This window comes from Myodes glareolus, chromosome 10 (assembly GCF_982192425.1).
Source record: "Myodes glareolus chromosome 10, mMyoGla1.1, whole genome shotgun sequence".
Lineage (NCBI taxonomy): Eukaryota > Metazoa > Chordata > Mammalia > Rodentia > Cricetidae > Myodes > Myodes glareolus.
The window spans coordinates 71,561,332-71,705,510 of NC_142035.1; the positions used below are offsets into that span (position 1 = coordinate 71,561,332).

Below are 144,179 nucleotides of genomic sequence, written 5' to 3' on the forward strand. Positions count from 1 at the left end.
ACGTCTGTCTCCACGGCAGCTCCATTGCTTCTCTTTAACTCTGCCTTCTTCCTCCCAGCAATCATTTTAGTCCCTCCCCGTTTGGCCCTGCTCTGCTATAGGCTCAAAGCAGTTTGTTATTAACCAATGGTATTCACAGCATACAGAGAGGAATCCCACATCACCTCCCCATTTCTGTTAAATAAAAAGGAAAGTTTTAACTTTAACATAGTAAAATTACATAAAACTGTTATCAAGCCAAAACTGTATCAATAGTTACAATATTTGTATATCTACTTTATCTTTTGTCATATCTAAGGAAAACTATAACTATAACTATAAATTTTTCAACTCCATCAAAGACTAAAGAAGGATATTATATTACCTAAGAAAATAGAAAGTGCATTGTAAGTAAATCCAAAACCATAGAATTCAGAGACATCTTGCTGCCTGGACAGTCATCCAAAGTTCTTTGTACTATTGGGGTATCCATCTTCAACCTACAGGCCCATAGCATCTGGCAGACATTTCAATGAAGTAAGAAATTTCAAAGACAGTTCCACCTATATTGGCAGTTTGTAAATCACTTTCTTCTGTGTCCTGCAGAATGTCTGGTAGACTCTTTCATGAAGCAGGAACCCAGAAGCATTGTCTCACCTCTAGGCAAGTTCAGCAGTCATTTCTTCGGAGGTTCTGCATGTCCAGTCCATCAAGCAGTCCAGGCAAGAGCAGTTTCTTGCCTAAATGGCTAGCCAACTCCATAAGGAGCCTTTCGATGCCCATCTTCCTCTTGAAGTAATTGGTGCTAGCAGGAGCAGATGTGTCTCACTGTCATGAAAAGTTCTAAGTTCTTAAAACATTTTAAATGTCATATCCTGTAGTCTTTGAAAGGTTTGAAGAATGCCTATCAATCTGAACTACATCCCTATACATCTAGAAAATCTAACTAACATGACTACAAGCTTGACTATTATAGATGACTGTCTATTAACCTGTATTTCTTAATTATACATTATGTTTTCAAATGAGCTGCAGAAATGCAATACCTTAATCAAGAGCAGAAATATACATATAACAAGATTGACCTTAAATTTGTATAAATAAACCAAGATCTATACCAATGCAAAGTATCCATCTCTATAGCAATAACCCAAAGAGGTCTGGAGCAGAAATGGCTACATTTATCTGGTGTTAAGGCAGAGACCTAAGAATTTGCATTCCTGCAATGATGAGACTTTGTTTGCAGGCTAATTAGAGTAGGTAGCATACCATTACAAGTCTGCTCCCTTTGTTTCCAGAGGTTCTGTATTCATGACTCGCCTGTAAGACATCACCAGTTAATAATGATACATTTTGGCAAAAGATACCTTTGATCTTCAAAGGTGGGAAATAGTCAAAAAATGCATACCTTAAGCAAGTAGCCAATAGTAATTGTTTTGTTCATCAGAAATGTATATATACACATGGTATTAGAAAACCAAAAAAGAGATTCTTCGAGAACATGGATCACAATTATATTCATTTATACATAAATTTAAAAATTGTAAAGATACCTTTTATTTGTAGATTGAAAGAAAAAAGTGTAGATGCTTTTTATAATCAGGATAATTGACAGATCTATTGTTGACATTTATTAGAATATGACAATTTTCACAGAGATCGGGGGGAAAAAACTAAAGCCTGTATGGAACCATAAAATATTCTGAGTAGTGAAAGCAACTCTGCAGAAAGACAATAAAACTGAAGGTATAACTAATCCAAAATGTCCTATACTGTACTAACCAAACAGCAAGGTAGTAGCATAAAACATGAGATATGAACCCACAAAACAGAAGGGAATTAATTAAATTCCCAAAAATTAAATCCATGAATGCAAACTTATTTTAATTAAAGATTGTAAGAAATTGCAATGGATAAAAAAAGTCTTGCCAATAAATGGTGCTGGGAAACTAGACATCCATACAAAAAAGAATGAGACTAGCCCTACCTTAAAATACTATATTTAAAAGCAACTCAAAATGGAATAGAAACTTAAATATATGAAATGAAATCACTAAAAGAAAGCCTAGGAGAAATGCAAAAGTTCAGACCATGAAAGCAAAATTGCCAAAGGGGATAATAATCAACTAAATGTTTGCACAGCACATGAAACCATTAGGACAATAATGAGGCAACCTCAGAATGGGAGATGATATTAAAAATCATCAGATAAGAAATTTATAATCAATATATATTTAAGAAACTCAAATAAAACAAATGCCCTGAAAAGTAATCATTAATATCACATATCTACAAACCCTATGACCTGTAATAGCAACCTTCCTGAAAGACATACTGGTGCAAAAGTGGGAAAGAATCAATCACTTTTTATTGGATCTAAGGTCCACTCCATGGCAGGGTATTCATACCTGCTAAAGTGGCTAAGAACCTAAGACTAGATAGATTATGGGCCTAAAGGAAAACCTACTATTGTTATTCTGCTAAAAGCACAATGCAATAAAAAGACTCAATCACATAGTGCTATACCCATAGATCAGTACGTTATGCCAACTTCAAGAGAGAAACTTTTTCTTCCACTTGTTGGAAATAATCGCAGACCTACAACTGGACAATGTAAAAAGAGTGAAAGACTTTGGAGTATTCAATCTTAAGTGGAATGCTGTTATCAAAACTCTCCCCTCAAGACTGAGGGATCTATGCAGAAGAAGAGGTGGAATGATTGTAAGAGCCAGAGGTGATGGGTGACTCCAAGGAAACAGTGTCTTTCAGATGCAGCGGGACTGATGGATATATAGACTGTAGCAACATGCATCAGACCTGAACAGCTTCTAGCTAGATGGGGTTCCAGTACTGAGAAGGTGAGGTAAAAGTGGGATCATGCTCCTTACTGAGAAGCTACTTACAATTGCTGCATGATGACAAGGAAAAGCTAAGCTTTCTCCAACAGATTTAAACTGAGTATATGAGCTATACTCCAAGCCCTGGAGATGACCAACAGAAAACCACATCCATGACGTAGGCACATCCATGCCTGTTGAGTGTGTGTGTCTGCATTTCCTGTTCCATTTTATTTTGTTTGGGAAATGTAATCTTATTTGTTTTTATTTTTGTTTATTTGTTTTAAGAGATGGGGATGCTGGGGAGATGATTCAGTATTTAAGAACATTGGTGGCTCTTCCAGAGGACCCAGGTTCTATTCTCAGCACCCACATGGCAGCTCACAACTGTCTGTAACTCCAATTCTAGGGTATCTGACACCCTCACACAGACATGCATTCATGTTAAACACCAATGGACATAAAATTAAAAGATAAATTATTAAGAGAGGGAGAGAAAGCACATGAAAGTGGATAGAGATGTGGGGAAGATTTGGGAGGAGTTGAGGAAGAGAAAAATCCATGATCAAAATATATTGTATGGAAAAATTTGGATTAAAAAAACAAGTAAAATAATTAATTTGATAAATCACCGGAAAAGGCATTTGTTAAGTGAAGATAGAGAAATCCATCCAGATCCAACATCTAGCTCTAAACCTGTGGCCCTAGTTAAACTTCATGGGTCACAAAACAAAATGAAGAACCTTGAACACAAGAGGTAAATCGACAGGGCAGTTTATGGGTGAGAGTAGGAGTTTTTTATATGTGTAAAATTGTCTGAAACCTAACTTAATTAATAAAAAAAATAGTTAACAAGTATATGGAAAATTGCTAAACATCTCTAGTCATCAGAGAAATGCAAGCCAAAATTGTAATGATATAGAGAGTGGCTATTATGAAAAGTATAAAAAAGCAAATGCTAGTGAGGACATACAGAAAAGATGCCCTTATCACTTGCTGGTTTGAGTGCCAAATTGCACAGCCGTTATGAGAAACACTATTCAGAAATCTGGAAACAGAACTATTACATGATTGTGCAATAGCAAACAGGAAATTTACCTGAAGTAAGTTCAATCAGGATCTCAGAAAGATAGTCACACTTATCTATTTATCGCTATAACAGTCACAATAAGCAATAGAAGGAATGAGTCCAGGTGTGCCTGTGTGTGTGTGTCTGTGTGTGTGTATGTGTAAGAGAGAGAGAGAGAGAGAAAGTAAAATATACAGTCACAAAAATGAAACATTGATAAAAATTGAGAACAGTATGTTAAATGACATAGCAGAGGGGAAGGGAGAGAGTGAGGAAACAAACAAAGATACCACACATTCTCAGTTAGTGGCCTCAACAAATTATAAAGTAGAAAGTTATTCATCATTACCTGGAAAGGGATACGAAAGGGTACATACATAAAGAATTATTCAAAAACTCAGGTACAGTTGCATAATAGGAATGATTCATTATTATTATTATTAATTAGTAAATTAGTACATAAAGTAATGCATTTTATTGTGACATTTTCAGACGATGTTTCTGTAGCTCCCATTCCTTTCCTGTTTCTCCTATTCCCTGTGTGTGAAGGTCCCTTTTCTCATCCCAAAGCTTCTATGCCCCGGAGGTGTCCTCTTTTCTCTCCTCCCTCTCTGAAGATACTTCCCCCTCTTTTGGTCACCTTTCCAGCTTTTTTTTTTTTAAATTATCACAATAATCACAGATATACACAAATGTTCAACCCAGAAAAAACACACACAAGTAACGTTATATAAACTGAACAGGTTATAGTTAGGAGTATATGTGTATATAGACATACATATAGACATGTCATAACAATCAGTGGAAAAGGAGGCCATGAACTCGAAAGAGAGCAAGGAGAGAATTATGGGAGGGTTTAGACTTTAAACTTTAGAGAGAGAAAAGGGAAGGAATAAATGTAACTATATTACAGATCTCAAAAGTAAAAAAAAAAGAAAATTCCATACATGTAAAAAATTAAGGTCTAGGATCCATATATGTTTTGTGTTTATGTTTTTGAGTCTGAGTCACTTCATTTAATATAATTTCTAGTTTTATTTATTTTTCTACAAATGCTATGTTTAGGAGAAATAATTTTCAACGTGGTATTCGTCAGACTAACTATTGACAATAGCTACCTGTAAGAAATGACCCATGTTAGGGCTGAGAGAGATGACAGATGAGCCTTTTTGCTTATTTTACATCGAATGCATGTCTTGAAATGCCACACTGTGTTCTACGAATTTGTAAAATTATTACATGCCAATTAAAGTTTAATTAGCAAGAAACATAGAGATAGAGCTGGGATTTACAACTAATTTGAATTCATGTTATTGCCTTTGTCTACAGAGCTCCAATACTGAGTAGCTGCAGAAAACACGAGGAGGCTTCAGCTGATTACATAAATCGACATCTGGCCTATACTGAAAACAGAATGCAGGTTTAAAATGGTTGATGTCAGCCAGTGGTAATATGAATATTTGTATATGTCTGGATATTACTGACTGCTTCTCCTATTAGAACACCATATCTTACTTTAGCTGACTCCAGACGGTCGTAAACGCTGTTAAAAGGATCTCCCCTCACATGGAATCAGAGTGTGCCTTTCTCTGAGCTTGACACAGTTTGCAAATCCTACAGAAAACAACTGACAGAAAAGAAGACAATACAGATGCCCCCAGTGACGAATCTACAGAAAATAAGAGCCTCCTCGGTTAGAACTTTAACTATTTAGCTTATTTTGCATATATTAATTTTGAGTTCCTAAGTTAATCATCCATTTTCCTAGTCAAGACCTACTGTTGTTATGTAGTTACACACGTTTTGGATAATGATGTGTGGATGCTTATAGTTGTATAGCAATTTTAATTTTCTTTTATATATTACACTAAAAATGTTCTAACCTACATTGTTAAAAACCAAGAAGCATTACTCTCAAATTGTAAATTCTTCAGCATCCTATAAACAGCACCTTCAAGCTCAGTGATATATTTAAAAATATGTTTACGTCTGAACAGTATAATGTTACACATACTTTATAATAATATGAATTTGTGTATGGTTTTCAGTATTTGTACAAATTAAATATCATAGCCTAGGGATTTGATTTCTAAAAGCAAGATAAATATGAGGGCTGGGAAGACAGGTCAGCAGGTAAAGATGCTGGCAGTGCAAGCATGGTAATGTGAGTTCAATCCTAGAAACACATGCAGCAGAAGAAGTAAACATGTGACCTTACAAAGTTGTCTTCTAACCTCCACCTGCTTGCCATGTTTGTATCCTACACATGTACATGATGCATTTACCCCATAAAAATAAATGAATTTTTAAAATATAAATATGAAACGGGACTGAAAACAGGTTAGAGTTAGTAATTTCATCGCTAGTAAGAATTTTCTTTTTAAATCATAATCCACAGAGCTCCATTTGAACTTGTAAAAACAGTTACAGTGCTTAATTGTATAACTACATTCTCATCATACTAACATGTTCCAAGCACTGGTAGCAACTCTCAGTGTCTGTGTTGCTCGGGCTATATTTAGGAAGTGATCTCCTGTGCCCATGAGTTCAAGTGTATCTCCCACTTTATCTTCTATAAGGTTCAGTGTGACTGGATTTATGTTGAGGTCTTTGATCCATTTGGACCTGAGTTTTGTGCATGGTGATAGATATGGTTCTATTTTCATTCTTCTACATGTTGATATCAAGTTATGTCAGTACCATTTCTTAAATATGCTTTCTTTTTTTCCACATCAGACAGAGGTCTGATCTCCAAAATATACAAAGAACTCAAGAAATTGGTCATCGAAAGAACAAATAATCCAATAAAAAACTGGAGTACAGACCTAACCAGAGAACTCTCAACAGAGGAATCTAAAATGGCTGAAAGACACTTAAGGAAAAGTTCAACATCCTTAGTCATCAGAAAAATGCAAATCACGACTCTGAGATTCCATCTTATACCTGAAAGAATGGCCAAGATCAAAAACACTGATGACAACTTATGCTGGAGAGGTTGTGGGGAAAAGGAAACACTTCTGCATTGCTGGTGGGAGTGCAAGCTGGTACAGCCCCTTTGTATGTCAGTGTGGTGATTTCTCAGAAATTAGGAAACAACCTTTCTCAAGATCCAGTAATATCACTTTTGGGTATATATCTAAAGGATGCTCAATCATGACACAAGGAAATGTGCTCAGCTATGTTCATAGCAGCTTTGTTTGTCATAGACAGAACTTGGAAACAACCTAAATGCCCCTTGAACAAGGAATGGATAAGGAAAATGTGGTACATTTACACAATGGAGTACTACACAAAAGAAAAAAGATAATGACATCTTGAATTTTGCAGGCTAATGGATGGAGCTAGAAAACATCATTTTGAGTGAGGTTACCGAGATACAGAAAGACAATTATCACATGTACTCACTCATAAGTGGTTTTAAATATAAAGCAAAGAAAATCGGCTCACAAATCACAATCCCAGAGAACCTAGACAACAATGAGGACCCTAAGAGAGACATACATAGATCTAATCTACATGGAACGTAGAAAAAGATAAGATCTCCTGAGTAAATTGGGAGCATGGGGAGAAGGTTGAAGGAGAGGAGAGAGATAGGGAGGGGAGCAGAGAAAAAAATATAGAGCTAAATAAAAATAAAAAAAATTAAATAAAATTTTTTTCTATAAAAAACTGAGTTCTTAGGTCTGCATGATTACAAGCAACCCAGTAGTTAAACTATTTAACTCATGAAAACATGGACCCTGACAGAGAAATCCATAGACTTTAAGGATGGAGATGGCAGGAATAACCATGTACTGTCTGTACCAGTTTGTTATTGGTATATAACACAGAGTATAAGTATCAGCTTTGTTAACATGTATTTGCTATATCTCACTCTCTGAATCAATAATCTGGGCATGGATTAGCTGTGTCTTATTCCCATGGTCACATAGCCTGGAAAAAATATGTAGACTGGTGCTGTTCAAGGTTGTTTTCAAAACTCAGAGGGTTGTTGGCAGATCTTCATAGCTGAAGAACTTAGCCCCTTGGATTTTACTATCAGTTTCTGCCTCTTAGCCCTCTCCAGGGCTTTATCACATAATAGAATTCTTATGGAGTAGTAAGTCTGTGGAAATGGGCTCACTCGACTGTCATCATCGAAGCAATGCCTGATGAACTTTGTCATCTGTCATAGACTAATCAAGAGGTGCATGTTCCTCTCTTCCATATTGTATTAGCTGGAAACAAGGATAGATTCCACCAGTTGTCAAGAGGAGGAGGCTATAGAAAACAATGACTCACTGAGATTTGACTAGGATGTAGATACAGTGCTTTTCTTCTTATTTTGCCTCTCAACTGAGGAGAGCTTTGAGTACAGTTGCTGTTCATTCCATTTGGTGACAGATGCATTAAGGGCTTTGGCTCAGATACTACACAGGGAAAATAAATATGTAGTCATCGGCATGAAAAATAAATAAATGGTATTCCAGCCCGAATCTCTGACACAGTGGAGAATACTTGCTGGATCCTGAAAGTGCCTGTGCCACTAAAGGATTTTTATTTCCTTTCAATATCACACACTCTTAGGAGGATGCTCAGAAATATGATCAGAGAATAAACTTCAAACTTTACATGTATGAGGATCTTCTAAAGAGCCTATGAAGCCCCTGATCCTTGGTTCCCACTGGGCTCTGTCTTGGTCTATCTAAAATGAGGCCTCTAAGTTTCTAAGTTCAGGTTGTTTAAGCCTCATAATGGCAGGAAATTTCTCCAGATATTTATACTGATAAACAAAATGTTCTAAGTGATCAAATCCCACAACTCAGTGAGCTGTTGGAACTAAATCTCTCTATACCAAATAACATTTTAAACACAAGTGTAGTAAAGATAACGATTTTTTTTTTATCAGAAATAGATGCAAAATTAGGAAGTGGAAGGCTCGGTAAGTGGAAGACGTTAAGGTTCATCCTATGTGTAAAAATGATTTGGAAACGTGTCGCATCAGTAATCAATACCCCTCTTTATAAAACACTTAATGCTGTGCCTCACCTCTTCTTTAGTAAACTGTTGACCTCATCTTTAATGGTGGCAGTCGGGAGATCCTAGACATCACTTCAGTGCAGTCCTTATCTGTCACGTTCTGCCCCCCGCATTTATGGAGTGGCGCTCTTTAGGATGGCTATGAGAAACAACTTAGTCATTCTGAACATTCTGTTGCAGTAAAATCTATGGTACTTTGTTGATCCGTGAAAATTAAGTGCTTGGGACAGATTGCCAGATACAATCAAATCAGTTATTTTTGTCTTTTTCGTCTGTCCCTGGGGCCTTTGTGGAGGATTATAGTATTGAGTTCCAACTGTCTATGGGTATGAGAAGATTGTTAACACACCTGGACTGGATTTGTTCTTAGTTAATTCTTCTCAGAGTACCTCCTATCCTTTGATTTGTTGCTTCCTAAAATAAATCATACACGCAAAATCCTTAATCTGGTGTTCCGTTTCTTGTCACAGCCCGAGAGGAAGGCAACTGGTATTTGAAATAGCTGTGGAAGGCAGACTCGGCCTCCATTTTTCGGACTAAACATCATATCAGTTAAATAATTTATATCCCCTTGCTGTTAGTGGTAGAAACTGTGATACCCTGTGATATATGAAACGTAAGACTGAGTTTTTCATCTCAGTGAATTCAGAGAAGTACAAGTGTATGATGACATATAGGCTTATAAGATAACATGGATTGCTGGATGGAATACACTCATTTAAGTGAAAAAAAGGCTAAGAAGTCATATTGTTTTCTTAAGATGGAAACTGACGATCATGGGAGAGGGCAAAAGGGAAGAGGGGAAGAAAGGAGGAGAGTGGAGAAAAATTAGAGTGCAATAAAAACAAGAAAAAAGGAAAAAATAAAGTTAGCCTTGCATTGAACTTACCAGTTTTATTTTCATGTCTATCAAATCAAAGTTACATCAAGCAAATCCAAACACTGGAAAGTCAAGAACATTATTTTCAATTTATAACATAGAAGTATGGTGCTTGCCAGTCTGATATTTTCCATCTGTTACCAGAATTTTTTTATTATGTACAAACAATGTTTTGATGATTTGAACAAGAATGGCCCCTGTGGGCTCATAGAATTTGACTGCCTGATCACCAGTCAGTAGGCTTGTTTGAAAGAGATTAGGAAGTGTGTCCTTGTTGGACGAAGTGAATTGCTGGGAATTGGCTTCGAGATTTCAAAAACCCAAGCCATTCCCAGTTAGTTTGCTAGCTCTCTGCCTTATTGTTGTTCTCAATAGCTAAGCGCTCAGTTACTGCACATGCACCATGGCTGCCTGCTTGCCATGTCTCCCACCGCGATGATTCCTTATCGGCCATGCCAGGCAGCTGCCAAATAATGACATGGAGACTTCTTAGTACTTATGAAAGCTCACCTATAGCTCAGGCTTATTCCTAACCAGCTCCTATAACTTAAATTAGCCCATTTATATGCATCTACATTCAATTACGTGTTGTTACCTTTCTTCCATCTTCCATCTACTGTTTCCTGTCTGTGTCTCCCAAACACCTAGATCTTTCTTCTCTTCCTTTCTCTTCCAGAAAATACAGCCAATATGTCTTTGCCTACCTATTGGCCCTTCAGCTTTTTATTATACTAATCACAGCAATAATTTTCACACCGTGTGCGATTATCCGAAGCACTTAATGTAACACCTATGAACTCTAACCCTCTGAAGCTATGCTCAAACTCTTTCTTCTATCAGTAGACTTGATTATGGCGTCTTATCACAGTACTAAAAAATAAATAGATAATGCAGCTGCCTACAATTCCTGCCTTTGTAGCAAAGCTCATGTTAAATTCTATTTTTTAACATTTCTTCTGAAGTCTTCACCTTCATTTTAAACTCTAAACATTTTGTACTTTATCTTTGTTGCACAATTGCCTCATACAACTATGTGGATGGTATTTCAAATATATTCTACATGTTATGCTGGTCCAAACTTTTGATGACCTTCTTAACTTAGGAATTATGTAAATGAATATTCATCAAGATGTATGTGTTAATTGCATACTAAATGCCAGACAGTCTGCCCAAGATCTAGGAATAAGACCCTGAGGGGTCCTCATTCTCATCCACATTCTTAACATTGGATGATGACTCCTAACATCTCCTGCTTGATGCAGCCAACTAGTTCTTTTTTCCCAGAAAAAGAGAACTGTGAGTCCCTGTATTAACTATTTTGCTGACTATGAACCATTCTCTGTCTTCCCTGGACTGTCTTAAACCCATCCTTAATTCATAAGATGTACCTGCTCAAGTGGATATCTAACCTGAATTCCCTTCAGGCAGTATTCTCTTCCTCTGGTTTGTATTAATGCATTGTCCTTATCACTTAGCTGACTCTCCCTGTGCATGTAAGTATGAGAAAAATGTTTCAGAATAACCCACATGCATTATTTGTACTGTTAAATTTAAACCTCCCTATTTCCAAGGCTTATGTCCTGTCATGTTCTTATACCCAATGCAATCTTAGACATAATATTATCTTGCATCTAAGATGCTCCTTTCAGCTCCCTAAGAGCATCATTTAACACAATGTTGTAAACTCCAGCCCAGACCAATGCTCTCTTCTCTCTTGGCTGGGTAGAGGGACAATACCATTAGCCAACTTTGTTCTTCTTTTTTTACCTTTCAGCACCAGGACTCCAATGGGAAATAAAGCTTTGGTTAGGAAGAATCTTGCTTGGTTGACGGAGCTTCATTTGGCCCTTATTGATAGCTAAGTGTGTGTCTCATTATACATATTTAAACCATTTTCCTCAGAATTTCTGACTGCAGCTTTCATTGTGTGAGGCTGCCCCTCATTGTCTTAAATTTTGTTTGGCCCTTGTATCTATGGAGCTTCTTTGTCTCTTCAGGTGATCTCATTGGGGCCTGTCTTTGGATAAGACCTTCCATATGCCTTTTGTAGTACAAATATACACAAATCCACTGATTATCAAAGCCTGGAATTGTGGGTCTCTAAGGCTACCCTAGCCAGAAGGCAGAATTCACACTCCAAACTTTATATCGTAAATATCCCAGAGCAAATGGGCCTCGCTCACTGATTCTTTTAATCTGATTGCAAGTTTCCAGGGAACAAACTCTGCTCTCTCTCAGCAGGATGCATGAATCACTCAACCCCTGTAACTCTTCTCAAGAACACTGCATTCTGCGAGTCTCTGAGTAACAACTTGGCCTTGATGTGGGCAACTGGCTCATTGACTGCTATTTTTCCAATCCTATCTTCTACAGTGGCAGTCATACATCTCACTGTAGATCTGACGGTGTTCAACAGTTTGAAATCTGTTCTCCTAGTCATTCAGAACTCAGTTTTAAAACTCTCCGTCAAGACCATTTTAGCATAATGTCATGCATGAATAAACACATACTGTTTGTTTTGAAAAAAAAATCAGCACTCTACATATGGCTCAGCAACCTGTCCTTTTACTTCTAATGCCTGGGATACTTTTTCATATTTCAGTTTTACTTATAATATACATAGGGCTAAGGGTATCAACAGATATGCTTCTCTGACTGTGTAAAACCCTTACAAAATTCTGCCGAATTTCAAGGACTATTGGTTTATCTAATGATTATAATAAATGCCTTGATGAGGTCAAATTTATCTTTTACCAGAGTTTTGTTCCAATATGGTATGGAAACCAGAAAGATAAATTCCAGAAGGTTTAATCCAGGATTAAAAATATAATAAGTCGCAAGTCCACTCTTCACACAAAGAAGAGAGAAAAACAAAAGCTGTGCCATGAATTAAAAAAAAAAATGCTAAGATTTTACGCTCTGAATTGCAACACTTATAGTAGTGCACGATTCAGTTCTTGCTCTATAATCATGGTCCTGGATCTTGTCTCCAATTTCTCCCTTTCTTACAAGGATACAGCCATCCCCACACCGTCTGGTCTTTTATACCTTTCTCTCCCTACTTGGAATGCCCTTCCCTGATACAACCTACTTATTTTGATGAATTTGGCTATTTTCACCTTTTTCAAATCTCAGCTGAAAGCAGCATTTATGCCCATATAATATAACTTGTCTTCTTGCTTTAATTTATTTTTCAACATTCTTTATGACTATGAGGTTTATTTTCAACATGCATGACGTCTTTACCTCTGAGTAAATCACTGATGGTCCTACATGGCTTCTGCATGAGTAGAAACCCCTATTGCAAGTGTATCCCAACTAGTCTTAAGTAGCTAGTTTATACTCAGAAAAAAAATAAGAGTCTGTTCTTTATCTTTTAAATTATTTGTTTTATGACAAATTAGCTTTAATTTTTATTTATTTTATGTACTTTGGTGTTCTAGCTGCATGTATGTCTGGGCGCTACAATGCATGCAGTGCTCTAAAAGGTCAGAAGCGGGCATCAGATTTCATGGAACTGGAGTTACAGATGGTAGTAAGCGGACACCTGGGTGCTGGGAATTGAACCCTGGTCTTCAGGAAGGGAATCAGTGCTCTTAAGCACCGAGTCATCTCTTCAACCCCACAAATCTGTTTTAAGGAGAAGACTATTAGAACACCGAGAAGCATCATGATTTAAGAGTTCATAAACATACTGAATAGGAAATAGTCTCTGAAAGATAAACAGAGAAAAAAAATCCTAAAATTTCTTATATTCTTTTTTTTAGAATGCCAACTCACTTGGTTTGTAATGCAAGTTGTTTCTACATTGGCCAAGGCCTTTGTAAAGGTGACAGTAATAACATGAAAAGTAATAACATGACAGTAATAACATGAAAAGTAATAACATGAAAAAGAGTTTTTACTTGTATTTTAAGAATACCACATCATGTGAGCATCAAGTTAGGTCAGTAAGCAGAAGGAAGGGAAAAGCACATCCCAGATCTTTATTCCTTTAGTTTAAGAAGTTGTTAAGATAGGATGCTTTCTACTGAGTGTATAGTGTGTGTGTGTGTGTGTGTGTGTGTGTGTGTGTAGGGTGCATAAACATTTTAGACCTTAAGGTTGTTCCTGTAATCCACAGGGAGTAAGACTTTAATTATAATACATAATACAGATAATAATAGACTCTATAGGTATGAGTTATAGCACAGAATGCCCAATGAGAATCAATTTACTCATTAAACATTAACTATCTCATATGGCCAGAATGCTGAAAGTTCAAGGGACTTTGCTGTGTTCCTGTTATACCATCAGGGGACAAAGAACCCTGCATCAGCTGCAAGCTCAGACAAGCTGTGCCTATCCTTTTTCTCCCTGTTGGTATGATTCTACACCTAGGACTTATATCCCTGCAAGCTCTGCTCACATACAGACGCTGAGTTTTAACAAGGAAAGAGCTGTGAGTAGGTGTGAGACAGGTAACACCACCTTCAGCTGCCTGTGGATCGAGGAGATTAAATATTTGAGCATAATGAATAAGGATGGTAAAGGTGAGGTCACATGCTTAAGATGACTATGGTCTTGGACATTGAGTAACAGAGAATCATATTCCTCTAACTGTAATACAGAATGTGTGAGAGTCCTTCTATCTAGCTAAGTCTGGGGTGTCTTTGCCAAATCTCTAGGGTAATATATTTAATTAATTATGCTAAGTCACTTTAAAAGATATAGATTAGTTGTGAGCTCTCCCCTCAAAATGGAATCTGTTTTGTGTTGGCCAACTATTCCCACCCATGGGGCACGTCCTAGAGTGTGGTTGACATACAAGCACAGTGGCACTCCATTGGAGAAAATTGTTTTTCCCTTTCCTAGCAGGTATCAGTTATAAAAATCCGTCTTGGTTAGGGGTGGGATTCTGTGTTCACTTCCCCTTTTTTACTGTTGTGGAATATGAATTAAATACGTGTTACATTCGTTTATGCTATAGAATATCTGTTTAATGATGCAAAGATTGTTGCATTCTTTTATAGTGCATGTGTTTAACTCTATGAACGTGTGTTACTTTGCCTGTCTAAAACATCTGATTGGTCTAATAAAGAGCTGAACAGCCAATAGCAAGGCAGTAGAAAGGATAGGCAGGCTGGCAAGTGGTTTGATTATGATGTCGACTTCTGATGCGCTGGGAATCAAACCTGGGTTTTGAGCATGCTAGCAAAGTGGCCAACCAGACAGGTTGCTTGGGAGATGTTTGTTTTTTTTTTTTAATGCAGTCTTTATACAGCGACCCCAAACAGCAATTTGTATAAGTTGATCATATACTTTCTATACAAAGAGAGTAATGTCTTTATGCTTTTAGTAGAAGCACTTTCATCTTGTCATAACTTAATGTGGGATATGAAAGGCAAATACAGATTTATACAAAGTTTAAGAACATTTCATTTCAAACTTGCAAAGAAAACAAAAATCAGATTTAGTTAAATAAAAGGAATTTCAAATCATCTTCAAAGAAATAAAACAGTCACTCAGTTGCACAGCAGGGAGAGCTATCTTCCCCCTCAGAAAAAGCTACATTTAAATGTAAAGTCATCTAGAATGTCAACTTCTGAGAGCTATGCAAAAATACTTTGTCTTTAGGAAAACATAAAGCCTCTACTGTGCTCAAACAATTTATATGCTAGCCATTGCAAAAGAATAATGTTTAAGAGCTCAGTTTGTTTCTACCTATTCTTTCAACTTGTTTATTTTGTTATGACCCGAGTGTTCCAAAACACTATTGTAATATTGTTATAGACTGCAGTATACCCTGAACACAGGATTCCTGTTGATGAGTTCCCAAGGTAAATTGAAAGCTATATAATTTTTTTAATGAAAAGAAATATAAAACTCATTTTATATTGTGATGAGTTTCCATATCAGGTGTGCAATGTAGTAGGCAGAGCACATAAATAAGACTGGGTATTTTAAAAACAGAACTTAATGTAAGGGATTGGTCGCATAGATGTTAGAAGAAAACATGCAAAAATGCCAAGACAGGGACAGTATACAACAGCTACTGTGCTCTGAACTTAAGGAAAAGCCTCAGTGTTTTGAGTTATTAGAAACTAGGGCTCCCATTTATGAGAAGGGGAAAGCACACATTCATGATACTTGCTCAAAGAGAAGAAAGGGCAGTACAGCTACAGGCTCCATTTAAGTCCTGTCTTGCACCTTTGCCTTTCCCTTTCTCTGTGCCATCTTAATTAAATTCAAGAAAACATCTTGAAAAATTATTATCAAACTGAATACATACATACATGAATATATATATATATATATATATATATATATATATATATATATATATATATATATATATCCCCAGCACTGAAATAATCCCTGCCTCCAGGTATCTCAAACTGAGCAACTGATCTTTTAGTTTTTTCCTTTCTCATTAATTCTTTGTGCATTTCACATGATGCATCCTGCTTCCATTCATCTCCCCTGGGCCGTATGTATCTGCCCTCTGTCCTTGCAACTACCCCCCTAATAAAATAAAATTTAAAAGAAAAGGATAAAAATATCACGGAAGCTGTAGTGTAGCACTGTGAATCCCACAGTGTATCTTTTAGTTCATACACCTTTACTTGAAAGTGTCCATTGCAATGAGTCTTTGGTCTGGATTGAGGCCACTGGCTTCTACTGGACCCTCACTGGGGCTGCTCTCAGATATCCTGTTGTTGTCGTGTGTCGTAGAGATCTTGTAGCTTTGGATCTATAGGACCAGTTCCTTCACATGCTCCAGCAGGTCATAGATGTGTGGATGTTGTGATAGGCCAACTCATAGCCCTTGTTTTGGGCATGGGTGGTATCTGGGTTGGTCAGTCCACCAGCTCTCTCTCTCGTCCTCACCACCGGGCTGAACTCTGCAGCACTGTCCTGGCTAGCACACCCCATGCAGGCAGAAAAGGGCAGTGCCAGATCTCCAGTGTCCACACCACAGGCTCGGCTCTACTGTGTTGCCCAGGTGAGGTGCAGGGGCCATTCTCCCAGGTGTTGAAGCTGGTAAGGGACAGGACTAGTTCTCCCACTGTCTTGCCCCCTAGGCCGGCTCTTCTGCTTGATGCATGTGGCAAGATGTAAAAGGGGGGTGTCACCTTTCCCTCACCCATGCCAACACCTGGCAGATGAGGCAAGTGTGGTCAGCTTTCTTGCTCCCCTGCTCTCGGGGCCAGCAAACCCATACTGTGTCCACAGACATCACACAGACTGCAACTACAGTAGGGCCATGGACTCATACGTTACTCTTGGCAGCAGGCCAAATCCAACATCACCGCGGCCCCAGCTGGCAAGCAAGTCACCCACCTTAGCCCCTTCTGACTGTCTACACCTCTACAGTTCTGTCTCTGTCCACAGGACGTGAACCATCCTGCCTATCTCCCTCTCCTCCATACCTCACCGTATATTTTCTTGCCCTGACCACCGAGCACTGCAAGGAGCTGGGCAGACCTGTGTTCTCTCTTCCCTGTACAGGGCAGGAAGCCCCCGGCAGGCTTGTTCCTAAATCTTTTTTCTTTTCAGTTGATGTTCACTTTACACACAGAGAGACACAGACACACAGACGCACACACACACACACACACACACACACACACACACACACACACACCATACAGATAGCAATACCTGCACAGTACACACACAATCTGCCAACTGTGCTTACCATCTCAGTATTAACCCATGTCTTCCTTCATGGTAAGAAATCAAGCTCTTACCGCTGTCTTTTGCCCCATCATCATATGCACGGCTTTGCTCATAAATTATTATGGTATCATGGTTTTTCCTCTGTGAGAGCTTGATGATTCTTTTTAAATATAGGAGAGGTTGCACATCTGCTATCTCAGAAGTCACCAGGCTCCCCTCCTACAGTGTACTTGGTGGCTCCTCTTTGTCTTATTTGGAATTTCCCTTCAATTACAGACACATTGGATTCATTCGCGTTTTCAGGCACATCTGCCTTACTTCTCTCTCATCTTTGGAAGTTTATGTTGACTTCCTTTTGTGGCAAGTTCCTCTTCTGACTACCCAAAGGCCTTGCTCTTTTGTTGCTTTCAGTGCTGATTCATATACCATGTCCTCCTGACGATGGCCCCTACCACACTGATTTTTTTCCTTTTTTCTTTTTTCTTTATTTATTAAAGCTTTCCACCTCCTCCCATTACCCTCCCGCTCCCCCTCCCCCTCCAGTCCTAAGAGAAGTCAGGGTGCCCTGCCCTGTGGGAAGTCCAAGGTCCTCTCCCCTTCATCCAGGTCTAGGAAGGTGAGTATCCAAACAGACAAGGCTCCCACAAAGCCAGTTCATTCAGTAGAATCAAAACCCAGTGCCATTGTCCTTGGCTTCTCGGTCAGCCCTCATTGTCAGCCACATTCTGAGAGTCCGGTTTGATCACATGCTTCATCAGTCCCAATCCAGCTGGCCTTGGTGAGCTCCCAATAGATCAGTCACACCATCTCAGTGGGTGGACACACCCCTCATGGTCCTGACTTCCTTGCTTTTGTTCTCTGTCCTTCTGCTCCTCATTTGGACCTTGGGAGCTCAGTCCAGTGCTCCAATGTAGGTCTCTGTCTTTACCTCCATCCATCGCCACATGAATGGTGATATGCAAGATATTCATCAGTGTGGCTGTAGGATAAGGGCAATTCAGGAACTCTCTCCTCTGATGCCCAAGGAACAAGCTGGGGACACCTCCTTGGACACCTGGGAACTCCTCTAGAGTCAAGTCTCTTGTCAACCCTAAAATGGCTCCCTTAATTAAGATATCTACTTCCCTGCTCCCATATCCATCCTTCCTCCTTCCCAACCATCCCATTCCCCCAAGCTCTCCCCAATTCTCCCCTTCTCCCTTCTCTCTCCCCATCTCTCCTTACTCCCACCCCTGTGCTCCCAACTTTTGCCTGGCAATTTCGTCTACTTCCAATATCCAGAAGGATAACTATATGATTTTCTTTGGGTTCACCTTCTTATTTAAGGATCATGAATTATAAGCTCAATATCCTTTATATATGACTAGAATCCACTTATGAGTGAGTACATACCATATTCATCTTTTTTGGGTTTGGGTTATCTCACTCAGTAAAGTGTTTTCTATTTCCATCCAGTTGCATGCAAAATTCAAGATGTCGTTGTTTTTTACTGCTGAGTAGAACTCTAAAGTGTATGTGTGCCACACCTTCTTTATCCATTCTTCTATTGAGGGGCACTTAGGTTGTTTCCAGTTTCTGGCTACTACAAATAGTGCTGCTATGAACATAGTTGAACAAATGCTTTTGTAGTATGATTGGGCATTTCTTGGGTATATTCCCAAGAGTGGAATGGCTGGGTCCTGAAGTAGGTTGACTCCCAGTTTCCTGAGAAACAGCCACACTGATTTCCAAAGTGCTTGCACAAGTTTGCATTCCCACCAACAATGGATGAGTGTTCCCCTTACTCCACATCTTTTCCAGCACAGGATATCATTGATGTTTTTGATTTTACCTATTTTGACAGGTGTAAAATGGTATCTCAAAGTTGTTTTGATTTGCTTTCTTCTGATCGCTAAGGAGGTTGAGCATGACCTTAAGTGTCTATTAGCCATTTGAACTTCTGTTGAGAATTCTCTGTTCAGTTCAGTACCCCATTTTTAAACTGGATTAATTAGAGTTTTAATGACTAGTTTCTTGAGTTCTTTACATATTTTGGAGGTCAAACCTTTGTCTGATGCGGGGTTGGTGAAGATCTTCTCCCAATCAGTAGGTTGCCTTTTTGTCTTAATGACAGTGTCCTTTGCTTACAGAAGCTTCTCAGTTTCAGAAGTTCCCATTTATTCATTGTTGCTCTTATAGTCTGTGCTACTGGGGTTCTTTACCACACTGTTGAGATGGCTTTGTACCCATGATCACTATTCTCTTGTCTCAGGACTCAGAGCTGATAAAAAATATTTTACATAATACATTTTAACTCTGTTTATTTTCTGGCAAAATATAAACTCGGATGACAGCAGCTTTTCTTGTATTCTCTCCTTCAGCACAGCTACAGGTTCGCAAAGTGACTGTATACCATAATTGCAGTACAATCAATAACCTTGCATTAATCAAACAAGGAATAGTCAAGTAGGCAAAAGCAGGCACTTCCACACTGCAACTTCCTATCTCAAACAGAGTACTGTTGTCTAATCTTATAATTACATCTTGACTTTTTTCTAAAATTACTATTATTTTTTAATAAAACTCATAATACTTCAGATGAACCACATGCATATGTTTTAGTACTGTTCTTTGTAAATGCATGCATTTGGCTCAACAATCTTTTTTCCTCAAATAATTGTACTCTGACAGGATGACTTCTTCTTTTATTAAATTAGCTTGTTTTTTATTTCAAAGATATTTTATACAATGTGTTTTGATCATATTCTTTCCCCTCCCCCACCTCCTCCCAGTTTCTCCCCATCTCTCTACCCACCCAGTTTCATATATTTTCTCATTTTCTCTTTGTTTGTCTGTCTCTTTTGCTCCCTTATTTCAAAACAAAAAATAAAGAAATAAAAATCAAAACAAATGAAAATACCCAATAACACCAAACATACCAAAATAAAACAAAAACTACATGCACACACACCAAAACAAACAACCCCCCCCAAAAAAAATCAGCCAAAAGCAAAACCAAAGAAAAACATGGGAGGCCACTATTATTTTTACCAATTATTCCTTGGCCTGCCCTGAAATGTGGTTAATATAGCTAATAAGATTCCATTAGAGAAAACTGACTTCCCTTTCCCCAGTGGGTATCAGCTGCAAATAACTTCATAGTTGCATTTAGGACCTCAGTTTATTCCCCTTCATTGTGCTGGGACTCTTTCTTCTGGAAGTGTTTTTCTTCTTAGCTTCAGACAAAATTTTATACTCCCTGTTTTATAGAGATTTGTGTGTATCTTAAAATTATTTTAAGCTTATTTTGATAAACTTTGCCGAAAGGAAGAAAAAAATCACATTTCTTTCTGAGGATTGCAAATATTTATAACAAGAAAAAGCAGCTATTGTTTTCTAATTTTTGAAGTTACTAAACCTAAAAAATGCTGTAGAAATGGACTCAAGATAAGTTCGTATTTTAACAGATAATTGTTGATAGAAACGTTGATTATAATATTCTCTGTGCTTTGAAAAGAATTTAGAAAGGTAATACCCCACTAATCAAATAATAGAAGGCTTAGTTTCAGAAGCGAGTAATCAGGAAATATAGATGCAACTCTAAGTATTTTGCACATTGTGGCTCAGGGCAAGTTCTATAGGTCTCACCATTCTGAATTTGAAAATATTCTATTATTTTGCCTTCCAATGGAAACATCTAGTAGGATTTCGTCTCAAGGCTCTTCCAAATATTTATAGCACATGAAAATAAAAAGGAAGCAATGAGAGGGCAGGAAAAGCACTAAAGAAGGAGAGAAGGGACTGTTCAAGGGTAGAGTAATAAAATATGTGTGCGATAGAAGCAGAAAGGGAACTAGGGGAGGGCAGTGGCTGAAGGGATGAATAAGAACAAAGCATAAAGTGACAGATGTATGAAAACAATTTCTTTGTAGCCAAATAAAACTTTAGGTGAAAAAGAGATAGCTGAGCTGCTAGAAGACATGGAATTTATTTTAATAATATAAGACTATATGAAACTTTTCTCTCGTATGAAAATGGAATGGGAGCCACATAGGCTGGGGAGTGCCGAATATGAGGAGGTGATGTTCACAGCAGACTAAGCCTCTCTTGCATAGGAGGAAAATGAGGCTCTTTCTTTCTTTGCTGAGATCTATTGCGTAGGACAGTAAGTATATTCAGTAATAGTATTTCAATTTTTTGAGAATGAATTTCAAATGATCTCATCACAAAAATGACATGTATTTGAGGTATACTAGTATGCAATGAGGTGATGGATATATTAATTAACTTGATCTAATTGTCCCAAATTGTACTCATAAATCACAATATCACTTTGTACCCCATAATATATACTTATAGTTAATTTACAATAAAATTAAAAATTAATTTTCCTGATATGTCTAAAGACCCATTCAGAAATAGTCATGCTGAGTCTAGTCACCAAACTGAATTCTTTTACCAAGTTCTAAATGTTCCACAAAATAATTGATACCCTATTTCCTATTTCACTTTCATTGCCTTAAGTGTTACATTTTTTATTTGACTCCAACACAGTTCTCAGTGCATTCAATCTTCCATGTCAAAAGTGTTAACATGAAGAATGAACCACTTCTACATTACCAGTGTAAAATAATTTGCACCACATTAGCATGAACAAGAAGAAAGGATGACGGGTGCATTTGCTGCATCTCCAGAGGGATGGGAGGTGACAGATGATGATGTTAGCATTAAGTTTAAAGATCAGGGTTCTTTTTTAATCAAGTGGGTTTTATCAAACTGCTATTTTTCTATTAGCACAAATGTATTCCCTCAGTCAGTTTTAGGAGACAGTACTTTCACCCCCATCCGTAGTGTAGTATGAGGAGAGAGTACAGCTCTCTTCTTTTGAATGTGGATATCCAAGTTCCCCAGCGCCATGTAGTGAACCATCTTGGCAACACTGTAAAGCTTCAGTTGATCATAATGGAAACCTATTAGCTGATCCATCCTATTTTCACTAACTGCATTAATTCTGATGCTTTTTAATTCTTTGTTCATATTTATAATGGTCAACTTGAAGTTTGTAAATTCAACACTTTTCTTTACTGTAACTGTGCCACAAGTTCTGTGTATTGGTGTTCAAGTTTTCCAAGTTTTAGTATCTTCAGTCTAGTTTTCTCACCTATTATTGAAAATGGGACTTCGAAGTCCCCAATTATTTTATATTGTTTTTGTTTTTATTTTTGAGATAGGGGTTCTCTGTAGCTTTGGAGCCTGTCCTGGAACTAGCTCTTATAGACTAGGCTGACCTCAAACTCACAGAGATCCGCCTGCCTCTGCTTCCCGAGTGCTGGGATTAAAAGCATGCACCACCACCGCCTGGCTGAAGTCCCCAATTATTATCCCTGTACTCACTATTATTAGTTTTTATGATTAGCATACATAAAGGTGCCACAGCCTAGTTTTACTTCTTCTTTTTATTTTTAGACTTTACTTCTCTAACTTGGGTTTAGATTGTCATTTAGTTGACATCTAATATGATTTGACTAGAATTACAAGTGTCAATTTACTTTATCTTTTTATGCATCTCATATCCCTTTTACAGCATTTATTCTTAGTTTTTTTCTTTTAGAATTAATTTTATCCTTGATAATTTAACACTTTAAATATTTTAATGATTTTATCCCTATTTTTAATTTTTTCTTGGCACTTGCTCTGTAACAATGCATGCATTTCTTTTTACCATAATCTATTTCAGAATTCTATTAGCTTAATTCATTCATATACTGATCACATTAGACTATATCAGCCAAATATACCTTGGTCACCTCAGCTTGTGCAACTATACTTGATGCCATTCACACAGTTCGAACTCACCTAACAACACATTTGTCAGAATGGGTCCTCTTCACTGAACAATACAAAACTAGCAATATGAAACTCTATGAACTCTATCTACAATACATTGTCATAAATTACCAATTTATAATGTTTTATCTGTATCTTGTATTATAATGCCTTCCAATAATTCTAATGTTTTTAACTTGAATAGAATTATACCATTTTTCCACTCTTTTTCCTCCCTTCATTTCCTCCAAGCTGCCTTCCTTCAAACCCCTCCCCTGTCTCTCTCCAACTCTCAAGTAGATAGTCTTTTTAACTTTAAATATTATTGTTACATACATATATGTATGATGTATATATGTAAGTGTACAAGTGTTATATAACACACACACACACACACACACATATATATATATATATATTTAAATATCAGTAATTTGCTGGAGTTTGGAACCCTGTGAAATTTTCCCTTCTATTTTTATATTTCAAGCGATATTGCCATTATTCCAGTCTTGTTCATACAGTCATTTCCAGACAGACAACAAAAAAAAGAATATTTGAAAGGGGTATTGTGTTCTTTAAATCACCATCTATACAGGTTCTGGATGTCTTTGCTTCTGTGGATTTAAATTACTATCTAATTTTATTTCACTTCACAGTGCATCAGTGTTCCAGTTCATATACTCCCTGTAAATGTAGCTCAGTAGTAGAGTAATCACCTAACAGTGATCACCTAACAGCACAAAACTGTGGTATGTTCCTTGGCTTTCAGCCCCACAGTGGGGGAAAGCCTCTTGAGTACTGCAGGTGATATTCTTCACTTTCAATTTTTGTTGGTTTTAGGTTGCCCGGCTAACTTAGACCCAAAATAATCACACAAAAACTGTATTAATTAATTCATTGCTTGGCCCATTAGCTCTAGCTTCTTGTTGGCTAACTCTTATATTAATTTAACGCATTTCTATTAATCTTTATATGTCACGTGGTTGTAAAGTTCCAAGCATCTTTCTCTGGAGGCTCCATGGCTTCTCTCCGACTTCCTCCCTATTTTCACCCAGGATACAGCCTAGCTTTCCCCACCTAGTTCTGTTCTTCCCTGCCATAGGCTCAAAGCAGTTCTTTATTCCTTAACAGTAATAACAACATACAGAGGGCAGCCCCACATCAAGTTTTATACTTCCTTGGTGCTTAGAATTTTTTATTTTTCATGAGTTTTATATCCTTATTGATGTTTTGTGATTAAAAACCTGGTTCTGAACTTGCTCCATTTCTGATCTTGGCCAGTTCATTGCTTCTTAGGCAACTTGGTGGTCCCCTGCTCCAAGTAAGTCACCATATTGATGCAGAACTTAGTGTGGACGCATGATTGGCATAGTGTACTACAACCCAGAGCTCCTGGATTCAAGCTATCCTCCTGTCTCAGCCTCCCGAGTAGCTGGGACTACAACAAGTGCTACCATAGTCCTACTGCAACTCAATATGCCTTGTTTTGTTGATGTTCATGGAAAACTTTCCTGAACAAACATGAAGGAGTAGATTGAAGAGTTGGAAAAAAGGGGTAGGAGAACGGGATGAGAAAAGAGGAAGGAGGGGAAAGTGAGAACGGAGACTGGGAATATATATATAATTATATATATTAATATATATAATAATATATTATATTATATATATACATAATATATATTATATATATGTATATATATATAATATATTTAATTTAATGTAGAAATTAAATATTTAAATTATATATAAATAATATATAAATATACATTGTTTATATTATACATAAATATTTAATTTAAATATTTAATTTCAAAAACAAAAGCTGATGGCATCCCCTCCTCCTTCCATATATTAATAATTGTCCCTTTAATTTTTGAAGCTAATGGTCGTTTTGAAGTTGTTTTTAAATCTAACACCTGATTCATCTTATCTGTTCTTTCTGTCTTCTGGTCTATATATGACTCGTACAGCCATGAAGGATGCAATGTTTTTTTATTAAAAATTGTACATTTTGGTTAATTACTACAATCCAAAATGAACATTATAATCCACACCCATACATGCAATACTTTAGTTCTTTGCCTATTTATTTAGTGACTTTCTTGGACTATTTTAGTGATATTTCAGTTCTGTAAGTCCACAGCAAGAATGTTCTGCTGCTGATCATTACAAAACACAGTCCTGAGCATGAGTCCAGTGACCATGGGACAGCAGTGATCTCATAGGAGCTTGCTTTCACTGGTTCCCACCCAACTTCTTTGTTACACCATCTGCCTCCACTACTATCTAGCTTTGATGGTCTTGACGTTGTCTTCATATTGGTGGATTCTCGGGCATAAATGCTTTCAAATTTTGTTTCAAATAATGTCTGCTCCTTTAAGCAGAAATTAGTCATAGCCTGTGTCTTCATCTAAGAAAATGTAACTGAGCCAGACTTGAGCTGAAGACAGGACTAGTTCTCTGCCCATGAGTAGGAGAGAGAGAGAAAGTGTGTGTGTGTGTGTGTGTGTGTGTGTGTGTGTGTGTGTGTGTGTGTGTGTAGAGAGAGAGAGAGAGAGAGAAAGAGAGAGAGAGAGAACAAATTCCTGATCTTTTCAGACAGCCCTTCCCATCATGGAACCTTGACCTACTTGAAAACTCAGTTGATGATGAAATAGCACTTGGAATCCTTCATTAGGCTGAGCTTAGGGATTGTGCCAAGCAAAGCATACCACAGTCCAGTTTCACCCACTTCCATTTCTGCAGAATTTTAGTGACTAAATTGTCATTTTTAAAGATGATTTTGACCAATTATGGTAATTTTTCATGAGAGAGAAGATGATGGGACTCCTTCCGTCATTGCACTAGAGACGCAAGCCTAACTGTCATCTTTTGCCCTTTTTTCCACATGAATGGAGAGCCTATGCTCAATACATTCATCTCCATGGTTGCACTTAAACATGTTAGCCTACAATAATTTCCTGGTTCCCAAGTGTTGTAGACATGCCTGGTTCTATAAATTCGTAGAGTCTTTGGAGTTAACGTGTTGCATTGGAGCAACTGGGGGTCGGGACAATTTGCTCTGACAAGCCATTTTCTTATTTTTTTTATAAATTGAAATTACATAAAAGAAGTGCTAAAAAATATCCTGCAGAGTGATGATCTTTAACCACAGCCTGCTACCGGCTAAATCTAGCTGATAAGAACTTAGGATGGCTTTCACATAAATGGTTGTCTTTATCATACACAGAAAGAGAGGTTAGCCTGGTAACAACAGCCTTGTTTCCTAAGGAGATATTTCACCCTCTCTCCACAACTGGACAATAATGTGTGACTTTACCTGACTGGGATATTGAAGGTGATGATTTGTGATGAATTCTTAAAAAGGCAGCTTGTGTTGTCTTGGGGTATGTTTTCCCAAACTGCTTACTTCACTGGTGGGTTCTTAAGTCGATGCAATGCATTTTTTGGATCAACAAATGGAGCTAAAAATAGAGTGTTGCAGCCTCTGCTTGCTGCAAATATAACAGAGTTTGTCAGCTGTATTAGTAAAAGTAAGTCTACTGAATTGTAAATCCAAATACTATGGCTAGAAATAGCTTAAAGTGCATGTCTGCTCAAATAGGCAATTAAAAATACACAAAACAAAGGCAACTATGTCAAAGGATGTATTAATTTTGGCGGTGCTGGGAGGCAATACAGTCTCATGCATGAAAGGTATACAACTCATATCACCAAGGCAAGAGAACGGCATTGTCAAACCGTTGGTACAAGGAGATATATCTATAATTGGATCAGTTTTTATTTTAAATGATACTGTCATATGTTGCAAGGATGCATGAATGAGAACATTTCAGTTGCAAAGAGTCAATGCACACAGTCTTCATGTAGTCTAATAGAAGGAAGAGTTGTTTGTAGTTTTGTTTGTTTGTTTGTTTTATAGAAAGAAAACAAAGTTTCATTGTGAATTGATCCTAAGATTTACACATGACAACTGAGGAGGAAAAGGAACCTTCTTTAAGTTTAATGTGGAGGTTCCTCAAAAAGCTGAAACCAAAAATCAGTTTTCTCCAACAAAGTGACACTGGGTGTATTATCCATGGCTCAGGACCAGCCTCATGCTCAGGACTGCTGAGTCAACACAAAACAGATCATCTCACAATTTTGTGTACATTTTGTTGTTCTGGCTTGTTGTTTATTTCATAGAGGTTTTGTTTTATGCTAGTGAGTCTATTCTTTTGACATCTTTTTAAGAGGGAGAGAGACTGATAAGTTTAGTAGGGAGGTGTGAAGAATCTTGGAAGATCTGGAAAAAAAAAAGAAAATGATCAAAAAACATTGTGTGAACTTTTTGATTGGATTTAAGACCAACTCTTAAATGGAATTTATACCAGACACTGCTAAGGTGGCCAAGAACCTGAGACTAGACAGGCCATACTATTATTATGACTATTATTATTTTGCTAAAGGAACACGGCAATGAAATGACACCTAAGGACATATCGCTGCACCAACAGATCGGAATATCACTCAACCCTTATCTAAGAAGGTCCTTCTTGCAGTAGATGGGAATTAACACAAAGACCTGACCTGGACAGTACGCAGAGAGTGAAAGACTATGAACCACTCAGTCCTAAATGGAATGTATTCATCAAAGCCCTACCCTGAGGGCGCAGGAAGCTATGAAGAAGAGAAGACAGAAAGATCATAAGGGCCAGACGCACTGGATAAATCAAAGGAAACAGCATCTTCCAGACACAAAAAGGCTAACACACTTATAAACTCATGGAGATTTTGAGAGCATGTATAAAATCTACGTAAGTTCAAACCAGACAAAAGCCCAACATTGTGAAGGTGACGTGAACACAAAATTCCACCCATAATTAAGACTCTGTCAGCAATTAATAACTGATAGAAAGGAGAAAATCAGTTTTTCTCCCATGAAGTGCTGCTCGGTTTATCAGTCATACTACAAGGCAGGCCACTTACCCAGGAGCAGATGACCAACACAAATGAACTCCATGGTGTGTGTGTGTGTGTGTTTAAATTTTTATTTTGTTTTGTTATTTTTTTCTAATTTGTTTTCTATTATTTATCTGTTTTGACCTTTAATATTTTTTTTTGTTTTATGAGGGTTACTTTTGAGAAAGAGAAAATAAAGTTTAGTGGGTAGGGAAGTCGGAAGGATTTGGGAGAAATGGAGGAGGGAAAGAATATGATCAAACTACATTGTATGTGAAACAAATTTTTAAATAATTTTTAATAAATATATAAAAGGTTATATATGATGTATATGAAAAAAATTAAAATAATACAAATAGCTAAGAGGAAATCTTCCACATGATTAAGCTATACCACTCTTTGGCTTGTATCAAAAGAGTCCTGTATCCGTTCCTACAACGTCAGTGGAACTCTGAAACACAGCTTGTTCCAATACTGAAGGGACTTAAGAGGTGAGTGAACAGCCATGTGGTGAGACACCACACTCTATAGGGCTATAGTGGGACAAAACCCTGTGCCCCTCCTTCAAATCCTTTAGCTTTTCTAGTGAGCCAGGAAGGAGCTTCCTGTGGGTGGGTACCCTCAAAACAAAAACCCATCCAGCAGCCTCTCTAAACTACTAGCCTCATCCTGTTCCCTAACTCGCATATCTTCCTGCAACCTGGGTGGACCTCTGAAGTGCAGCTTGCCCCAATACTGTGCGAACTTCAGAGGTGAGTGAACAGTCACCTGGCAGGACACCCCACTCTCTAGGACCTCCACAGTGGGACAAAACCCCGGGACCTTCCCCCTACTCAGGTGAATTGAATTTTGAGCCAGCCAGCAGGAAGATTCCTGTGGGTAGGCTACCCCAAAACACAACCCCATCCACTGCACCCTCCAAACTACTAGCCACACCCCAGGAGAGAACACCAAGAGAGCAGGCATATAGAGACCTCAGAGGCTTTCTAAAACAGATAGTGACAGTACAAAGCAAACCAAGAAAAACTCCCAAATACTGAGACGGCCATGCAAGGACTGGACCAAGACACAAAGACACTGCTCGTCTCATTTAAAGGAAGAGATGGGTTGGCACCAATGCAGGAATTCCTCCAACAACCTAAAAAGCAACATGGTAACACCAGAACCCAGTCACACAACAGAAAGACTTGATTATCTTAACCCAGAAGAAATAGAAAAAAATGACTTTAAATGTAATTTTATAAAAATGATTGGATACCTTTAAATAGGAAAAGAAAAACTCCCTTAAAGAAATGGAGGAAAAGACAAACAAAAACTGGAAGAAATTAAAAAAATCCCTCAAAAAAAATAAAACAAAGAAAGCCAAGAAAAGACAATCAAACAAGTGAATCAAACAGTTCACGACTTGAAGATTGAAATAGAGGTAATAAAGAAAACACAAACTGAGAGAATTGTGGATATGGAAAATCGGGTAAATGAACAGGAACTCCAGAGACTAGTATAACCAACAGAATACAAGAGATATAAGAAAGAATCTCAGGGACTGGAGATACTGTAGAGGAAATAAACTCATTGGTCAAAGAAAACATTAAATCCAACAAATTCTTAACACAAAGCATCCAGAAAATCTGGAAACCATGAAAAGACCAATCCTAAGAATAATAGGGTTAGAAAATGAAGAACTCTGGCTCAAAGGCACAGAAAATATATTCAACAAAATTATAGAAGAAAACTTTCCCAACCTAAAGAGGATATCCCTATGAAGGTACAAGAAACTTACAGAACACCAAATAGGCTGGATCAAAAAGAAATTCCCCTCGCCATATAATAATGAAAACACAAAACATACAGAATAAAGAAAGAATATTAAGATCTGCAAGCAAAAGAAAAAGGTCAAGTAACATATAAAGGTAAACCTATCAGAATTACACCCAACTTCTCAATGGAAACAATGAAGGCCAGAAGATCCTGGATAGATGTGCTGCAGACACAAAGAGATCACGGATGCAAGCCCAGACTACTATACCCAACAAAGCTTTCAATTGCCATCGATGGAGAAAACAAGATATCCCATAACAAAACCAGATTTAAACAATATGTACCCATAAACCCAGCTTTACTTTTTACATGAAGTACTAGAAGGAAAACCCCAACCCAAGGAAGCTAATTGAACCCAAAAAACACTGGTTTCTGATAATCCTCTACCAGCATAACCCAAAGAAGGGAAACACACAAACACTACTGCCAAAAAATAACTGGAATTAATAACCACTGGTCATGACTATCACTTAGTATCATTGGACTCAATTCACCTATTAAAAAGACAGAGGCTAAGAAATTGGATACAAAAACAGGATCCAGACTTCTTCTGTATACAAGAAATGCACCTCAACCTCAAAGACAGACACTACCTCAGAGTAACGGGTTGGGAAAAGATTTTCAAATCAAATGGACCAAAGAAACAAGCAAGCATAGCTATCCTCATATCTAGCAAAATTGATTTCAAACTAAAATCAATCAGAAGAGATGGAAAAGAACACTTTATACTCATAACAGGAACAACCCATGAAGATGTAGTCTTAAACCTGAATATTATGTCCCTAATACAAGAATACCCACATATATGAAAGAAACATTAAATCACACATCAAACTCCACACAGTAATAGTAGGAGACTTCAACACTCTGCTCTCGCCAATGGAAGGTCAAACAGACAGAAACTTGACAGAAATAAAAGAAAACTAACAGAAGTCATGACTCAAATTGACATTTATAGACCATTCCACCCAAACCCCAAAGAATTTATCTTCTTCTTAGTACTGCATGGAATCTTCTCTAAAATTGATCACATTCTCGGTAACAAACAAACCTCCACCGATACAAAAAAAAAAAAAAAAGAGTAACCCCTTTTGTCTTATTGGATCACCATGAATTAAAGTTAGAATTGAACAACAATACTATTCTCTGAAAGCTTGCAAACTCATGAAAATTGAACATTGAACTACCAAATAACTCCTGGGTCAAGGAAGAAATAAAGAAAGTAATTAAAGACTTCCTTGAATTGAACAAAAATGAAGGCAAAATATATCCAAACTTATGGGACACTATGAAAGCAGTGCTAAGAGGAAAGTTCATAGCACTAAGTGTCTACATAAAGAAAACAGAGAAAGCTCGCATTAGTGACTTAGCAGCACAGCTGAAAACTTTAGAAAGAAAAGAAGCAGACTCACCCAAGAGGAGTAGAAGGCAAAAAATAATCTAATTGAGTGCTAAAATCAACAAAATAGAACCAAAAAAAAAAAAAAAGACAATACAAAGAATCAATGAAACAAAGAGCTGGTTCTTTGAGAAAATCAACAAGATAACCAAACCCTTATCCAAACCAATCAAAAGGGAGAGCGAGAACATCCAAATTAACAAAATCAAAAATGAAAAGGGGAACATAACAACAGACACTGTTGTTCACTAGGTCATACTACAAAAACCTGTACACCACAAAATTGAAAACTGTAAAAGAAATTGACAATTCTTTAGATAGATACCATATACCAAAATTAAATCAAGACCCCTGGTGAGCAATTTAAATAGACCGATAAATAGAAACTATCATCAACCCCCCCCCAAAAAAAAAGAAGCACAGGGCTTCCAAGAAGAGCTAATAAGCTAATACCTGTAGTCCTCAAGGTGTTCCACATAATAGATACAGAAGGGACATTGCCAAACTTTTTTATGAGGCTACAGTTACCCTGATACCAAAACAACACAAAGTCTCAACCAAGAGAGAGAATTACAGACCAATCGCACTCATGAACATGGATGCAAAAATACTCAATAAAATACTTACAAACCAAATCCAAGAACACATCAAAAAATTCATCCACCATGATCAAGTCGGCTTCATCTCTGAGATACAGGGCTGGCTCAACATATGAAACTCTATCAATGCAATCCATTATATAAATAAACTGAAAGAAACAAACCATTTCATAAGATGCTGAAAAATCATTTGACAAAATTTAACACCCTTTCATGATAAAGGTCTTAGATCAAGGATACAAGTAATATATCTAAATATAATAAAGGTAATATACAGCAAGCTGACAGCCAACATCAAATTAAATGGAGAGAAACTCAAAGCGATTCCACTAAAATCAGGAACAAGTCAAGGCTGTCCACTCTCTCCATACCTATTCAATATAGTTCTTGAAGTTTTGGCAGTAGCAGTAAGACAACAAATGGAAATCAAGGGAATTCAAACTGGAAAGGAAGAAGTCAAACTTTCATTATTTGCGGATGATATGATAGTATATATAAGTGATTCCCCAAAACTTTACCAAAGAACTCCTACAGCTGATAAATACATTCAATGATTTGGCAGGATACGAGGTCAACTCAAAAATAAAAATAAGTAGCCCTTCTGTATTCAAAGGATAAAGAAGCTGAGAGAGAAATAGGAGAAACATCACCTTTCACAATAGCCACAAATAACATCAAATATCTTGGGGGTAACACTAACCAAAGAAGTGAAAAATTTATGTGACAAGAACTTTAAGTCTTTGAAAAAAGAAATTGAAGAAGATACCAGAAAATGGAAAGACCTCCCATGCTCTTGGATAGGTAGGATCAACATAGCAAAAGTGGCAATCCTACCAAAAGAAATCCATAGATTCAATGCAATCCCCATCAAAATCCCAACAATTCTTCACAGACTTTGAGAGAAGAATAATCAACTTCATATGGAAAAAGAAAAAAAAAACAGGAAAGCCAAAACAATCCTGTACAATAAAAGAATTTCCGGAGGCATCACCATCCCTGACATCAATCTCTATTACAGAGCTACAGTAATGAAAACACGTTGGTACTGGCATACAAACAGACAGAGAGACAAATAAAATTGAATTGAAGACCCAGATATTAATCCAAACACTTGGGAACACCTGATTTTTGACAAAATATTCTACCACTAACTAATAAGTTACTGTTAGCTACCAGTTGTTGGGAGGAGAATGAATCCATCTTCTTAAAGGTGTGGTAAGTCAACCATGATCCAGGTAAGTCAACCATGATCCAGTGTAAGGCCAGACATATATACAAGAGAATATAGGGAAAAATGGATTTGGCAATTTAAAAAAAAAAATGACACGAAATTACATAAGTAGGAACAAGGGTGGTGAATCTGGCAGGAGTAGTATGTGAAACATAAATGTGGTTAAAATACATTGTACAGAATTCTCAATGAACTAATAGAAAATGACAAAAAATTAAATAAAATAACCTTTTCCTGACATCATTTAGGAGTCAAGCTCTTAAGCAAAAGATTAAAAAAATCTTCCTTATTTTTCATTTCCACCTTGAGTGGAATGTCTTGAAATAATAATCAATACCTCTATTTAATGGTAAATGTCCCTGTGTCCACTTAATATGTGGACTCCTGCTGATTTTCTATAGTCAATAATTGAAATCGTATAAAACATTTTAAATACTAGCTTTTATACAAATTTGCCCTTGAGACTTTCACTTTAGAAGTAGCAAAACAAGTTCACATTAGTATGAATGATTTGCTAGAGGACTGAGGAAGAGAAAGCTTATTTGGATCCTCTTCATTAAAACTTCTTTAATAGGTGTGTGTGTGTGTGTGTGTGTGTGTGTGAACAAAGCTTTCTAAGCATTAACTAAAACCTCCAGAAACATAATTAAAGACAATGAACCTACATCTACATTTGCGGATGATTCATCCAGGACCTACTTTTGGCATCTTTATAGTAAGAACATAGGTTCATGGTATACAAAGTGCACTGGCATTTATTATAGTCTAGGAATGAATAGTGCTTCTGTCAGAAATGCATGTTGATGCCCTCTGCCACCCAAGCATGATGGTATTGGCATGAGAAGGAAATATGTTATGCAGCTAGAGCCCTTATAAGCTGTTTATGACTGGTAGGAAGAGATGTGGCCTGGCCTCATTTACCTGCTATTCCTCCATCACCCTGTGAGAATGAGAAAGGATCGTTTGTAAACCAGGAAGAACATGCTCATCAGGTAATGAACTGATGAACAATGTATCTAGAAATTCCCAGCCTCTTCTAAGGTAAGACACAAAGATTTATGATTCAAGCTTTGCAGTTTGCAGATATTTTAATAGAAGATTAAGAAAATAGATATAGCCTTAAACCTAAAAAATTTTTGAAAGTCTTTTATTGTTTTTGTTGAGCTATACATTTTTCTATGCTTTCCTCCTTTTTCTCTCCTCCCCTTCAACCCTCTCCCATGATCCCCATGCTCCCAATTTACTCAGGAGATTTCGTCTTTTTCTAATTCCCATGTAGATTAGATTCATGCATGTCCCTCTTAGGGTCCTCCTTGTTGTCTAGGTTCTCTGAGATTATGAACTGTAACCTAGTTTTTCTTTGCTTTATGTATAAAAGTCACTTATGAGTGAGTACATATAATATTTGTCTGTCTGGGTTTGGGTTACCTCATTCAATATGATGTTTTCTAGATTTATCCATTTGTCTGCAGATTTCAAGATATCATTATTTTTTCCACTGTGTGTCCATTGTGTAAATGTACCATATGATCATTATCCATTTTTCAGTTGAGGTATTTTTAGGTTGTTTCCAGGTTCTGGCTATGCAAATAATGCTGCTATGAACATAGTTGAGCTCAGGTCCTTGTGGTATGTTTGAGCATCCTTTGGGCATATACCCAAAAGTGGTATTGCTGGGTCTTGAAGAGGGTTGTTTCCTAACTTTCTGAGAAATCACCATACTGATATCCAAAGTGGCTGTACAAGTTTGCACTCCTACCTGCAGTGGAGGAGTATTCCCTTTACCCCATAACCTCTCCAGCATAAGTTGTCATCAGTGTCTTTAATCTCGGATGTTCTGTTCTTACAGGTGTAAGAAAGATGGAATCTCAGAGTTGTTTTGATTTGAATTTTTCTGATGGCTAAGGAAGCTGAGCATTCCCTTGTCTTTCACACTTGAGATTCATCTGTTGAGAGTTCTCTGTTTAAGTCTGTATCCCATTTTTTATTAGAATTTTTGTTCTTCTAATGACCAGTTCTTTTAGTTTTTTGTTTATTTTTGAGATCAGCCCTCTATCTGATATGAGGCTGGTAAAGATCTTTTCCCATTCTATAGGTTGCCCTTTTGACCACATGATCATCTCAATAAATGCTGAAAAAAATCTTCAACAAAATACAATACTTATTCATGATAAAGGTTTCAGAGAGAGCAGGGATACAAGGAATATGACTAAACATAATAAAAGACAAGATATAGGAAGCCAAGAGTCAGCATCAAACTAAATGGAAAAAATCTCAAAATGATCCCACTGAAATCATGAGCAAGACAAGATTGTGCACTCTTTCCATACTTAGTCAATATAGTACTTGAGGTTCTAACTAGAACAATAAGACTACAAAGGGAGATCATGAGGATACAAATCAGAAAAGAAGTCAAACTCTCACTATTTGCTGATAATATGATAGTTTACATAATTCACAAAAAATTCTTTCAAGGAGCTCTTACCAACTCATAAATACCTTCAGTAATATAGCAGGATACAAGATTAACTAAAAATATCAGTAGCCCTCCTTTATTCAGAGGATAAATGGGCTGAGAAAGAAATCAGAGAAACATCACCCTTCACAATAGCCACAAATAACATAAAAGAGTTTGGTGTAACTAGAACCAAATAAGAGAAAGACCTGTATGTCAAGAATTTTAAATCTTTGAAGAAAGAAATTGAAGAAGACACCAGAAAATGGAATGATTTCCCATGCTCTTGGGCAGATTAAAATTAACATAGTAAAAATGGCAGTCTTAATAAAAGCACCTTACAGATTCAATGCAATGCCCAGAAAAACCCCAGCAAAATTATTCACAGACCTTGAAAGAACAATACTCAACTTCATATGGAAAAGCAAAAAACCCAGTATAACCAAAACAATCCTGTACAATAAAAGAACTTCTGAAGGCATCACAGTTCTTGACTTCAAACTCTACTACAGAGCTATAGTACTAAAAACAGCGTGGCATTGGCATGAAAACATACAGGAAGACAGGAATCAGATCATAGACCCAAATATCAATCCACACACCTACAAATACCTGATTTTGACAAAGAAGCAAAAATTACAAAATGGAAAAAAAGCATAATCAACCAATGGTTCTGGCATAGCTAGATGTCAGCATAGTCTGTCATTCAGAATAAAATAGATTCATATCTATTACCATGCACAAAACTCAAGTCCAAATGGATCAAATCAACCTTACTGAAACTCCTAGAAAAGAAAGTGGGAAGTATACTTGAACACATTGGCACAGGAGACCACTTCCTAAATACAACCCCAGTAGCACAAACACGGAAACAATTAAAAAATGGAACCTCCTAAAACTAAGGTGCTTCTGTAAAGCAAAGGACATGATTAAACCTAGAATTTTTAAAATTTTAATTCTCTATAGGAATTTTTAGGACCTTAAACCCATTTTCTCCATTTCTTACCTCTCAGTGTCTTCATTTTTGAATAAGAGCTTTTTTTCAACACTTCAACGAAAGAATATACATTACAAATCCTTTGAAGAATCAACATTCCTTTTCCCTTTGCCTTTGCATTTTCAGGCTCTCTTGCTCTGCCTTGACTAAGAACACCTCTCTTCAAGCGACATCTCTTCCTTTGTCATTCAGAAGAAAATGTCAACAACTCTGATGGATAACAGGAAGTAGGAAGATCTTGTGTTATTATCTAACCTTGGACTAGCACCTGCAAACTTGTAGACAATTGACTAAACTCACTAACAAACTTTTCAAAGATGAGTCATTGTGCCTTCCCAGTTCTTTACAGCATTGGCCACAAACTAAGAAGTAGACTCAACTAGATATCTGTCAATGGATGAAGAAAATGGGATCTATTCTTACTTCTAGAAGAACTGAATTTTGTTTTTTATTGACTAGACAAACTTAAGGACATTAAGTAGAATAACTATCCACAAAATTTCAAATACAGCATGATCTCACTTATACACAGAAAATAAAAATATTGAACTCATAGAAAAATTGTAGTTTTATGGGCTAAGGTATGAGTAGACTGAAAGATGCTGGCAAAAGGACACATTTTAATTAGATGTGTGTAATGCGATCAGAATACCTATTACCCAGTGTGGATTACAGCCAATAACAATATATTGTATATTCCAAAACTAGCAACAGAGTAAATTTGGAATATTATAATCACAAAAATTATACAAGAACATCTATATATTAAATAGATACTGTAACTATTCCACAATGTAAGAATATCTTAACTATAAGTATGTAAATATTCTATCAATTAAAAGTATATTTAAAACATGATCAGTATTAAAATACTTTGAGGGAAGAAGGCTTTGAGAACCTCATAGATGTTGACAAAGGAATGATGGATTGTTTGCAAATTCTCAGAGAAAAGTCAAAGCATAAACCCAATTATACTGCCTGCAAGATATGCTGCATCAATCCTGTTACAGCACTTGTGGGAGTGGCCAACCAATGGTTGATTTAACTTGAGGCCAGATCATAAGAGGGAGCCCATGTCCTATACTGTCTGAAACTCTGGAACCAGAGGTTAAGTAGCACATAGGTCTAGGATAAAACCAAACATGTCTATACTCCCAAATCAGTAAAATGATTTCTAATAGTATTTTGCTATACTCATAGATTTGTGCCTTGTCCAATGGTCATCAAAGAGGCTTCCTCCAGCAGCAGATGGGAATTGGTGCAGACACCATAGCCATAAACTATGCAGAGAATCTAAATTGGAGGTCTCAGAAGTCTCTGTCATTCCCCTCCTCTCAGAGATCAGGACAATCCATGGAAGAGGGGGAGGAAAGATTGTAGGAGTCAGAGCAAATAGAGGACACCAAAAGACCATAGCCCACCAAATAAACTAAGCAGGGCTAACAGATGCTGACAGAGACAGAAGAGGCAAGCAAGGATCCTGCACGAGTCTGCACCAGGTCCTCTGTATATACGCTATGGCTGTTAGCTTGGTGGGTTTGTGGGATGCCTAATAGTGGGAGTGGGTGTGCCTCTGACTTTTTGGCCTGCATTTGGGGCTCTTTTGCTCAACTCTGATATAAGGGCTTTGCTGTATTACTATATTTTTGTTTTGTCATGTTTTGTTGTTGACTCTTGGATGCCTGCTATTTTGTGAAGGAAACTGAGGGGGAAGAGGAATGGGTCTGGGAGAAAGGGAAGGTGGGGAAAAACTGGCAGAAATAGAGAAAGGGGAAATTTATGAGGTTGTACTGTATGAGAGAAAAATCTATTTTCAATAAAAATAAAACAAAAACACAAAACAGTCCTTCATGGCTAATCCTCACCATCAATTTGAATAAATTTGCAATTACTTAGTATATACAACTCTGGCTATACCTGCTAAGGGGTTTCCCGAGAAGTTTAACTGAAGGAATATGAATGACAGCATCTCATGGTTCTGGATAACAGGAAAAAATGTTGAGAAAGCAAGCTGAGCACTGCATTCTTCTCTGCTTCTTGACTGCAGATACAATGGTAACAGCTGGCTTGTGTCTTCCCATCATGACAGATTGAATTCCTTCTTGAACAATGAACCACAATTAATTCACTTTTAACAGGCATTTGGTCAGTATGAGAAAATTAACTAAAATGCATCTTTCATATTAATATTCATTAGGACCAAAAATGAATAAATATGTGTTACTTTGCTCTTTGTATGAATTTAACGATGTCTTCACCCAGTCACACACTATGAGGTTTTATGTATGGCTCATGTTGCCTTCCCTCCCTCTCCCTCAGCTCCAGCAAGTCCTTTGAAGGACTCTGCCTTCCATCTTGCCCAGGACTTTGCTTGGATGTCACCTTCCTTTCATTGAAGACTCTTTTCCTTTCCTTCTTTTGTTCAACAAATATTCACAAGGCACCCACCGCTACATGACATAAAGTACGAGTTCCTGAGTTTATGCCATTTACTTTCTAGTGGGAGAAACAGAGCATAGGCAATAATCAGATTATATAAATAAATAATAAAACACAAGATGAGGATGGAAACCACAGTAAGGTAATCAGGCATGGAAGAAATGGGAGGTAATAAAAGTAGTCAGAGAATCCCATGTGTCACTGATGTAGGAGGGATCATTAATGGTCTCTGTGGTACAGCATAGGAATGAAATTATTAATAACATATCATATGTATATAAACAGGTCCATTCATTCATTCATTCTACAAATATTCAGGGAAAACATCCTTACTCTAGGCAATGCATTAAGCACTCAGCAAAGTAAGAGATACTCTGTCAGTCATGTTATGAAATTATGTATTTGTTATATAATAAAACATTCTGATAAATACTATAAAGGGTCAGTGAGGTGCTATAAAATTCATAATGTGATGACTGAAGTTTATCAGGGAATAAGAGAAGATTTACCTGTGAAAATTATCTTTGAAAAGTATCTCTGAGTTGAACCAAAGATGAAAGGTGAAGGATGGTTTGTCCTGGGGACTGAAGAACATGCATATTAAAAGTCTTATGCCAGGACATTAAAGGCACTACATATGTTCTTAGTAAACAAAAGTTATTTTAGATTTTTTTAATGTGACCTTGATCACTGCATTTAATAGTTCCTATTTTAAAAGTAAGAATGTGAACAAAGAAGTTTTAAAAATTTAGTGAGCTTAACCTTAGTTAACAGCCTGTTATTTGCAAGAGAATTACTGAAAAAAAAATAAGGGTAGTAGATATTTGTAGAATGAATGAATGAATCTTTCATTGTCCCATCTTTTGTTGTTATTGAAAGTAGATTTGTAATAATCTTATTTCTAGGGTGTTATTGAAAACTAAGTTTCTTTCAGGTTTATTGGGTCATATAAAAGAGCTTAATTTCAAACACAGAAAGTCTGCAACACAGAGAAGTGTTCCATTAGAGGTCTCGATTCATGTAGTTCTTATACGATCACTGAGCATTGAAATCTTGTATAGCTTCCAACACTTCCAGCATTCTGCCTCCAACATGTATGGAACTAGTATCTAAAGAGTTAGCCTTGGTTTGTAAAAAGAGAATACACACAATCTCAAAAACAGAATGAAATGTAGAGATGGAACACAGCTACAGATTAACAATGAGAACTGAGCTTTGAAGGCTATCCTGAAGCTAGTACAAACATATTTCCATGAGGGAACAAGAAAGTAGAGTACAAAAGACCACAAAGAGGTCATAAGAATCTGTTGCAGAAAGGAAGTCAAAATGAGGAAAACCACGGAGCTAGAGTCAGTAGGATAGAACATTGGATCAGCTCCCATGGTGGAGGGAAGATAAGAAAAGTCCATTTAAATCATACATCTTCCTTATGGGGTTAAAAATAAGGGCAACTTAAAAAAATATGCATCTCACTCCTCCCCACCACCTCCTAAACCATCCCTTCACAAAAGTAGGAAGAATACTGAAAGGAAGATGTCTGGTTGTTCTCTTCTACCAAATTAATTTTCCTCACCCCCATATGTCAATCGTTACACGCAGCCTGTTCTAAATTTTGATCTAGTGCATTATTGATGAGCTCTTAAAAGGAGATGAGAACAATGATCTCCCACTCTCTTTCCAAGAGAAAAAATCAGCATGCAGAAAAGAATCGACAGTTTAACTCACGGGAGCCATCTCGCTAGTCAGATAATCACATTTATGGCTTTCCCTTTCACAAGCTCCTGCTACCTTATTGGAGAACTATCTTTGTAGCCCTACTGTCTATAAAGCACTCAACTAAGAAGTCAACACATTTACCAACATTTGGTTATATTTGTATCAGCTTCCATGAGTATGACGAGCTATTAAAGCTGTTTTTCTGTGCTCAGAGTAGTTCTAAACAATACCCCATTCACATTTCACACTGTGCACTTCTGATCCTTTCAGGAGATCATTTTGTATCCCAGTATCTCTTTTGGATAATCAATGCTCTTTTATTTCTTAGTGTTACATTGTTTTATAAATGCCATGTTAAAGATGGATATTATTTTTTAACTACAGTTTTCTATGCTTGGCTTGAGCATTCGTAATTAGAATTCAATTTCTGTATTGCCAACATAATAAATTATATGAAAATGATTTAGAGAGACCAGTGCGGAAAGTCGACCTATTTTTATGCATCACCCCCATAAATTGACAAGCATGACCATTTGAATCGCAAAAGGACAAAAAATATTATGTTTAGAGAAATAATCTAGACTGCGTTCAAAGAAGTAAACAGTAATTAATTCACTTAAAATTACTTTTCTTGACTCAGTGAGTATTTTTAAGTGACTTGACTTTAATTCGCTTGTGACACATTTTGACGTTCATAAAGCACTAATTTCCCATTGCAGAAACAAAATATATTTACAGTAGAAAGACTTGAGTAAAAGAAGAATGGCTAGAAGAATAAGTAGGAGGAAGAAAGGTTGATAACGGGGCAGAAAAGGAAGACAGAGAGGAACAGGAAGTAAGGGAAGGCAGACAGGAAGAAGAGAAGGAGGAACGGAGCATTTATTACCACACCACCCAAATGCAGCTACTATTTTCCAAGTTCGAGAAGATTTTTTTTTCTAGGACAGCCAAAATTTTCTAAGTAAATTGCTATCATACTCTACCAGTTTATAATCTGATTATCTCCCTGAATAAAGTATAGATATTTCCGTAATATTTTTATAATTAATATTACTTAGAAATGATATATCATTGCATCTAAAATTATAATATTTATTATGCCTTTAAACATTGACACCTACACTCTTTGTAAAATATAACATGCTGTATTGTTTGGATTTGGATAGATAATGATAGATGAATAGATGGATGGATAGGTAGGTAGGTAGGTAGGTAGGTAGGTAGATACATAGATACATACATAGATAGAAAGAAAAACAGAAAAACAGAATTGAGATAGATAGATAGATAGATAGATAGATAGATAGATAGATAGATAGATAGATAGATAGATAGAAAAACAGAAAGACAGAATTGTAGTTTGGTTTATTTTTTAAAAACACACACATTTTTTTCGGGTTTTAATATTTATTTCTGACTGTCACTGTTTGCATCGCCTATAGCTAAGATCTGTTTTTCTGTAGTTGGGGAACACACTGAGTCCAAGTTCCCTGCAGGGGACCAAGTAAATGGCATGCTCCCTAGCAGCTTTCAGTAACTCTTAAGATTGCTCTAAGAATAGTCTGTTCCTTCTACTATAGGTGTGATAACTCTGAGGTATCTACTTATTCCAGCTGCATGGGTTTCCCTTGGGGCCAAGGCTCAGCAGCCCACCATACCCAGTGTCTAATGTGCATTATTGAGCATGTTCTCCTGTGGCACATCTTCATCTCTCTCCTGGTGATTTGTAGCTCACAAATAAATTAATCAAATCTGAATTTTTATCTCTGGAACTGTATCTGTGTGATCCCATATTAGACAGGAAAAAAACTACCTAGAAATGAAACTTCTCGTATGTCCGAGTAGGTGATAATTTGTGTGCGCGTGACTGCTTACTTGTTCGTGTACTAGTGCACTGGGGTGTATGCCCAGCATGCCTGCGAAGGTTAGAAGACAACCTTGGAGAACAGTTCTTGCATTCCACTTTGCTAGATACGCATGCTCTTATTGCTTTGCCAGGCGATTCTCTCTTCTCTAACTCCTCTCTCTCTGTAGGAGCGCTGGAGCCACGCCATGCCTGACTTTACACAGGATTCTGTGAAGGCGAACTCAGGTTCTCACACTTTCGTAGCAAGTCTTTTCATCCACTGATCTATCTTCTCAGTTTCATTATGATACTTAGGTACGTGTTTTCCCTTCTTAAATATATTACGTTCTTGATGGGGGGAAAAACCTGGCACCAGGTAAACTAGTGTGGCAGGTTTTTCTGTCTATTTGCTGCTTTTATTGGTTAATGAATAAAGAACTGCTTTGAGCCAATGGCAGGGAAACACAGAACTAGGAGCGGAAAGCTAGGCTGTATGCTGGGAGAAAGAAGAGCAGAGTCAGAGAGAAACCAAGGAGCCACTGGAGATAGACACTTGGAACTTTACCCCATAAGCCACAGCCATGTGGCAATATACAGATGAATAGAAATGGGTTAAATTAATATAAGAGTTAGCCAATAAGAAGCTAGAGCTAATGGATCAAGTAGTGATTTAATTAATACAGTTTCTGTATGATTATTTTGGGTCTAAGCTATCTGGGCAGCTGGGAACCAACAAGCAGCCCCCTTCAACAGGAAACCACCATGAATCCACAAAAATTAGACTCCTAGCTAAGATTCCTAGCAGTAGTGGAGAAGGTGCCTTGGCTGGCCATCTACTGTAACTAGATTGGTTACCCTATGTTCTCAGAAATATCCTATTCAGTAACAAATGGAAGCAGAGGCAGAAATCCACAGTCAAGTACTAGACTGAGAGGGATTGTGTGAGCCAAGGGGGTCATGATGGGAAACCCACAGAGACAGTTGGCCTGAGCTCATGGTCTCGACCAACAGTTAGCGAGCCTGCATGGGACCGACCTAGACCCTCTGCATGCATGTGACAGTTGTGTGGCTTGGTCTCTGTAAGGCTCCTAGCAGTGAGACCAGAACCTGTCTATAACACTTATCTGACATTTGGGAACTTCTTCCCCATGTTGGATTACCATGCCCAGCCATGATGCAATGGAAGGAGCTTGGACCTGCCTCAACTTGATGTGCCATGCTTTGTGCAAGCCCATGAGAGGCCTGCCCCTTTCTGAATGGAGGAGGAGTGAGTGGGGGGAGGGTGGGCGAGAAGTGGGGAGTGGCACAGGAGGAGAGGAACGAGGGGAAACTGCAGTTGCTGTGTAAAATAAATTTAAAAAATGTTACTTATATAAAAATAATTTTAAAAATTTGAAAATTATGCTCTATCATGTACATGGATTTACCATAATCTTGACAAAAAGTTGGTATTTCATGTTTGTAAGGGCAGCTAAGTTTGAGAGGCAAAATTAAAATGTATTTAATATAATTTGTTTTGTGACTAATGAGGCGATTTATTTTTAAGGCAACAATTATCATTTACATATTTTCTTGTGTGACTTTTGAGTTATTGGCCGGCATTTTAAGATTTTAATTTTGTTTATTTGTTAGTGTCTGTAGGTGGGTATGTGCATGAGTTCTGGTGCCAACAGAGTCCAGAAGTGAGCATTAGGTCCCTTTGGACTGAAGTTACAAGCAGTTGTTAGTTAACCAGCATGGGTGCTAGGAACAAAACTCAGCCTCTTTTAAGAGACATATATCCTCTGAACCGCTGAAACCTTTCTGCAACCCTCACAGTCTCTATTCTAATTGGATAACTCTTGTTTTTATTCACCTTGTGACCTCTTTTAATATTAATGGTATCTCTTACATTGTAAAATTAGCTAGTTGATCCTTTGCACTAACACAGTATTTACCTCCTAACCAACTGGGGGCACGGGGGCATTTCTTCAGTGTGCCGTGTCTTATATGATAGAGGAATTATCTATGTCTTTATTGGCAAGCCACAATTAAAAGATGGAGTTGTAAAAGGAAATGCTAAATTAGTTTACTTGTATTGGTAGTTAATGTGGTAGTGAATATGCATGCCAAATGCGGAACTGTCTGCAATTAAAAGAGGCAATGCTCTCTTGCATTATTTTCATTCTAAAATCTCAGTGGCCCTAACTTATCTAGTCTCCATACATTCCCACTGCCTTAACCAGGAACCGTTACCTTATTTATCTTCTCCTAAGGATTAGGACTACAAACCCACATTAAGAGCTTTTCTTAGACTCAGTTGCTATCCAAATATAATGAACCAGTGCCATTAAATCAAATTTCGAGTACCAACAGGCATTCTGAGGAATAAATTAGCCTTTATTCTTTCTAACAAGTTGTCTGTTCTGACCATTTTTGTGATCTCATTTCTGACCTCGATTAAGACAATTCAGACTTTATGGTTTTTTAAAAGCATTTCTACTGATGCATCATTATCATCTCTGGGTAATTTGAAAGGCTGATGAAACACAAATGTCATTCTGGGTAACATGCTCTGAGCTGGGCTAATTCCCTAATTTACAGAATTGGACTGCTGTTGACTGGGTATCTCTGCATCAAAGACTCTGATTGGACAGACCTTATGTTTAGACTATTTATTATATTATTTCTAATCAATTTCCCTTTTTATTGTCACAATAATTCCAAATCTTGGCTGGTTGCCTCTCCACCATGAGCCAACGTATTTCATAATAAAACATGCTAAATGATGAAGCCTAAATGATTCGGCAGCCCTGGGAAAGCAAAGTAACTGCAGGTTTCTCCTTGCTACACTGCCTATCTGCCCTCTACTCCAGGAAGACCTCTGAGCCTCATTAGACACTTCCTTCATCTTTGGCACTGCCTTAGAAATTAGGATGGAAGAGTTACAAGCCCACTTCCACAGACCAGGAACTTCTGACACTTAGAAGACTGGAAGATGAAGAAGTTTCTGTAGCTCATTTAACAGTACTTCTCATCCTGTGGGAAATGACCCTTGGGGGCTCCATATCAGATTTCCTCCATATCAAATATTTACATTATGGTTCATAACAGTAGCAAAATTACAGTAAAGAAGGCACAAGAGACTTTATGTTTGCGAGTCACCACAACATGAGAGACTGAATTAAAGGGTTGTAACATTAGGAACGTTGAAAATCACTGACATAGAGGATCTCGGTGTCCAAGGAGTAAATAAATTATGTATGTATGTATATGTATGTATGTATGTGTGTATGTATATATATGTATATATGTGTGTATGTGTATGTATGTAGGTATGCATGGTCAGAGGAAAAGTTACACACTTTGCTCTCTCCTACATTTATGTGCATTCTAGGAATCAAATTTAGGCCTCTAGAATTGTGTTGTAAGCACCTTAACCCATTAAGTCATCTCTTAATCCCCCTTTTTTTAAAAAAAAAATACAGAGCATAAATGAAGATGTAAATAAAAATTCCACATTTATAGACCAAGATAATTAGGTGTATCCCTCAGTTTTAAAATAGTTTTACTGTTAGGAATTACCTGTCCTTTTACCTAGAAACTTTAGAACTGAAAGTCTTATCCTAGGGAATTATCTGGGGATGTGTACTGAGATTGATATAAGTGTGATCTTCAAGTCCTGCTTAAAAATGACCAGCAAAGGACAACTGTCAAAACTGTCAACAAAAAGAGCACACAATTAATTAGATGTTGATTATTGCTGATATCTGGAACGATGAAAGAATATGAGTTATGCTTATAATTGGTAAAACAAGATTCACAAGTAAGGGATGATTCAATTTACTGTTTTCATTTACAGCACACTACACATGCTGAAAGTGAATGAAAGATGAAATGTAAGACCAAAATGCCTGGAGGAAAACATCATGAAAAACTTCTTGGCAAGGTCTTGGTAAGGATTTTTTGGATGTGATAACAAGCACAGAGAAGTCAAAAATAGATAAGTAGGAACTATATCAAACTAAACATCTTCCACTGAGCAAAGAACATAATCACCAGAGTAGAGCTAGGAATGAAAGAGAATATTAGTACACCATAACCAAGGTTATGAGGCTGATATCCAAAACAGAAAAGGAAGCCCTAGAAAAATTCATTAGCAAACCATCTAAACAAACAATAAACTCCCAAAGAGCCCAATTTAAATATGAGTAAAGGAACAGAATAGACATTTCCTCAAGAGAACACTATTAATGAAAAACAAATAGGATTCTCAGCCAACTGGTAAGTGAAAAGTACCCCTAACATTATTAATTATCTGGGAAATGTAAATCAAGCCACAATGAAATATCATCTCATGCCTGTTATCAAAACAAAAGCCAAGCTTCAGAGGTTCATGTGGAAGTAGAAAAGGGGGAAATCCTTGTGTAATTTGGGGGGAATGTAATTAGTAGACTGGTAGTGCCTCAGAAAGTTAAAACTCAAACCATTGTAAAAGTCAACAATTTCACTTCTGTATTTCTGCTAAAGAAATTGAAATCAGAATTTCTAAGAGATAACTAGAGGCCCATTTTTGTTACATTTCATTATAAAAATTATTCAGCATACAAAAGGATAAAATTCAGCGCACAAAATTCAACGCAATAGCTATGTGAATAATGACGTGTATGTAGTGTGTGCACATATACAGAATTTAAGTATACAAAGAAGAAATACTGCTATCGGTGAAATCAACTTAAAAGTGGACTCAGGGGACATTATGTTAAGGGAAACAAAATAGATGTTGAAAGACAAATATCACAAGAGCCACTTACAGTAGCAAATATAAAATAGTCAAATTCTTAGATGCAGGGAGGAGAATGGTGGTTTTCAGTGATGTGAAGAAACCAAGACCTCTTAGTCAAAGAGCAGAAAGTTGTGCTCATGAAAGATAAAACAGGTGTTTCCTCTACTGGTGGTGCTGTTTAGGAAAGATGTCAACTCTTAAGAAGTGAGAATTCATTGAAGGAAATGGGCCACTGGCAGCATGTCTTTGGAGGTCATGTCAGTCTCAAGCCCCTTCCTTGCTCTCTGCTTCCTGTCTCCCTTCACTGGACTAGGCTTATCAGCACACAGTCTCACCACCATGATATTCTTACCCCTCAACAAGTTCTCAGTCTATGAAGTCTATGGCTATGTGCTGAGCCTTCTGAAATCATGAACAAAAATAAATCATTCACGTTGATGTCAGGTATTTGGTCACAATGATGAGAAAATGACCACAAAAATATTGACATTATATTAAGTGTTCTTGTAAAGATTAGTAGCAAATGAAAAGATAATGAAAACTTTGAAATGTAAGCTACCTTTGTTATGGTGTTTTATCATAGCTATAGAAAGTGACTGATACAAGAATGATGTTCACATCACAGTCATTTCGATCTCCAAACTCAACAAGTTATAGATACCACATTCATGTAATTTTTTCATAAGCCAATTATATCTCAAAGTGTTTTAAAAAATATCTATAATAACATGAGTAAACAAGCTCAAAAATATGAGATGATTAACTTATATACACATATAAAAATAGAAATATAGACATACTAGTATGCTAACTAGTTGTAGGTATATGATGGAGCTATGAACATTTACTTGTTTCTATTTTATGTAGCTAAACATTCTACTAGAAATTATAATTGTTACAGCTAGAAAATTATATTAAATGTAACTTTGAAATATCTGTGTGGCCCAATTCTGAACTGAACCAATTGTACATCTCTCACAAGTAAAGCAGCATGGCATATGTTGTTGTGGAAAGGGTGGCATGAGTTATTTGTGTCTCACTTATCTGTAGGAAGCTGGCCAGCCTGTTTGGGGTGGGGCAGTTCTCTACTTGTGGTAGCTAATTAGTGATGATAGCTGCAATCTGCAATGTCGCTGCTTTGCTGAAGTGGGAATCGTCCCTTTTCTTTGTCAACTGCTGACTTCTTTTAGAAACAATACACCTCAAGGTTATGTTTTTAAATAATCAGGCTTGTTTGTGAATTTAAGATCTCATTTATCAAGCAGGTAACCATACCAATATATTAAGGGAATAAAAGGGAAGGAAAGAAAGAAAGAGAAGAAAGGAGCCAGGAACTTGAAGAAGGGAAGGGATAGACACAATTTGGTTGAGTCCTCAGATTGCAAAGTGCCTACAAAATAATGACTTTTTAAAGCTCTCTAGTCCAACTTTGTCATGCAGGTAGGAACACGGAAAGTCTATCGAAAAGACAACATACATGGAGTTAAAGACAAGGCATAGATCCCAGTAGGCAATTATCGGTCAATGTTCTACTGCTGTGAAGAGACACCATGACTATGGCAACTCTTACTTTTTTAACAAAGCATTTAATTGGTGCTTGTTTACAGTTTCAGATATTTAGTTTGCTTTCATTATGGCCAGGAGCATGACAGCACATTGGCAGAATGGTGCAGGCGAAGAAGCTAAGAGTTCTACACCCAATCCACAGGCAGTAGGAAGACAGAGCCATTGAGCGTGGGTTGGGCTTCTGGAACCTCAAAGCCCATCTCTGGTGACACTCTTCCTCCAAGAAGGCCACACCTAACCCATCAACACCACACCTCTTAATCTTTCTAAATACTGTCACTCCCTGATGACTAAGAATTCAAATATGTGAGCCTCTGGGGGCCTTTCTTATCCAAACCACCACAGCAATGAAGCAAATTAAGAAGGGGCTACCAGGAAAACACTATTTAACCTGATTTGATTTTGCACTCTTTATTTTCTGTTCTGGTGTATTTCAAGGATTTCTACTAAGGCAACAATAGATTTCCTGGAAGCGGAGACTTTAAATTAGTTGGGCAAAAATGGAAGAAATCAATATAGAAGAAATGTAACTTCAAAGAAAATTGAAACTAAAAATTCCCTGTGTCATAAACCTAAGACTATAATATCAAGAAGAAATGCACTCCAGTGTTGTGTTTACCTCAGAGTTTCTAGGCAACCTATGAGCTTTCGGTCAGCTCTAACCTACATGGCAGGGTGCAATGGAAAGAACATAGAACTTGGTGTTCACTGGACCTGTTTGATAAGTGCTGCGTGACTTTTCCTGTGATGTCCATTTCTATTCACTACTGAGGAAGAGGACAACAGACCAAAGAAATGATGAAATTCACACCCAGCTTGATGAGCCAATGAGTTCACTGGGCTCCGCCCAGGAAGGAGAGTTTTCAGATGCACCACCAAAACCCCCCATGCCAACGTGAGAACTACTCAGAAGGGCTGAATTATTGGAGTTCTCTGAGCAAATAGCACTAGCACCTTGGCTATTGAGGACCTTCTCCAAATAATTATTTACAGCGTATATAGGCTCAAGGGCTGCTTGAGCCTTCCCTATGCCAATTGGCCCGATCTTAGGAATACCTCATGCAGATGAGCCCTGCTGCTTGAGTTAAGAGGAAACAGCCACAAAACAAATCCTACTTGTCTACTTGGCTTAAGTAGATTTATCACTGGATTCCAGCTCCTTTCCTGCTTTAAACTGGGAATAAGTATTAAACACTTATTCAAATTAAAGAAAATGTATATGCATATATGTGCTGCCACATTGACGGTATTACGTGAATATACCCTTTCTTCACTTACCTTCACCAATCACTCGTGTTCCCATATACGGCCCACCATGCCCCCACAAAAGAGTGCCTTTACTTACTCTTTTTATCCTATTTTTCAAACATTTTCATCTCTAAAGTTCCAAAGCCTGTTCAAGATCTCAAGGTTTCATATCTACATGCACTCTAATATTTTAAATTCTAAAATGTGCCCCAAAGTACATCATTAGTACTCCCATGACTGTCCCTGAATAAGAAGTAAAGGCTAAGGTTCATCCATTCTCAATACAGTGACCATCACTAGTGAAGTTTAAAATCAAGAGGAAAGAAGGTGGTGGAGGCAGGGGGTGGGTATATACATGTGCTCATAGTCAGTCTCACTGATTTGTTCAGGCTAGAGCCTGTAAGGCTGTTGAATGTATATGTGCATATATAACATTCAATTAGCAGCTAGCCTGTATCATACACTATTATATCTCCTGTATATGAAGTGTTAGCTCACAAGAACTAATGCTGATCACTATACCAAAATATGGGTAATGGTCTGAGTATATAGGCACCTTGACCTCTAAACAAGATCCAGTTGCTTTGACTTAAGCTATACTTGCTCTCTTTTCCTACCTCACCAGAGTCTAGCCATAATCAGTGGGGTTGTGTTCTTTGTTCTTTGAAGCTTACCTTTGTCTTTGCCATTTGAACCTTAAAGTTTTAGACTCACAGTTGTGAGTCAGACCCAGATGTTGTATCAAAAACAAACATCCTCCTTTCTAACAAAGGCGGCATTAATGTTCATCACTATTTTAGTTATCTTTTCAACAATGCGGTGGGGGTAGGAGGACAGAGGACAGTGTTGTGGTCTAGGTTCTTTCTTCACTGTTTCTGAGCGCCAGGGTTGAAATTGGGTTACCAGGCTTGTGCCTCCAGTGTCTTCACATACTGAGCCATTTCTCTGGCCCCAGGGTATTTTAATTGTTTTATTATTGCCAAAGAGTTTTCTGGTTCTAGAGGCCCATCTCAGCTCCTTCCCTTGTCAAGCTGGAAAATAGTCCCTTTGTGTTAGTATTCTCATCCATCAAATAAAAAGGGGCAGTCATGGGCTACTCTGATGAATTAGCACTTCATACACAGGGCACACAAGAGTGTCTAGTACGTAACTGCTCAAAGAATGTTATGTGTGCTCATGCATTTAACAGGCTTAGAGCTTCTAGCTTACCTAAATAATTCAGCATGACTCACTGGATTCTCTCTCTCTCTCTCTCTCTCTCTCTCTCACACACACACACACACACACACACACACACACAGAGCTTTACAGATTTATCATAGGGAACAAATAACAGCAGAAGCACTTCACTTGATATGAATTATAAAAATATTTGGCATATCAAAGCCTACAAATTGCTGAGCCAGGATGAATGTTTTTTCCATGGCCTATCAGCTAGAATGGTTTTGACACTTGGCAGTGTATAAGGGGCAATAACATCAAAACAGAATGAAATTTTGAGTCAGAACCAGTTGAAATTAAATCACACCTTCAGTATAAAGTGGTGTGACTGTGGCAAGGTTCACCTTCCTAAATCTTAGTCCTTGGGTCTGTCTGCTAGGGCTACTGACAGCAAAGTAGTTGTATAGGCTTAGTACAGTGAATTGATGTATGCAATATGCTTCTGTGCTCTGAGCAAGCTAGGGAATGCCTACAAAAGGAAACAGTAATGATCTATTAATATTCTTAAATCAATTCTTTTTTTCAAATTTATTTATTTATTTGTTTATAAAAATTTCCACTTCCTCCCCTCCTCCCCATACCCTCCCATTCCCCCTACTCCCTCTCCTCCTCCCCCCCACTCCCTCTCATCCTCCCTCTCCAGTCCTAAGAGGAGTCAGGGCTTCCTGCCCTGTGGGAAGTTCAAGTTCCTCCCCCCTCCCTCCAGGTCTAGGAAGGTGAGCATCCAAACAGACTAGGATCCAAAAAAACCAGTACATGCAGACAAAACAAGACCCAGTGCCATTGTCAATGGCTTCTCAGTCAGCCCCCATGTCAGCCACATTCAGAGATTCAGGTTTGATCACATACTCATTCAGTCCTAGTCCAGCTGGCCTTGGTGAGCTCTCATTCGATCAGTCCCCTTGTATCAGAGGGTGAACGCACCCCCTCGCGGTCCTGATTTCCTTTTTCATGTTCTCCTTCCTTCTACTTCTCATTTGGACCTTGGGGGCTCAGTCCAGTGCTCACATGTGGGTCTCCGTCTCTATCTCCATCTATCGTCAGATGAATGTTCCCTCTGGTCCTGCCTTTCTTGCTCACGTTCTCCCTCCTTCTGCTTTTCATTTGGACCTAGGGAGTTAAGTCCAGTGTTCCAATATGTGTATCTGTCTCTACCTCCTTCCATCTATTGCCAGATGAAGGTTCTATCGTGATACGCAAAATAATCATCAGTATGGTTAGGGGCCAAGGCCAATTCAGGCACCCTCTTCTCTGCTGCCCAGGGAACAATCTGGGGACCTCTCCTTATGCCTGGGAACCCCTCTAAAATCAAGTCTCTTGCAAACCCTAAAATGGCTCCCTTAGTTGAGATATTTCCTTCCCTGCTCCCATATCCATCCTTCCTCCTTCCCCCCCATCCCATTCCCCCAAGCCATCCCAAATCCTCCCCCTCTCCCTTCTCTCTAACCATCTCCCCTTACTTCCACCCCCTGTGCACCCAAATTTGCCTGGCAATCTTGTCTACTTCCAATATCCAGGAGGATAACCATATGATTTTCTTCAGGTTCACCTTCTTATTTAGCTTCTCTAGGATCACGAATTATAGGCTCAAAGACCTTTAATTATGGCTAGAATCCACTTATGAGTGAGTACATACCATATTCCTCTTTTTTGGTCTGGGTTACCTCACTCAGTAAAACGATTTCTATTTCCATCCATTTGCAAGCAAAATTCAAGATGTCATTGTTTTTAACTGCTGAGTAAAATTCTAGTGTGTATATTCCACACCTTCTTTAACCATTCTTCTACTGAGGGGCACCTAGGTTGTTTCCAGGTTCTGGCTATTACAAATAGTGCTGCTATGAACATAGTTGAACAAATGCTTTTGTAGTATGATAGGGCATCTCTTGGGTATATTCCCAAAAGTGGAATTGCTGGATCCTGAGGGAGGTTGACTCCCAGTTTCCTGAGAACTGCCACACTGATTTCCACAGTGGTTGCACAAGTTTGCATTCCCACCAACAATGGATGAGTGTTCCCCTCACTCCACATCCCCTCCAGCATAGGCTATCATTGGTGTTTTTGAGTTTGGTTATTCTGACAGGTGTAAGATGGTACCTCAAAGTTGTTTTGATTTGCATTTCCCTGATCGCTAAGGAGGTAGAGCATGACCTTAAGTGCCTTTTGGCCATTCTAAGTTCATCTGTTGTGAATTCTCTGTTCAGTTCAGTACCCATTTTTTAATTGGGTTAATTAGAGTTTTAGTGTCTAGTTTCTTGAGTTCTTTGTATATTTTGGAGATCAGACCTTTGTCTGATGAGGGGTTGGTGAAGATCTTCTCCCAGTCTGAAGGTAGCCTTTTTGTCTTACTGACAGTGTCCTTTGCTTTACAGAAGCTTCTCAGTTTCAGGAGGTCCCATTTATTCATTGATTCTTTTATTGTCTGTGGTACTGGGGTTCAACCCTCCAAGTTTCCTACCTGCCTTGTCATAGAGGCTCAGGGGAAAGCAGAATTCAGGCACATTTGCTTCCACAGTACTGAACCCCTGAGTACCCTCATCCAATCCCCTTCTGTCAACAGGCATAAATATTCTGTAATCACTTTGGAGAGTGCTGGTAGCATGGCCAACTGTTCCCAGGGATGACTCAGATGCTGCTCGAAAACATAACCAGCCTGTGCGTGAAGGGGCTGTAAAGCTCTCGAGTCTGAGTCACCAAGGTGCCACAGCCTCCAAGACCTGATGTTCCCAAGTGACTTTACAACTTCATACTCAGATGTCTGTGTCTCATCTAAGGGACTCCTGAGGAGCCCTAAGTCACCACTCCCCTTCGAGTGTACTTCTGAGGGTCTCGCTGCCTGTTACCAGCAGCAGTTCAAGTCTCCTCTTCAACAAAGGCTTCCCAGATGACCCTGATTAGTGCCGAGGACTCTCTCCACTGTGTCCCCCTCCCTTTGCCTACATACTGCTGCAAGGTCATCCATTTTGCACTTGTGAAACTAAATAGCACTGGATAAGACTGCTGGGCGAATGGGGAAACGATGACTTGAAGCTCTTCTGACTTGGTGTGGACAGAACTGTTTTCATTTTTAAATCTGTTAAGAGAATTATTGGTACATTGTGTATTCCATTTCCTCTCAAGCATGATAAACCCAATGTGTGTTCAAAACACAGTAAAGGGACATGAACATATCAAACATATCCATCTTTTTAGTATGTAAATATAGACACTGCTCATAGGGACTTTCAACCACATTAATTGAATGTGTCATAAAATCCAATATCTTATGCAAAATTTAGCTTTTTGTTAAGATCATATTGTTGAATTCTTATTAAATACTATAAAAAGTTATAAGAAATATTTAAAATCATTTATATTGATTTTCTACAGTAAAGGTTAATTGACCCCACTACATTTTCCAAACAGTGGTGTAAAAGGTTTGCAAAGTCTCTTGACTTCTTGTGTATCTGAACAAACATATTAGAATCTGGAGTTTGCTCCAAGTAACTGAGCTGAGCTCACTCATTTTCTCTAGCAAAAATTCCCACTCTTACCCAGGCACGTGCCTTTAACCTCAGCACTTGGGAGGCAGAGGCAGAAGTAGGCGGATCTCTGTGAGTCTGAGGCCAGTCTGGTCTACAGAGGAAGCTCAAGGACAGCCAGGGCTGTTGCAAAGAAAAACCCTGTCTTGAAAAGCAAAGCAAAACAAACAAAAAATATTGGCACTCTTCACTGCACTGCCTTTGTCTTACTAACAGTAGCTCGAAGGCCACAGATAGCTCACTGGTGGAAGACTTGCTGGCTGGCACAGGGTCTAGGGTTTGATCCCCAGTACTGTAAAAACAAACAGAAAATAAGATCTGCCCAATAATGCCAAATTACTGTGAAAAGTAATTACTGTGTCAAATACTGTGAAAAGAAGAAAAAGCAACACAAACCTAATCTGTTCATTTCAACCCACAAGCAGGCACAGTTCCTACTGGAATTTCTTACCGTATCTCTCTTTACCAACATACTCCATCTCTTTTCCCAGGCAGGGGCTTTCTCCTCCCCACGACAGCTCTTCATACCTGATCACAGCAGAAGTCTTCTGTTGGATGCTTGATGGCTAGCTCGCTTGATCTGATCTATTTTCAGTATAGCTTCACAGCATTTTCTTCCTTAAATAGCACTTTTATGTTTCTCCTATACTTAAAAACCTTTTTTTGGTTTGTAAGCCTATATCACCAAGGCTAAATTCTCCCTGATCCTGGGTAGATTCTTTATTTTCTACTCATTACTTCAGGGAGATAAAGTTCTGAAGGATTTTACCAATGCCTGATGGAGGTGATTTACTCTGCTCTATCATACCAGTGAATCTCGTACGCCAAACACTGTGTATAAATGAGCTGGAACCCCAGCATGAAGACCAAGGAAGTTAGGGAACAATGGTGATGTTGAGCAAGGCTTATAGTGGCTGAGGAGTGAGAAACCTCTAGAAAAGTTTGGAAGGACTCTAAGTCAAGGCTTCTGTGGGAAGTTCTGTCACATGGTTCCTTTCCCTGATTCTTCATAATTGTTTAGGTTCCATCTACTTGTTCAGTAGCAGCCAGCTCATAACCTAGATCAGGACAGGTGGGTATTTTAGTTGCCTCAGAAGCAATTATTCGATAGACAAAAACTTATTAATGAAAACCCAGGAAGAGAATAAGGAAAGAAAAATAATCAGTGAGTGATATATTATCTAGTAAAGTGCCATGTTTGTAATCACAGCTTAATCCAACAGAAACAGCACGATGAAAACAGGATGGAAAACATCCTTTTGAAGCTCCCTGTGTAGAGCCAGGGAATGGAGGCATCCACATCACTTGCCACTTTGCATTACAAGTATACATTTTCCCTTGCATTCAGGTAGAGCAGCTTGCAGTGTTTGGAGTCCTCAGAAAGGAGATGCTAATGCAGCTACTCCATATGTATTGGAGGCAAGAGAATAGGCACCAGAATGCTCTACAAGGGTCAACTGTGAGCTCTAAGGAGCAAACTTCCTCTTCCTCTTAACACAGGTGTGCATTTGAGGAAGCGAATTTCTTCAGTCTTAGCTTTTCAATTTTCAAACAAAGTGGATACGTATCTATTGACGTGTTCAGATTTTTTTAAACAGTGAAAACCTTTTCTTCCCCCAATGAAATCCTTGAAAAGAACTCGGAAAAGTGAAAGCAGAGTGGCCCACATTGAAGTGGAGGCATGGAGTCTCAGCTCAAAATATCATTTTGGAAACCTACTACTTACAGAAAGTAAAAAATAAAACGCCTTGCACTACTGCTTGCTATCCGAATAATCCTGGTACTACTGCATCCCTGCCCCCACAAATGTCCCATGCTGGTTAGTGATACTATGTGATGTTTAGAGTCAGCCCAGTTCTCTTCCAAGGAAGGAGAGATATCAATGGCTGATATTATAATATAATCTCATTCACACATTTCTGTAAGGAGTTGGTGATAGACAATCAAGTTGTACTGTTGCTTGACACGCTAGGGATGTGGAATCTGTGTTTACATGACAAATGTATAGCTCATTTTACCTAGAAGGCAGAGAATATTATCTGAGGTTTGGGGGATGGAGAGTTTGTGGAGAGAAATGTCCAATTTACCTTTAACTGTCACTCTTTACTTCATTAATGTGTTACTTTGCTAGATAAGTATTAGTATTCTGTAGTTTCATCATTATTGTTATGATAACTTTTCCCAAAGCTGCAGCAAGTTCATACTAGAGGCATTAATCAAGCCTAGGTTTTGATGTTGTTTGGTTTGGATTGATTGGGTTTGTTACCACTTACTATTATATCCTGTGTAACATGTCCATGTGTTACAATACAATTTACAGAACCTACTTCCTGGGATTATCAAGTCCACTGATTGTCAACACAGAGGCCAAAGAGGGTGACTAACGACATATGAGGAATTATAATGAATATGCAGTCTATTGAGTTATTGAACTTTTCATTTTGAAGTTCTGCCTGAAAAGAACTAAAGTAAGTGTGAAAAGTCATTATTATCATTACTGTTGTTGTAAACACTTTACTTCCGGATTATCTTTCATAGTAAGGAATTTTTTCATTTTTTTTGTTCACCCATTCAGTATGCCATGTACACACTCTATTCAAGCTATGTGCTATAAAGGATACTAAGGATAAAACGGTAGCAAAGATATGGTTGTGTTCCATATTATTTATAAAGATGAAAAATGATGCAAACATTCCACTCCTATAAATAGCAAATATGTATTTACAAACTGTAAAAACTTATATTTAATAATTTGATAATAGTAAAGAGAAGTTATTTCTTACCAATAATAAAGAAAGCCCTTGGATACTTGGATATTGCAGTTCATGTGCTGGATCCTAAAGCATGGTTTGGAAATTTGCCATTTTCACCACAAGATTTCGAAATATGTGAGCAGTGATGCATGAATACCACAGGAGAGCTTGTGGGGACCCCTGTTCAGGTACAGAAGGAGCAAGAATAACTGGGCGGCATGTGGTCTTCAGATTGTGTTTTATATGACCCTGACATAAATCCACACACCTATGAGCACCTGATTTGTGACAAAAATAAAAAGCCAAAAATATACAATGGAAAAAGAAGGCATCTTCAACAAAAGGGGCTGGCATAACTGGAGGGTGGTATGTAGAATGCAAATAGATCCATAGTGATCATCCTGCATAAAACTCAAGTCCAAGTGGATTAAAGACATCAACATAAATCCAGTTACACTGAAGCTGATAGAAGAGAAAGTGAGAAGTAGCTTTGAACACATTGGCACAGGAGACCACTTCCTGAATATAACACCGGTAGCACAGACACTGAGGTTGACAATTAATAAATGGGACCTCCTGAAACTGAAAAGCTTCTGTAAGCAAAGGACACTGTCTGTAAGACAAAATGGCAGCCTACAGAATGGGAAAAGATCTTCACCAACCATACATCTGACAGAGGACTGATATCCAAAATATATAAGGCCTCAAGAAACTAGACATCAAAATAGCAAACAATCCCATTAAAAATGGAGTACATATTTAAACAGAGAATTCTCAACAGAAGAATCTCGAATGGTAGAAATACACTTTAAGAAGTGATTAACATTCTTAGCTATCAGGGATATGCAAATCAAAATTACTATGAAATACCATCTTCCACCTGCCAGAATGGCTAAGATAAAAAACGCTAATGACAATCAATGTTGGAAAGGATATGGAGTAAGGGGAACACTCCTCCATTGCTGAAGGGACTGCAAACTTGTACAGTCACTTTGGAAATTAGGGTTGCAGTTTTGCAGAAAATTGGGAATGAATCTACTCAAGATCCAGCAATATCACTCTTGGGCATATACCCAAAGGTTGCTAAACCATACCACAGGTCATCTGCTCAACTAGGTTCATAGCAGCATTATTCATAATAGCCACAACCAGGAAACAACCTAGATGCCCCTCAACCAGAGAATAGATAAAGAAAATGTAGTTTATCTATCTTCACAGTGGAATATTACTCAGCGAAAAAAATAATGGCATCATGAAATTTGCAAGTAAATCAATGGAACCAGAAAAAAATCATCCTGAATGAGGTAACCCAGACCCAGAAAGACAAACATGGCATGTACTTACATACGAGTGGATATTAGATATATAGTAAAGATCAACCAGGCTATAATCATCAGCCCCAGAGAAGCTAGGTAACAGGGAGGACGCTAAGAGGGATGCATGGATCTCCCAGTGACGAGGAAATAGATAAGATGTTCTGGGTAAACTGGGTAAGGGGGGCGTATAAGGGAGAGGATAGGGGATGAGAACGTGCAGGATCGGAATGATCGAGTTGGGAGCAGGACAGAGGCAGAGAGCAATGATGAGAAAGTTATCTTAATAGAGTGGGCCATTAAGGGATTAGGATGAAAACCTGATGCCAGGAAAACTCCCAGGAACCCACAAAATGACTCCAGCTAAGACTCCTAGCAATAGAGTTCAAGTAACACAAATTTCTTTGACTTTCTTCTTAGTTTCACCAACAGATTTGCCTTGCCAATGGTCTTAACACCCTCAGCCCTCAGTTCTTTTTCTGTACTTACGACATCAAGAAATTTTACCTCTTTTCATTTAGAGCACAATTTTTCAGCTTCTTATTAGCTTGTCCAAACTTAAAGCATCACTCTTGTTTCACCCTGATGCCAAGATGAAGTAAAATTAGAGTAACCTGAACAGAAACACTGTGACAATGCAACAGCTAGACTAAGAGGTTAGAGGGCTCCGTGTGGTGGACACCCAGGCGGCACATACAGTGTGCATTAATTCATATGATGCGATGCCTTGCTCAGCCTTGATGTCCCATGATGGGTGTGGGAAGGGGGTTGATCATGCCTCAGCTTAATGTGCCAGGCTTTGTTGACACCTCATGAGAGGTCTTACCTTTTCTAAGGAGTGAATGGGACTAGGTTGGGGAAAGGTGTGGTGTGGTGATATTTCATTTATATTTTAATAAATAAAACTTGCTTAAGATAAGAAACTAAAACAACCACCCTGGTTAGGTGTACAGACCAGGCAGTGGTGACACATACCTTTAATCTCAGTAGCCACACTAGTTTGCCACAGAAACCAGGCATAAGGGATGCATGCCTTTAATTCCAGCACTAGAGATGAATATAAGACAGGAGGAGACAGATCTCAGGCAGTCTCATTCTAAAGATTCCTGGAGGCAGAATTACCATTTCAGACTGAGGTAGAGGTAAGAGTCAGTGGCTGGCTGTTGCTTTTCTGACCTACAGGTAGAACTCCAATATCTGTCTCTGGGTTTTTAATAGTCGTGCTGCAGTGAGAGAGAGGGAGAGGAGGAGGGGGGAAAATAACTGTGGGTGGTATGTAAAATGAATAAAAAACAAATTAAATGGAAAAAGACGAATAAAATAGTTCATGTCCTAGACTGGATGTAGAAAAAGAGTTTACTTTACAGTCTTATTCATAATATCATCCCATTTCTTTTGGTTTGATTTTGACCATTTTTATTTAATATTTTCAAACCAAATTTGGCCACAGATTTATAAAATTATAAATAAGGGGAGGTGTTTCTATCAGCAGATTCCCAAGGGCAAAACTTTTATATTTGCAGAGATTTTATTTTTATTTAACTTTGCCTTACCTCTCTCCCATTCCAGTATGTAAATTACTTCAACAGCAACATCTGATCTCTGGTAAACTTTCAATGACTGAAACTTCAAAACTTATGCTTTTTCCATATAACCATTCAATGTTAATGTTTACAGCAGTAAACATTACCGCTGTAAGGTTTGGTAATTCTCCTCTAGTTTGCTTTCTGTTAATGCGATAAACACCATGACCAAAAGCAACTTGGAGAGGAAATGGTTTATTTGGCTAACAGCCTACAGTCCACTGTCAAAAGAATTCAGGGCATGAACTCAAGGCAAGAATTTAGAGGTAGGAACTGAAGTAGAGACCATGGAGGAACACTTCTTGCTTTCTTGTTTGCTTACTTCTCTTGGATTGCCCCTTCTACCTTTCTTACACAGCCCAGGCCTAACTGACCAGAGGTGATATTGCCCAAAGTGGCCTGGGCCCACACACATCAATCATCACTCAAGAGCATGCCCCATAGACATGCTTGCAGTTCAATCTGATGGTGAAAATTTCTCAGGTGAAGTTTCCTCTTCTTAAGTATGTCTAGGACTATGTTCAGTTGTCGACAAAAGGAATGACAATTCTTTCTCGGGATTTTCCCATTTCCCAAGAGCAAATATATCAGTCCCTGTGATTACCCGTTTATTCCGCTTTTTCATACAAAGTTATTATCTTTCTGCAAAATAATTATTGAAAATCCAAAGAACAGGCTCCGCATGTTGCTGGCCATCTTAAACCTTAACGTTTAGATACAAGCAATAATGTTTCTATCCAAAGATCCTACTTTAATCACTGAGAATACTCTAGTGGAAAGACATTTAAAGGTTTGAGACCATTTTGGTTAATTTTCTATACCATTTATGCATATATCACATGCCTATTACTGTACAATCTTCAGATTATATATTATAATAGGCAATATAACAGGCCACAATACCCATTTCCTATCCTTGTATTAAAAGTATATCAGGCAACATGGCCAAACATCGTAAGACAAATGTGGCATAAACATTGCTAATCAGTTGACCTTAAAAATATAGGAAGATTGCATTAGGAAGATGAGTCAGAGGGTAATATTTCTGGTTGCCCAATCATGAGGACCTGAGTTCAAATCCCAAGCACCCACATTAAAAATAACAAGACAGATCCTGTCTCAAAAAAAAAAAAAAAGGAAGAGAATGGTAAGTCAGGTTTCTCAGCATCATCCTTTGATGCCCACATGCATCTTGCATTAGTACAAACCTTTTCCTCTCCATGAGCACAGACCACACAAACTATATATATCCTGGATTAATTGAATGACACCAATAAATAATAAAATTGAATAATTGCAATAGACATGAGAAGTCAATCCACCACTGTTGTGTTGATGATGACAGAGAGCACAAGTCAAGCCATGTGGCAAGCCTCCACAGGATGGACAAGTAAGGACAGTGCCCTCTAGAGTACTGAAAATGAAACGCAGCCCCAGTGATACCTTGATGTTCAGCAACAAGAGTTACCTTGGATTTTACAACCCCATCAAAGACATGGAAAGAGTGGTCCAATGAGGGTGCTGCATCCCTTCTAGCAGAAGTTGTGTGCACTTGAACCAGAACCTCACCTCCCTCATTTGACTCTTCTAAGGCAACCTCTGGCCATCAAAAATAAAGTTACACAATATCAGTCAGTTCTCAATAAAGTCTTAGTCAACTAAAATATCTAAATTATTTACAAATGAGTGATTTTTAAGATATTTGTCCATCTTGGTTATAAAACTAACTAATATTGATTAAGAAGGTATAGACTTTTAGGTACAATATCTGAAATCCAGACCAATTTCATATAATAATTGTGTGATTGTGGCTAACTTCTTTAAACATGCTCAGTGGGAAGAAAATACTACCACAGATGCATTATCAGGACTTTATAATATGTGTCATATAAGTCTCTTGCCTCAATTTGTGGATGACTAAATGTGTTGATAATGTGTTAGCTCTTTGGTAATGATGTGGACTGTGATGAGAAATATGCACATTGCAGAGTCATATACACATGATGTCCAGGGGACAATTATAGAAAAGTGAGGTGAGAATAAAGCAGCATCTTTGGAATAACTGACATTCAGAATGTGTTTGAGTTGGTTTGTTTGTTTGTTCGTTTGTTTTGTTTTCTTTCATTTTGTTTCAGCAGCTTTCATTGCTAGATTTTTGTCACTTCCCCAAGAGGTAGAGTATTTATCTTCTTTAATCTCAATGGGCTTTAAAAAATCACATAAAAGCATATAATATACATGTATGAATCTCACAGTGAAGTCCACAGTTTTGTCCAATAAATACACACTAATGGAAAATAGCTAAATAAAATGAATAAGGCTGGACACTTCCAAGAACAAGTTACTTTTTGAAATACCTGCATCTTCATCTCCCTCTGTCTAGCTAGCCGGAAGCAAAGCACCACTGGCAACTATAACGTGGAAAACAGAAAATGTACTCAATGTACTAGATGATCTACATAAATAGATTTCCAGGCAGAATATTGAATTTGTCTGCCTCCTTCTAGATGCCTATAGTAAAACAGAAAAAGAGAGAAATGCAAAGAGAAAATTGTTAAATGTTAAAGGATCCTGGATTGCTAGGGAAATAGGCATTTTCACTTCCATTTCACGATCCTTTCTGGAAAAGAGAAACATAATCCTGATCTTAAACTTACAAAAAGACTTAAGGTTAAAAAAAGAATCTAGCATCTAATCAAAAGAATATGGCATACGACCATATTCGTATAAAACCAAGTGTGTAACAGTCATTTGAAATTTCTGTATGATTTAGGATGACACTTCCAACACACAAAGACTTTCTGAGAAAGATTGTGTCCACCTTGATCCTTCCTGTTACACAGAAACATGCTAGAAACCTGAATTCCATGTTATACAACAATCACATACAAACCCCAAAGCAGGACAAGGATGGCCCTGAAGAAATCTGCACTCTTGCTTTTGTTGGACAGAGTGTGTTATAAATCGGCATGTTAATAACAAAATCACGGGAAACTGGAGAGATGGCTCTGTGGTCAAGAGCACTTACTGCTCCTCCAGAGGATCTGGGTTTGATTCCCAACACCCATATGGTGACTCACAACCTAGTCCCAGGGTCTCTCATGCTCTTTTATGGCCTTGGTAGGCACCAGGATTGCATATTGGGCAGAAATCCAAGCAGAAGTAATACTCATACACATTAAAAATAAATAAATGCATAAAAAAGTTTTGAAAGTGACTTCTGAGTCAAGTAAATGTGGTTTGGGGCTGGTGAGTGTTTATAAACAGGAACAGGTAACACTGCCAGGCAGCACTCATAAGCCACATTGTCTAGAAAGTGGCCATGTCAGAACCTGTACAAAGAGCATTCTCAAGTAGTGCAACTGAACCAGAATCACGGAGTCAGGGGCATGTATTTGGTTGGATTGTTTTGTTTTATTTTGTTGTGTTTTGTATTTTTTTAAAGTTGTTGCAAATCAATGCCTTTTGCACTTCTAATTCCCATTTCTCCTTTTCTTTCCTTTCTTTTTGTTAATTTGTTTTTTTTCAGTTTTTTGAAACACAGTTTCTCTCTTAGCCCTGGCTGTCCTGAAATTCACTCTATATACCAGGCTGGCCGCAGAGATCTTCCTGCCTCTGCCTGCTAGTGCTGGGATTAAGGTGTTTACCAGCATCCCTCAGTCTAATTTTCTCCTTTCAAATGGAAACATCCAGCATTGTTTTTCTTTATCTGATCAAACCATTCTATTGTTAATTCTGGGAGACAGGCAAAGAAGTCATTTTAACATAGCATCTTAGAGAAAGAGATGATTACTCAAAGAGATATGCTGAAGACACCAGACTTGGGATGTTGGTACAGACTGCTTATTTGTTCCTGTTTAACCAGACCTGAAATAATCACACAGAAACTATATTACTTGCAACACTACTTAGCCAATGACTCTAGAGTGTTCCTAGCTAGCTCTTACATCTTAAATTAACCCATTTCTATTACTCTGTGTGTCATCATAAGGTTAAAGTTCCAGCATCTGTCTCTTTTGGCAGCTACATGGCCTCCCCTTGACTCCACCTTCTCTCCTCCTCTGTCTGATTGAAATTCTGCCTTACTCCATTCTGCCCTGCCATAGGCCAAAGCAGCTATATTCATTAGCCGATAAAAGCAACACATATACAGAAGGACATCCCACACCATTGGGAGACTAACCCAAGCAGAACTTCCCTTGTTAGTCTACAATTCTGGGTCTTTGAGCATGAATCTAATGCTTTAGAAGATAAGAGTTTGGAAAGAGGGTTTTAGGTGACTGGAAAATCAACTGAATCTAGTTTTTGTGGTAAGCAGATGTGCTTCTCACAAACTAGAAAGACGACTATTTATTGTAAACTTCATTTTCCCAAATTGGCAAAAAAAATAGTTTTAATACCAAATGTTCTTATCGAATGTTGTATTGATCATAGTGAGCATGAGGTCTATTCCTGTTATTCTCAAATGTGATGAATAAAATATCACAAAAAGGAGACGACACAACTTATGAGGTTAGTTCAGAACATATTGGTTATTCCCCACCCCCACCCCCGCTGAAAAATGCACTTTTGAAGTCCTGCGCCATCACAGAAGAAGCATGGCTATCATCCAGCTGATGTACTAAAATGACAACGAAGGGACCAGAGACAGTCAGAAAAAGTTTCTTGGGCTTCCACACTTCCAGTCCATTCACACTTCCCTCTTCTTCCCAGAATATTAATGTCAGTAAAGAAGTACTCCGATGACACCCTGGCTCCCACCCAGCCTGCAGCATTCCTATGTACGGATGATGGGTAAATTAAATGGAACCAACCACCTTGCAAAGCCAGGCAACTTCCAAAAGAATGAAGGATTAAAAAAAATTCGATAACTGCAATTATTTCAAACTAGGAAGTGTGGAGGTGCTTTGTTACCCAGAGGTGGATAACCAGAACACAGACTGTTCAAATACTAGAAGAAGTACTGCAATTAAATGGTGTATGGTTATCAAGCACAGTGGAAGCCAGGCGAAGAAACTGGAGGAGAAAATACTTGCTGTTGCATATGGGTACAGGGGAGGAAAGGAGAATAAGAATGGAGAAAACTCTGAGAAATGGGTTCATTTTCTGTCTACATTGACATGGAAAGGAATAGCTTTAATATAAAAGTAGAACTACATATCAGAAGGCACTAGCCAATGAAATTCTTTCTTGACTTATTCTCAGCAAAATCTTCTCAATCTGACTCCGCCCCCTGGGGAGTCAAAAAAAGCATCCATTATTCCACAACTAGGGGTGAGACACAGTGTAGGTGCTTTAACGTCAGTGTTCCCACTAACAATCACAAAACTTCCATTAAGGGAAGATTGTTCTCATGTCATTGATGAATAATTGAAGCTTTGGTGAGGTTACAAAAGTTGAAAATAACCTACAGCTAGTAAAGAGTCTACCAGTTATTTTAACTCAGTCTAGTGTTATCCCAAAGGCCAAAGTGAAGACTGTAGCCAGCTCTTCACCGTCAATCTAGTCCAATGGAGACTAAAATGGCTGCTGATGATTTAAGCTCTGGTTTTCTCTGAACTCCTCCCTCTTCCATATGGCATCATCCAGATGGCTAGAAGCTCGAGAGAGTGATCTGTGGCAATCAGTTTTCACTCCCCAGCAATGCCAGTTCATGTATTACTTTCCCATAATGCCCCTGGATTCCAAGAGAAGGGCCTCTGTAGATGCAAATTAAGCCTGGGAAAGTTAAGCTAAAATTTCTAAAAATGAACCCTAAAAAAGTATGTTTAACACAGGAACCAGGTTCCAGATTGTGTCCTGTTTACAAAGCACATATTGTGCTAATAGTAAAATCGAGTGCTACTTTCATAATGATGGCCTAAAATGAATACCACCCACCTACACCCCCACCCTACCCGTGCTCACACTCCATCAAAGCAATTAAATCTTAAATCACCTTGCTCTAAACAGCCCTGGCAAATGGAACTGTGGGCACATATTTGTTAGGTTTGTTTACCAGTTTCCCCAAACTGCTTCACCAATCAAAATTAAAGAACTACCTCACCCACGAATGCATTCTGGAGTCCTAAGTTTTAACTCACAGGATAAATGTATTTTCATAGTGATCTGGGGGGAAAAAAACCTACTCAGATAAAACAGGTGCCATCCATTACCAGAAGCCAATGCTTCAAACAACACTCTAGAGACTTCCAGGTTCCATAAGTAGTTAACAGTTGTTCAGTAATAATAGGATGGTATGGTGAGATAATTTAAGAAAACACAGAAGGCTGTTTTAGCCTTCTGGGATTTTACACTGCTTATTAGCATTTTAAAAAATATAAAAATAATCCAAAAGTTGCATTTATGTTTAAGTGTGCTTTAATCTGAGTGCTCCCAATCTGTGTCTATAGGACTTTGATTACATAGAATACCTGTTCCCCTTTTTTTAGAATATAATTTTCAAACACAGAATTACAGTAAGTAGCTTTCTCCACCTTTTGCAAGGAATTATATTAGGTCATTTGGCAAAACAATGGAGCGATGCTATGTTTGACCCTTTCAACTGACTTGAATATCTGCTGTTGATTATTGGAGAGTAAGAAATAATAAAGACAGAGCAAATGCTATAAAGATGCAAAATAGGATTTTTTTTAAAAAATAAAAGCACATAGACTTTGATAGACATTGTTACTGAATCACTTACGAACAGAGGAAGCTCTTTCAAAGCAGGATTAAAACTAGGCGTTTAATTTCCACAAGCTTCTGCATCTTTGAGTATAAAACAGGTATAAAAATAGAAACTGTGTAGGAGTGGCTATAGGAATTCAGTCAAAGATGGTGTGTAAATTGCCATCCACCATGCAGATATCCAATGACTAATACTCTCCCCTTCTGTTTACGTTACTCCTTCACTTGAGCAACTTTATATTGTTTCTGATAACAAAATGACACTATATTAGTTTAACAGAAACACACACATTCAAATTAGAGACCCTTGAATTCAGGTTTCTATCACTACAAATACACAATAAGGACCATAGAGAACAAGTGATCCTGGCAGGACTGTATAACCTGGTTTGTGTTTGGATCACTCCAAATCATCATAATATAAGTGACTTTAATTAATAAATTAATTAATTAAAAGCATGTTCTTCCCATTCACCTGAAACTCAAACTTTCTATTCTGAATGGCCATGCTCAACGTTATTCTGCAACTTGAGGATCCTACATGTGGAAGTTTTGTCTCTGCATGTCTACTTTCACTACTAAGAGAACTATTTATCTTTAATAAATCAAAAGTCAGATCTTCATTCTCTGTAGCCCTCCAAGTACTCAGCATAGTTCTGGACTCAAATTGTTCCCTGTGTGAGTATTTAGTAACTGATCTGAACCATTCAGTACAGGGAAATGTTAGGAACTAGATGGGTCTACCTCATTCATATACTGAAATCCCACAGTGGAGGTGATGGCATTTTAGGATGAAGTTCTCAGAAGATTTCCATGAGACTAAAAGTGAGGCCATTGTGATACACTGATGAGATCCTAAGAAATTAAACCTGAAACCTGCCTCTTCTTCACCATGTAAAGACACAGTGAGATGTCTATTAAACAGGGAAAGAGCCATCCACATGGCCATACTGACCTTGAACTTCAAGCCTTTAGAGGCATTAGAAAGAATTAAATTTCTGTTTTCTAAGTTACCCATCCTATGGTATTTTGTTCTTGTAGCCTGAGCTGACTAAGTCAAGTTGTGTAAGGTTTGAAATGCTAAAGCTAAAATCATGAAGATAATTCTCCTTTCTGAATTTTTCCCTTATGTACTCAGACACATTTATGTTTGGAAGTATCTCTTTTAAGCTAGTGCTATGGGACTACAGAAACCAATCACAAACCTTTCCTTGCTGGGATATTTCTTAAAGAAACATTTATCAAAAAAAGATCATGGAAACCTAAACCCCAGAAGAATCATATCTCAAACACTTGATTTTACCATTAGAGGAACGTATAGTTCCATATACAAAGTTTGCTAGATGATTAATAAAAGGAAGAACATATTTGAAAATTTACAATTATTCACAGTACCATTTTATGCTTATCTGTGGGCACAAAGAGTGGATGTAAGTACTAAGAAAGGCAATGACAAAAGCAACAAATGTCTGCTGGAAACCCACAACATGATTACTGTTTCATCCAGTCTATTAAAGAAAAAGAAAAAGAGAATGGATAGTTTAGCATAGCAGGAGCCTGTTCTGAAATCACTCAACTTCAGAACATATAATTCAATAAAGACAGAGAAAAATGCAATGAAAGTTTCGATATGGAGATAGTACCCACACAGGAGCCTTCACACTCCACTCATAAACAAATGACGGTCATAAGACAGTCCACTGGGCATTAGTGAAAGACACAGAACAAATATTTCTGGGTTATTTTGTTCCAGAACAAGCCTGGTTAATTTAAAAGCAAAACTTGGAGTGATATGGAGAAAATTAATGCATTCCACCCACCAAATGGCAGCCTATCAACTTTCAAAGTGAAGAAAAGTTTTAACTATTGAATTAAGATGAATAAGGCATATCAAACATAAAAAGGAGGTAGAGAACTATATGCCAGGAGAGTCATAAGAACACCAATGCTATATAATTATAATCCAGATATAAGAGATTTAAGAGCAGTTTGCCTGACTCATAAACTTGACTGTTAGTATCCAGATTCTTCCAATACCTAGGTTTCATATTCTGGGCTTCAGTATGAAGTTGTCAAGTAAACCTTTGAACCCTGGCACTCTTTCCAGTTCAACCATCAGAAAGTGTAGGCTGACTCCCCATTCTTTTCCTGAACACACCCTGGTTTTGGTAGAACTTTGAAATATTTTTAGCCTACAAGCTAACATATTCTCTTCATCCCCATCTCACTAACATGTTCAAGGCTACCATAAGAGCTGATATTCAAGCCATCAATCCCATGGCAATAAGTTCCTCTTCATGAGAAACACATGGATTTCCTCCAAATTAGGATTCATATGCAATACCAACAGGAAGCCAGTCTGGAGACTCAGGCCTGTAATTCCAGCTATGAGGAAGCTAAGGCAGAAAGGTCACAAATTTAAAGCATGTTTGGATTATAGTAAGTGCGAACCAACCTTGGCAACTTACTGAGACCCTGTTTGACAAGAAAAGTAAAAATAAAAATAAGATCCAAAAGTAAGGAAGTCAATTATTTAGGCTCTTAGATACCTGATAACTATAATTACTGATTCCCCTGTTATCATCATTTCTTACAGATACCAGTTCCTTTTGGGAAAATGAGCATTTCGTTTTAGAGAAAAAGATCACAGACACAAAGGAAGACACTACAAGAAGTTTCTCTCAAAATCTCCAACCACAATGCTCCACGGTCTTGTTAAAGTATTTTGTTGACAGTACAGTTTGTTTGATCAAAATGCTATCTCCTATAAGATAGACTATTTGAATTGTCCAAATAACCATCTTGTAAGTCCAAGTCCTAAGATCAATTACATGAGTCTATCCTCATCCGTCATCTTATGCTCCTCAGTTCCTACCAGGATGTTTGGGGGAAAAAGAAATTTAGCATCATTCTTAACATCACTCATGAGAGTTAAGAGACATCATTTTAAATCGCATCACTTAAAGCTGTGTGACATTTCAATATGAATTCATTTTATAATCAGAGAAACAAGCAATTATCTAAAAACTCAGTGAAAGGCATTGAAATAACGGTCATAATTTAGCAAAGTCCCAATACCTAGTGAGAAATAAGTTCATTGCCATCACAGGGATGGTGATCTAAATACTGCATAGTTGCCCCATTTTATGCTGATCTTCCATAAAGTTCACAGAGATGCTTCCTTTGGTCACCCTGTTAAAACATGAGAATATTTTGCTCTGAGAGAAGAACTGATGCCTAATACAACATCATGTGCAATTCCTACACTGTGAAAAAGACAGCAATAATAAATAAAAAAACGTTATCCCTACGCATAACTTTATGAGCTAATATTCACAATATGAGTTATAATACTGAGATATATAAAATATACAAGAAGGATCCACTGTTGTGAGAATATAAAATTAAACAAGAAAATGGGGAAATATATTTCATTTTTAATGTGAAGACGCTGAACACACCCCATAGGGAAAGAGACAATTTTGATGTAAATGTGCTTAAGATTTTCAGACAATTGAATCACCAGGAGGTTAGAAATATGATCAAGTAAAGTATAATAAACGCTAAGTGCCTCTGAGCACAACATGAAAATGGGAGAGAAAAATGGTCATATTGAGAATCAAATTGTATCCTTGTGCTTCTGCAGAGAGGTTGAAAATGATAATTTTAGGCACACACATTCAAACAAAATATCTTACAGCAAATTAACCCACAGAAAATAAGGAACACTGAACTCGCACCACACAAAAAGTGCGTGTCATTTGGCAAACGGCTTCAGGAGCAGCTAATATATCGCAATTCTGGGAACAATGAGGTTACTATGACTGAAGGTTAATCTGTAGATTTTTATCGGTTGTTGGACCACAAATCTTATATGCAGCATTGCTAAGGGAATCTAAATTTCCTGCATCCTGAAAACAATGAAGAAAACAAAATTCAAAACTGAAAATCTGGGCTGCTAATGTAGCTTAGTGGGTAATAGTGCTTGCTACTGAACCTGACAACCATCATTCAGTTCCTGGAATGGATGATGGAGGGAGAGAATCAATTCCTACAGGTTGTCCTCTGATCTCCACAGATGACAAAATTAATTGATTAATTATAAATAAATAAATAAGCGATCTAGAAATCCTAAGTCTCTCAGAATTTTTTTTTTAAAGGAAGTAACATGAAATGAAACAGGATGCTAATTTGGCAAACAAGACCAAATTTTCTATCAGGTTCCAATTGGCTGAAGTTTCTCAATCAAGTTCTTACAACATCTGTTTTGAAAATCCACGGAGGTTGTTACTCAGCGTGTCATGCTTTGTTTTCCTGAGGTATTAAAGAAAAAGAGGAGCCCTCAGAAAGAGCCAACTCTCAGGACCAGCAGATGAGAAGCTTAATTCTGTGGGAAAGTTTTCCACAGCTGACTCCTCAAAATTCAGAAGGGTGGGAGGGGATGTCACTTTTTTTCACTAAGCATTAGCACACATATTATCCAGGTGTGACACCTGTCACCTCGCTGTCACGGCAGAAAGGTTGTAGGAGTATTTGAAAGCGTATCTCATGAGAGCAGGTGCCAGCGTATGTAATAGCATGCATTGGTGTTCAGCTAATCTCCTGCAAACTGTTACATATTCTGGTCTCTTGTTTTGGGTTTTACTCACAAATACTTTTTAGTTGTCCTTCTTTTAGCATGCAAATGATTTGGGGGTGAAATCTAGGCAAATATACTATGTAGAAGACAATCTTAAAATTATCTCTTGCAGAGAGATGGCATTGCCAACTGATCTTCAGGAAACACAGTGATGAGGGTTTCAAATAAATCTAATTTTAACTAATGCTATGTAACCCTTAATAAAAATGCATGCAATGTTGCTTTATTGCTTTGTATTTTTTAACTTGGGTAGTATGAACACATGATTTAAAAAAAAAAGTGTCACCCACATCAATAATTACCACAAAACTTCAGGGGCTCTTTTCATTCTGGGAAACTTAAAAGACAGAAAGACCATAAAAGGGTTTTTTGTGATTACTGAATAAAAAGATATTAAAGATTCGCATATCAATGATAGAGCCAGGCAAAGTTGGAATCCCAGCTCTCCCACTGATGATGAGGCCTGGAAAAAGTTAGCATTTCTGAGTAGCACAATTCTTCAGAAAAAGAAAGAAAGAGAGATCCACTGGTGAGTAGCGGCACTCTGCTTTTGTGCAGCCACTTAGCACATGATGACACACTGGTCACTGGGCAGTTTGATACAGTTCGGAATTTTCCTGACTGGAGTACAGTGTTTCCACTGTTTTATTTTACTGTCTGCCAGATGGGTGACTTGAAAAAACTGTGTAGTCATGCTTGAGCACAGTTTGAATTTCCTCAGAGGGCTATCAATAACATTTTAATGGGGTTAATAGGAATAAAACACTATCATATAACTGTACGTTCCTCGGCTCGTGCTGCTGGAGTGAATTAACCTTGAGTCTGGTAACTTAGAAAACTTTAGTTCTGTTAATAAAAAGGCTAAATGGGCAGGAAGGGAAATACCCATTCTGGAGACTCTAGGAAATAGTCTGCTTCTCTGTCTGGAAACTGCCTAAGCACCTTGACTTGAGTAGGACCCATGTTATTCTAGCCTAGTCTGTTTCCCTGTGCCTGAGTACCTTGGCTTGAATAGGCCCCATGTTTCTCCATCCTCTACGGTCCTGTCTCCTTGGCTGACACTTCTGTCTCCCTATTTCATAAGCAAGGACCTTGGCATCACTTTGAGCACCTCTCAATATTCCAGACACAAATTCTTTAGCTTAGTTAAGAGTCAGTCTTTTATTTTTATTGATTTTATTGAGCTCTGCATTTTTCTCTGCTCCCCTCCCTGCCTCTCCCCTCCCCTTCAACCCTCCACCAAGGTCCCCGTGATCCCAAGTCACTCTTAAAGTATAATTAACACATTCCCAGACTCTGAACTCTAGAACATAGAAGTCTTCTGCGTACAGTCGACAGCTGCACAATATGTAAGTTCCTGCATTGCTACGACTGTGATTTTCATGAAGACAAATATGAGTCCTCCTCTTTAGACCTTCAGTGTATCTCACCACACAACACTAAAGGCAAATACTTAACAAAGGCAGCTGATTTTTCCCATTTTTTGTTTTTTTTTAAATTAATTTTATTGTATACAATTTTCTTTGCTCCCATCCCTTCTTCTCCTTTCCCTTTCAGCCCTCTCTTATGGTCCCCATGCTCCCAATTCACTCAGGAGATCTTGTCTTTTTCTACTTCCCATGTAGATTAGATCTATGTAAGTCTCTCTTAGTGTACTCATTGTTGTCTAGGTTCTCTGGGATTGTGATTTGTGGGCTGGTTTTCTTTGCTTTATCTTTAAAAACCCCTTGAGTGAGTACATGTAATAATTGTATTTCTGTATCTGGGTAACCTCACTCAAAATGATGTTTTTTAGCTCCATCCATTTTCCTGCAAAATTCAAGATGTCGTTATTCTTTTCTGCTATGTAAATGTACCACATTTTTCTTATCCATTCTTAGGTCAAGGGGCATTTAGGTTTTTTCCAAGCTCTGGCTATGACAAACAAAGCTACTATGAACATAGTTGAGCACATGTCCTTGTGGCACAATTGAGCATCCTTTGGATATATACCCAAAAATGGTAGTACTGCGTCTTAAGGAAGGTTGTTTCCTAACTTTCTGAGAAATAGTAACACTGATATCTAAAGGGGCTGTACCAGCTTGCACTCCTATCAGCAATGCAGGAGTGTTCCCTTTACCCCACATCATCTCCAGCATAAGTTGTCATCAGTGTTTTAGATCTTGGCCATTCTTACAGGTGTAAGATGGAATCTTAGAGTTGTTTTGATTTCCATTTCTCTGATGGTTAAGGATGTCGAGCATTTCCTAAAGTGTCTTTTAGCCATTTTAGATTCCTCTGTTGCGAGTTCTCTGTTTAGGTCTGTATCCCATTTTTTATTGGAATATTTTTATGACCAATTTCTTGATTTATTTGCATATTTTGGAGATCAGCCCTCTGTCTGATGTGGGGTTGGTGAAGCTCTTTTCCCATTTGGTAGGCTAAGGCAGTTGATTTTTGCCAACCTCTATGTATGGACTTGATTTTCCATCATAGCAACATGAATTAGACTGGATCATTCTCTCTTGTGTGCTACATAGCATGTTTAAAAATAAAATACTATTTTATCCAGATCCAAGCACAGAAAATAGTTACATTAACTTCTAATTAATCCCAGGAAATCCAATCAAAGAATTTTAATTTTGTTCTGATTTTTTTTTCTCTCATTCATTTGAAACCTAGAACGGCACAGGCAGAGGCAGGCAGATCTCTGTGAGGTCTACACAGCAAGTTTGAGTACATCTAGAACTACATAGCAAGAGAATTTATATCAAAGAAACTATATATTTTACAGACTACAGAGGCTGGAAGTTCATTTCTTCATTTGAAGATAGAAAACATCTTACAAGGAATCAGACATTTTCTCTAAGCTAACATTTTAATGCCACCCTTTAATGAAAAGTGGCTCTTTAACTGAGTAAATCCTCCATTGATTCTTCGTTCCCATCTACATTTTGCTAGATCATAAGCAACACCACAGTCCTTTGCTGTAAGAACACATAAAATCTCAAATTTACTTCCATTCCAATAGCAAAACTATCATCCTCTTCTTGGGAGCATTCGTGCTTCAAGGTAAAGAGTTCACGGACTCAAATTAATTTTTAATATGTATTTCCTATGCCATTTTAAAGTTATTGCTAGTGAACTGGATTTCTGTATTGCTTTAGATCGTGATATTCCTAATGTCCATGACAATTCTACTGTCAGAGCTGAAAAATGGAACTTCAAAAACGTCTCCTGGAGAAACACACTTTTAATACCAGCACTGAGGAGACAGAAGCCTGGTCAACGAAGAACGTTCCAGACTAATCAGGGCTGCATAGTGAAAACCCTTGAGAGAGAGAGAAAGAGAGAGAGAGAGAGAGAGAGAGAGAGAGAGAGAGAGAGAGAGAGGAGGAGAGAGAGAGAGAGAGAGAGAGAGAGAGAGAGAGAGAGGAATAAAAAAGAAATGCCCGTGAATGTTTCTGTTGCAGAATATATGTAGCACATGAGAGCCCTGCATTTCTACAAATAAAACAGATGCTTGAAAAAAAAATGAGCCTTAACACAACCACCGAGACAATGTTACACAGGTCATTTAAAAGAACAGGGATTCAACCCTAATCGTTTGACTCTGAGCCCAGAAGGTGATTGAAAGGCAGAAATATCCCATCTGGTGTATTTAGAGATGTTTTGCATTTATAGATTAGCAGAATATAATGTTCGAAACTTGGCTCTCCCTAGACCTTACTTGTCTGTGACATATTCCCTTGACTCTTGGAACATACTTTTGTGAACTGAATTAACGGTTCACTTGTCTCAGCGTTGAGGCTTTGATCTTGTTAACCAGTCTCTTATCGCACCTATGTTCTGTCTTGGTTTCAGTTGCTGTGATAAATACCAAGATCAAAAGCCACTTAGGAGAGGAGAGGGTTTACTTCAGACTGCTCTTCCGGATCACATCCCATTGCCAATCACAAAGGGAAGTCAGAGCAGGGACTCAAGCAAGGACTGATGCAGAGACCACGAAGGAAAGTTGATTGCAACTGATCTAGCTTTTTAAAATAGCCAGACCCACCTGCAAGGGGTAGTAACACTCACAGTGGGTACAGCCCTTCTCTATATATTAGCTGTCAAGACAATGCCCCGAGAAACAAGCCCTCAGACCAATATAATGAAGGTAATTCCTCAACTGAGGTTCCTTTTTCCAAGGTGACTCTACTTTGTGTCAAATTGATAATAATAATGATGATGATGATACCAGAATCATTTCCCATGGCCAGAGATATCCTCCAAAGAAAGGAGCCAACATGGCTTCAAGACTTCGCTGGAGAGATCTGGATGTGTAGCACAGTAGTATAGCAAATGAACAGTGTGCACAAGGCTCTGAACTTGTTACCCATCATGAAAGATTTGCAATCGCACCAATATAAAGGCCTCTCACCATGTTTGCCAACAAATCTAATGCCAGATTCCGTAAACACTTCACCTTTGTCTACTGAAGTAAAATAAACTCAGTGCTTAATATGATGCTAAGTGACCTTCGTCTTAGACTACTTTCCCTCCCGCGTCAAAATTCCATAGCACAGTCTACAAACAGAAGATCAAGTTTAAGAAAATGTGGATGGTTACAGAAGCATCAGTCTTTTCAGTCCAGAGAGATCAGGCTCCACATACAGCTAAACACAACAGCCTTTCATAACCACCTCTAGTAAATGTGACTTTCCTCTAACTGACACACCACGTTAACATTTTAAATAAATCATCATTACAAATTATTTAGAAAGAAAACATGAGCAGCTGCTGTGGAAGGGCCCCGTGTAAGTGGTAGTGAGAGATTCATATCAGAACATGAGCTCTGGCTACAGAGAGCTGCATATAAAAATAGACTGAAGCAGAGGCTCCGTGGAAGTGTATTTTAGAATTGTGTTTCTTTATTGAGTGAGGCTCCTACATGGAGGAGCTATAAACCCAAAGTAGCTTCGGAGATAAATAGAAAGATTAGGTCAATTCACCATTCTTATAAATGATAAAATGATACTGGCTACCAACCAAGGGCAAGCTAAATATATTCTATTACATTTTCATGCAGAATTTCCATTAAAAAGTACAGGAGAAAAAAAAATCTATCTATCCACAAAGGAATCTGGCTGTGAAAGAAAATATAGAAGCTCTGTGTAGAACACAGGCCTTGAAATATCTGACCTGCACATCTATGGTCTTAGAAAGTAGGAATGTGATGAGGACAGAGAAATCCTGCTGAGAAAAAGGGAGGAAAGACATCTCCAGTGCCACCGTTTGGGCAGACTCATCCCAGGGACTAGCAGTCTGCCCACGGGATGGTCCTAGAAGTGGGATGACAGGGGTCTGCTAGCTCATTTTCCATAAATATTTTCCCTGAAAGAAAAAGTAAGGCTTATTTTTCCCTCCTCTAGGCTCCAGCTCCATTTTATCTTCCTTACTCTCTTCTTTCTCCGCCTCAGACACACAAATTCTTAAACTTATTGTATATAATTAATTTTCCTTAAAGATAAAAATTTAAGAACCAGAAATAGTCACAAAATTAAAGGGTCATAAAGGCCAAAACATTGAGATCTTTTTATAAGCCATGAACTTGTTCAAAATCCCAAAGCCCTTTGTTTCTTTGTTTATTTTGTTTTTCATTTTGTTGTTCTGAAACTAGGTGAAACATTGATTGGATGCAACACACACATGAGAAGAGATGCAACCACATGTTTGGTGATTAAATCAAATCAGGAAAAATCAGGGCTTACATTTCAGGCCCCATACTCAATAGCCATGAGCTACTTGTCATCTCTAATCCTAGGTTTCTCTTGGATAAAAGAAGGCTAGACCTACTTATTCACAGATGTGAGTGACTACCAATGGCATCACAGCACTGAGAAGCAGATATAACCGCACAGTAAAATTTTGTTTTTCAGAAGAAACACAAATTCAATGAAGAAAGAGTTCTAAAATCTGCTTGCCCCACACTCTGCCTCAGCAAGTAAGACTCTACCAATCCTGGGGTCTAGGAGTCTCTTTCCCGACGCAGCATCAGCTTCCTAAGACAGGACTGTAGGTGGAGATGGCTTCACCAACAGATTGGATATCTAACCCAGAAGCTATCTCTTCTTTATTTTCCTTCATTCTACTCCCTTTTTTCAGGCCCCTTCTTTTCTAAAAATCTATCCTGAGCAATTATTACATAGAAATTTACTTGCTACTTTGGGAGGTTGGAAAGGTCACGATCTAGGTGGAGAAGAACAGTTGCTGTTTGATGGGAACTGAGTATTAGCACAGGCACATTCCCAAGTATTACCTAAGCTTTAGTTGAAGAGGTGAAATAAGTAGCAAAGTCTAGGAAGCATTAGGAGCAGTGATGATTCAAAGGAGCTCAGGTCGGACACACAGGCAAAAGTTCTAGAACATTAAAACACATAAGACACAACTTGAAATACGGTATGTGAAGCCACAGGTACCTGACCTGGCCTGACACTCAGAGGCAAGGCAGTCTTCCTAAATTCAGTAGCTAAATATAAAAATACACAAAAAAGTCTCTTCTAAAGCCAGGTATGGCTCTGAGGTTATAGTCTCAGCGCTCAAAGGGCTCAGGAGGAGATAATGAGTTCAAGGCCAGCCTGAGCTATACATTAAAACACGTTCTTAAAAAAAGTCACTTAATTCAGAGATTTACAAAGTCCCTGAAAGGTCTTATTAAGAGTGGCTGTGTCTGCTGTCGAATGAGACTGACCTACATTTCACTGGAGAGCTGAATTAGGCAGAAGGCAGTACATAATGAGTCTAATAATAAAATTAACTTCACTCCCATCTAAGGAACTACTGACAGCCCTTAAAACTGTTTTCATTTTTTTTTGGTGGAATGACCCATACCATTTCTTTTATTTGCCAGCCTCATCTCACGTTTCTTACATTGGGGTTCATGATACGTAAGTGTTTGTAACCTTCACTACCACAATAGCATTTGTTTGGTCCGTTGTTATCAATGCAGAAACAAGAACTACTGTGTGAACACAGTAGGAACTCAACAAACTTCTGGTGTTTAAACATACAAACCCCCTCCATCAATGGACTTTAAATCTGATGGAAAGTTTCTCTCTTTGTGCCCTCCCACCTTGCCGCTCCAGCAAGTCTAATTTCGGTGCTCTGCCAATAAAAAAGGTTATATCTTTTACACACTGTATTCAGAAGAAACACTTCTCAACTGGAATCCAACTAAAGATGGCAGAACCACTGGATAGATATATTGTTGATGTCATGAATCAGTTGAGAGTCCTGATGTGGAACTGTTTCCAGCACATCACTCAACAGAAGAACAAGGAACATGAATGAAAGAGAAAAATCTTGATTAGCTGGGAGCTCGGGGCACTGGCTATGCTGAGGTGCAGAGCGCTGTGAAGACGGTGTGAGAGCTAAAACAGCCAGAAACTGGATCCTGAAGGTCCGTGAGCCTGGTGGGGTTAGAACTGTGCCAGTTAACACAGTTGCATCTGGTGGAAACAAAAGCTCTCCTTCAGACTACTGCGATTTACTTTAAAATATACACCTTGATAGTCCTTCAGAGAAGATTTAGTGAAACAGACACATTCAGACACTGTTATGTTTCAAATAAAAATATTTAACATCCTATAACAAAAATAAATAAATTCAATAGCCTTTGGCCAACATAGCCTGTTTTTTGTATGTTAAAAGATTCGTATGGATTTGCTAAATAAAAATAAGACTAAAAGAATGAAACTAATTTTAAAAACTCAAACAATTGAAAATAGTTATAATCATCTAAATTTAAATGTATCTACACTACGAAATATATTGTTATAGATTATGTTTTAGAATTTCCATTCAAAATAGGGTCCAAAAATTCATGATTTAAAGGGATTCAAACATTTCCCTCTTTCTGGATGAATATCACACACTTGCATACAGATCATAAAGACACATGTATTATGTGTATAATGTTAAATTTTCATATGGGGAACAATTAAAGGAGAATATCGTCAAAAGTTCTTTGGTGAACTAATAATGGTCAAAGGGTTGAGAGCTGCAAATACAGAATAATTATTAACTCAGTAAATTATCCTTATAAACAATTACAACTGTCACAGTGGCCTTGGTTGTCATTATAACAATAGCTAATCAGATAAGCCCGATGCTACATTACATGCTTTTCATAAGAATTGGTGTTAATTCTCAGAAATCACTTAGGAAACAAGTAGTGGTATTTTCATTTTGAAAATAAAGAACTGGAAATTTAGGAACGACATTATTTTCCATAATGAGAAGTCAAAGGGTCAGAAGGGTAATAAAGTGTATCAATGTAACACAACAATAAAACATTTAGCCTTATGTAGTCAGCATACTCAGCCATTATGCAAACTTCTAAATGGTATAGTCTACACACATTTGTTCACAAGAATGAGTAGAAATCATTAAAATATGTTTGTTTTATTTGGCTTCCATTTTTTTAAGCTTTCTTCATGGCACATATATTCATATCAATTTTAATAATAATGAAGTAATGATAAACCTTATATGAATATTAAATTCTATCCTTAAGAAGCTAATAGTAATGATTTAAGTGGAATTCAGCTTTTGTACCTGTATTTCTTGTCCCCACATTTTTCAAACTTTCTATGAGACTCAGTCAATATAAAGAAATGAGAATATTTATGCATATGCATTTTTTATGTTGTATGTTAAAGAGATGAGAATATTTATGTAACTGTTAAAGCCAAGTAGCAAGTATGTCTAAGCTCCCTCTAGAGGCATAGATATGAGTGGTCCCCAGCTTCAGAGGCTTTGTCCCAGGTCCATGTGGACAAGAAAGTGACCTTTAATGCCACACTGAGTTTGAACCAAGTGAAACAGTAGTGCTTGTAACTTATTTCCTGAAATGAGTGGGACCTGCACCCTCCTTCGTCTTTCTCTTCTTTTGATGGCACCGCTTTCAACCCTTCACTTCCTGGAGAAGGGGCTGGATTTTTTTTAAAGTTAACTTCATGGTTCATATTAATTAAAATTTTCCTTTATTTCTTACTGCTAAGTATGCTCAATATATCTTCAGGGCTGAAGGCCTTATTAGTCGAGAAAATGGCACATTCTTAAGCCTACAGCAGAATTCAGAAAAGGCTGGTACCTGCCTTGTTCCATTAATAAGGAACTGATGGTTTCATCTCTATATGCTCCCCACTTCCCTTCATCCACCTTGAAGAATCATTAGAGCCAGACTAGTCCTGCTATATGCTCCTGGGATCAGCTTCCTTTCAAAGTCACCCTTCTCTGGACCTCCATTTGTGGCCCTTCTTGGGCAGATGGTGTCTGGAAGGCATGATTGATAAACATGTTTAAATATAGAAGGCAATCTTTTCTGTGTGCCAAGCAATTACTCAACATCACAGATATGCCTGCCATGGACCAACAAAATAGCTATAGTTTAATGAATATAACACATTGAAGAAATGGAAAATGATTAAGAGACCATCAAATGTCAGCAGAATATGGAAAATATTTGCCATCCACCTTCTGTAAGCTAGGGTAACAGATAACAGGAACGTTCAGGGTCACCTTGCTTTCTTCACACACTGACGTTGGGTTCAGTTTCAAACTAACCAAATTGCACCTCGGGAGAACCTGGTCCTTCTTGGCAGCTGAACTGAATTGTAGTCACCCTAAATGTTGTTGCAATGTTCTTGTCAACACATGTGTTAGGAACTCTTCTACAGTATAACATACACGGTCTTATTAATTGATCACAGCACCTGCATAAACACACACACACACACACACACACACACACACACACACACACACTGTTGGATACTGTTACAAATAACAGCTTCAGAAATTAAGACTCAGGAAGTTTAAAAACTCTTAATGTAACTGAGGTTGTAAGTTCTGGAGCCAGAATTCGTGCCCAAGGCTGTCTAACTACAGACTCTGTGCTGGCACATCAGACCAGACTGACCTTCATGTCTCTAGAGTCACTAGAGCTCATTTCAGGACTCATCATCATAAGCATTCCAGCACTGTCTTATCCCCCTACCTCCTCTAAGATATGACAAAAGGAACACATCCTAAGAGCTTCCATCTCAAGAAAGCATGTTCTGCATGTGTTCATAAATAAATATGAAGAGGATAGACATGCAATCAAGACCTAAGATCTCATTTGTCCTCACAGCCCAAACTAGTGAGATGACACTGTGGCCACTCAGAGCACTCAGCTGTGTCTTCTGTAGAAGCCGCTGTAAAAGGACCAGACTGCACTTCTATCATTTTATTGGTAACTTTCTTGTCTTAGTATTTGCCTTTACCTCTTTGCTGAGACAGGGAGTACATTTTATGAAGATGTCGGTTAAAATTACATATCATATGGCTTCGAACACCAATGAGGTATAATTGCTTTTTATACTTTATTTATATATTCATTCATCATGTGGTCTGTGTGCGAGTGTCTGTGTCTGCGTTCCATGTGTAGAAGTGCACATGCCTCTCTCTCTCTCTCTCTCTCTCTCTCTCTCTCTCTCTTTCTCTCTCTTTCTCGCTTTGTGTGTATATGTGTGTATGTGTGTGTGTGTGTGTGTGTGTGTGTGTGCGCGCGCGTGTGTGTGTGTAGGCCCAGGATTAATGCACCAGGAGTGTGCCTTAGTCACTTCTCCACCTTGTATACTGAGACATTTCTCTCACCTTGTATACTGAGACATTTCTCTCACCTTGTATACTGAGACATTTCTCTCACCTTGTATACTGAGACATTTCTCTCACTTGAGCTCACTGAATGCCTTGACCTCATATACACTCTGGTGGGATAATGCTCCAGTCACCAAACCCTCCAAGCATTTATATGTGGTCCTCAAGCTTGCGTTGCGTGCACCTTACCCACTGAGCCCTCTCCCCAGCACTTGAGGACAAGAGCATCTAACAAATGATTCAAAAACAACAACATTATAATGTCAAGCAAAACTAGAAGAAGTTCATGATCCACTCAAATTTAAGAAGATATTTCAGACCTATAAAATCTACATTTTTTTCTAGGTTCAAAAGCAGTAGAGGCACTAAAGAGGTGGCTCAGCAGTTAAGAGTACCTACTGCTCCTGCAGAGAACCAGAGTATAGTCCCCAGCACCCACGCTGGACATCTCACAACTGCCTGTAACTCCAGCTTCAGGGACATTCAATACGGCTGTCCTGATCAGACCTCCTCACTTATATGCACATACCCATTATAGGCATATGAACACATAACTTAAAATAGTAAAAAATAAACCTTTTAAAATTGATAGAGATAAATGGCATCTTTCTGGAGCAGAATGGCTTTAATTTGAAAAGATTATGCTCCTTCCAAATTAATGAAGAAGTTTAATGCCTTTCTAATCAAAAACTCGGGTGAAACTATTTAGAAAGGAGCTAAAGAAGTAGCTACGAGTCCACCTGTCAGGATAAACTAATTAAAATGAATTTAAAATGTCTCCCTGGGGAATTAAGCAGAGAAATCTATACTCCTTACCTAGTTATTTGACCTTAGCCATTCAGAGGAACTTCAAATGCCTCAGTGTTCTTCCTTGAATGTGAAGGACATCATAATACCACTATTCTCAGGTGTATACATTAGTAAAGTCTATTATGACTGCAACAACTGTCTTATATGGTTAATTATAAGAAATAATGCCTCCAAAACACCTGAAAAGTAGACATAGCAAACTTACATCAAAAGTTACTGGCTACTGTGATCATTTTTATCATGAAAATTTATCCATTTGCCCAGTAACATAGTAATTGAGCACATACTATAATGCAGACCAATTTTAAAACAATATTATTTCATCTATTATCATTATTATTGTTCTTATTAGAGAGAGACAAGGCATGATGTATGTGAGTGTACATGTACACATACTGTGCACACATGTGGAGATCAATGAGAAACTTTCAGTGATCGGTTCTCTGGGCTTTTCCTTATACAGTGGAATCAAGGGATTGAACTCACATCACTAGGTTTGCACAGGAAGCTCTTTTACCTGCCAATTTTTGTGGTTGAGGGGATTATGATGAAGTAGAGAGACGAAAATTTTGCATAGAACAGAGGTGCTGAAGGTAAGGGCAATAAGGAAAGATACTGGCAATGGAAAAGTCTTTTGGATACTGATAATTTCTGAGGGAAATATAAAGACCACAGATTGTCTTTAGTTAGCTGTCTCCGAAGCAGCTTGGAAGGCTTCTTTGCTAGAGATGATCACGTTAAGGAATATCAACTTTCAAAGATGGAATACAGCTGTCAAGATCTTCATGTGGAAAAATATCATAAGGTATAAAGCAAGAACAGAGAATAGCAAGAGACACAAAAAGTATAACGAGTAAACAAATAGGTAAAAGCCTGCTTCTGGAGAGTCCTAAGGCCTAAGACAAGGAATTCAAGAGAAAATATATCTAAGTAAATTCCTGTATTAAACCATATACCAAAATTAGTTCCAAAAAGAGCAAAGGATTAAACACAAAATAAGAAAAACAGTAGAGAAAGGTCTAGGCAGCTATCTGACTTTGAAATAATGAAAACTTTTATAGGTACAAAAACAAAGGCAGAAGTTATATATAGCAGATCGGTACAGTTTAGATAGATAGATAGACAGACAGACAGACAGACAGACAGATAGGTAGGTAGATAGGTAGATGATAGGTAGATAGGTAGATAGATAGATAGATAGATAGATAGATAGATAGGTAGATAGGTAGATAGGTAGATAGGTAGATGATAGATAGATAGATAGATAGATAGATAGATAGATAGATAGATAGATAGATAGGTAGACAGACAGACAGACAGACAGACAGGTAGACAGATAGACAGATAGACAGATAGACAGGTAGGTAGATAGATAGATAGATAGATAGATAGATAGATAGATAGATAGATAGATGGATGGATGGATGGATGGATGGATGGATGGGTGGGTGGGTGGGTGGGTGGGTGGGTGGGTGGGTGGGTGGGTGGGTGGGTGGGTGGGTGGATGGATGGATGGATGGATGGATAGATAGATAGATAGATAGATAGATAGATAGATAGATAGATGATAGATAGGTAGATAGATAGATAGATAGGTAGATAGATAGATGATAGATAGGTAGATAGATAGATAGATAGATAGATAGATAGATAGATAGATAGATATTGATTGATTTAGTGCACTTTCAATCATGTGCACTAAAACCCCAATAAATCAGAGTGAGGACACATCTAACAAAGGACATAAATACTGAAAAACCTGTAAAAATCAATTAACTACATGTTATTTTGCTAATAATTTATGAATATAAAATATGAAAATTCAAATAAAATACAAAGCTATGAATAAAGTATACAACTCCATAAATTGAAAACATATCTAAGAGAATAAGAATAATGACAAAAAATAAATCGTACAGTGAATAAATATGGAAAATATTGCCTCTAGTCATTAAAGAATGATTAAAAAATAACTTTCTGATCATTAAATCCACAATTTTGATAAGAATATTAAATTAAGTTGTGATGAGTATCAATTACCCGGCACAATGGGATTTGAATTCCTATTGAGAGCCTCAGAAAGTGTAAATGAAAGTGTAAATTGAAATACAAAATGGAAATGAAAACTGTGGGACCTCTGGAGATTAACAACCTTTAAAAAAAATCCATGCATGCTTAGCCCATTATCTGTTTCTGCACAAAAACATCAGTAAATACTTATGCACAAAGAAATCAATTCCAAGCCATATTGTAAGTCAAAGCCAAGCACCTGTACTGTATAGTAAAGGTATATAGCTACATTAAAACAGAGAGACAACCAAAGGCCTCATAGAATGCAAACAGAATTGTCACTTATTCCCACGTGGTGTTGACTACTGCTGGGGTATTTAGCCTTCACATGTTTTAATACTATCGCCATTTTAGGTGAGCATACTAATATGATATATAGAATAGAATGATTGATTGCTATTTAATCTAAACAGCATCTATATCCTAGCATCTTCCCTTTTTAAAAACTCTTACTCTTTTCTTTCCATTAAGACAATACATTAAATAATTTGTCCTCTCCTTCTTCAGACAGCCTCTATTGTCACACACAAACCTCTCTTGGATCATTCTAGTGACAGCCACATATACATAGAACCATGTGTGTGTGTGTGTGTGTGTGTGTGTGTGCACGCGAGCATGCGTGTATTTGTTTTACAAAGAATTTTAGGAAAGAAAAACATAAAGACTCAATACTACATTCTAGAAAAGCAATACCTCTATAATCAATGAAAATGTATATGCAGATATTACTTCCTTCACTGTGAATGAAAATACAACCTCATTAGAAGAAGGACGGCACTAAAGGAACATGTACAAAAGCTTCCAAAAGGCCATAGGATGTGCTGGTGTGTGTCCGTCTACAGTGCTACTGTCTCAACCACAGGCTTCACCTTGCATGAAAATGTTTGTCAGATTGTTCTGCAATCTCAAGATGTGGATGCAGTTTATTTTCCTTGGAATGAAGCTAAAAACAACGTGGTTTGCAAAGATTGCCATCCTCATTTCACAATTTCAAACCACAAAACATTTGTCCAAGCACAGTTTCACTTTCTTCCTGAAGGGCATGAAAATGTGGATGGGGCAAATTAGTCAAGAGACTTCTCTCATATCAAATAGAGTTTAGGCAGCAAGCCACTGATCTGGCTTCACGGGGTCCTCCCTGAAGGAGGAGGTTTTTGCAGCAAAGGAGATCCATTTGCTTGAGCCTATTAATTCCCCTGTGGGCCAAGGAGATCAAATTCAATTCAAGATTATTTCAACAAACCATTTTGGCAGGTAAACATTTTTTTTTTTATTTTTTCAGACTGAGGTTTTTTCCTTGCAATTGAAAACTGAACTGTTTGAACCATGCTGAGATAATATTGATAACAATCAAACAATAAAGTAATATTGTGCATGTGTACCCAGCTGCCCAGCTGTTGATAGAGACTAGAATAATTTGTAGAGTCTAACTGTGCCATTTACAAAAACTTTCTACATGTTTTCCTTGAGTTCAGGATGATATGCTAGGGCTATTTTTAGGAGAATTTTTTCTACCTGTGTAATTGACATAAAAACCCTCAATTTAAATAACACATGTCTGCAAGCAGGGTCCCCTTTGTTCCAAATATGTCAACTGAGTTCCCTCAGGCATATTTTGCTGTGATCCTAGGTTTTAAGCAAGACAGCCTGAAACCCCTGCTTTGGAAGAACTAGGCCAACCAAATCAAAAAAGTATGACTGGAGAGCTGTTTATCTTGAAACCTTGTATGGCATCCATTTAGGTACCAGAAGCTCATGAGAGTTACCAGTATCTACCTTTTGAGTATCCCTACCTTCATGTTCATCACCACTCTCTCCTTCTCCTCCACGCCACCGCAGATCCCTGCCTCCCCATTTATGTAACTCCTGTCAGTGATGCTTTAGTTTTCAAGAACTCCACTCTCCCATATGTTATTCTCTGTCACCTCTGCATCTCTGGGCAGTCATCCCTGCTCTTGTGACATTTATGCCAGTTTGAGACCTTCAGTGAACATGTCTTTGCTTTTGTACTTGTTGTTGTTGGGAAACAGTCTCCATTCATTTTCTTCCTCAGATCACCTCCTCTTCTTCAGGTTGGCAAGCTTGATGGAACATCCAGGATTCCTGCTCTAGCTAACCCAAGAGGAGGCCCATGCTACATCCGGTTTTACTCTCTCCAAGGATTCAGAATCTTGATTGTAAGCACTCAAAAGGGATGACTGGGCTTGTCCTTTCTGTCCTAGCGATGACCTACTGGTTAGATCCAGCAGCTGTAGCTAGCTACTATACAACTTTCCATGTTTTCTATATGTGGTTTCTGTATTCTTTCTTTGATTTTGATGAGTGGCTCAGGGTAGTTCCAGTAAGTTGCTTTTCCTCTAAGTGCTCATTTCCAAAGAAACCCAAATTATATAAGCTTTTAGAAAGTATTAGGTATATTGCTTTACCCCCTAGATAAACCTATTGAAATTGGATAAAGATGAACTATCAGAACAATTTTAGAGGGAAAAATGGAGTTTTGTATTATTTAACCTTTTATTGTTTTTATTGAGCTATATGTTTTACTCTGCTCACTTCCCTTCCTCCTTCCACCCTTTATACCCTCTACCATGATTTCCACACTCCCAATTTACTCAGGAGATCTTGTCTTTTTCTACTCACTATGTAGATTAGATTCATGTATATCTCTCTTAGGGTCCTCTTTGTTGTCTAAGTTCTATGGGATTATGAATTGTAGGCTGATTTTTCTTTGTTTTATGTCTAAAAGCCACTTATGAGTGAGTACATATTATATTTGTCTTTCTGGGTCTGGGTTACCTCTCTCAATATGATGTTTTCTAGATCCATCCATTTGCCTGCCAATGTCAAGATGTCATTATTTTTTTCTGCTGTGTAGTACTCCATTGTATAAATGTACCACATTTGTAAAGCGTGTAAATGTATCTTCTTTATTCATTCTTTGGTTGAGGGGCATTTAGATTGTTTCCAGGTTCTGGCTAGCACAAATAATGATGCTATGAACATAGTTGAGTACATGTCCTTGTGGTATGATTGAGCATCCTTTGGACATATACCCAAAAGTGGTATTTCTGGGTCTTAAGGTTGGTCACCTTCTAATTTTCTGGGAAATTGCCATACCGATTTCCAAAGTGGCTGCACCAGTTTGCACTCCCACTAGCAATGGAGTGTTCCCTTTACCCCACATCCTCTCCAGCATAATCTGCCATCAATGTTTTTGATCTTGACCATCCTAACAGGTGTAAGATGGAATCTCAAAACAACTCTGTATTATTTAATTGTAATATTCAATGTTACATGTTTACCACATAGTGAGGGATCATCATTCAAATCCAAGCATTGGACCTTAGCATGAACTTTTTTCTCTGTGATGTTTAACTTTGAGATAACAATAAAATGTGCTTTTAAAATGTTTAGCTCCCTCAGCGTTTCCAAAAATTGCCTCTAAATGATTAAAATTCTAGTTCCAGAACTAAAATGGTAGTTAAAGAGCATATTCCACTATTTCAAGGCGCCAAAGGCACTTCCAGAACACATAAAGACTGGCAGAGAATGCAAGTGGTCTCCTTCTCAAAAACATTTAAAGCTAACTTCAGAAAAAAAAACTACCTACAAAATACTTTTCTGGGCAGTGATATAAACAAGAAGAGTTATATAGGGTGTAGGATTGGAGGATAGGGTAAAAGAAGGAAAATATGGAGGGGTAACTAAAACCACAGACCTTTTGAAAAAGTTATATGAAAAATGCCTATTTTAGAAGTTCCTGAAATATAAACATACATATAGAAAAATAACTTCAATGGAGTTATCCTATAAATAATGCCCTTACTGGACTCTATAGGATAGCAAATAAACTGCCCAATATCAATATCTAGAACAGGTTATCTCTGTTAAAGTTGTTGGACACTCCAAATATTCCAGGATATTGCTCGTGTTCTTTGTGACCCTCCAGAATTTGGCAGTAATACCCTATTGCTGAAGACCTCACAGATTTGAGTCCTGGAACATGGGAGAACTAAGCAAGTATTGATATGGAAGCTCAATCCCTTGTAACTAGCTTCCACAGCGCTGAAAGGTGTTATGCAGGCTACCAGAGGAGAAAAGAGGAATCACCCATCACCAGCTACCATTCCTTCAAGCTACAATAACAACTGGCCTGGCGAGATTTGCCCACTGTTGCAATAATGTCACGGAGTCATCGGAATATCCAACTACATCCTGATTAATTTTAAGGCCTTCTCCACAAGATGAAACTCATGCTTGGCACAGGTATGAGGGCCAACAACTGGTGACTAGACAGGCCGTAGGCCCTAGTGAAGAACCTACTGTATTACTCTGCTAATGCACCACAGCATTAATGTAACTCCTAATGACTTCCTCCAGTACCGGTAGATTATGCATCTCTCATATCTCTCATACCTTCCTTCAGTACACTGCAATTAAAATAAAGATCCAAAACTGGCCAACACGCACAGAATAAGGGAATTCAGCATACTCAGTCCTAAACATGACATCTATAGAGCATCACTCAAGGCCCAAATACTATCGCGGAAGAGAGAGCAGGAATACTGTAAGAGCTAGAAGCAGTGGGCGGCTGCATGGTAAGGTGTGCTCTCAACACAATAGAGTTACTGCACCTATAAACTCTCCATGTTGTGACTGCATGCAGAAGAGCTACATAAACAGATGAAGGCACAGACAAATCTGAGCATGGAGAAGGGGGAGGGGCACAGAGCCCCATTTCTAGCTGAGGGACTCTTGGTAATTTGCAGCTTCTGGGAGAGTTAGCTTTCTTTAAAAGTATGAACTTGGGTAAGTCTAACACGCTCCTTGTAGTTGGCCACACAGCTCAGAGCAGATAAATAGCACTAATGGTATTTGATGTTTTTCATTTTTAAGAAAAAGTGAGGGCACAAAGTTGGGTGAGTAAGAATGGTGATGTGTCTGTGAAGAGATGGGGGATAGGCACTAATACGGCCCAAAACAAGGCAGGAAATTCTCCCAGACTTAAATAAAACAAATTAAAAACTAAAAAATAACCATCTAAATCATTAATCCTCACCTGCAGGTCCCAACTTCTTTGGCAGTTGAACAACCCTTTGTAAGAGCAGCCTAAGACCACCTGCGTATCAGATGTTTACATTATAATTCTTAACAGCAACAAAGTTACAGTTCCAAAGTATCAATAAAAATCATTTCATTGTTGGGGGTCACTACAGTATGAGGAACTGTGTCAAGGGATCACAGGATTATTGAGAACCAATACTCTAAATAAATAAGCTTTAATTATTTGCGGTGGTGATGTATTCCTTTACTTCCAGCACTTGAGTTGGCAGAGGCAGGTGGGTCTCTGGAGTTCGAGGCCAGCCTGGTCTACGAGAGCTACTTTCTGGACAAACTCCAAAGCTACACAGAAACCCTGTCTCAAAAAACAAAGCAAAACAAAAAATAATAAATAAATAAACTTTAAGAAGTAAAATTTCATGTTTATACATATATAATTATTCTATATTCTATATTTTATATTTTCTGATATTATTTCAATTTTTTATTTGATTACTCTCTGGTAGCTTGTTTGTGACACAAAACTTACAAAGAGAAAACATTATAAATACACTGAAAAATTAATATTGTGCCACTTAGAATATAATAAAAAAGATAGGATAATTAAATTTCCAAGATTCGGAGAGAAACTTAGTAACCCAAACCACAAAATTCTCTTTTGTACCTTGGATCGACATGGGACAAATTGTTTTGTCTTACCATATTTATCATAACTGTCTGCAAAATACAGTTAATGAAAACATAGAAATAATTCCAGAATCCCTTTTCTATGTGTGCACATACACACATACACACACACACACACACACACACACACACAAGGCAAGGGTAAAACTAAACTTTAGATGAATTGTTTATAAGGAAGGACTTCTTAAAGTGTATTTCTAGGTTTAATAATCAATCTAGAATTACTTCCCCCTTTGAACAGAAAATCTAATCTCTCTACTTTTTTCTCTATCGCTGGACTTCAGGTTATCCTAACCACAGAAAACTTTTCCAAGAACATGATTCTCAACACCAGAAAGTGAGCTTCTGATTCATCGCCCACCAGTAATTCCGATGAGATTTTTGGAAAACTATTGGTGCTTTCAGTCTCTTACTCAGTTCCACTGAAAGCATTACTTACTCTCCAATTCATGTGGGGTTTAAACAAATATTGGCTCTGAAAAAATTAAAGGTGCTTCAGAAGCTGCATGCCATCTGAAGAATGCAACAAGCCAGGCACTCAGGCAAATCCGCTAAGCATTGTCCTCCCTTCTGTGGAACAAACTGGAAAATGTGAGCTGTCAATTCACTAAAAGAAAATTTATCTCTCAGGAGTAGTTCATGTTAACCGAGAAGACTGAGACTTCTCTGTAAAACCAGAATGCTTCATTACTATTTAACATAAATATGAAAATGCAGCTGATTCTCAGAGAATTACTGTCTACATACTTATTAGGTGCACCTGTACTAATTTAATATGAGCTTGTATTCAAATATAGTTATATTTACCTTAATGATTTGCAATTATTTCAGCCTTATGTACACTCTAGGACAGTAATTCCAGTTCCAAATTTTCTCCAAATACATTTTATAAATTTCGAATTGCTCATGATCAAAAGACACTAGTTCTCTTCTTCTTCCAACCTGATGAGAAGGACATGACCCTTAAGATTGAAGTTGCCACCAACTAAATTAACCTTTCTGCTTAATAGTCCCCCAGATATCTGCTTTCTAGTAATATCCTTGTGACTGAGTGGCCAGTGATGGAGTGGTGGTCCCACCCCCAACTCAGCTTGTTACTTTCTCTCTTCTCCAAGAGACCTCATAGCTAAAATCTCTGTGAAGTGAGGTGGTGGTACTGAGAGACGTAGGAAAGGAGCCGTGCTGTTAGCTTTCATCTGTACTCACTGGTCCCACAAGCCTCTGCGTTCCTAGGCTTCATGTAGAAGTTCTTTCAATGCAAAGGCATATGGCTTTCATGAATGATATATCCAAGGTGCGGGTGTCATCCTGACAGGATGGTTACCGAGTCAGTCACTATGGATTTGTGCCATGACCCGCACAGCTTGCACCTGAAAATACACTCAGCACTTCACCTGCTCTTGACACATTCACTTAGGACTTCCTCATCACCCAAAAGGTGTGGGATTGAGACACTGTCTATACTGCTATTCAAAAGTCTCTTAATGATAGAAAAGTGCCTCAGATTTATGAAATTTCCTTTTTTCAGCTTGTCACTATTATTTCCTTTCTCAAGGCCAATCTCAGCCTCAGTTTTATTTCTATACTTTTGAAACTTAGACAAAGCAGAGTTGATTCTTATCTCCTTTGTCTATGTAACTCTACTTTCTATGTAAATCAGCAAACACAATCAAATTCAAGCAAGAGTGATGCCACATTACCCTATGGCATCCAAGCTACAAGAGATAATAGATATTTAAGAAAACTATTAAAGTAATTATCTCCATCAACAAAATCTGAGCCCTAGGCCAAACTAAAGTGCCTCCCCCTTTCCCCGCTTCCTCCTCTCTTCACACACACATGGATCTATATCTACAGAAACAGATGTGCAAAACGCTGCAGGGCTCAGGAAAATGCACGCAATGGGAGGCTGGAGGGAAAAGCAAATGGAGAACATACAGAGACATCAGATGAACAAACAGGCTCCATAATGAGCTGTTTGATGGAGCTCGGAAACTTAATGAGGGACGTGAAAAATCACTCCATATCTGGTGGGAGGGAATCTAAAGATAATTTAATCCAGCCCCTTCACTTTATAGCTGAGGAAATGAAAATTCAGACTGAGGACATGACTTCCCTAAGGTCATACAACTCTTTTGAGACACATTTGGAGTGACCTTGAGCACGGCACCTTACCACTTAGGGGTTTTTTTCATACAGAATATTAGCTTCAAAATTTGTCCCTCTATTATAGGTGAAAGAAAGATCATTCCTATCAGGTCCATTAGATGAATCGCGATCTCACTGTTTAAGTTGGAGTATATAGGATACCAACAGACAGATGCTTCGTTCCATTCTACAGCATCAAACTGTGCCTCGCAGTCTTCAGGAGTACTAACAGAAATGATGCTGACAATTATCATCATGCACAGTATGTTTCCCACTCTCTGGGAGCCATGCCAAACATAATACAGCATTTTCTCTCTCTCTCTCTCCTCTCTCTCTCTCTCTCTCTCTCTCTCTCTCTCTCTCTCTCTCTCATCAATCTTCATAATAAACACATTTGAAAAGATATTTATTTGGTATATGCAAGGTTATTTGGTTCCTAAAAAATAGGAATATTGATAACTCTCTAAAAGGAGAAACAGATTCAAACAAGTTGTTTAAGATGCTTAGCTGTTAAGTTTACATGTTCTTTTGACCACTCTGTCATATGTTCTGTTTTATTTTCTTATTGCTGTACCCCATATCTCCGAATACCTTTCTTCACACTCATCTCTATTCCTCATAACTACCACATTTACCTTCCTAAAGACTGGGTTTTTGAGTGGTATTCTCATTCTAAAGCCTGCAGTAGTCCTCAAGTGTATGTAGCCTTAACATGTAAGATTCATAAACTCTCAGAATCTAGCACTCTGGTACCAGAGCTCATTTTTATATTTGATAATCTAGCACACTTCCTACGCATCATATATACACTGAAATGTATATCTTTCTTCTCTAGTATTTACTGTATATCTACTGGTGCCAAGTGCGTGCAAAACACAGAAACTAAGAAAGACATTTCTGCATAATGAATAACCTGAGTGATGAAGACAGACATTCGAACTGATAATGCTAGTCTAGCAAAGCGACTGCAAGCTGAACAAAATACAAAGGGCATAGGGCTGCTCTGAAATTTTAGTTTACTCGTTTTGTGCCCAACCTGCCTTTCACAACCTTTGTCAACCTGTACTTGACAGTCAAGTTCAAATCTCACATCCTTCACTATGTATGGTCAGTTTTTCTAAAAATTAAAACTTCCCAATAGCTAAACAAGAAATAAAGTACTAAAATCTTGAAAATTTATGCTTAGGAAAACTGCAGAAGCAGAAGACAATTGACAAAATTCCAAAAATGATGTGAAGGTCACTAGAGACTGATGTGAAGGTCACTAGAGACTGAAGGCTTTGGTTCTCTCTGTCCAGTTTTATTCTATCATTTTTAACCCACCTTCCCTTGGATGGTACTCTTTGCTCAAGTTTTTATGTTTTATTTTTTTTTAATTTGGCAGGGTATGAAGTCTACAAATTTAACATGAAGAGAGAAAGAGGGCAGCAGTTTCCTAGTTTGAACAGTGAAAAGAAAATTAAATAAAACCAAGATTATTGTATGTTTGTAACAGGCAAAATGTTTAAAGTAAAACAAAAAAAGTCTGTATTTAAAGTGAAGATAACAAACAAAGCTACCCCATAGAGAGACTCATGAAAAAATATGTTAGAAACAAAAGAAGGGAAGAAAAGGAGGAAGAATGGAAGACAAAAGAAGAACAAGGAGTATGGAGAAAGATCAAGAAGTTCACCAAAACACTAGGTGCCTCCATCTACTTGGATTTTTAGGACTTCTAAAAATGAGCAAGTTAAGATGTCTCTAAACAGCAATTACGTTCTAATTATTGACATCCCAGAGGTGAGACTCTTAAGTTCAAAGGCCTTATTAAATCCATTTTCATGTTCCATAATGTTTAACACTCTCCTAAGTATGTGATAGGCACTCAGGAATATTTGTTGAATATTTAATAAAAGAACAAATAGACACATAAGGTTTTGAAGAATAGTAGCTACTAGCTTCCCAGGTCAGTGAGGTCCTGGGTCAGCCCTGTTCCCAGCCTCATTGGTGAGGTGAGGTCCTGGGTCAGCCCTGCTCCCAGCCTCATTGGTGAGGTGAGGTCCTGGGTCAGCCCTGCTCCCAGCCTCATTGGTGAGGTGAGGTCCTGGGTCAGCCCTGCTCCCAGCCTCATTGGTGAGGTACTGGATCAGCCCTGCTTTACTCTCTCAGCCAATGTAACAACAAATCTTCAGGAAAATCTACTAAGACATTTACTTCCACCATTTCTCTACTCTTTAAATAGAAAGGGAAATAAAAGATGTTGACTATTACTTAAAACAAGCTAGAAGTAGAACGCTCCAAAAATGTTGCTGGGCTTGGCGGGGGCGGGGAGGGGGGTGAGGGGAGAGGAATCTCAAAGCATTCAAAGTCACTGTGGACTGAGTTCACAGTGTTCAGCATGCTCAAAGGCAGTCACTGTCCCAGAGCTCTGAGAACTGAGAAGATCATGTAAAACATCACCGCAGGTAGTGTGCTGATCTGCTCGCCCTTTATTTATTGGTCAGCACAGTGTTCTATTTTAAGCCATGAAAACATTTTATAAAAAAGAATATGATCCTGTAGAGTTAACTGGAGTCTTCCTTATGCTCAGATAGTAAAGCATGAAACTAGATGGCCTATGGCAAGCTGACCAAACCCCAGCCACGACCAGAGGGTATACATGAAGAACCACACTGGCTTCCACACACAAAACATCCATCAGACTTAATGATAGTTTTAAGATCAAAGGGAGACCTGCACCCAGCTCAGATTGGTGATTTCCAAGCTGTTTTGGTCATGGAATCCTTGCTTCATATAAAAAAATTTTCATACCTTCAGAGAAACTAAAAAAAAAAAACATTTATTTTTGGAAAAACAAAGAAATAGAGGCAGAAGCAGAATCTCTGTGCTTTCAGAACATAACCATTATAGTCCACTCCCTGATTTTACATGTGGAAGCGTTCCATAACAAGAAATTGACTTACCACTTCTTATAGATAAGAATAGGAAAGCACAATTGAGTTATTCTTTGCAATATTATATTGCTAATATATCAGTCATATGCACGCTAGAAAGCAATGGGCACTTTTAAAGTTGGTTAACATAAAGAGAGATAAATAATGACCCTAATTAAAAGATATGGTCAGTGTTTTCAAAGCCACTGATACATAATGCAATACCCTAGTATTGATTCCTGGGGCCTGAAAAGACTAGGGTAATGAACTGTCACCTAGAAATGCAAGGAGAGCATCAGGCAGGAGCACAATAAGAGATCTAAGCTGTAGTGGAAGAACACCCTGCCTCTTTCTGATTTTCTGCAGGGCTCCCACTGGCCAAAACAACTAGACACAAGAGAGCTAAAGCCCTCTTCAATGTATCAATCAGTCTCTCAGAGCATAGAGCAGTCTGGAAAAAAGAAAAGAGTGGGTGTGGATGGGAAAGCTGGCATGATCTGCCAGATGTTTAACGGCAAAATCTGTGTTCTGGGTCACAGTAATCTTCTGTGCTTCAGTTTTGCTCTTTTTCAACACACATGACTCCTTGGTACCAAAGCTAATGTTGAATAGGATTTATTTCTACCACTTTCCAGACATATCTTACTCCTTGTTTCATAAAGTTGTGAATGCTGTCTTCAACTGCTAAGCAATATTTTGAAATTTTGAGGCACATATATGTTTTGAATTGTTATTATTTTGAAATACCATATGTTTTGGCAGTGAGTGTGTGCACATGTGTACAGGAGCCTGCAGAGGTGTCAAATACCCTTGGAGCTGTAGTTAGAGGTGGGTGGCAGAAAGCTGCCTGACATACATTCTTGGAATCAAATTCAGAGCTTTCAGAAGAGGAGTACCTTCTCCTAACTGCTGAGCCATCTCCCTGGCCCGTTTTTTGGTTTGTTTGTTTGTTTGGTTGGTTGGTTGGTTGGTTGGTTTTGTTTTGTTTTGTTTTGTTTTTAAATATAAGTCTAAGGCAGCACAAGTGTCCTAATGTACTTTATAACTCCAGACTTGTGTTTTAATAAACATTTATTCAAATATTTTAGTTCACCTAAACGCACAGCAGGCAATTTCTACTATAAGAAATGTTTAGCACAATAAAGACTTCAGCAAATACATGGAACTCTATTTCTGAGCTCACATACATAGTGAATGACCTGTTGGGTCATTCTTCTCTCTTACTGATGACAATTACCAACTTTTGAACATTCTCCCACAATCATTGATTTCTAACTGAGTTATAACAGAAAAAGCGGCTTCTATTCACACAAGACAGTGAAGGCACAGAAGAAAAGACTATGAGCGTCTAAGAAAAACCCAAACCTGAATGCCCCAACACATTACATGCCATTAAAAGGATATTAAATAGAAATGACTCACTTTGTAATAGACAAAGGAATATAAATGTGTATACAAACAGAATGCCTGATTGTTTTGAAGAACGTTGTGATCCTTAATTAAGTCTTTAAACTGCTACAAAGTGGATTTGATTTTATAGTGAAACTCTTTCAATGGACATTGGTCACTGTCATAGGCTAATACATGCAAAGATTCTGCAAGAAATCTGTGGGTAGAGGTTAAGCCATAAAACTCTTCTCTTCCCTGATAGGAGAATCCAAAAGGATGTGAGCGAGATCAAAGGGAGAGGGCTGTGGTTGGTAGAGCATGGACTTTACTCAGAAAACCAAGAATGGTGTGAAGTTTCTGAGAAAAACAGAGCAGAAATTCCCTCACTTGATACCTCACCATGTGTTTAAGAATCACTCAGTGCCTTTCCATGACCCTGCAGATCAAACGAGCATCACAGAATTTATAATCCAAGTAGACCACCCTCACCTACTTAACTGGTGCCCTCTACACATTCGTTTAAAAATCAGCTTAAAGAATTCACTTCTATGAAATGCTTATTGAAAGTAGTTTCTGTCAATTGCTCCCTACTGTCTTTCCAAGACTTTTTTTTTAATCAGCATAAATACATTTTGGACAGCCTAAATTCTTTCATGTTCTTTGCCTGATTCTGAAGCTAGAATAGGAGTGTCACATAAACAAAAGTCTGTACCAATATCACTACTGAAAAATAAAATATTCAATTTCCAAGTATCTTTTTCAAACCCACCTAAGCAATGATGAAGCACTGAGCATTGAAAAAAAAACTCCTTCTCTCCTATTTTCGTCACTGATGACCAAAATAAAAGCCTCGGATTTACTCTCAGTCAAGAAGAACAAAAACTAAGAACAATATTTGGTGGTTTGTGTGATGTAGAGACCTACATTCAGCTCTAGAATGAATTCATGTAATAAACTTGAGGGCACATGCTGTTCATTACAAGTTCTGTACTTTTGGCTAACTGATTCTTGATGGGTGATTACAGATCACAGTGTTAAATGACAAACATATAAAATTAAAAACTTATTGTGGAAGACAAGAGTCACCGGCTAGAATGAAAATAGATTGGTAAAGATGAGAAAAATCAAAGGATTCAGGAATTGGTTAGAAACAACAGAGTAAAAAAAAATCACTGGATTAGAATTTAACTAAGTTGGTTCCCAAGTCATGAGAGTTTATTTACAAGTTTTCATTATTATCAGTGTACAAAAGTGACCTGCATTCAATGTAAAATTTACTTAGAATTTTGAACTTTGATCTTTCCCTGGGCTTGCAACATATGGTCTGATACTGTCTCATTATGCTGGCCAGTAAAAGCCTCTATACCTTCAACTCAAATACAGACCATTAGGATAACAACCCACAGTGAGTTAATGACTTCCTATGTTGTATGGGTTAAGGGTATTAGATGCATTTGCAACTTACAATACTGTCAGTTTACCAGGGGTTTCCCATAGCATGTTGGGGGAGCATAGGTAGATAGATAGATGGATAGATAGATAGATAGATAGATAGATAGATAGACAGACAGACAGACATTGGGTAGGTGGATGGATGAATGGAAAGACAGACAAATGGACAGAGGATAGGTAGAAAGAGACAGATGATGGATGATAGATAGATAGATAGATAGATAGATAGATAGATAGATAGATAGATAGATAGATAGATAGATGCATAGATACATAGATAAATAGATACATACATAGGTACATAGATATCCTTCATCTCAAACTACATTTGTTGGAAGGAAAAATACCATGCTATTAAAAGCAGCCAGCCAGCACACTGAAAAAGCTAATTCTAGAAAGATTTTGATATTCAACAGTACCCAGTAAAATTGTGGATATTTGGCAAAAAGGATAAAACCAAGAGATTTCTTACCCAAATATAGATGAGATTGAAGCAGATAATCTTCTAGATCTCCTCGAGCTCTATAATGTCTCCTTATTCTGAACTCAGTAAGTGCTTTTCGGATATTTTCCATGGATTAAAGCTTATAATCGGCAGAATAAGTGAGAGAATGAAGAAAAATGAAAAGAAAAAAATCCCTAAAATAAAACTCTGTGTGAGCTAGAAATATCACTAATGGGTATATAGCCAAAAAGAAGAAATGGAAAAGAAAGTCAAAAAGTTAAAGAGTTAAACAGACTCTTATTTTTATAGAAGCACTATCAGTAAAAGTCATTTTGTGGAATTTGGGTGTTTATTGATGGGTAAATTAATAAATGATATTATTCAGCCATAAAACATAACAAATTTTTTCTATCTTATAGTAGAATATCGATAAAACAAAATGAAATCATATAATTTACAACAGCATGGAAGACCTTGTATTACAATCAAATAAAGAGAAATATCATATCTTCTCACTCCTTGGTGTAGGCTACAACAGCCAGTGTTTTAAAGAGTGGAAATTTGGTCATCAGCAATGGAGAAGGACAGAAAACAGGGATGGAGAACTCTTGAGAAAAGGGAAAAATTAGATCAGAGGGTTAACTATTAGTGTTCCATCTTATAGTAGTGAGACAATCATTGGCAAGAACTTATTACATATTTCAAAACAGCTAATGGAATATCTTGAATGCTCTTAGTACAAATAAATAACTAGCTAATGACTCTGCAACATTGTACACTGAAGACTATCTAATAAATAAAATATCAATTAAAAATTGAGGAAAATATCATCCCTACCCTCAAAAATAATAACAATTATAGAATAACTTCAGATAATACTTCCATAAAGTATATAATTCTAATACAACAATTCCATTTTGATGTATTTCAGTTTTATTCTATAAATGAAATTATTCTATAAGTTAAACTATATTAGCTGAAATTCTCATTTGATAAGATAATGAAAAATTTTAGGGTATTGAAAATTCATAAGAATAAGTTAAACATTCAAAGTAACTCAGTAACGACTTCCATTATGTTAGCCAGTCAATAGAAACTATTACATTTGAATAGGAGTTGATTAAGAATGTAATCGAAAGTCTATTTTTCCACAAAGTATTGTGGTAAGCATAATAATAATATAAGCAGAAAAAAGAAGAGCATATGATTCAGGCTTTAGAAATGTGGAAAAGAGCCCCAGGGGTTAATCAGTGGGATGAAAACTGAAAGCATTCAATAGACATGGGCCTGGACAAGCAGTTAGGAGCTTCACTGCTCTTCCCGAGAACCTCAGCACCCATGGCAGGTTGTGCATATCTGCCTATAACTCCAGCACCAGAAAATGTGACGCCCTTTTGTGGCCTCCATGGAAACCTACACTCACATACATATGTACACAGATGGCTATATGCACATATACATAAATAAAAATGAATGCTAAGAAAACAAACTAAATGCTTCTCATTCTAGTGAAGCACCAGGAATATGTATTAAATATGGGTCTTGGTGGAGAGAGATATAGCTCATTTTCAGAGCATTGCCTAGCAGGTGAAGATCAATCTCCAGGACCACAAATATATATATATATATATATATATATATATATATATATATATGTGTGTGTGTGTGTGTGTGTGTGTGTGTGTGTGTGTGTGTGTGTTGCACATTCAAATGCAATTTTACAAATCATGAAAGGGTTTTTTTGTAATTTTACTTATATAAATAGTTCCTTTTGTTAGTAGGCTATTAACAAAATTGAGGTTTTAAAAATTAGTTTATTTAATGAACACAAAGATGAGCATTAAAATTTAAATATTCCTAGATTACTCATGTAAACATCATGCATATTTTAAATTAAGTCAACCTCTTAAAAATAGATAATTAGAGGTAACTTGTAAAGTGAGATAAGAAAAGCCTGATCTATTATAATCATATGATAGAAATTCCCATTTTGCGAAAAAAAAAGGTGACCTAATTTCCTTTGGACAATATTTCCTAGACAGCTTAACTTCTATGAAAGAGTGACTATACACATAAGAAGGATGTTATTTCAACAGAAGAGAGTCAACTTGAATCTTGATGGAAAGATGCTAAGCATGGACTTTCATTCCCACATGCATTCTCTCAACAAATACTTCTTTAACCTTTTCTGTGGACAGAGAATAGTGTTCTTTGATGATATGAGATACAAAACAAATATAACATAGATCCCAAATAAACCCACTGAATATTGGGGGTAAGGTAAAGAGATGTACAACCAAGCATCAAAAATGCAAAAGCATTGTATCCTATTGTAACACAGGCAATAAAAGCTATAGAAGATCTGAAGCAGTGATCAGTTGGAGTGACTAGAGCCAGCTAGTCATTGAATTAAATTGAATTAAAAAATGAAAAGATTAGTGTCTTCTCAAAATTCTGGCAGGAATAGAAATTACCAAGAAGTTTATGTGGGCAACTGATACAAGAGACTTCAAAGGAGGCAAGGCAAGTTTCAGAATTTGAAAGTCTTGGCTGATATAACGTATGTTTTGTTTTGTTTACTTTTATGTTCTGTGAGCTGAGCTATTCCTTTCTTTCAGTGTCCCTGTGGTGTTAAATCATACAGTCACATACATGCTAGAGGTTAGAAGGAAGCACAGAATAAGGGACATTTACTGAAGACTGGTGAATAATGTCATCTGTCATCCTGACCACTACAGCATACTCCCACAGGGCTGTGCTTGGCTCCAGTTCCCATCTCTGCACCATGTTCCACAAAGCCACTATCAGTCTCTGAGTTAAGTGTTGAGCTTGAACTTAACACTTTTAATGTTATTGTATTTTATTGTTGTTACTTTTGTATAACTTTCACACATCTACAACTTATGGTCAATGATAGGCTTAGTAAGTTCTTTGATAGGTAAAAGTAGTGGAGAAAGAGGTTCCAAGCTTAATCAAAATTCTACTGAGTAATTAATTAAGGAAATGTAGTAGTGTTTATATTATCTGACAAAGTATTGCATTTTGTAGGAAATCATTATTACGGGTTTTTTGTTGGGGGGGGTTGGGATGTGTGTGTGTGTGTGTGTGTGTGGTCTCCACTAGGGGAAAACAGTCTGAGCTAAGATGGTGGCAACAGGCAAGGAAAAGAAATCAGAAACAAGACTGACTTAATTTAAATCATATTTTACATCTTAAAATTTATATTGAGGGATTACATGCTCAGGAGCCTGTGCCATAGCATGTGTGCAGAGATGCGAGGACAAATTTGTGGCATAAGCACTCTCTTTCTGACTCTCCATGCACTTGAGGCTTTGAACTGAGATGACCCAGATTTTGAGGATAGTGCATTTATCCATAGAGCCATGTCACTAGCCCACGTACCACAGTTTTATTACTTGGTTTTATTTCCATTGAATGTAAGCATCTTTCTCTAGACATGGCAAGCTGGTGCAGGAGAATTGTTTGTATTCTGTCAATCATGTTTTAAATAAATGCTGACTGGCCAGGCAGGAAGTATAGGCAGGTCAACCAGACAGGAAGTAGAGGCGGAGTAATGAGAACAGGAGAATTCTGGGAAGGAGGAAGCCCATTCCTCACAGTTCTGCCCAGATCACCGAAGAAGCAAGATGTGAGCTGCCCTGCTGAGAAAGGTACCAAGCCATGTGGCTAACATAGATAAGAATAATGGGTTAATATAAGCTACAAGAGCTAATAAGTAGCCTGAGCCAATCAGTTTTAAAACTTATAAAAATCTCTGTGTGATTTTCTCTGAGATTAAATGACTGGTGGACCAGGCTGGACAGAAACCCCAATGAGCCAGGCCCTCATGTTACAGCATGGTGCTTCAGGCCTTTCTATAGTCTGGTTCCTTCTTCCAAAACTCCCTGCTACTTGTCCAGGAACTAAGTCATGGACCATGGCTTCCAGGAAACTTCTCCAACAATTATTCGTTATTGTTTCCATGGTATTTCATATTTCTGTAACAGTTTGCATCACCCATCTTATTCATTTGTCTTCTGATTTCTGTGGTCAAGCCTAATTTTTTTCATTATTGTACTCCTCACTTCCCATTGGTACCTGCACTCCAGAGGGTGATGTATAGGGTGACTTCAATAAACAAGGAACTGATTAAAATGATCTTCAAACTTTGCAACATAGGTTTGATCAGATTATTTTATATCTGCTGATGTTCATAGTTATAAATCTAGAAAATAAAGAAATTATCTTGTGAAGTTTCTGAATTTATTTATTGAGCAGAAATCCAGGTGCTTTTATTTCGAGAGAGGGGTTTGTAGCATATGTACACATTTTTATAGGTGGGTGCATGTCTGTGTGAAAGTGTTGGATATGTGTGTTAAGCCAGAGGTTGATGTTAATGTCTTCTTCAATCATTCCCCACTTTATTTTTGAGGTAACCGTTGACTGAACCGGGGATTAATTGATTTGTCTAGAACAACTGGCCTTTAAGCTCTGGGGATCTGTCCATCTATGTTTCTCCACTGTTGGGGTTACAAGCATGTGTGACTGTGACTGACTTTTTTACAGATACCAGTGGTTGAAATTCAGGTCCCCTTGTTTGCACAGTACATGCCTTACAAACTGAGCCATCTCCCCAGACACCTTCAAACACAGCTCTTTTTTTTTTTTAAAAGAGACTGTTCTCCTAGATGTCAGCTACTGAGACTGGCTCAAAAACATCTTCTCTAAACCTCAAGCCTCATTACACCTGAGCGGAAGCTGCAGGCCTGCCAGAAAGGCTGTTTAGGATGGTGAAAGCTGAAGTTCAGCCAAGTCCCACATAGCAGGCTCTGCCCTGGTGACAAGCTGCACTTTTCTAGAGTATCACAGAATTCCATTACTCTCAGGAACCCTGGGGGAAGAGCTTTAGCACTATGCTTTTCAAAATGAAGAAATTGATAGCCAGTGTATCCAGGCACATATCCCAGAATTTCAAAAAGAAAATGACTGAGCTCAGATTTAATGCAAAATATTATAAAGTACTAGCCAGTGGACATTCCTATCAGCAAGAGAATCTAAGTTATATCAGCACCACTGCTGTAACTAGAACCCAGTGTTATAACCTTCTTTACTGATGAGGTTCCATGTGTCTAGGCAACAACAGACAGATCCTGGGGAAATATGCATCTTTAGTCTGCATAAGATTCACTGTCATGTTTCTAAAGAACAATTTAAAAGCATTAATCAGATTTGAAATGGGTATACACTTGCCTAGTTAATTCTAGTTTTCAGAATCTTCTTACAGAAGTATCTGCATGCATACCTGGGGGCTTACTTGCATAATGTTGGCCTGTTTGTGATAATGAGGGACAGGAAGGTGACACAAACACACAGCAGGGGAAGAATGATGAGATATACAATGGTGTCTTCTCCACGGGAAACATTACGGAGCTCTCAAAAGTGGCATGGTTGTGTATCAAAACATGGATAAATGAGATTTGTACTTAGAAAACAAAAACAAAACGTCAAGTTGTAGAACACATGCTTAATACGGTGTGTGTGTGTGTGTGTGTGTGTGTGTGTGTGTGTGTGTGTGTGTGTCTGTGTGTACACCCTGACCTCAAACACTATGCACTAAAAATTAGAACTAAATCAGGCATGGTGGGCCCTTTGTTTAATATCAGCACTCAGAAGAAAGAAACAGGCATATCTCTGCGAGTTCAAGGTCAGCCTAGTCTATATAGCCAGTTCCAGGTCAGTTAGGGCCACATAATAAGATCCTATATCAAAAAAAAAATAGAAATAGAAGATGAATGGGAACAGTTGAGGAAGAGAATATAAACTTTTTGAAAATTATTTTTAAATTATTGGAATTTTTAATGCCTAATATATGTGACCATACCCCAAAAGAATCACATTTGGGATTGAGAGCTTTAGAAAGCATTTAAATAATTCCTCTTTCTACTTGTTTACAGTTTTTACAATATATTCCTATTCATTGACGACTTCCATCCCCTCCGGAGAGTAGACCAGATGTTAATATCACTCTGTTAGCGTGATTATAATCTAGAAGAGGCAGTAATCTGTCCAAGGTCACACTTGTCTAGAAGAAACATAAAGACTAGTTAATGAATTTACTTCCTTAAATCTAGAAAGCCGGTAACTCTCTTAGAGGAGGCTTGGTAGTTCTGATTCTTAATTAGGAATTAATTTCAGGTTCCCAGTCAGTACAGAAACATGCAAAGCCAATCCCTATGGGCTAGCTATATAAAAACCATATACCCAACCTATAGCAAGAACAACTGTCAGTTATGCCAACTCTCAGTTCTAAGGACAATGAAAGAGACTTCCATTAAACCCCAAGAGAGCCCTACTTTCAGAATAATAACCTTTCAAAAATGAGTAACCCAGAAAATGAGTTGCTCCAAATAAAAGTGGTTTAAGACTTCATGTTCTTTTACACCAGTTCCCATCATTCTTTTTAGTTTATTTTTTATTATTCACTTAAACTACCAGGCTGGTCAAACTCATTTTAAAGGCTATTCCAAATATAAAAATGTGATTTATTTTAAAACATTGCAAATTTTTCCATGAAATAAATCAACAAGTATGATTCTGTGAGCAGCTAAGACAGATCATCTTTTTCTTCCTTCCTTCCTTCCTTTCTTTCTCTCTTCCTTTCTTTCATTTTGTAAGTTGTGTTCTCTAAAATGACATCATTGCTCAAAAATATCTGCTTTTCCTCAAGGGATAAAGACCCCCTTCCCCCGTTTCTGCCTTTTCAGCTATGTGTGCTATCTGAACACATCCAGAAATATGAAATTGCAGCACCATCACTTACCAGCTCTGGAGGGTAAATAATGATTTTAACCTTATTTTGTATGATATCTTGAACGGCAATGAAGACCCTAATAACCCACACAGCAGTGTTGGCTAGTATTGGCACAGTGGTGTATCACATGACAACAAGTGCTATTATGGCCCTAATAGTATTAATAAAAGCTTTGACAGGAGCAGTAGCTGCCAGTGTCCTCATCATCTTCTAATGCCCCCGAAGCACCTCTAACCGCTGCAAAGTTCAAGAGAGTTGGCTGTTTGTGACCATCGTATTTTTCTGGCTTCATTATAATACGAATCCCCTTATTTCAACAAATATTTTCCACAATGTGAATCTCAGCCTTCAGCAAAGAATTGCTGGGTTCAGGAAAGAAATTACTTCGCTATGACTATTTCAAGCTCCTGAAAGTATGTATATTCATTAAACATTTTACATATTCATTCTTGGACTCCAAACTCTCCCCTTGGAATTATTAACTAAAATCCTTGACCTTCAAATTCCGTGGTGAATCAAATTCAGCAAATCCCAAAATAAGAGCCTCTACCTTCCTTCTCTATCATTGCCTTCCATCTTTTCTCTTCTATGCATGTTCCTAACAACCCAAACTTGAATGTTGAATTATAATGCACATGTGACCCATTTGCCGTACTTAAAATTTTCATTCATGTACAGCTACTTTATTTCAGAATTTCCATACTTTCAGCTTGGATTATTACAGCAGCTTTGCCACAGACTCCCCCATCCTCAGTGTCTTCCCCACTGCTTTTATTTACTAGTAAATTTCTCTTCCTGGAACATAAAATCTGCTATTTAGTAACACTCCGACCAACAACTAACAGCCTTTCCAAAACATTTGACTCCAGGCATGGTAGTTCATACCTTTCATCCCAGCACTCCAGAGGTAGAGGCAAGTGGATCTCTGTGGATCAGCCTGGTCTACAAAGTGAGTTCCAGGATATCAAGAGCAGTTATAGATAAATCCTGTCTCTAAACACCAAAAGAAAGAGAGAGAGAGAGAGAAAGAAAGAGGTGGGAGGGAAGAAGGGAGGGAGAAAGGGAAGAAGGAGGGAGGGAGGGAAGATGGAGGAATGAAGGGAAGAAAAGGGAGGAAGGAAGGAAGGAAGGAAGGAAGGAAGGAAGGAAGGAAGGAAGGAAGGAAGGAAGGAAGGAAGGAAGGAAGGAAGGAATTTGACATTCCTAATGTGTATATGGACTCCCTAAATTCAAGCTCTAAATGAACATTCTGAACTATTCTGTCCTAACCATTCTTCAACCAGGAGGATGACTGTGCTATCCCCCAATATTAATGGTTACTCTTTTATGTTTTGGAGTCATTGTAATTTCCTCAACCTGGTATTGGTCTCTATCTTTACATTACTCACATTTCTCTGTGGGCTTGGCTTAACTTGGTTTGTATCTACTCTGACCCTCTCACTTGAAAGTATACTCCCCTTTGTTTCAATCTCTCAGAAAGCTCTGAACTATCAACAAATGTTGCTTCATGTCTAAATATAAATTTTTAAATAAACTATTTAGTAGACTAGAAAATTAAAGGGCCATGGACTTTGTGCATCACTTACACTCTCAAAAGCAATATTTCAGATTTAGCGGGCACTCAACCAATGACAGGGTCTTGTTTTTCAATGTTCTAAATTAAAAATATTATTTACAATATGACCTCTCTCATCATTACCCCATTTTCTTTACAAATTCAAAAATATTGGTGTCTTTAATGGATGATTCACTCTTGTATTTAAAAATTCTTAACTAGAGCCTCGTTTTGATATAGCAAATCTGACACTCCGTATGTTATAGGATATTTATTTTCGTCCCCTCCAAATCTGGCATGCCTTTATTCAGTGCTCACCCTGGCACCCTACCAGCTACCACTGCTCGGAAACAGGACATCGGGTCAAGCTTTACATTCTTGTACACAGAGGGAGTAAGCCAGTTTTGTTTTCTAATTATGCAAGTATTGCTTTGAATAGTTTTTGAATGTGGGTTTTGTTGAAAAAAAATCTCCACTGCAATCACTATGGATGAAGAATGGTTACAATGATGCTCACTCTTGGCTCTGACCCTTGGTGAACGGGCTTCTATGGTCTCAATCAGATGTTTATAGAAACAGGTTTTCTCACCCTGCTCATTAGGTGTGATGTGCCGCTCTGACTTCTAGTCCCTTAATTGTGGGGCAGCACCGTTATTTAGTTACTCAAACCAATGATGAGAAACCCCTTGTGGATTTTGTGAATTAGTAATGAAATGGAACCAATCTGCAAAACGAAGTAAAAGACCTCAACAAGTTTATTCACTTGTTTTGACAAGAGCAATTTGGTGTTAATTACTTAGAGTAGTAAATGTGCTGCAGCATGTTTCCTCAAATTAATTAAGCCCATGTTCCCACTATTGGCACTCAGCTTATAGAAAAAGAAAGAAGAAGGAATACATGCATTTCATTGAGATGGGTACTGGTTTGTGGATTGAGAAATAAAATGTGAAACTCTTGCAAAAGGAAGTACCTGCTTCATTACAAATACATGTGCCATGTGATTATCTGGAGAAAAATGGATATTGATTGGGAAAAGTAAATGGATATGAAGTGAATTTGCCTTTGTATTTGGAATGTATTTTAATCCTACTTCAGGTGGAAATGGTTTCAACTCTACTCTGCCGTTTTAATGTTTGTAGACCTTCAAGACTGAAAAGACTACCACTGTAATATATTAGTAGCTATTACTGGATTTAATATAATAGATTTTATATCTTATATATCACATTGTAATCGGGATCAGTCCTCCACAGTTTAAAGAAACCATTTTTTCTCTGAGGAGAATATTTAAATTTGGTGCTACTTTTTAATTTATGTATTGGAAAATACATGATCTATTAGGAAAAAAGAGCTTGGTGGCAAATCAACAACTTATCCAAATCCACCTCTTCTCCATAATGTAATCTGAGATAATCATTCATGTTCATACTATAGATATAAAGATAGAGATAGATATATACACTATCTCCCTCTTTATCTGTCTTCTCAACCTCTCTCTCTTCCCCCCCTCTCCTAAGTGGCCTCACACGTTTTAGGTTAATATCCTACCACTGGGACTGAACGCCCATTTTTTGTACTATTTGTATTTTGAGTCAGGGTATAATTATCCCATATTGCCTTAAACTTGTGATCCTCCTGTCCCAGCCTCTCAAGAAGCTGGAATTATGAACTGTACCACCAGGTTCAGCTGGGGCAGATTCTTTAATACTTTGTAAGTCTTGGTGTAAGCCTGGGTGTGTAGCTCAGTGGTACACGCACTTGCCTAACATGCATAAAGATTCTAGATTGCAAATTTTAAAGAATTAAAATAACAAAAACTCGAAAATAAAACTATGATCATTTAAAAAATGGAAACAAACATGCTTGCCTAAATCTCAGTTTGTAATCTTTTAAAAGCTCAGATAATAATGACTGATTCCGCTCTTATTGTTCTGAGAAACTGAACATGTGGAGTATTTACTCCATTATATGGTAAGCAGTGTCAGCTATTTACGTGACTACCATTATTGTCTTATGTGATAGTCTGAACCAAACACAAATCTTAGAATATAGTCTCTATCATAGGATCATTCATTAATTAGACTGCATTAATGATGTCTCCCAGTACCCTGATGTTCATCCCATAAGGTTGAGTTTTGTTGCTAATAAAAAAAAAGTTTATTCTAGTTGAACACAAACCCATCACTATCCAGGCTAATATCTTCCAGCACATAATCAAAAGATCTATAACCTTTAATTTGCATGCAAAGTATATCATGCATGTGTCATAAGTCTCACTCTCTCGGTCTAATACTAGCATATTTTACCTCACAAAATTCTCTGATCCGGGTGGGAAGAGAGATGGCTGAATGGCTTTTTCCTGTTTCCACAATTAACTATTTTCCAGAAGGAGGAAAAAGGGAAGAAGAAGGGGGAGAAAGGAAGAAGAAAAGAAGGAAGAGGAGAGAGAAGAAAGGAGGAAGGAAGGAGGGAGGGAGGGATAGAGGGAAGGAAGGAGGGAGGGAGGAAAGAGGAGATATGAGGAAGGGTGGGAGCTAAGGAAAAAGAAAATGTTAAGTAGAACTCTATCAAACCGAAGTCAAACCTGAAAGTTCTCCATTTTCATTTTTTTCCGTCAGACTCTTGGAGCAAACAGAAGACAATCATGTTGCAGGTTGACAACAGGCATTATCTATGCATGATTAATTGGTTGGCATCAGGTTTCCATTGTGAACCTATTTTCAAGTTTATAGAAAGTTTTTATAGTTCTACTTATTACTCCAAAACTCTCCTTTCTTGCTCTTCAAGGCCCAAATCCCCAGGTTGCCCAAGTATTGCGAAGACTGGATATCTGAGAGGCGATGAAACTCTGAACACAAGTTGATGATTCATTATTCTTCACCAAAATTCTAATGAATGTATAACAGACAACAGGACTGAGTCAAGACAAGCAATCCAAAGGGGAAAAAAAACATATTCAAGGATGTTATGTGTCAATAGCCAATCATCTAAATAATAGAATCAAACTCAACAAACTCAAATACTAAAATAACCAACATGTTATTAGAACAATTGATTTAGCAACTGTTTTAACTTAATTAGTTCTTTGAATTATTTCTTCATTCACTCCCAAGCCATGCCTGGCTTTTAATTAACATGTTCCCTAGAAATGTTTCATGTTATAGGCTCTCTTGCTCTTTTTGCCTGCATTGTGTCTTTACCAAAACTCGAAGAGAGGAAGACATGGTGCAGGGATTCTGGTCAAAAGACTCTCTTTTTCCGGAACAGTGCAGGGATTTTCAGGGAGAGAACTAAAGAAGATGTTGCAGCCATCTCTCAAAGAGGATTATTCACCACGCTATCATCTCCTCTTTCCTGTGCATCAGAGATGTGTTTTGTAGAAAGCTTTCAGAAGCAAGCACAAACATTAAGATTGTAAGTAGAAGCTTACAAACATCTCTGACACGAATTTATCCATCTTTCCCCATCCTGCTTTCCCCATTCTTATCTTTCCGAATACAAGAATGAGGAAACAATATTCTGTACATGTATTTGACTTAGTTTTTATTGTCTTTAGATGCAGTCTTAATTATACAGCAAGAGCGCTGAATGTACAGCAGTAGGATATGGTAGATGTTGTATTTTTACATTACATTACTGTGATACATACCTTATTATAACAGTCAGAGCCATTAATCTAAATGTAAGAAGAGGTAAATACAAAGGAATTCCAGAAGATTACATACAACTCACAACTGAGGATGCTACACCCAAGCTGTTTGCCCTAACTCTATTATGAAGAAGGAAAAGCTTTAATTTGAAGTTCCATGAGGAACAAGAAAACACAACAAAACTAAAACACCATGTAACGAGCATGAGTGTAGAAACATGTGAAACAGAGTATACACAAGCACCCAGCAGACTTTATGCCTCTCAAAGAGTTTACAGCTAAATATATGCCTGAAGGACTTGAATTCATTTATTTTTCTCATATCTAAAGCATGTTGGATCTGTCATGTTCTGAAAAACTGAGTGTGCCATACAGAAGAAGTGTCTTTATATTTATATTACTAGATTTGTATTTATACAGCCTCAGGAATATGATTAAATAATGATTTAGATTCAATTAATTTGACACATTTGATAAAATAATCTGAAGTTTAACTTAGAGCCCTGATTAAAGTAAGTATTTGTACTCAAACTGTGAGAAATACTTTCAACCATCTGAAGAAAAAAGACTTTTAATGACTCCATCAATTGTATACAAAAAGGGGTTTCTAACTGGGTATAACTGTTAAATAATTCACTGCAACAAGACTTCCATCAGGAAGAATTTGTAAGTGAAGAATTTGAGGAGCAAAAGAATTTAGTAGGGAGAAGCAGCCTAGGAAAATATCATTGTATTTGTCAAGACAATAAAGTATTTAATTTGAATCTTGGACCATTTAAGGAGTATATAGCCAAAAAGAAAATTTAGTAGTGAAGACCATAAATTGCACTTGAAGAAACAGTTTTTTTATAAGAACCTTATCCCAATATTGAAATGAATGACAACTGATGCAGACCAAATCAAAGAACACAAACACTATTCTTAGTCATTGGCTTTAACAATAACTTTGAGCTTTCTTATGGATACCAAATATGCAGTCCAATTTCTGTGAGTGCATTTCCCTTCTTGTGACCAGAGTAGACATCATTAATCACTTGTGTCTATTCCTCTTGACATACTCAGACCTCAGACCACAGCTTTGAAATCATTCTATAGATATAATTTTAGATATTAAATAGTAAAGAGATAAAAAAGTAGAACAGATATAAACAATGTATTTTCTTAGCTTTAAGTAATTAAAACCCCTCTTTAATTACTGATAAGCTTTCATATTGAGATTCAGCTAGACTTTGCTATAAGCTGAGTAGAGAAGTGTTAAAGGGACAAAGGGTTAAATGGTTAGTATTACTAAGCATCCTCCCTATATTATCCCATTCAACATTATCCTTTAAAGAACAATCAACTCTCTTGCCAAAACCTTTGTAAAAAGCCATAAAATATTCTACTTCATCCAGAAGTCATCAAAGCTTGCAGCCACATGGCGGTTAAGTCTTAATGTGTGTGTGTGTGTGTGTGTGTGTGTGTGTGTGTGTGTGTGTTGCCTAGAAAACAATATAAGAAAAAACTAAACCAATTTTAAGTATCATATAAGTGCATCACCTAGCTGCTCATTTACCACCAGCCCCAACACCTTAATTGAATGCCTCTTTCACCAGTTCACCACAGACTCCAGGAAACAGAGGCCATCTTAAACCTGGAAACATCAAACATGTCCAGATGCTTGCAACTGAAGTTATGCACTGATGCCAAGTGTGTATATATCATTTTGGAACTTATTATAAATGAAAACAGCCCTCTCTGGAATTCAGTGTAAGTGAACTAAGATACAGAGAAGTCTCTTTGATATATCTGGTTCTAAAAACCACAAAAGTAAAATGAAAATAAAATCTTGGCTTGGTCCCCAGAATGACCCATATCAAAATAAACAAAATGAGATTTTTTTGCAGCATTAGCTTGTATGCACAAAGCTCCTATTTGCTTGGAATCCAAAGTAGAGACGAGCAGGCAATTTGAAACTGACTCCTGTCAATGTATGAGGACACCATAAAGAGTCATTCAGTGATGTTGACAGCCTCTGCTCACACTTTCGGTGACAAAGTCCAGAGTCACCATGTTGGTCAAGACGACTCACAAACACCAAGACCCGAAGTTCTGGCCTGGGTTGTGCATTTCTACATAGATTCACAGTGAGGCTCCTTCCTTCCAGCTGTCTGAAGACTATAATCAATAAATTAGTCAAATACAGAGTACTACTCAGCACGCAGCCTAACTGTTCATTCCATACCACAGGAACTCACACATGTTGAAGAAAGCAAATACTGCTTGAGGCAGAATGAAGCAGCAGCTAAATAAGAGAAGCCGGAGTGGTAAACAACAACAAAGATACTTCCTTTTTGTTCTTCAGAAGCATCTAACGGTGAGTGTCTGGACTCACATACATGCACATTCTTGTCAAATTCTCAGTTTCTGTCACTTCCAAAAGAAGATATATAAGTGGGTTCTAAAATTTTACACACTCAGAATTTTGTTGAGTTTTGTATTCCAGACATGAGCCAGCCTAAAGGAAAACATCAACCAGTTGTGAAAGTAGCTGGGCCGCCCTAGGGAGAACCAGTCTCTGCAGCCCATGCATCACTGAGCTGCCCACTCAGATGAGCAACTCTTGATCATAGGACCGAAGACAGGATCTTCCTCGAACAAACTGCCTCTTGTGGGAGCCCAAATGCAGAGTGGGGAATGGAAGAACTTCATGGGTGCCTATTTTTGGAAGCAGATGTTGTATCAGAACCGTCATGAGCAAGATTCTCAGAGACAGTGATTTAATACTAGAGGCTCCCTGGCTTCCAAGACATCAGCGTAAAGGACCCAGCTATATAAAACTATTACTTCATTCCAAACAAAAAACAGGTAAATTTTATTATGAGTCCGAACAGACAACCATCCAGGCACTTATTGAATATATACCCAACCTAAATGCATTCTCCCACACCATTAGCAGCTATTAATAAAGTGCTTATAGCTCTTGACACCTTATTCTCTAAATAGATGTATCCCTCTCAAGGTCAAAAATTTGGAGCTAAAATTTAAAGGGTATTAATCATTTGTTACAATCAACACCCAAAGGGGAGAAAACATATGCTTTTATAGTAGTGTGTAAGAACCAACAATGCTTGAACTACATGTGTATGTACATTAATAAACAGATATAGATGCAGACAGATATACATGTACACATAAATATTCATATGTACACACACATACATACTAGATACTAGGTTACAAACTCTGTCCTGTGTTATAAAATATATGCTAAATTTAAGTGAGAAAATTTGGTCGCTGTGAAAGTAAAAGCAGTGAAGTGCTTTAAATAGGGCCTAGTGAAGGTCATGTGACTTTGAAGCTGAATAAGGAGGGCATGCTAAAATTGTGGGATCCTGTTTGGTCAGTCTGTATGTCAGTAGAAGACAGCTACTCCAAAAAAAAAAAAAAAAAAAAAAAAACCTCTCAGAAACTCGTCCAGAATGAGCCAATTTTCTAATCAGACCCAGAGACTAAGCGAAGTTGTTATGCTACTAAAGTGAGCTATGATGCCAAGTCACACAGGTGGAGGCAGGTGTGGGCAGCTGTCACAGGATCCCTTGTACCACACAACTCAAAAAAATCTGTTCTTATTCTCTAGAAAGAAACTCTTAGTTCTATGGGAGATGAACACTTCCTTCAAGCCAACACCATCTGACTAATGTGACCTGGCTCCTGACAGAAGTTATTTAGGGAACAAAAATGATTTTACTCTTAAAACATCAGTAAAACTTCTCGTGCTGAGGACTTGTGTGGTGATTCACACCTTTAATCTCAGCACTCGGGAGGCAGAGACAGGCTATAGTGAGACCTTGCCTCATGAAAAGAAACCAAACATCGTATTTATGTTATGCATGCGTTTGGGAAGTCGGAAAACAGTAAGCTAGTAACCTACCAGGAAGGCAGAGCATCCTTTGATGACACTTACATGGAGTCAACAGATAGATTGGAATAGACAAAGCCAGAAAACAGAAACACTGGGCAACACAGAAAACATGCATAGGAAGGAATGTTGGAGGAGAGATTATCGTGAAACAGGAAGAAATATCACAGGGCTGGTTATATCCGCGTCCTAAATCCTCCTCACCTTTTGAAAGCCAGCTAACATGCATGAGAATGTTGGGACCCCTATCGTGTTATCGTTTCGAAACCCTCCCCCAAAACTCCTTATCTGGACATCTCAGCACTCTTGCCTGGGACTGGAGGTATTTATAGGCATCACACCTTCTCTCTAGACTGTGAAGAACAAACCTAACAGCTCCACGCTTTATGCTCAGGGCCAGGCACTGTTATTTAGTATTTGCAGATACATCACCTCAATGAACACCTTATAAAAGCCCTATGAGGTGTGTCTATTTTGTCACTTGGAGGGGAAAAGAAAACATGTTCCAAAGGCCTAAGTATTTACAATAGTCTTGTTTTTACAGAAGCCAGAAATGGAGACAAAATTTCAAGTGAAATCTGAAGTTGATCGTTTCCTGCTTTGAAAAGTTGGCTCATTCATCATGGTATTCCCAGCACAGTTCTGAGAACACAGGAGATGCTCAATAAAGCTTTGCTTACTGGACGACAGGATACAGGAAGGTCTAATGAATGTAACAGACAAGATCAGTCATCTGTGTTTCAGGTCACTCTCTGAAATGAAACCCAGAAATTGAAACTACGTCAGAATGGCTGACTGTATTCTCCACAGCCCACAAAAATTCAAACAGCAAACAGAGGGAAAGAGAAAAGGGAAATGGAGGCTGTGAGCCATTGCCTAATCTGTCCTTGGGTGAGCTCCACAAAGGATGCCTATATTGTACAGAAGAGCAGGCTGCTCTGACAATAGCATGCTGCCGCATTACACACATGAAATGCAGAAAGTCAGACGGTGTCACAAGTGTAGATAGTTTGTCACATGAGCAATAGCACACCACCCATTCAGAAATGTCAACGGTTTAGCTCATTATTGTGAATATTCCCTAACTGTGGCCCAAATGGGAAGAGCCCACAGACTTTATGTTTTCTTCTCTGAAGCAGAAAAATGCTGGAGTGTGAGATGTCAACAGCAGCCACAGTCAGACATAGCAGGGGCTTCAGTGGAGAGCCCTAAGGCATTGTTTTCTTTTTAAATGAAAATACCACTAAACCAATATTAATGTATCCATGTATTCTGTGAGTGTATCAAAACTGAAGTCCAAGAGGGGAGACTCACTTCAGATTATACATTAGCCTCTGACCTAAAACAAAATTTGATTGATGGAAATAGAAAACACTTTACTGAGTGAGATAACCCAGACCCAAAAAGAAGAATATGGTATGTACTCACTCATTAGTGGATTCTAGCCATAAACAAAGGACATTGAGCCTATAATTCGTGATCCTAGAGAAGCTAAATAAGAAGGTGAACCCAAAGAAAAACATATATTTATCCTCCTGGATATTGGAAGTAGACAAGATCGTTGGGCAAAAGTTGGGGGTGGGGTGGAAGAAGGGGAGATGGGGAGAGAGAAGGGATAAGGGGAAGATTGGGGAGAGCTTGGGGGAATGGGATGGTTGAGATGGAGGAAGGGTGGATATGGGAGCAGGGAAGAAGATATCTTAATTAAGGGAGCTATTTTAAGGTTGGCAAGAGACTTGACTCTAGAGGGGTTCCCAGTTCCAAGGAGATGTACCCAGCTAGGTCCTTGGGCAGCAGAGGAGAGGGTGCCTGAACTGGCCTTATTCCATAGCCACACTGTTGAATATCTTGCATATCACCATAGAACCTTCATCTGGCGATGGATGGAGATAGAGACAGAGACCCACATCAGAGTACTGGACTGAGCTCCCAAGGTCCAGATGAAGAGCAGAAGGAGGGAGAACATAAGCAAGGAAGTCAGGACCGTGAGGGGTGCATCCACCCATGGAGACAGTGTGACTGATCTAATGGGAACTCACCAAGGCCAGCTGGACTGGGAGTGATAGAGCATGTGATCAAACCAGACTCTCTGAATGTGGCTGACAATGAGGGCTGACTGAGAAGCCAATAATAACAGCACTGAGTTTTGATTCTACTGCATGTACTGGCTTTTTGGGAGCCTAGTCTGTTTGGATGCACACCTTCCTAGACCTGGATGGAGGCAGGAGGGCCTTGATCTTCCCACAGGGCAAGAGACTTCTCTTAGGACTGGAGAGGGAGGGGGAGAGAGAGTGGTGGGAGTGGGAGGGAAATGGGAGGATGGGAGGAGGTGGCAATTTTTAATAAAGAAAGAAAAAAGAAAAAAAACACAATTTGATATTTATTTCTAATGTGGTCTCCAACAAAAACAAATTAAGAGCTGAGAATACTGTGTCAAAAATGGTGCCTAAAAACAGTGTGAAAGTCACTGAGTAGAGATGTAAGGCATGGATTTGAGCATGGGGTATCTTAATACTTGTTAAAATTCCCTCATTAATAAAAGGGCTGGCTTAATGAATGCACTTTTAGATCTAAAGAACTGTGATCTCATCTACCAAGCACCATTGTTTGCATAGTACCTGCAGCAGGCACAATAAGGGGTCCCCCGCATGTCTACATCCTGAGCCTGGTACTCAAAATTTTCACAAGAGATTTCACTGCTGTATTTAAGAATCTTGAGATGGACAGATACTATGGAACCCTAGGTCATCTATATGGACCCAGTGCAGTCTCAAAGAGCATAAAGGGATCAAGTCAGTGCAGAGAGGGCTCGGCAAAGTTGGAAAGCTGTGCTTACTGCTAGGAAGAAAGCCAGGGACCCACCTAAGTGGTCAGACCCAGGAGGCAGGAAAGCAGATTCTTCATCAGAATCTTCTAAAAGAGTGACGTCCTGCTGACAGCTTAATTTTAAAACTTATTACCTTCAAAATTTTAAGATAATAAATGTGCGTTGTCTCAAATCACCAAGCTTGTGATATTTTTAAGCAGTAATGATAAATTAATGCAGAACTGAATGTGCTTTGCTATGATTTGTACACAGCTAAGTCACCAAAAAAATCCAGAAATAGAATCTCTTGTAAAAATTGTTAATTTGATATCAGAGGTGAAAAGTTTCGATTTGTTAATGGTTTTGAAGTAGAGTGAGAAAAGCCTCCACTATTCACTGTGGATGTGATCATGAGATGTCTACAAAAGCAAGACAGAGTCATGAGAACCATAATCACACTAAGAAATAAATATTGTGTCCTTATGACTCCCTAACACATTGCAACCATCCTCCTGTCTGACCTGCCATTTCACATGATTAAAAAAAAAAACAGAGTAGCATTTAACCCAGTGAGAGGGAAAATGCAGACATGGAAGCAAGGTGAAAGTTAGGATCTGATAATTGTCTTCGAAAGGGAAGCCTGTGCTCACTTATCCTGCTGTAGTTCAGAACATACTCAAAGTTGTAACTGTGAAATGAGAGGCGTGGCCTTTCATCGATCTCATGTCAGACACCAGCTGATAGTATCCCAACACCGCTTCATTCAGTGGCGGACCAGATAGCCAGGCACCTTGTTGAAAACCCACTTCCACTAAACCAAGTAAGGTCACCTGAAGGAAGACTTACGACTGACTACTCAGCTGGGATTTTCTGTGTTGCATTTTCAAGAGAGCAGAAAGATAACAAAGAACGCAATGCTGAGCTGCATGCTCCTCTGACTCAGTTTCCCAAGGTAGTAAAATAAGCTGGCTTCTACTATTTTAACCCATAGTTTTCCATTTTATTTTCTGTGTTTGGGCATTTTTCCGGCATGTGTGCCTGTGCACCATATGTGCTCAGTGCCTGCTGAGCCAGAGGAGATGTCCAATTCAATCCCAGGTGTACAGACATACAGACAGGCAAAACACTCTGTCCCAATGTCACCATGTAGGTACTGGGTTGAAATAGAACCCAGGTCTTCCAAAGATCAACCTGTTGTCATTACTACTAAGACATCTCTCCAAGCTCTAAAATTTCACTGTTGTTATAACTGTTGAATAGTCTCCTCCCCGTTATAGATCGTTCTGCAAAAGATACGGATGCTGAGCTTACCAAAACTGTCTTTGTGAGCACCATCATAGCAACAACTCCTAAAATGCCTTGCTAATAATACAAAGCAAACATGCAAACCAATACAGACATCCCTCCACAGTAGATATCAGTGTCTAATTCTAGAATCTTCTGTAAGGCACATTTCAGCATTTGTCAGAACACGTTTGCTTTCACTTCATCCTAATCACTTTTCCCATATCCTATAAATATGAACAACAATGCTCCTCTCCATTACTTCATGATTTCAATGCAAATAACAAATGCATTTTAAAAATACTAACTACTTTACTTGAGAGTAAGCCTCTGTTTGGAAGCACAAGTCCAATTGTCTAACTGTTATATCATTCTGACTAAGCTAAAGGATACTGTGATTAGTTTAGCATGAAATGAAATGGAAGAGAATCCCTGGAGCCTCACACAGTGCAGTCAAAGCAGCAAAGAGGGGGAGGAAAATACTGTTATTGATGTAGAAAGGAACCTCTTTGTGGGGCTTCATTACCTCCTTCATGATGTAAAGATGTGTGTCCTATTTTACATACAGGTACGTGCACATGAGCATACACATGCACACACATACACTCACATACAGAGATATTTGTATTTTATTTAAATAACTATGACAATGATTAAGTGGTCAAATATTTTGGCAAAACATTTTAAGGATATGGGTTTAACTGGAGTTCTCTTTGGATAGCAGCCTCAATACTACTATAAAAATCTTAAGGCAGCTTCTAAAACAGACATCCCACCGGGATTAATTCTAGGAGTTCTGCCAGGGCATAGGATGCAGAACTAGTTCTGGCAGTGTTGTTGAGATTTCTATGTGAGAAGAGCAAAAACTCACAGGAAAGGTGTCAAGATACAGAACTGGACAAATAAATTCTCTTTGGATCTTCAAGCCTGACGTAAAAGTTCTTTTGGGCAAGAGGTAAAGAGGGTGAGAGAGAGTAGGAAAGAGGAAGAGGGAGAGGAGGTGGGGAACCGTGGAAAGATGGAAGAGAAAGGAAAGAGCAAGACTGACCTGGGAAGGAAGACAGGAAGAACTGTCAATGCAAGTGCAAAGTAAGAGCAAAAGCACCATGGGGCAAGAAGAGAGGACAGTGCGGGAGATGGAACATAAAACCTCAAGTGTACATAGGCATCAGTTTTAGATTCGAGATAATACATCTGAGGACTTTCAAGACAAAGGTATAAGAGCAACTCTCTAAACTCACACTGCTTCTTGCTTTAACACTCGTATCAAAGTCGGTGTGTTGAAATTGGTCTTCCCAAACTGGCATTCGTGTAAGTTATTCTTGAGTTCAACCTGTAGCTCATATAAAAATACTAAAGTCTCAAAAAGTTTAAGCTTTCAGTAAGTAACAAACATTTCATTTCATTTATCAATTTCCATAGCTTAAATTCTTCTAAGTGTCAGTTATGTTTATTTTAACCAAAGAAGTGCTTCATTGGAGTGTTCTGTGTGTACCTGTGTGTCAGCATACCTGTCTTCAGAAATCACCAAAGCTGCCATCAAAGTAACAAAATGAGATAAAAAAATAGCCTCTCTCAAAAAATAGAAAGAATGGTGAATACTTGATCTTAATGTCTTTTATGAAAGAATCTATTTTCAATTAACTTTTTAAAAATCACATATCTACTTACATATGATCATCTGTAATATGATCATACTTAATACATATATTACATATTTACATCATAATTACATTATTATTATGTAATTACATATAATCATAATTACATATAATACATATTAATATGTATATAATTAATTCTGAGTTATATATTGGTTCTCATTAAGTATAAAGAGCAAATGACACATTCAAGTCATACAGTAAATATCAGAGTACAAGTGAACTGAAGATTGAGCAATAAGCAATTAGACAATAAACAAGAATTACTAGGAGAAAACTAAATTAAAGCAAGATAAACAAGATATCCACCAAGGGGAAAGACTCATCCATCAAGATAGACCAGATATCCATCAACATAAACCAGTTATCTTTCCAGATGGACCATGGCTGCATGAAGTGCTGAAAATAGTGATCAATCCCGATAAAGAAAATCATATCATAGCCTCTGAAGCTCAGGAGACTTGTGGAAGAGAGGGCAGAAAGAACGGAAGAACCAGACAAAATATTGAAACACTGTGAAATGCCATCTTCCAAGAAAGACATAGCAACTGAAATTACAGGCTCAGAGCAGCTGTGGAGACCACCACTAGCATGAACAAGACACAGTAGTGAGGCGTGAGTGAAGGGTCTACCCCTCCCAGCTGAACAGCTTACTTTATGAATTCCTTTCAGTTGTATGCCCCCAAGCAATTAAATGTCCCCCAAACAAAAACACAATCCATAAATCTAGGAAATGAACTTTTAAGGGTGGGAGTGATAATGGAAATACAATGGAGATAAAGGGAAGGAAGTATGATCAGAATACATTATATACATTTATATATGAATAAAATTCTCGCATAAAAATCAATGAAGGTTCTGGCTATTACAAATAGTGCTGCTATGAACATAGTTGAACAAATGCTTTTGTGGTATGCTAGGGCATCTCTTGGGTATATACCCAAGAGTGGAATTGCTGGGTCTTGAGGGAGGTTGACTCCCAGTTTCCTGAGAAACCGCCACACTGATTTCCAGAGTGGCTGCACAAGTTTGCATTCCCACCAACAATGAATGAGAGTTCCCCTCTCTCCACATCCTCTCCAGCATAGGTTATCATTGGTGTTTTTGACTTTAGCTAATCTGCCTGGTACATTGGAACACCGGACTGAGCCCCCAAGGTCCAAATGAGGAGCAGAAGGAGGAAGAAAATGAAAAATGAAATCAGCCCGCGAGGGGTGCCATCACCCACTGATACAAGGGGACTGATCTAATGAGAGTTCACCAAGGCCAGTTGGACTGGGACTGAACGAGCACGTGATCCAACCAGATTCTCTGAATGTGGCCGAATTCTCGGAATGTGGCTGGCCCGGAGTCTTTCTGAAAAGCCATTGACAATGACACTGGGACTTGTTTCCTCTGCATATACTGGATTTTTGGGATCCAGTCTGTTTGGATACTCACCTTCCTGGACCTGGAGGGAGGGAGGGAGGAGGAACTTGAACTTCCCACAGGGCAGGAAACCCTGACTGCTCTTTGGGATGGAGAGGAAGGAGGAGAGGGAGTGGGGGGAGTGGGAGGGTGTTGGGAGGAGGGGCAGAAATGGAAACTTTTATAATTTAATAAACTTTGAGTAAAAAAAATCAATAAAGAAGTTAAGAAATACATTGTAGGCCACAGGTAGCTATGGCAAATGGAGACTCAAAATGTATGGATATCAGCTCATAGTATCTGCTATCATTCCTGAACTCACTGTTGATTTATTTCATAGAGGAAAGGACTACATTGGAAGAGTTTATACCTATATTATAATTGCCCAGTATTTGTTGGAAATAAGGTTGAAACAGATATACATCAATATCAAGCAAATATCCATCAAGGTGAACCAGATATTTGTCCAGAGAGATAAGTAAACATCAAGGTGGACCAACTATCAGACAATATGGAGAGATAACCATTAAAGTAGACTGACTATCAACACAGATCAAATCTCCATCAAGATAGAATATCTGTTGAAATGAAACATATATTTATCAAACTGTACAGGCTATCCATCAAGAGGCAAACAGATACAGCTGAATTTGCTGAATCTATGCCCCTAAACAGTATCTAAAAGTAAAATGAAAACAGCTGATGGACTCAATAGGAGTAGATCAAAAATATCATGTTCATGGAAAAAACCCAAAGCAAGAAGCCCACAAGTAGGTGATTCTACTTATCTAAAATCTAAACATTTCAAACAGACAGAGACAGAGATGACAATATAAAGGGCTTTCCTCTTTGTTGAGGCCATGTGACCATATGGAGAAATAGACTATGGACTGCAAAGGATTGTGGTGTGAGTTGTAGAATCCCGATACATGTTATTAAAACTTCATTTAGTTATATCCTTAGGTGATACTGTTATATATCACTCATGCCTTAACGAAGACAAAGTCTGGTACAATGTTGCACAGTATTAATAATGCATCAGTCCCTGGAGAGACAGCTAAATGGCTCAGAACATGTGTGCTCTTGCAAAGGATCTGAGTTCAGATTCCAGCAACCCATGGAGTGGCATACAATCATCCATAACTCCAATCCTAAGGGACCTGATACCCTCTTACCTCCAGCATACTCAGCACACATGCAATGCAGGTGCTGAAAAGCAGACAAAACACTCATACACTAAATATGATAAATAAAGATTTTAAAGGGCACATAATGGATGGGAAGTGAAGGAAAGTGAACCAGGAGCGTTTGGAAAGCAGGAAAATATAATGAAAACACGTATAAAACTAAGAAGAGCCAAAAATATAAATGTAAAAAATAAACCAATACTAAAAAGTGGGAGAGAACACTTGGAGGAGATGGTGTATAAATATTTCAAAAATCTAAAAAAAGAGCCTGAAAACTTTTACCATAAAGCAGTTATACTTGAGGAGACATTATGCAATGTGTACATATATTAAAACATACTGTTTCCTGTTAATATGTTTTATGTATCAGTCAAAAATAAATTTAATTTAAGTAGCAAATAATAAGCTCAAGTAGCAAATAATAAGCAAAAAGTAAAGTTTTGATGCATTTATGCATATTTATTACATATAATATATATAATTTCCAAAGATAAATTCAGAAGCCATTTGAAATTCTTAAACACCCTATGATGACTGAGTGGAATTTTTGTGGTAAGAACCTCTCCCCTCTGAATTCACCTATTGTTTCTGACACTTCAAATTTACTGGGTAAGTCAGAGGAATGAACGCCACTGATGTCCACTGTTGGAGCAAAGGAACCAAACCCTAAAAGACCTAATGAACAGGACAGCGCAGGAAAGAAAGTGATTCAAGGAAACAATGTCTTCTTTTGCTTCTGGAACGTGATACGCCTTGATGTGAACAGACTTATCTAAAAATTCCATCAACTATGTAAGGGTACAGAAACTAGCCTATGTCCTGGCAAATTTAATAAACATTCCATATCATACAATGTTGAATACTCCACAACCCTCATCCCTTTATGCTTTCTTCCTGAACACATTTACCCCTCCGGCCTGAAGATTGTCAACCACATAACTGGGCAAAGGGCACCAAGAATGGCATTTTATTATGTCACTTATTTTTACATGAAAAGGTAACAAAATATTTAAGATAAAGCAAATGGACTTTTTACATAGCTTTAAACAATTCCTGTCTCCTCTAATTAAATGCAGGAGCACACTTCTCAGGATGCTCCACAAGTCTTTGGAAATGATACAAATATCAAACGAAACAACTCATGCCAAGTAATGAATCCAAATATTTTCTTGCTAATACCTATTTTAAAAATAATATTTATTATGACTTTAGCGCCATCATTGTAGTCAAAGAATTTCAGTTCCAGGATTTCCCTCAGATACCGAATCTGTGGATGCTAAAGTCTCTAACACTAAATATATTTTATTTCCACATACTGACATCCTCCCATATGCTTTAAATCATGCTGAATTAGGTAGAATACCCAAGACAATACAAATGGCATGTGAAAGTTGCTGAACTGTCTTGCTTAGGAAATAATGACCAGGATGAAAGGTCTGTATATATTCGGCACATATGCAATTGTTTTGCAAATATATTTCATTCACAGTTGTCTGCATTTACCAGTGTTGCTTTCACGGATGCAGGAGTTTGGTGTTGCTATCTGAAATTTAATCTTCATGTTCCCAGAGCACTTTAAGAGCACTCTGTGTCTTTGTGTGGATAGAGAATTGACTCTGTGAGAAATTTAATTGTTGATGGTATCCACATAAAAGGTTTATTTTCAGTTATTAAAGAACCAGAATGCTGTCCAAGTTCTGTCTTCATCTTATAATGGCTACTTGAAAAAGAATAACAATTCTTAAGCATGAAAATGCAATATAACAAAGGAAGTAGTCAAAATCTTTTATGAATAAGAGTAAAGTATTTTTGAACCATGGGAAACCAAGAACACAGTCACGTGTGTATTTGCTCAGCCAAAGCAGGAAAGATAATTAAGTAGCTAATATTATATGACTATAGGTAGAAATGAGATTTAATAAATTAATTCCTCTGCTTCAACAATTACTCTTTCAAGGGCTCTAAAAATATAGTTAAGAATTTTCTAGCTCATATATTAGAACACACATCTTATACCATGGGGTGAGTGAAAAATAAGCTAACTCCCAAGCTGTTTCTTTACATACAGGACAGAAAATTCTCTCAGTCCCTTTATCTGAGGAATGAAATACACTCATGGCCAACATGGCTACAGGAGAAAAGAAAGTCAAACAGAAGTGTTACTGACAACTGCAGTGAGCAAGGGTGAGTGTCTGAGATCACCTGAAACTTAGTGAACAGTTTTGAATTTGCTAGCAAGATGTACTATCTCCCTATTTGATGTTGCACAGTCGGTCGGAAGACTAAACTGTTGATATTCACTGGGTAATGACATTTACATTTTCCACATGTAAGAAGACAGAATCCAAGTTAGATTTGTATTTCCCAACCAAACACCATAGGATGTGAACATTAGGTTCACAGAAGAAAGCAATATTTCCAGTTTAAATTCAAGGCACAAATAGGTGGCAAAATTTATTAATATACATATGTATTATGCTCTAATAATTGTATTTAAACAACCACAAAAGGCCACGATAAGTCACAAACAAATATCACAAATATATAAACATGCTTGCTGTGAAATTCTTGTCTGGGTAGCCAGGGCAACCTATAGTTTAGGCAATGACACCATGTGTGTCCCTAGACTAGGAAAGACTGCCAAAACACACAGTGAACTCTCCATTCCTAAAAGCTTTAATTTACTCCACACAAAAAATAAATGTAACAAGTAAAACCTAACAGAGATGAAGATAACTTTAAACACATTTTGTAAAATATTATCTCCAAAAGTACATATAATCTGGAGGACCATACATATCCTAAGGTTCAAGGGCAGAGTTTGAAAGACAGGCTAAATTGAACAACTCTTTTGCCATGAAGCATTTCTACATTCAGGAACAAGTTATCTTAATAATACTTGTTCTGGGGAGAAATTCTTCATGAAAACAGATGTAGCAATAAGCTGTTATGAACTAAAGAAGGATATGAATAGTTCATAATTCCTGTCATCAAACAGGGATGTCTGTCTCCATCTTCTGAATCTACAATTGGCCATATGACTTGTTTGGCTAATTAAAGCATTAATAGAAAGGCAAATATGTTCACAGACATACTTGAGGGGTTCATCCATCTTGTTTACTCTATCTAACTGCTTCAGAGCTCAGCTTCACAGGAAGCCTACCCTACCCCACTGGGTTTTGAATTCAGGTGACATTTGGTCAAGGCAGTTTGGAGTGAATTGGCCAACAGTATACCTCTGTACTGGCTATAACCCCATATGAGAGCCCTGAAGTCCCAAAAGAACCAGGCAAGGGAACTCAGCCAAACTGACAATACATAATATCACCACATTCTGAAGTTGGCTGATACTTGGAAAATACCAACTAATATACGTGCTAAACTAACTTACAATGAAAATCTTAAGCAATTTGAATGGGGATTTATGGCCCTACTTACTGTAAATTGATTTCACGAGACACAGGATGGATTTGTATGGATTGGAGTCTAGTAAAAAAGAAAGAAATCTAGAAGATTGCAACCAAAGTTGATATCTGAAATCTAAACACAATGGAGAAATTTAAATAATTAAACTCTATTACTAATAATCTCATAAACCATGTCTCACAAAATGAATTATATAGTCTTAGCATTGGAACTGAGTTTTGGAATGACTCAAAGGTTAAGAATTTACCTTGAATTTGTGGATCTTAAAAGACACATGAGGGGGGATGTTTCAACCTGTTTGATGGGCTCCATAGCATCTGCTGGCTACAGATCAGCACAGGCACTTCTCAGTCTCTAGCAAGGGGCAGGGCTATGAAAGCGTGCGAACATCCATTCCAAATGCACCCAATGAAGCTTCCAAATCTGAAGCATTTTCATAACTTAGTTACTTTATTTCATAACTTTGTTACTTCATTTGGCATGTTAATGTGTTCTAATTTCTTTTTATGTGCTTATTTTAGAAGCCGCTAAGTAACACTTGGCTTTACAGCCCTTTCAAAAAAAGACTGAACCCTGAAAACATGACTATGGCTTAGGAGGTCAAGACTTCTCTGACAAACAAAGTACACTTAGAAGAAATAGAGAATTTATCATAATAAAAATTTATTCAAATTTTTAAAAAGATTACTTGTTTCTTTCAAGAATGTCTGTCTACTAAAAAGAACTAATTGGGATCAGTTTTAGTTTAATTGAGTCAATTATTCCAAAATTAGTAATCACAAAGAGAAGAAGATGATAAGAAATATAATAAGGTCTCAGAGGTTAGAATGAGAAACATTTGAAAATTATTCCAAGATACTTCAAATCCTTCATAAGATCTGAGAGATCTTGCGAACAATGGCCATGGTAGTGGTAGTGGGGGAACTAAGAGTCTTTATTAAAATTTCAAACCCAGGAAGGCAGGCAGGCAAACTACTCCTCAAGGGCATGAGACAGTACCAGAATAGCCTGCACTGTGTCCAGAATACAGCAGAAACATAACATCTGTTCCCATTAAAACCCATGGTCTATACAACTGAGCTCTCTTAAACAGGACATGGGATTCAGTTCTCCAGTGCCAAGGTGCTAAAAGATGGGCGCGAACAAGAAAAACATTTACTCCTCAACAGTAACACATCAAGTCAGTGAAAAGTTGGGCATTCCTTTATGAACTATGAAGGCAAGGAATAAAGTGGATGTGTTTTTTGTTAAAAAAAAAAAAGAAAAGGTGTAAAAGTGGAAATGAAACCTACGTTCAAGAATAAACCCTTCATAGGGACATTCTTGTGAATCTGCTCAGAAATATGCAGATAGTGGGTATCTTGGCACATCATCTTTCTTGCAAATGAATAAAGGGAAGAAGAGATGATATATAATGGCATTAGAAAGACAAGGTTAACTAGTCTGGAGGGAGGATCTCCAGCTAGGATGAAAAGATAGACATGTAACTGACCCAATCTCTGTGATCCTAATGAGAAGGAGCAGGAGACCCCTTACAAGAGGATGGAGAACTAACAGAAAAGACTTTACCTTCAGCTGTTCAAGCAATGTTTGCCATTCTAAAGCAATTTACTATATGAATAGGCAAAGCTGAGGTCAACTATCTAAATATATATGTGAAGATACTTATAACATATTTGTTTAAAATAAAAATGTTTGAAATTGAGAAAACACACACTATAGTGGAATGACTAAGAATATCATGCACGTTGAATGAATAGAACATTGTATAGGTGGGAAATCTTAGTAATAAAATAAAATAAACTATATAGTAATAGTAAGAAAATGGTACTGATATATGCTCAAGGAAAAATACAATTTTTATTATAAATATAGGACAATTGCTGTGAGGTAGGATAGAGATGCATAGAGAAAAGGGAACTGGAGAAAGGCTTATTAAAAAGCTTTTTTCTCTGTTCTGCTTTATATATTAAAATATAATATAGTAATATTATTATAGCAAACCAGTTATTTGAAATAACTCCTAAGGTTTTCATTGTAATAACTATGGCTTTCTTTCATTATCACTGCATGCCAGCCATAGTTACTTGAGGTCATTATATTAATCTATATTACTGTATTACTGTCAGAAGATAAACATACTTCAATAACACTCTTTAAAAATACATAGAATTTATTTTGCAGCATTCACAAAGCAATGTGCAAATACTGTCTTCAACCTTCTCAGTATAAGGTACAAGCTGAATCCTCCAACAATGGGTGTGTGTGTGTGTGTGTGTGTGTGTGTGTGTGTGTGTGTGTGGTGTGTGTGTAGGTTTATACATGTCTGAATATGACTGACAACCTGAATACATGACTTCCAGTTTGTTTGAGACATGACATCTTATTGTTCAGGGAAGCATTGCCAGGTTAACTGGCCCACAGCTTCTGAGGATCTCCTATCTCTGCCTTGTACCTTGCCATGGAAATTCCAGGATTACAAGCCAGTGCTATCATATCTGGCTTTATGAGCTGAATTTAGGTTCTCACTCTTGAAAGCAAGTTCTTTACCTTTTGAGACATCTCCCTAACCCAAAACATCATCAGTTGTTGAGCTGCATAGAGGACACCACATCTCCATGGGTCTTTATATCACTGAGTAGCATAAGGCCAGGGAAACATGCCATGTAGCTTCTACTAGGGTAAATGCAAATGAAGGCACTTTTCACAATTATATATTAGTCTCTTCTGAAAGAGTGCGGCACAGAAAGTAGAACCACATATTAATGATTTTATTGACTCATATTAATATTAATATATTAATGATTTTATTGACTCAAGGGATAAAAAGACATAGGGGGAGTTGATTTAGATATGAAAAATAAAGTGACTCAAACTACACATTCACTCAACTCTTCCTCGCTAAATTTGTATTGCTATAGCACATGGAAAAGCCTACACACTTCCTCCTCTGAGAAGCTAAAAGAGTTGTTGTTGTTGTTGTTGTTGTTGTTGTTGTTGTTTTGGAGCTTTAAACACAAACATGTTCATTGTTCTAGTATAAAGGGGCAATGACAAATTCTGGTCATGTTGTCCTTCAGCTGACTCTTACCCTCCGCCCTCGGCATCCATAGAAAATAACAAGCTATCACAATATAATGATTTTAGCAGGATAATGAAGGAATCCATAATCTAGTAGGTTTCAGTTTTCATCACTCATACAAGTATGCAAAGATGAGTTTTAATTATTGATGATTAATCTTGTTTTCAACCTTTTGTCCTTGCTATGTATCAAGAAACCAAGAAATACAGAAATACATCTAATTAGGATTTAGTTATAGACGTATTAGCAGTATCTAAATTAAAATAAAATACCATTTTATGTCATAATAAGCCCTCTCTTCTAAATTATCCTCCCCAATATTTTATTTGACCATTCACTAGTAACTAATATCTGAAACCAAGGTGATCTGAGAAGCTGGTGCTAGGGCAACACTGAACCTGGTAAGAACTTGTGTAATCCTTTCTAGGACTGAGCCATTTGACTCTTTTGCGCAGTACTTTCTAGAGAAAACCTGAGAGCCGCCTAGAACACTGTTCTTGAGTACATACTGTGAAGTCCTCTATCTGGACAGAGTTTCACCATGAGATGTTTCACTCCTATTCTACAGAGACTATAAGGTTTACTTCTTTTTAGCAAATGGTCCAGTTTTTATATGTAGCATGACTAGACTGTAATAAACAAAGTATTTTGTGAAATTATGTGTCTAAAAACATTAAGGAACAGAAAAGCATGATTATGGAAATTTTGTTCTAAATAGCTAGTTCAAAAAAATGACTGTGGCCTTAATGTCCCTAAAGATCAACCAGGAAGAAACATTTCTCTTTTAAGTATAAAACTTAATACTTCTTTCTATAGAAGTACTAATAATTAAGTAATTGATAATCAATGTTAATTAATCGTTATCTAGTGTCATAGGATTCATTCATTTTATTCTAGAAAAAAGTGAAAGCTAAAATCAAGTAAAAAATATAAAAATATAAAATAAAAGTTAAAAGTAATTAGGCTAATATATTTGTATTCAAATGCATACATAAGGAGGAATTTTCTCTTGAAAACATAACAGGCCTTCCAGGGATACAAACTTTTAAATTATCAGAGTTTATTCTGCAGTCATTCAAGCACAACTTATGGGCTTTAAAATATTGCTCCAAACAGGATAGTGTTATAAGATATAAAGCTATTTAATAACTAAGAAATGTAATCTACTTAATGTAATCTTTCAGTTCCAAATTACACTCTTTGGTTAGGTGAAGATGCATCTTAAGTGCATTTTCTTTCTCTTAAAGTGCTTCTGAATGAACCACACGGAACATTCTGGCATTCATTACTCTCAGTCTATTTTAGAAACTGTAAATAAATACACGCCCTCCCATCTCTAATTTCAATATTAAGAAAAAATGTCTAGCTCATGTTTTCCTTCATGATTTATCAGCATGCAAGTCAACTGTTTGTCTAAATCGCTTCAAATATTAATGTTGTTCTGGTTAATTCAGGACAACATACCTTTCCAAGTCTACTGATACTTCAGATACTTTCACAGAAATTACATAGTGTAGAAGAAATGTCTTACTCTCAAGAATTTGCTTTTAATACACAGCATGATATGTTCCAAAGGCACCAGGAATAGTTGCCACTTCCTGAAGTAAAGCCAAGAAATCCCAGAAGATGATGTTTTTACAATTAAAGGTACTTCTCCAGCAAAATGGTTAGAAACTGAAAAATGTCCAAATTTCAAGAGAATTCAGGATGCATTTGATTCTAATGGCTTTAATGAAGCAGAATTGAACTAATGCTTCAGGAGGCTAAGAAATCCACTTGGCTTTATTTTATTTACTTATTTATTTATTTCCCTTTCCATTGGCTGACTAGACCAAGGGTTTGGCTTTAAGTAGTAGCAACTTCAATTAAAGATAATGTTTGTTTGGCTTGAATAAAGACTCAAGCCAGTGACGATAATGCAAGTTCTGAGATACTCAGAAAACAAACAAGGTAATCCTTAAGGCACACTTCACGGAAGAGTAAGCTGTTCTCAAAATAATGATAGAAATAGAGACCTGAAGATGCTATCTCAAATCTATCTCAATTTTGGAAGCCTTACTTTCAAGACAGAAGCTTTAGACATGATGTGACTTAAATTCAGTTTAAAAGGAAAGCTGGTGTGATGTTGCCACACTGACGAATATCTTGCATATCACCATAGAACCTTCATCAGGCAATGGATGGAAATAGAGACAGAGACCAACAATGGAGCACTGGACTGAGCTCCCAAGGCCCAGATGAAGAGCAGAAGAAGGGAGAACATGAGCAAGGAAGTCGGGATCGCGAGGGATGCACCCACCCACAGAGATGGTGTGACTGATCTAATGGGAGTTCACCAAGGCCAGCTGGACTGGGACTGAAGGAGCATGTGATCAAACCAGACTCTGAATGTGGCTGACAATGAGGGCAGACTGAGAAGCCAATGATAATGACACTGGGTTTTGATTCTACTACATGTACTGGCTTTTTGGGAGCCTAGTCTGTTTGGATGCACAGATTCCTAGACCTGGATGCGGGGGAGATGGCCTCCCATAGGGCAGGGTACCCTGACTTCTCTTAGAACTGAAAAGGAAGGGGGAGTGGGGGCAGTGGGAGGGAAATGGGGGGATGGGAGGAGGCGGAAATTTTTAAGAAAAAATAAAAAGAAGGCATGGGGCCTAATGAAGAGCGCAAAGATATGCCTGCCACCTGGCTGACCAGTTCCACTCCTAGGCAAGCAGTGTAAAAGTTTGTACACTAGTGTTAACATCAACATTATTCAGAATAGGCAAAGAAGGAAAATGTCCTTTATATAAATTCATAGATAAATAGAAAAAAATATGAGAATAAGACACACAATGAATTATAGAAATATAAGTATAAGGTTGTACCTTGTTTAATAGTGGAATAAATTCTGTCTAATGCCTAAAAAAAAAAAAACAATGGGCTTCATGCATACCCGCAGGCCAGAAGAGGGCACTAGATCTCATTATGGATCGTTGTGAGCCACCCTGTGGTTGCTAGAAATTGAACTCAGGACCTCTTGAAGAGCAGAAAGTGATCTCAACCTCTGAGTCATCTCAAATTCTTTTTATGATTCTTTACAGTTACCCTGATACCTAAACACAATAAAGATACTACTAAAAAAAAAAGAGTATTACAGACCAATCTCACTCATGAACATTGATGCAAAAATACTGGCAAACCAAATCTAAGAACACATCAGAAAAATCATCCACAATGACCAAGTAGGCCTTATTCCAGAGATGCAAGTGATGGTTCAACATATAAAAATCTGTCAGTGTAATCCACCATATAAACAAAATGAAAGAAGAAAAAAACCACACCATCTTCTCATTAGACACTGAAAAAAACCTTTAACAAAATTTAACACCCCTTCATGATAAAAGTCATGGAGAAAGCAGGGATACAAGAAACATACCTAAACATAATAAAGGCAATATACAGCAAGCCAACAGCCAACATAAAACTAAATGGAGAGAAATTCCCAGTGATACCACTGAAATCAGAAACAAGACAAGGTTGTCCACTCTCTCCATATCTATTCAATACAGCTCTTGAAGTTTTAGCTAAAGCAGTAAGAAAACAGAAGGAGATCAAGGGGATACAAATCAGAAAAGAAAAAGTCAAACTCTCACTATTTGTTGATGATATGAACGCATACATAAGTAACCCCAAATATTCTACTAGGGAACTCATACAACTCATAAACACCTTCAGTAATGTAGCAGGATACAAGATTAATTAAAAAAATCAGTAGCCCTCCTTTATACAGAAGATAAATGGGTTGAGAAAGAAATCAGAAAAACATCACCCTTCACAATATTCACAAATAATATAAAATATCTTGGGTAACTCTAACCAAACAAGTGAAGGACCTGTATGACAGGAACTTTAAATCTTTGAAAAAACAAATTGAAGAAGACACAGAAAAATGGAAAGATCTCTCATGCTCTTGGGTAAGTAGAATTAAAATAGTAAAAATGCCAGTCTTACCAAAAGCAATGCAATGCTCATCAAAATTCCAGGAAAATTCTTCGCAGACCTCAAAAGAAAATTTCTCAATTTCATATGGAAAGGCAAAAACCCAGGACAACCAAAACAATCTTGTGAACAAAGGAGCCTCTGAAGGCATCACCATCCTTGACTTCAAACTCTACTAGAGTCACAGGCAGGAAAACAGCCTGATGTTTTCATAAAGACAGACAGAAGGAGCAAGGGAATTGAATTGACATTAATTCATACCTATAAACACCCGATTTTTCACAAAGAAGTTAAAAATATAAGATAGTAAAAAGAAAGCATATTCAACAAATGGCGCTGGAACAACTGGATACCAACATGTAAAAGAATGCAAATAGATACACACATATTGCCATGCACAAAACTCAAGTCCAAATGGATTAAAGACCTCAACATAAAACCAACCATACTGAACCTTATAGAAGAGAAAGTGGGAAGAACACTTGCATGCACTGGCATAGAAAATCACTTCCTTCATATAACACTAAAAGCAATGATTAATGGGACTTCCTGAAACTGAGAAACTTCTGTAAAACAAAGGACACATTCAACAAGACCAAATGCAGCCTCAGAATGAAAAAAGATTTTCACTAACTCCACATCAAACAGAGGACTGATCTCCAAAATATACAAAGAACTCAAGAAACTTTACATCGAAAGAACAAATAATCTAATAAAAAAAAAGTGGGGTACATACCTAAACAGTGAACTCTCAACAAAAAAAAAATCTAAAATATCTGAAAGACACTTAAGAAAATGTTCAACATCCTTAGCCATCAGAGAAATAGAAATCAAAACAACTCTGAGATTCCATCTTGCACCTGTCAGAATGTCCAAGATCAAAAACACTGATGACAGTTTTGACTGGAGAGAATGTGGGGTAAAGAAAACACTCCTCCATTCTAATGGGAGTGCAAACTTGTACAGCCACTTTGGAAATCAGTATGGCAGTTTCTCAGAAAATTAGGAAACAATCTACCTCAAGACCCAGCAATAACACTTTTGGGTATATACCCAAAGGAAATTCAATCATACCACATGTGCTCAACTATGTTCATAGCAGCATTATTTGTAATAGCCAGAACAGGGAAACAACCTAGGTGCCTCTCAACCAAAGAATGGATAAAGAAGTTGTGGCACAGTTCCACAATGGAGTATTACACAGCAGAAAAAAATAATGACATGGATTCAGAAAAAAAAGCATATTGAGTAAGTAACTCAGACCCAGAAAGACAAATATAATATGTGTTCATAAGTGGTTTTTAGTCACAAAGCAAAGAAAACCCAGCCTACAGTCCACAAACCCAGAGATTCTAGACAATGAAGAGGACCCTAAAATCTACATAGGAAGGAGAAAAAGACAAGATCCCCTGAGTACTGAGATCATGGGGGTTACAGAAGGAGAAGGGAAAAGGGGAGGAAGGGGAAAGCAGAGAAAATGCATAGTTAAAAAATCAATTAAAAAATGAGTTTCATTAGGAGGCATATATTCACTACCATAGTCAGCAATTACAAAGCCTATAAGTAGGGGAGCTTTAGAAATTATGATCACTAAGCATAGCATAAAAGGGTGTCTTGAAGAGACAGACTCTCCCACTCCAAAGAACAAAAAGGGTTGTCAATGGGATCAGGAAGCTTGCTTCATACTATGAAACTTAGCCAGTTCTAAGCTATCTCACAAGGGTCATTAGGCAGGTACTACAAGCTTGTCCTGTAGCTATAACCTGTATGCTTTCTTATCAACTTTCCCAGAAGGAAACTGCAGAGATATGGGTGTGGCCTGGTTTCTAGAAGAGGGAGAGAGGTATATGTAGTTCCCACAAGATAACAAGATAGTGTGTTGAGAACAAATGAAAATCTGAGAAAATATCAGCTATGTCTCAGCAATGCGACAGAAAGTCTCACAGAAACATTAATATTTGCCTCATATTCTCTTACGCTGGACAGCTAAATGATACAATCCCATAATCTTAACTAGCAGAAATAACCAGCCAAAACAAACAAACAAACAAAACCCTTTTTGTATTTAAGAAAGAAATTTGTGCCTTTATTCAGGTTAGAATTTGTGGAAACATTATCGGTTATACTTCTTTAAGAAAATGTTCTTTTGGAAATAGAAAAATGATGATCTCAGAAATGCTACTCAGGAGATTTTTTAAAAATAATATTTGCTATTTTTAGACGCTTCTCATTTGTATTGTCTACTGTCACTTCTGTACATCTGTATATCTGTATACCCGTGTACCCATCCATTTATCTATCTATCTATCTATCTATCTATCTATCTATCTATCTATCTATCTATCTATCTATAATCATCATCGAAACCACCACCACCATCATCTGTCCCTATACTTCTCTCTCATTATAATTTATTCACATATTGAAAATTAAAGAAATGTTGAGAGGCAGGTGGATCTCTGTGAGTTTGAGGCCAGCCTGGTCTACAGAGGAAATTCCAGAAGAGCCAAGCTACACAGTGAGAAAAACAAAACAAAAGGAAGGAGGGAGGAGGGAGGGGGGGAAGAGGAAGGGAGAAAGGAAGGAAGGGAGGGAAAGAAGGGGAAGGGAAAGAAAGAAAGGAATGTCAATTCTGAGGAGGAAATACTCTCCACACAGTCGCTATTACTATTTGAAAACACGGAATATTATTGCAGCTTTAACAACCCCCTGCCAAGAAAAAGTAAGTTATATCAGCTTGGATTTGGGATTATTTACTATGCTGTTGGTTCAGAAGCTATTATCAAAAAAAAAAGCACATTTCAGGAAACAAGATATGGTTTTAAAAAGTGCCATTTCTGCATAACAGCCTGTCAGTTCAGGTTCCAGTAAGCAACTAGACCCTGCCACCCATGTAGGCAGCTTCTGAGAAAGAAGGAAGCGTACGAACAATAGTCAAAAATAATGGATTTTTGTTTGTTTGTTTGTTTGCTTGTTTGTTTGTTGAGACAGGGTATCTCTGTAGCTTTGGAGCCTATCCTGGAACTTGCCTTTGTAGACCAGGCTGGCCTCAAACTCAGAGAGATCCGCCTGCCTTGCCTCCCAAGTTCTGGGATTAAAGGTGTGCACCACCACCGCCTGGCTGGATTTTCTACAAAAAAATGAATCTTCCCAGTTCTCAAAAATTCATTTACCTAGATACGATTTTCTGAAGATTCAGTCCATCTTGCATAGCACAGCCTGCACTTAAGGAACGTCTATGAAAAAATAACTGCTGAATGAGAAGTCTATACGCAGGGTTTTTTTCTTCTTCTGATTTTAGTGTGGGTAGGACACCAGTAAACATCATCAGAATTATTGTTCCCTTTGGAAACACGATACAGTAGTACAAATCTGAAAATCTTCACAATAGAACGCTTCATTGTCTTTGTTCAAGCTTCCCAGTCAGGGTTAAAGTCAGCCACAAAGGGACCAACCTAAAAATAGACTGAGAGGACTAACGCTTGCCTGCTGTCAGTTCCTCACGTTAACCCTGAGTGGAAATTCAGGTGCTGCCTCTTTCTGCAGACATATCTCCCCTTAAGCAAATCAACGTAGCAGTCGAAGCAGAATTTCGTTCGGTAGCCTAAAGTATAACACAAGAGGCACTGAAAAAGTTAGCAAATCAACATTTTTGTCTAGAAATAAAAAGGAGACTAATGTATTGGACATGTTTATGAAGCCAAAGATAACCAAACTCCCCCTAATTAGGACTCACTACCTAATAACAACTATACCAGAAGAGATTCTACTGCTGTTATTATTACGTTTCCAGGTCATTCCACACCAGCATTGTTTCTAGACGGTACTAAAGCATCTGGGTGAAAAATAGGGGGGAAAAAATCTAATCATCCAGCTGTTTCAACAATCCCAGCCCGTCAGTAACAGGCAGGAAAGAGCTAGCATAGTAACAGGACAGGGCAGCCCCACAATGCAGGTAGCAGTGGGAGCCCTCTGGATGTGCACTGCGATGACCTGATTTATAAAACAGCAAGACGTCTCCTTAAGTCACACACAAATAGCTCCTGCTAAGTAAAAGATGTGTGGACAGAGAGCAGCAATGTCCATCATCTTGTAGACTCGGGTGGAAGCAACGATGTGTGACAAGAGGTAGGGTCCTGGGAAGGTGGGGGAGTCGAGCGTTTTCTTTGTCTGCCTCTTCAAACTTAAAATATGCTTAGTCATCAGGTGAAAGACTGAAAGACAAAGATGACATCTCTGTAGCCTTCACTTTTTCTTTAGTTTAAACATGTATTAGAATCTTACACCATTACTCTTTACCAAACCCCTTCGGGGAAGCAACAAAAATATTTTAAAGTCAGATGGCTTTTATTTTTAATCTCTTGCAAAGGCTATAATGTAACTGAGGCTTTTCAAAACCGAAGTAAGGGGGAAATACTTCCAGCCTGTGATTGCCAGCGTGTTTCAGCAGTGAAGGTAGGCTTTACCTCCTGTGACACAAGCCTAATCTCTGAGAGTGACACCATGGATGTACAAAAGAGGAAAGGGTAGTTCCTAAAGAGAGCTGCTCCCATCTAAAGATTCCTCTCCATCTCTTGAGAGAATAAAAATAGGTTGGCATCTCAAGATGACTCACACCTTGAGATACTGTATGCTGCTTCATGCTTATCTATCTGATCTAACCCTTTCCTTCTCACACTGCCTGGAAGCCTGGGAAATATGTGAATTCTGATAGGGAAATGACTCCTCTTTTCTGTATGTGTAAAAAGCCGTCACTGCCACAGCTAGACCAGCAAGCGGCATATGACAGCAGATTCTAATTAGGTTGCGCAACTTTTACGATGTCTCCATTCCTCTGAGTGTGACATACCAGCAATAACCAACACAAATGCAGCATGCAACTCTGCGTTAGTTAGGGCTTCTATTGATTACTTAGCTCAGGTTCAATGCATGACCAGCGCCCGAGTGTCAATCTTTTAAAGATGCAAAAATACCCTTTGCAGAAGGAAAATTTTGCAGCGGCAGGTGTAGCTTTTTGTATGTAAGTGTTCTAGGAGACAGAGAGAGCTGTGACAGTGAGGCGTGCACATTCATATGCCTACTCTAAATGAATGCACTCTTCTGGGTACCCTGGGTTAGCAAATATTTATAATTAGCTTTATAAAATGAAGCTGTTTTTAGACTGCTCGAGCTAATTAATCATTCCAACAAATTGATGACTTCATTTAGGCATCAGTCCTTGCTTCTTGCCCACCTGCTTCCTACTCCACCTGTCTCCCAGCTGGCTCTGGTCCTAGATCCTAATTCTATTCTGGAAGAAACTAGGCAAAAACTTTGAGATCACTTATAGATACTCGGAAAAGGTACCCCTAGTATTCCAATAGTGTCTGTTGGCTATGATACAACAAACAGGCATATTGGGTTGTATTTTATAGTTACTGAAGTCAGCTTAAAAACCGAGCAAAAAGAAATGTTACAAAAGAAGACATCAAATATACCTGCCATCATCCAATCAATACATAAGTGCCTTTTACTATGTTAGGAAGCCAAAATGTTTATATAAAATCACCAATTTAAATATAATATTGAAAGTCAAGGAAGGGATCACAGAAATGCAAAAGTATTGCATTATATTCTCAGGAAGAATGAATTAAATAAGTGGCTATTTCTAGGCTAAATCTCTCTCCAAATAAATAGTTGCGATTATTTATTGCAACCTCCAAATAAATTAATTTCTTAAAATAGTTAGCTAGAGACATGCCTGAAGTTAATAATATGAGGCTTAGAATCTCTAGCTACACTTTTCTCAAATCTAATTCTATTATTAAGAAACCCAACAAAAATTTGAAAACTTCTGGGAGAAAGACAATTAGTTTCTTTAAGGGCTGTACCTAGCAGGTCAAACACATTCCAGTGAATGACACACACTTAAGAACAGATAGGAAGCACTAATTGGCTTCATTTGTTTTAATGTAGGCACAAAGTTGGGTAGGTATGGAACAGGGAATAAATCTGGGAAGAGATGGAGGAGGGAGTAAATGTGATCAAAATGCAATGTATGAAATTCTCAAGAATTAATAAAAAATTTTAAATAAATGTTAACTTATCAAAATTTTGTTTCAACCAGAAATGACAAGTAAATAAATAAATCTTAAACTGAAGGCATTCCCTAGGGAGCCTATAACCTCTTCACAGACATCAGTCCAAAGAGAGACTCATTAATTATTTCCTACTCTCCCTGGTAGCAACTGAAAGCCTCATTTGGATCATGATCCCTACCATTGAGAAGGAAAAGAGAGACTCACGCAGGTGCTATCAACGCCATGAGTGTTCTTTGGGGAAATCACCAATCCATTCAAGTACAAGCTTATCCAGTCTAAAAATAGAACAGCATGCATCTTCCAAGGATAATATGGTCCTTATCATGGGTAGGGATTCAGATAATTATCACCTGTTCTTATAAGAGAGCCTGTATTCTACAACTATTTTATGTGAATGCCTTCAGATACTGAGAGATGTTAAGAATGCAAACTTTTTTAATGTTATAGTTAAACACAGGACAATTGAAGAGACTTACCAAGCAACAGTTACAAGAAAAACCCAGACAAATCTAGGTAGATCCACAGTTTTTTCCATGTGTATTCTAATAGAATGAACATAATGTGCTTAAAAATAAACTTTCTGCAATGTCTCATAAAGAAAAAAATTAAGCATTCCTTCTAAGAGGGACACTCCATGTCCCTCCATCCCATGGAATTCCTCAGAGGTTAGCTCTAATGCCATTGTAAGTCTAAGACACAAAACCCAACCTAAAGTTTAAAGAAACAGTTTTCAATCCTCAAATATCATCATTTCTCCACAACACATATTTTCCTAGTAATGGAGAATTTCACCTTTTCATTTCAGGCTGTCCTTTTGCAATACATCAAACTAGTCACTTGCTTATACATCATTTGTTCTAACAAGAGAAGAATAAGAAATGTATAATACATGTTACATAATTGTATAATATGAGAATGGGTTTCTTCTGAAACAAATAAAATTATTTGGCCCTGCTTTAACTGATGCTCACAGACTCTGTTTACATAACTGTTTTAGAAGGAATGAAGCCCCAATAGCCAGGAACTTAAGGAGCTGTGACCAACAATGTCTTTGCTCTCTTTATACATGGAAAACTGAAAAGAAAATCAAGCACATTTCTATACAAAATAAATGTCTGGAAGAAGAGAGACCGCTCCCTATGTTCACTGGATTTTCCTAGAATACCGATAAGATTACTGCAAAGGTGGCCTAATATGTCATCTGACATTTCACAGAAAATATTAACCTGTATATTTGATCCATAGCCAGTTTCTGTTCTACACCATCTGCAACAGTTACCTCTTAATTATCTCTGAAAACCATATGACAAAACTGCCCTGTGTATTTCATATTTAACCCTGATTCATCTCCTTCATTGCCTCATTAGACTTAGCTGCATAGTTAGGGCTTGTTTATTTTCCAAATTCTGGTGCTTTTTTTCCCCCCTTACACAGCATTTTTTTTTGAGTCAAGGTTTTGACATGTAGCCCTGAAACTACTGATGTAGCCCAGGCTTGTCCTGAACGAGTGACCTCCCTCTCCCTGACTCATCCTCACAAGTGCTGGTAGTAAAGGCATGTGACCCTGTTCAGATCTGTATGCTCTGTTATTGTACCCTTTGGTTAGCATTGCATTTTTCCAAATTGTCTAGGTATCAATAGAAAATGGAATACAGAGCCTGGGTAAAGGCAGTCCCGAATGACAAACCAACTATGAATAATCTACAAAATAGATCACTTCCAGGTCAGAAAGATTTAATTCACTATTTCTGGATCAAATATCAAAGTCATCTAGATGCTGGTGAACTCTTTACAAATTTACAATTCAAGACACTAGTAACAGCTAATGAATAAAAATCAAAGCTTAGGTCAGCCCCATTGTGGCTCCTGATTCATAACAAACACCGAGTTGGCCTTATAAACCTACTCCAATCCTGAAATCTGAACGGCGTGTACTTGACTCTCCCTTAGGGCCTCAGCTGATAAACTTGTGCTGTGTTCTTCAAAGTTACCAGGTCGTGCCTGGGGGTTAATCTTTCTACCTCTCCACCCAAATGATCATATTTTCTGAACCTCAAATTAGACCAGATGGCCGGAAACATATTAGCATCCTTTTATGAAGAAGATACTGTAAGAAATCAGGACTGCTATGGAAACAGACAACGAAGCCAGAAATAAAATTCCTATCTATCACCATCCTGATCTTAATTTAATTTTGAGAAGTACATATTCCCATTTACTGAACAAAAAATAGCTTTGCTTTCTTCAATCCTGAACAACAACAACAACAAAATACTCCATCAGCCTTCGTTCAAATAGGAATTCAGATCCCAGTATTAGAAAGCAAGATTGTGGTCTAACCTCAGGAAGCTACATTGGTCTGGAAAATTCTATACTTAGAATCAAAATTCTTTTCATCAGGAAAACCAAGAGGTACCTTTCGTCCATACCAAATGTCCTTTGCAGAATTCAGAATGACTTGGGGTCAAGGAGATTTCCTGGGACAGGCCCTTTTGTCAGTGAATGACAGCCCGTAACCATTCTAAACTGTATCAATAAAAAAAAAAGACACAAAATATACATTACACTCTGCATGGTGCATATGAACACATCACCACTGGAGCACTTTTAAAAAGGTAAACAAGATCTGCATATAGTTCCACTTTACATGATAACAACATTGATATGACAGACACACCAGTGCCCTGACAATTAGCCATGAGCAAGACCATTTCTGATTCTGTTGAAAAGCAGGGTACTGCTGTGATTATTTAAATCATATTTTTACAAAAAACTTCTCCCATTGATCAAAAATGACTTTTTATGAACTAGAACAATATATAGGTTAACCCTGTATATTTTCCTTGGTTACATCTTATTCATAGTTTGGGTCCTATTTAAAAGTATGCATGCTTAATGAAAACGTTTTTGTTTTGTTTTACAAAGCTTCCAGGATTCTATGTGAGACAAACTTGACAAGCAATGCAAAAACGCTTGTGAAATAGTACGTGTGTCTCAGTCAAAAAAAAAAAAAAAATGAGTTCCCAGTACAGGTCAGAACGCTACGACAACACTGCTCTGCGACAAAGAAAAAAAACAAAAATATTTACTTACCAACCTTCACTTGTATGTATTCAACTGGAGACAGAGGAGGCATTTTTTAGTAATTGAATCCCTTTTATAAGTTTGTAGAATAAAGAGCCTCTAAATGCATCCTTTTCACTCACTTTAGTTTATATGTTAAAATTCTCGAACTCCTGTTTTTTTGTTAATGTAACAATGATTATAAATATTATGCTGTAGTTACTTAAAATACAAAACAACCTCTGCACATGGTGTTATCATCTCAATGGGGTATTTAGTTAAATCAAAATCAAAATAGCCTTATCAACCCCATAGTAGAATTTGGGTACTGAAAGGGATCAAATAAAATGTAGCCAACAGTACAATTTTTATTTTTAAAAAGAAGCCAAGAAATAATGAAGCCTAATAACGACACAGTCTGTCTACAGCTCTCAGGATTCCCTGGACCAGTCACCAGTACTCAGGTCCCATCTCCCTTCCACCGAACCGGAAGCAATGTCTATCCTTCCTTTCTTTCCCATAACCATTAGGTCTCACTGCTTCCTTCTCAAGAGTTTGTTAGAAATAACACTGCAGCCACCTGTGAAAGGATCCTGCTTAAGCTGACATTTAGACGGTGTGGTCTGGATACTGTCATCTGAAAGGGACCTCTGATCTCAAGCATCCTGATCTTG

The 144,179-nt window shown here is 37.7% G+C and overlaps 1 long non-coding RNA gene across 3 annotated transcripts; it reads left to right on the forward strand.

Moving 5' to 3' along the window:
- The first annotated feature begins 42,823 nt into the window (after window positions 1-42,823).
- LOC125406538 (uncharacterized) lies at window positions 42,824-116,209 on the forward strand. Of its 3 annotated transcripts, XR_015004160.2 has the most exons (6): window positions 42,824-43,007; window positions 46,534-46,626; window positions 57,334-57,481; window positions 69,928-70,040; window positions 113,854-114,471; window positions 116,070-116,209. It is a non-coding gene; the product is annotated as an uncharacterized LOC125406538 (long non-coding RNA). The 3 variants fall into 3 exon arrangements; XR_007233943.3 differs by lacking the exons at window positions 113,854-114,471; window positions 116,070-116,209 and adding an exon at window positions 87,569-88,423; XR_015004162.2 differs by lacking the exons at window positions 113,854-114,471; window positions 116,070-116,209 and adding an exon at window positions 75,117-75,336.
- Window positions 116,210-144,179: the final 27,970 nt, after the last annotated feature.